General features: G+C 46.2%; 2 protein-coding genes across 7 annotated transcripts in view; both read right to left on the bottom strand.

The window, feature by feature from the left end:
* Positions 1-20,770: 20,770 nt before the first annotated feature.
* MSANTD1 (Myb/SANT DNA binding domain containing 1) lies at positions 20,771-88,430 on the bottom strand (the record flags this gene model as incomplete). The annotated part of the gene is made up of 4 exons (XM_074991709.1): positions 20,771-21,410; positions 39,953-40,237; positions 64,576-64,840; positions 88,328-88,430. Coding segments are annotated over 4 exons (894 nt in total), but the record flags the coding sequence as incomplete, so codon positions are not given.
* Positions 88,431-119,132: 30,702 nt separating this feature from the next.
* Positions 119,133-134,936, bottom strand: part of HTT (huntingtin) — a 168,339-nt gene continuing 152,535 nt past the window's right edge. For all 6 annotated transcript variants that reach the window (XM_074992401.1, XM_074992396.1, XM_074992397.1 and 3 more), the window contains 5 exons: positions 132,297-132,510; positions 132,012-132,117; positions 128,740-128,902; positions 126,655-126,815; positions 119,133-124,074 (listed from right to left, as the gene is read on the bottom strand). In XM_074992401.1, the coding sequence (XP_074848502.1) occupies positions 123,861-124,074; positions 126,655-126,815; positions 128,740-128,902; positions 132,012-132,117; positions 132,297-132,510 (858 nt within the window). In that variant the 3' untranslated portion in view covers positions 119,133-123,860. The remainder of the gene's footprint in view (positions 124,075-126,654; positions 126,816-128,739; positions 128,903-132,011; positions 132,118-132,296; positions 132,511-134,936) is intronic.

The following is a 134,936-nucleotide window of genomic DNA, read 5'->3' as shown; positions in this document are numbered from 1 at the left end:
AGTTTACAAAGTCAACTGTTGGCCAGGGTGAGATGGACAAATTGTCCATTTCAAGCTACTTTTATTTAAACCAGATACATGGCTTAAAAACCCTTGTCATATGAAACATTAAATGACAGCAACTCGCGTTCAGGGCTGCGCTTCCCATCATCCCTTACAGTAGTAGTAGGCATCCTTCAGTCTGCATAGACTATGGATCATGCTCTTTATAGTTTCAATTGAGGGCTTCATTTACAGCGTCTACTGTGACTAAGACGACCCACACGAGAGTGACAGCCCTTGCTGCATCTCTTGCAGATGTGGTGGGTGTCTGGCAAGTCCTTATTGTGCTTTCTGTGTGCTCGTTTCTCCTCTGCTAGCTGTCTGATCCTCATCTCGCCCTTCTGAAGGCCCTTGTGTAACCCCTGCCTCCATCTGCTGCGGTCATCTGCTAGTTCTTCCCCGTTGTCCAGCTCGATGTCTACCTCTCTGAGGCCTCTCTTGCAGACATCTTTGTAGCGCAACTGGGGACGTCCGGGAGGTCTTTTGCCAGAGGCTAGCTCACCATACAGGATGTCTTTTAGAATCCTTCCATCATTCATCCTGTGGACGTGGCCAAGCCAGCGGAGCCGACGCTGCCTGAGGAGGGTGTGCATGGTTGGGATTCCAGCTTGCTAGAGGACAGCGGTGTTGGTCACTCTGTCCTTCCATGATATTCCAAGGATGAGCCTGAGGCAGCACAAGTAGAAGACATTCAGCCTCTTTTCCTGGCGGGCATACAGGGTCCAAGTCTCGCTGCCATAGAGCAGGGTGCTGAGGATGCAGGCTCTGTAGACTTGCATTTTGGTGTGAGTGTACAGCTTGTTGTTGTTCCACACTCTCTTGCTGAGTCTGGACAGAGTTGTGGCCGCTTTTCCGATCCTCCTATTTAGCTCAGTGTCCAACGACAGGGTGTCAGTGATGGTGGACCCGAGGTAAATGAACTCGTGGACGACCTCTAACGTATAGTTGTCAATGCTGATTGATGGGGATTCAGCAACATCCTGACCGAGTACATTTGTCTTCTTTAGGATGATGGTAAGCCCAAAGTCCTTGCACGCTTTGGAGAACTGATCCAGCAGTTTTTGAAGCTGGTCTTCTGTGTGAGACACTACAGCAGCATCGTCTGCGAACAGCATGTCTCTGATGAGGACTTCCCGCACCTTAGACTTAGCTTTCAGCCTTGCAAGATTAAACAGTTTCCCATCAGATCTTGTGTGCAAAAAGATGCCCTCTGTTGAAGATCCAAAGGCATGCTTCAGGAGGAGTGCGAAGAAGATCCCGAACAATGTCGGAGCAAGCACGCATCCTTGTTTGACGCCGCTCCTGATTCTGAAAACATCCGATAAAGCGCCGTCATATTGGATGGTTCCTCTCATGTCTTTGTGGAACGACTGGATCATCTTGAGTAACCGTGGAGGACAGCCTATCTTGTGGAGCAGTTTGAACAGACCATCCCTGCTGACCAAGTCAAAGGCCTTGGTCAGGTCGATGAAGACTATGTAGAGTGGCTTTCTCTGCTCCCTGCACTTCTCCTGCAGCTGCCTTAGAGCGAAGACCATGTCAACGGTAGACCTCTCTGCATGGAATCCGCACTGCGATTCGGGATACACCCTCTCAGCAATCTTCTGGAGTCTGCCAAGGATGACGCAAGCGAACAGTTTACCAGTGACGCTTAGGAGGGAGATTCCATGGTAGTTGTTGCAGTCGCTTCTGTCTCCTTTGTTCTTATACAATGTTACAATGTTAGCGTCACACACATCCTGTGGAACCTCACCCTCTTTCCAGCACAGGCACAGTAGCTCATGTAGGGGTTCCAGATGTGTGTCTGCGGCACACTTGATTACCTCTGGTGGTATACCGTCCTGGCCAGGGGCCTTTCCTGCTGCAATGCTGTCGATGGCTCTCTTCAGTTCATCCAGTCGGTTCCTGATCCTGTTCATCCATTACTGGTAGGAGCTCGATGGCATCGAGGGCTGCGTCAACCACAACGTTCTCGCTTGAGTACAGCTCGGAGTAGTGCTCAACCCAGCACTCCATCTGTTTGGCTTTGTCAGCGATGACTTCACCAGATTTGGATTTCAGAGGTGCCATCTTGTTCTGGGTGGGTCCTAATGCCTTCTTCATACCCTCGTACATTCCTCTGAGATTACCACAGTCAGCACAGGTCTGGATGCTGCTGCATAGCTGGAGCCAGTGGTTGTTGGCACAGCGCCTGGCTGTCTGCTGTACTGTTCTTCTGGCCGCTCTAAGTGTTTGCTGGATACTCTGGCTCGGTGAGCGTTTGTACTCCAGGAGTGCAGCGCGCTTCTTTTCAATGACTGGAATCATCTCATCAGAGTTAGCTTCGAACCAGTCGTTCGTGTTTCTAGCTCTTCTTCCAAACACCGACAAGGCCGTGTTGTAAACTGTGTCCCTCAGATGTTCCCATTTGGATGTCGCATCGCCGCCCCCAGGGCCGCTGCGCAGATTTTCCTGGAGGGTCTCTCTGAACTTTTCAGCTTTCTCCGAGTTTGCCGTCTTTCTGGCGTCAATGCGGGGCCTTCCAGCAGGTTTAGAGCGGTACAGCTTCTTGGGTCTCAGCTTGAGCTTGGAGCAAACTAGTGAGTGATCTGTATCACAGTCAGCACTATGATAGCTGCGTGTCAGAAGGACGTTTTTGAGGTTATTACGCCTAGTGATGACCACGTCTAGTTGATGCCAGTGCTTCGAGCGTGGGTGTCTCCACAACACTGTGCTGTGGCTTCGTTTTGGAAGAATGTGTTTGTGATGCACAGATTGTGGTACATGCACAGTTCAAGGAGACGCTGTCCATTGTCATTCATTTTTCCCCACACCGAAGTGTCCTAAGCAGGAAGGCCATGAGGCCCAGTCAGCTCCAACTCTTGCATTGAAGTCACTCAAGATGTACAGTTGTTCACGAGCAGGTATTTGCCCTACAGCAGCACTAAGCACGTCATAGAACTTGTCTTTTACTTCTGGTGTGGTGTACAGGGTTGGAGCATAAGCGCTGATCAGGTGGACGGGACCGGCGCAAGTTTGAAGCGTGATCTGAAGAAGTCTTTCTGAATCACCCATGACTAATTCCACCATTTGTAGAAGGGTGTTTCTGACAGCAAAGCCAACACCATGATCTCTGGGTTCTTCTTGGGCTTTACCCTGCCAGAAAAAGGTGTAGTCCTTTTCCTTTAGAGATCCCGAATCTGCGAGTCGTGTCTCTTGCAGTGCAGCGATATTAACTCGGAGCCTCTTCAGTTCCTCGTTGATGACAGCGGTCTTTCGGGTGTCACGATGGCCTGAAGATCTTCAGTCAAGCCGGTCAGCATGGTCCGCACATTCCAGCAAGCAAGCTTAAATTGTTGATGTTTCGCATTTCTTGTTGATGTTTTTATTGGTTTGCCTGGTGCCCAAATTTCAGTCACTTGTCAGGTTCAGGAACCTTAAGCCTCACACACCCAGCGAGGCAGGTGAACTGTGGCAAGACAGTACCCTATTGGCTGGGGGCTACCCAGCTTGAGGCGGGCGGTGACTGTCCAGTGAGATGCGAGGATCTCTCCCACCGTCAAAGGCAACCCCTAGCGCTCGTTCTCTACGCCAGTTGAGCAAGAGCTTATAACCGATATCTGTAGCCTCCCATGTTGATGCAACGCTGTTCAGCGATGCCGGAGTACCTCTCCGGGCGCGAGCCTGGGCACTTATTATGGAGACTCTGGGCTGCCCAGACACCAGTGTCCCCCTCTCGGCTTTACTGATATAGTCCAAAGGAGAGGATAGCCTCCACGTCTGGTACCAGCTCAGCTGCAGGAGTTGCCGGGACAGTGCCAGAAGTTGGCACCGAACCGCCTTTGAACTCCACTCCAGATTTTCTGTCAGGGTTTACTCCCTTAGCCTTGCTCCTTCCCAGGATAACCCACAAGGCAGTGGGGTGCGGAGAATGTGGTTAAGGATCCCACTACTTCATACCTCCCTGTCACTACGAGTCACCATAGCTCCCTGTGGAGGACCCTCCTCCCCACCTTTCGCCCCCCTCAGCTACCATCACTATAGGACCCTCCCCAACCCACTACCCCCATCTGCTCCCATGTCCCCTCTACCCCCAGCTGCTCCCATGTCCCCTCTCCCCCCAGCTGCTCTCAGTGCCCCCAGGTCCACCTTCCCCCATCGCTCTTCAGGCTCTTCTCTTCAGAGATGGCTTTTCTTGATACTGCTGCCTTGCAGGGCACAGGTGCAACACCATATCTGAAAAGGACAAACACAGGGCTCCTCCCTCAGTGAGCTCCCAGAGGCAAACTCCCTTCCCTGTTAGCTCATTATCCCTTACATGCCTTAACATTAAGCCAGGCCGACCCAGCCCTGTTGAGAAGCCTGGGGCATGTCCAGCTTAGGAGGCCCCTCATCATCATTATCAACAACCACCATGGGCTCGGCCCCCATTGGTATCCGCTGCCTCCCTCACTGTTTCTTTCCATCCTTCCCTGTGCAGTATGGAGATGTTACAGATGCAGCAAAGACTGTCACTCTTGTGTGGGCCTTCACAGTCACAGTGCAAATGATGATTCCAAATGGAACTGCGAAGGGCACGATCCATAGTCAACGTAGACTGAAGGATGCTGCTGCTACTACTACTACTATGGAGTGGCTTAGTTTCTGCAGACTAGCTCTGCACCAATATCATCTACCCATTCTCCGTGTGGTTTGCCTCTGCTATTAGAACCGTCCATGATGCTGAATACCAGTGTCCTGATTTTTCATTCATTGTTCATTCTGCAGATATGCTCCAATAGCTGTAGCTTCCGTTGTATAACCTTCTGCAGTAGGTTCTCTTTCAGCTCTATTATCTTATATAATTCCCCGTTGGTGACCTTCTGCATCGCTCCTAGTCTCAGGATCTTTCTATAACAAAGAGGCCCCTCGCCATAATAAAAATAAAAATGATGACAGGTGAAAACAAAATTAGGCACCCACAAGCATGAGATAGCATTTGGAATTTCTTTTACTGAATTAAATGCTTTTCTAGCCTTTTTTCCATGCACATGCACTAATTCAGTGGTGCTCACCCTTTTTCAAACACGATTCCCATATTTTATTGCACTTGTGTCATGACCTTTGAGTTAAGCCCTATCAACCCCAACCCACCTCATTCCCAGGCTTAACCCCTATCATCCCCAAACCCACCCCCCAGCCCCGGATTTAGCCCTTATCAGCCCCAACCCCTCTGCCTCAGGTTTAACCTGCCTCAGCGCACAAAAGTAGCTCTCCATCATAGCCACTGTCACCTTCCCCACACTGCTTCCCCTGCCTCCTCATTCTCTGCGCAGCTCCAGCAGACTCAGCCACCCCTCCCCCCAGCTCTTCAGTAGGCTTCCACCACATGCAGGGTGGGTGGCTCCCTGCTCTGCTGGCTCTCTCTGGTGCCCCTTGTCCTGCTATCTGACTTATGCAGGGCTCCCTGCTCTGCCAACTTTCTTCAGGGGCCCCTGCCCTGCTGGCTGACTTCTGCAGGGCTCCCTGCTGCTGCTGACTGCTCACACAGGCTGCCACCGCTTGAACAAAAAAAAAAAAAAAAAAAAAAAAACACACAAATTCTGTTTAAATGGTACCAGCTTCCAGAGCCACAAGAGGAGTCAGAGGCGACAGCGCTCAGAGCTGCAAGTGGCTCTGGATCCACAACCCCCAGGAAGACATCTGCGACCCCCAAGGGGGTTGCAACCCATGGGTTGCATACCACTGCACTAATTACTGATGCATGTGAATAAAAACAAGTTGTGAAATTCATCAAATACCAAAAAATTAACAAGTGCCTATATCTGAGGCCTCCTTTGTACTTGAGGCCAAGGCCAAATAGCCCTCCCACCTCCCCCACGTTGGCCCTGAAAATACAAAAACTGTTAAGCCATTTGGAGCCAGGTTTTAAAGAAAGCCCGTGGTGAAGCACCTGAAGTCAATCTCCTGCAGTGCTCAGCTGGCTTTAAAAAAAAAAAAAAAAAAAAAAAAGGTCAAGAGACTTCCAGACCCAGAGGTGCTGTGAGAATATTTTCTTCTTTTTGTTTTTCTCAACTAGCTCGAATATCAGAGGGATGGCTGTGTTAGTCTGTATCTGCAAAAACAACTAGAAGTAGTCCTGTGTCACCTTATAGACTAACATATTTTGGAGCATAAGCTTTTGTGGGCAAAGACCCACTTCGTGTTTGCCCACAAAAGCTTATGCTCCCAAATATATTAGTCTTTAAGGTGCCACAGGACTTCTTGTTGTTTCTACTAGATCAGTTCTATGATTAGCTCACTGGAAGATAAGAAGCCAATTAAGAGTTGAAAAAAGCAAGAGAACTTTCCTCTTCCCCTTTATGAATAAAACCTAGGTGTGAGATTTATTATTATTAAAGCCAGTTCAATACACTAACAAGAGATAATACTTCCTTTGTTTAATACGTCCATTAATTATAAAGGCAAAATTTCTTTTGATAGGTCTTATGCATTCAGCAGGCTTTAATTCAGAATTGTTTTAAGTAATAAAAATTGTAAAATATATTTTTATAAATGTTAATTGAATTACTATTTCCATCCAAATGCAACTTTACACAAAATTAATCATTTCATACATTATAAAAGTTACAAAATATAAAAAATAATAAAAATAAATGTATGGCAAGAAATATAATTGTTTAAATAAATATGTATAAATGTATCCTTATAGCTGGTAAAATAAAACAAGTACAAAATTATAGCAATCAAGGGGCAAAGAAAATAAAGAGCAAAGGAGAGAATGTGAGGCCTCAGATTGCAGAAGATAGTTCAATGGAAGGAGAGATAAGAAGTGCCTGTTGTAGCAGAACCTATAGAACAGGTATTAAGATCTGAATATGACATGAATAAATCTTAACATCAGTATCTCAGGTTAAATATCCAACACGTATTGAAGGTAAACTAATACACAACAAAGCATAATGTTACACAATTTTAAGCAGCCCAAATTAAGTCTAGGATCATATGTATACTAGAAACTTTTGCTCACTTATTTAAGAGCATGATTTTTTTTATGACATACCTACAAAATCCCCAGTGTAGGGACAGTTATACCAGCAAAGAAAGCTGCCGTTCGCAGAGCTTATTCTCATCAGGGAAGAAATAACATTTATCAGCAAAAGCACGTTTGCTGGTGTATGTATAGGTATGTTGGAAAACATTTTCTGGTACAGACTAGGACGTTGTTGCCTATATCTTCCACCAACACTAGCCTAAATTCCCAACTGCAGAAAAACTACATTCTCTCTAATTTCAGGATCCGCATAACCCTATTACAGACTAAAATGGGTCAGCAACCAGCACGGGTGCCCAGAGTGGCATGCGAGCCAATTTTCGTTGGCATGTGAGGTAGGAGCTCACCTCTGCCCCCATGCAGTGGGGAGTTTGCTCAAAGCCATGCAGGCTGTGGATTAACAAAAGACCAGCTAATGCTGCCAACCACCACCTTAACGATAAAGTTCTGCATCCTAATTTATTTATTAATGAAGCTATTGTAAGTAGGACTATCAGTGACAATAAAAATTATTGCCAACTGTGAACGGTTCGCACCTGGGCCTGGGTGGCCTAGTGGCTAGGCCCCCTTGTCAGAGCCTGTTGGGTTGAGTTTGGGGCGTGGCCCCGAGAAGCTAGTTCCCCCTTTCAGCAAGAAAGGGGTTCCCTGGGGAGGGGCTCCCACTCCCCTCACTACCTGGGAGAGGGTCCTGGGCTGTGCCCTCCAGTGGCTAACTGTGTAGCAGCTCTGGCCTAGGGCCTCCTGCCTCACAGCCAGCTCCTGCCTCTTCACTGGTCAGCCTCAAACTGAGCTTCCCTCCTGGGAACTTCCCTCCCTTTATACCCCTCCAGGCCTGATACTGGCCGCAGGTGAACCAGAGTGGGGCTGATTGGGCTAACAGGCCTTGTTTAACCCCTGCCTTGCCTGGCCTCCCTCTCACCCTCCTACACATCCCACCCCCTCAAGACTCCCACAGGGGTCTACCCCTCTCTCAACTGTGATCCTTCTCCCCGGGGAAAAAAGTCCACATTCACATGATCCTTTTCTGCATGATGCTGGATCTGGAAGGAGAGGGGTTGGAGGAAGAGGTACTGCCTCATGATTCTGGGGTTTGTCTCTTTCATCGCCTGTAACCAGCGCAGGGGAGCGTGGTTGGTGACAAGGACAAAGTGTCTGCCCAGGAGGCAGTATCGGAGTGAGTCTATGGCCCATTGACTGCTAGGGCCTCTTTCTCTATTACTGAGTAGACCTTTTCCCTCGGAGAGGGCTTACAGCTGATATAAAGAATCGGGTGCTCCTCGCCTCCCACAATTTGGGAGAGCACTGCTCCCACCCCGACATCCGTTTGTAGCAGGAACTCCTTTGAGAAGTCAGGGCTGTACTGGACTGGTTCTCAGCAGAGCTGGGTCTTTAGGGCCTGGAAAGCTTCCTCACAAGCTTGGGTCCATGAGACACAGTTGGGAACCTCTTTCCTGAGGAGGTCAGTAAGAGGGGCCGCAATGGAGGAGAAGCCCGGGATGAAGCAGCGATAATAACCTGCTAACCCCAGGAACTGGGGCACCTTTACTGCTGGAGGACTTGGACTTTCCCCGCTAGGGGGCGTACCATGCCCTTCCCCAAAGTGTACCCTAAGTAGGTGGTCTCATCCCCTCCGAGGCAGCATTTTGCTGGATTTGCTGTCAGGCCAGCTTCCTGGAGGGACTGCAATATGGCAGACATGTTGGAGGTGGGTTTGTCAATCACGGCTTAGATCACTATATCGTCCAAATATGCCGCGGTGCACTGGCTATGGGGACGTAGAAGCCAGTCCCTTAGGCGCTGGAACACAGCTGGGGCACCGTGCAGCCTGAAGGGCATGGTTCGGAACTGTAGGAGTCCAAAGGGAGTGTAGAAAGCAGTCTTCTCCTTGGACTCAGGCGTGATGGGGATTTGCCAATAGCCCTTTATTAAGTTGAAGGTAGTGATGTATTTGGCTTCCCCAGGCTGATAGAGCAACTCATCTACCCGGGGCATTGGGTGGGCATCGAATTTGGATATGGCATTCAACTTCCGGAAGTCGATGCAAAACCACGTGCTCCCATCCGGTTTGGGGAATAGGACTATTGGGTTTTTCTATTCGCCGAATGATTCCTTGATTACCCCCATTGCTAGCATCGACTGCAGTTCTTGCTTGACCACCTCCCTCAACTTCTGGAGAAGAGGTTGAGACGTTTCTTGGATCTTCACCCCGGGTTCGGTATGGATATGGTGGACGGCCAGGTTAGTTCAACCAGGTTTTGTTGAAAAGACCAAGAAAAAGTCGGACACAAACTTCTGGGCCTGAAGTCTCTGCTCCGGGGTAAGGTTGGGCCCAATCTGTACCTCGCCAGGATTTGCCACCTCCACTGCCTGGGGCCCCAGTTCTGGGTCTGGTGGGTAGGGTGTGATTAGTAGCCCTTCCTGGGCCTTCCATGGCTTTAATTGATTTACATGGTAGATCTGCCGCCCCTTATGCTTATCCGGCTGGTCTACCTCATAGTTCACTGGGCCCACTCACAGGACAATCTTGAAAGAGCCCTGCCAGAGGGTGAGGAGCTTAAAGTCGGTACTTGCCAGTAGCAGCAGCACTCCATCCCCCGGCTGAAACTCCTGGAGTCTGGCCTGTTTGTTGTAAGCTGCCTCCTGGGCCTGCTGTGCTTGGACGAGGTTCTCTTGGGAAAATGTTCCTAGAGCTTCAAGACTCTTACAAAGGTTGAGCACATATTGCACCATGTTATTGCTTTGGGAGGGCTGTTCCTCCCACATCTCTCTTACTAGGTCCAGAATCCCCTGCAGCTGCCTCCCATACAGAGTTTAAAGCGTGAAAACCCTGTGGAGGACTGAGGCACCTCCTGAACTGCAAACATGAGGATGGGGAGGAGCTGGTCCTACTGACGTGCATCCGTCAGCACAAACTTGCGGAGCATGGCCTAAAAAGTCCAATTTAAGCATTCCACTAATCCATCGGTTTGTGGGTGGTAGACAGACATTCGGAGGGTCTTGATCTGTAGCAGCCGGCAAAGTTGTTGCACAGTTTGGGACATAAAGTTTGTCCCTTGATCTGTTAGGATCAGCCATGGGATCCCGACCTGGGCAAAGTTGTTCATGAGTTCAGTTATCACCCTCCTGGCACTCATGGAGGATAGCGGCACAGCTTCTGGGCACCGAGTTGCATAATCAATAACAATGACCATGAACCAGTATCCAGCGGCACTCTTCTCCAGGGGGCCAACTATATCGACACCCATCCACTCAAAGGGTGTACTCACAAGTGGGAGGGGAACTAATGGGGCCTTCTCCATGGACCAAGGGGCTGTGAGCTGGCAGTCTGGGCAAGAGGCACAGAAGAGAGAAGTTTGCACTCTCTCTGTGGATGCCAGGCCAAAAGAAGTGGGCCAGGATCTGAGCCAGGGTCTTGTCTCTCCCCAAGTGTCCCGACATGGGGATGGCGTGGGCAAGCTTCATGACCTCTCTACAATATGGCCAGGGGACCGGGAGCTGATGGTGCACCTCTCCAGTTTGTGGGTCCTTCTCCACATAGTAGAGATGGTCTCCCTGCATTTCAAAATGGGGGAAGTGTCCTGCTGGATGGGCTCCGGTGGTCTCCCCATTCACTACTGCCACCTGATCGTATGCGTGGCTCAGCGTCTCATCCACCTGCTACTCCCCTACAAAGTCCGAGGGCCGTGCAAGGACTGCAGATTCAGGCAGTGGGAGTGGCTCCCTCCCCAGTTGATGGGAGCTCTCATCCACCTGGGCTGGGGCTGGCCCCTGGGAAGTCCCTTCCCCTGGGTCCGCCACCTCCCCGACTCCAGCCAGATTTGCGGCCCCCTGCCTTTCCCTTGCTCAATGGCTGGGGTTGCCACTCCCTAGCTGAAGGCTTCCCAAGTCCTGCTAATAGTTCATGAAAATATCCCCAGTCTCTACCCAGTATTACCAAATAGGCAAGAGCTGAGGCCAGGCCAACCATTGCTGGTTCTTTGTGCCTTCCCACCCATAGGGTCACTCGGGTGCAGGGATAGGCCTTCCACATCCCCATGGACACACTGCAGCCTGATGGTGCCTTGGGGAGGCCCTACATCAGGCACGAGCACTTGCTGAACCAGGGTCTGGGCACACCCTGAGTCGATCAGCCCAATTGTCTCTGTCACTTTGACAAACACCAGGACAGTCAGTTTGGGAGGGCCTTGGGGGTGTGCCCGTGTTTGTGGGGTCCAGAGCTTCCCAAAGTTACACTCCATGGCTACATCTACACGAGCCCCAAACTTCGAAATGGCCACGCAAATGGCCATTTCAAAGTTTACTGATGAAGCGCTGAAATGCATATTCAGCACTTCATTAGCACGCGGGCGGCCGCGGCACTTTGAAATTGACGCGCCTCGCCGCCGCGCGTCTCGTCCCCACGGGGCTCCTTTTCAAAAGGACCCCGCCTACTTCGAAGTCCCCTTATTCCCATGAGCTCATGAGAATAAGGGGACTTCGAAGTAGGTGGGGTCCTTTCGAAAAGGAGCCCCGTCTGGATGCGCCGCGCGGCGGCGAGGCACATCAATTTCGAAGTGCCGCGGCCGCCCGCGTGCTAATGAAGCGCTGAATATGCATTTCAGTGCTTCATGAGTAAACTTTGAAATGGCCATTTGCATGGCCATTTCGAAGTTTGGGGCTCGTGTAGACATGGCCCATGTATGGGCAGTCTCGGGACCAGTGCCCACTGCCCCCACATGTGAAGCAGGAGTCCTGTTCCAGGGTGGCCTTCGACAGGTCTCTTCAAAGGGCCCGTGGTGGGGATGGGTGTGGAACCAGATCTCCCAGCTGGGGCATGAGTGGGATCGCTGTTACCTTTTCCAAGGGGCGGCTGGGTTCCCCATGGGGGAGCTGATGGGTTGGCTCAGGGCCCAGGGGTTGAAGACCAAGGTTAGCCCGGTATCTCCAAGTCTTTTGGAGCCCAGGAAGGAGCAGCAGATGCCGGGGCACCCCCCGCCCCGGCCTTGTGACTCATGGCTCCCCTCCATCCCTCATGCCAGGGTGCCTCCGACTGACCTGCGGGCTAGAAGAGGAGTTATCCCCAGGGACTTGGCTGCTAGATAATTCTCCATCAACTGGATGGCTGCTGTCATATCTTCCAGACAGTTCTTCATCATCCATTCCCTACCCCAGAGTGCAGAATCTGGGTGAACTGTTCCAGCAGGACCTGCTCGGCTACCTGTACCCCGGACTTTGTTTCAGGCTTCAACCACCTCCAGCAGGCATCCTGCAGCTTCTGGGTGATGAGGCGGGATCAGGCTCCCAGGGCCCATAATTCCCCATGGAAGTGCTGGCGGAAAGTTTTTTCTGAGATACCCAGAGCATCCTGGATTGCTGCCTTGACCTGGGCATAGTCCTGGGCAGCTAGCGCATCCAGTGCCTTATAGGCAGTCTGAGCAACCCCCGTCAAGTAAGGTGCCACGATGGCCACCCACTGCTCTCAGACCCACTGGGCTATGGTGGCCACCTGCTCAAAGGTCTTCAAGAATGCCTCTGGGTCATCTCCAAGACCCATCTTTGAGAGTTTGATTGGTGCCGGCGCTGGCAGCCCATCCGGGGTCCGGGGTTGTATCAGGGAAGTTACCTGCTGCATCAGCTGTTGCTGGTGGGTTGCTAATTCCCCAATTAGTTGCTGCTGCTGCTGAGCCATCTGTTGGAGCAGCTGCTGCTGTTGCTGCTGCTGGCCGGCCTGTTGCTCCACCATCCACTTCAGCAGGGGCTCCATTGCTTCAGTGGTTTGCACTTGCTGGGTCTATGGCTGGCACGGTAGGATGGCCCTTCTGCAGGGCCGGGACTATACCCACATTCTCCACCACGTGTGAACGGTTCACACCTAGTGGCTAGGCCCCCTGGCCAGGGCCTGTTGGGTTGAGTTTGGGGTGTGGCCCCAAGAATCTAGTTCCCCCTTTTGGCAGGAAAGGGGTTCCCACTCCCCTCAGTACCTGGGGGAGGGTCCTGGGCTGTGCCCTCTGGCAGCTAACCATGTGGCAGCTCTGGCCTGGGGCCTCCTGCCTCAGACCCAGCTCCTGCCTCTTCACTGGTCAGCCCCAAACTGAGCTGGTTTCCCTCCCTTTATATACCTCCAGGCCTGACACTGGCCGCAGGTGAACCAGAGTGGGGCTGATTGGGCTAACAGGCCTTGTTTAACCCCTGCCTTGCCTGGCCTCCCTCTCACCCTCCTACACCAACACTTGGACCGTACATAGAAGTCAAAAGGTCACATTTCGGCACACTGCCTGACAAAGGTTGCTGACCCCAGGATTAAAACGTGACTAAGGAGAAGATCTAATGTGCTGACTCAATGTATGTTCAGACCGGCTTCTATCAGCAGGACTTGTTTGGAGCTCCCAAGAGCAATCAAAGTTGTCCCTAGCCAGTGGAAAAGTTGAGAGAAGGCAGGTGCCTGTAACACTGCTTTGCCTTTCTCGGGAAGAGAGGATTTCAAGGAGTAGGGCTGAATGCTTTCTGGGACAAGGGAGGAGCAGTTAGTTTAAGTATAGTTTAAACCACCTTGTAGCGGTTGTGAAATTGGCCCTTATTTTGCTTAATTAAGCTAAATCAGTATAAACCAGTTGTAAACAGATGCAAAAGCTTTCATACACGAAGGTTTTGTATACACAGGAAAGTTGCACTGGTTCAACTGTTTTGCTTTATTTCCCCAAATATTGTAGTTAAAAAGGAGGAAAGTCCTTTCTAGATACTTATTTGGGGCTAAGAAGGCATATTTCAATTCAACAACTCAATAAAATATCAAGTTATGAGAAACTGAAACAAACCACCATTAAATTGAAGTAAGGATGTCTATCCACAGATTCGCACTGGGTTGAATAAATCAGTTTAAAAGCATACCTTTATTTAAATTGGTGCAAGTCGTGGAGACAAGGTCCTACTGTGTCCTCATAGGAGTTTGCCCTGGTTTAATAATATCAAATTAAAAAAAAATAATTCAGTTAAATCAGTTCAAGTTTTGTCTGTGACTCAGTGTAGCATGTATCTTTTTAAAGTAGGTGTAATTAATTTTCTAGATATATGTTTATGTTAATTGCATGGAAAGGTGAGACTCTTGTAGCCTTCATCAGTTAAACAAGCATACTTCAAACCATGATAAGTACTTCTTACCTGCTGAGTATGTAAGGAAGTTTATAACTTCAATAATATACACTGGTTAATCTCTTTTTAATGAAATGTGTACCCACTTTAAACACATCATTGAAATAAGAAGATGAAATCAGGTATTTATAGGTACTGAAATAATTGGAAAGCCAAAATTTGAACTTCTTGAAGAGTTAACATTTTCCGTACTTATAGAAAGTACAGTTTTTTTTCTGTTGGGCTCTCCTTCCTTTTAAGAGGGGTGTTATTGGGTTCTGGAAGTGATCACAGTAATTTGCTGGGTGGTGGGAGAGTACTGGTCTAGCCCTGGAATTTGATTTCACATGTGAACCCTGTAGTGTTTTGTCGGACTTCAGACAGCTGTAACATTGTGCTAAGATGAATAAGCTGTCACAGTGAAAATCTCCCAATAAATTGGGAAAGGAGTGTAGGAAAAGAAAGGTGATTTTCCAAGAAGATTCGAAAAGATTACAAACAATGATTTCAAGCCTTCTAATCAGTGAGGTCAATGGGAGTTTTAAAGTTGACTTACCTGGGAAGATTTGGCCATTTTCCATTGGCTCCAACAAACAAAAGTTACCCTATTGGGATCATATGTGCTCAATTTAGTCCAATATCCTGTCACCAAAAGCGGCCAGCACCAAATGTTGCAAAGAAAGGTATGAGAAACTGTGAAGCAGCCAACTAGGAGATTCTCTGCCTCATAGGCCCAAGGAGGGGAGATGGAATAAGGGACTTGGATGAGGATCCAAAGTGTGGTAATGAGGGAAACAGGGACTGGAATAAGGAGCTTTTGAGAACAGCAGAACCATCTAACCACTAAAATATACACCCCTCAGAAACATTGAAATAAGGCAAGGGGGTCTGTGGAATAAGCAGTATAGGTAGCACCTCTCTGGTCCTAGTCTCTCTGGTTCAGCAACATTCATGGCTGGGAATGGGGATGGTCAAGAATCAAGCAGCAAGCAGTGTGGCCAGCGACCAGAAGTGGAGCTGACGGATGGCAGGAGCCAAGAATGCAGTCAGAGCGGACAGCCAAGGCCAGGAGCATGACTTGGATTGGGAGTGTGGTGGGGCAGGAAGCATTGCCAGGCCTGGCAGTCAGGACCTGGGCCAGGGCCAGAGGCAGAACTAGGAGCATTGCCAGTGATGGCAGCCAGCAGGGAGCCTGGAGGCTGGGGCTGAGACCAGGAGTGTGGCTGGGGCCAGGGCTAGAGCACAGCAGGGAGGCGGACGGCCCCCCAAGAGGCCATTATAGGCCATGTAATTAAAGATTATGCAAATGTACGGGCAACCTTATTTCTGGTATTTCCTGATGTTAACATTTTTTCAATGTAGCTTTTGTATGTAATTCTCAGTACTCCTTTGAATCTTGCTCCATTATTGGCTTCAACAACATCCTGTTACGATGAGTTTCATAGATGAATTATGTGTCATGTAAAAAAAGCATTTTTTATCAGTTTAGAGTTCACCATCTTTCATTTTCATTGAATGTCCCCTTGTTCACAGATTGACACAGAGAGAACAGTAGTCTAATCTATCTTCATTATGTTTTATATTTTTACTACATCTTTTCTAAAGCAAGCCATTTCAATATTCACAGTCTCTCTTTATATAGATGTATTTTTTTAACATTTCTGTCGTTATTCTCAGAGCTCATCCCTGAACACTTTCTAATTTAATTTTTTTTTTGAGGGGGAGGTTGACCAGAACAGAATTCCATATTTATCTATGTAATGGCATAAGAGTTTCTGCATTATTCGTCATCCCATTGCTTAAGCATCTTAACATACTGGTTGGTTTTCTTTACTACAGCTAGATACTGAGCAAACAAATATTCATCAAGCTGTCATCAATGATGCCCACGTCATTTTCTCAAATTAATAGTTAATGTAGTACACAATAAATTGTCTGACTAGTAGAGCTGAGCAAATAACTGATTTATTTGGTTTCCTAGAAGTTTATAAAAAAAACAAAAAAACCTAAAACTGCTCTTGGTCAAATTGGATCACAAAATACTAAAAATGTCACTAAATCAGAAGTAAACATATTTTGACTTGAAGATGGATCTCTCACACTACAGAAGAGCTCCCTCACTGTTCAGCTGTGGGATAGTATGGAACGGATGTTTCTCAGTGTTGAAGATGTTTCACTTTGTGAAATACACTTGAACAGTCATTGGGCCAGAGCACAAAAGAGAGAATGCTTCTATAGCCTGGTGGTTAGGGCAGTCTGTGGAGAGGTGGGAGACACTCAAAGTGAGCGGCCTAATCACTGAATTAAGTTACAATATGGTCATCAGTCACCAGCTCTTGACACTTTGTGAATGGTATCCAAACGAAAAAAACCACCAAAACTCTTTGGCAAACTAGTATCAAGTTCACAAACTGCCTTCGCCATGAATAAATTAACTATCCAAACATTTTTGCCCAGCTCTAAGGAATTGTTCAGGCTTTTCCTTCCAATTGCATTCACTTTTAACTACCATTGCCCTTTACAACACCTGGCTACAAATAAAAAGCCTCTAGCACTTCAGTCATTCCCAAACACACTGTGGCTCTTACAAGCTATAAAAAATTAGCACAGAATGAACCCAACACACTTCTAGTCTTGCGTGCCAGAAATGTATGTCAATGGTCCAATTCACTCCTAGAGAGTATGACTGTATTAAGCCTATTATTCCTTTGAGAGAATACTATGCCCATGAACTTGTTACCCCAAGTGGAATTAGACAGATATTTCAGGTTTGAACATACTTGATTAGATAAAACAGTAAAAGAAGCTAAGTAATTATAAAATGTTAGCGTTTAAATGAGTATAGGTGTTGAGGCATAAAGCCAAATAATTACAAGAAAAATAAATAAATTCTTACCAATACCTACCATAACAAACTATATTAGATTCAAAGTTTAAAAAACCTCTCTTCATCCACCCCCAGAGTCCAACACCGACTTCCTTTGTCTTTTCAAGTGCAAGACATGCAACATGGGGGAGGGAGAGGTACCTTGCGGTATTTGCCCCTACTTTTCAGAGCATCAGACTCCCTCTTGAAAGATATTTTCAGCTGAGAACCAGAAGCCAAAGAATCTACATGGAAGGATATTTCCTGCTGATTTTTCACCTGTTTGAAATTTGTTTTCCCTTCCTGCTTGCTGACTCTGTTTACTGCTTACATGTACATTAAGTAGAATACACGTACCTTTGTTTAAGACTGTTTGCCAATTTCTGGTTGGCCATGGCTGTTTTGAACATATGTAAATAATACCATATAAGGAAATTTTATAACTGTTGGCATACATATTTTATTAGGATATTACTGACCAGAAATTTATGAGATTTCAAATGACAACTTATAAGGCATACCTGTGCCTTTATTACACAAGTGTTATAGTGTGTCACACAATGCCAATCATAACATGAAACACCTTGAAGCATGCAATTCTGGCGACTTTTTGCCATGATGAAAATTAATTATTTATTCACACACTTTGCTTAATCTCTCAGCACTTTTTGGACACATGAAACTACTTACCTCTCAGCCCACAGAATCACAGAATTGTAGGACTGGGAGAAACCATGAGAGGTCTTCTAGTCCAGTCTCTTTTACTACCCCCCTCCATCTGCCCCACATCCACAGTCTGCAGACTGTCTGGGCAGGGCCAGACTGCAAGGGGGGCTGTCCCGTCTCTAGCTGCCACCTCTCCAGTTGCCCCCTCACTCTGCCATGGTCTTCTAGCTTCTGCTGGCTGCTTTTGGGGGGCAGACTCTGCAGACTGTCCCCCTCTCCACAAGCCCCCCCTTGTCCTGCAGGCTGTCTGGGTGGGGCAAAGTTCTGGGAGCTGCCCCCTGGCCTCCAGCATCTCCTTTCTGGGGACTGTCCCCCACTCCAGCAGCCCCCTCTGTGGCCTGTAGGCTCTCCATGGGGAGGTGGACAGTGTCTGTGTTTGTGGCAGGAGAGCTGTATACTTGGTTTTTGTGGCAGGCAAGATGGCAGAGTCCCAGCCCTGCTGGCCTCTCTCTTGGTGCCGCAGCTGTCCCCAGTGGCCACTCTCAGTATCATGTCCCTTGGGTCTGTGCCCCACCCTTTTGCCTCCCTTCTCCTTTTGCCTCTCCCTTTTCATGTTCTGGGAAATCCTGGGATTTCAGGCATTTCCTGCTTTCCAGGCACAACCAAATCCTGACCTTGGTTCAGGTTAGGGTAAGAGGAAGCTGCATATGAAGTTTTGTGGTCATAGCGCTTACAGTTTAAGAGGACTTCTTGAACAAATGTAGCGCCAACAGACAGGCACTCTAAAAATATAGAGAGAGGTGAGTATATTATAATTGTATTACATATAAATTATAAATAAGCCTAGTAAATTTGTTAGCCTTTAACATGCCACGGGACAGGTTGTTGTATTTTCAAGTTACAAACTGACATGGCTACCTCTCTGAGACTAAAAATAAAGGGTCAAACCTAGATAACATAACTATTAGACAAAGGGGGCTTGGGTATTTTGTCCAATGCGCCCTCCCACTGCCAGTCTCCATCCATTATACTGTAGTTTAAATAAATTACCATAACAATGGACACTGACATGATTATATTGCATTATTTTGACAAATAAAATATATAGAATTTTGCAGAATTTAAAAATACGTGTGCACAGAAGTTAATTTTCTGAGCAGCATTACCCCAGGAGTATCTACAGCAGAGAAATCTCTAGCAGTGAGGAACTACCAGATCCTATCCTTGCTGTGAGAGTTTTCAAATGGCACAGAAAGGATTCATCAGCTGGAAGGTAGCAGGAACAACACACGTCTAAAAATAGTTATGTATACAGGGCAGCACAGCTTAGGCAAGTAAAGAGCTGTGTAGCGTATGTGCTTGAATACGTACCCACACTCTTCAGATATGTCTTTATTCAGCTAAGTTGTACCTCATTGTCTACACTAGTGGTAGGCAACCTGTGGCCCACAGACCGCATGTGGCCATCAGGGTTCTGTGTGTGACCCACGAAACATGTTATTTATTGTTGCCCACATGGAGGGTTTCCAGATTCCACTGTTTTTATGCACATAGTGGTTTTCCTGTAGGTATTACTAAAGTGACACAGACCCAAAGGAAGGACACATGAAGTAAGGTGTGTGCTGATCACATACAATGTTGATGGTGAACTGTGTGATTCCTCTGCATCCAGTCAAAGTGCTACTATGATTCAGTCAGCACACCCAGCAAATTCTAGATCTGCAAGTGCAGTTAACTACTCTAGCCTGGGAGACTGTCTTGGTTATGACAATCTTGTAGGTTCACTGGGATGAAGGAGGGCCACTCATATATCCCACTTATTAGCCTAGGCTGTCTACTGCTGGTCTACTCTTCTATTGTTTACATTGATGCTAAAGGAGGCTATCAAAGTATGCTGCCAAAAGAAACATGTATTATAGACATATCTTTAGTTTTTCTGGATTTAACATGGGTAAGGAACCAATAGTTATATTAAACCTGTGTACATGATCAATATTATCTACAGCACGGGGTATTCTGAGAGTTAAATTAAATGTCAAGTGCTTTGAAATTGCAAGCGCTGATACATAAATGCAAAGCACTATTTGAAAATTCAGGTCTGTAGCTACTAATCAGAATACGTTTTTTATGATTGAGACTAATCAACCCTTAAAGGGCAACTCTTGCTTCATGAATACAGCTGGAACAGTGTTAACTTAGCATTAGAAATATTTGTTTCTCAGAGAGACAGCACATCAGCAGTTCAGTTAATCTCGATGCAAGTTGTTTGCTCAAGGTGATTTTTAATGAAATACTCTATAAATAAAAGCAACAAAATGCTGTTAGCACTTAATTTTGATGAGTTCTGTACCATCCTTCAGAATTTTAGTGGCCTCGTGTATTATTGTAATGTTGACCACCCTCATTTCATTCAAATCACTCAGCATATCTGTTATTTCACCAACAAGAGAAATTGTTTTGGAAACATATTATCAAAATAAATGTTCTGCCACACTTCAAGATAGGCCTGTATTCAGGTCATTCAGAGTATAGAGCTCTGTGTGTTAGACTGAAAACTCCTTGGGGCAGTTGGAGTCTCTTCCACTGTTTTGCATTGTCCCAAGCACACTATCTGCCCAAAAAATAATAACAAGGTTATCTTTATATATATTTCACCTGTGGGTTATATATATCCCTATATATAGACATAGAAATATATAAAGTATATGCAAACTGTACGATAAGTTTCTTTTGTGACAGAGAATAAATGGAGTTCTCCAATTGTTTGTTGTTCATAAAGTCAACAGATTCCAGTTAAAAATGAAAAAAAAATTATACATTTAATATCAAAAGCAGCTTCAAGCACTTTCAATACAGTTTAGTATTCAGTATATAGTTTTTATTTTTTATCAAAAATGTATTTGGATAGATCAATATTTCATTTTTGAGTACTGTTCATCACAACATGGAGTTCAAAATGACACGTGTTTGGTGATCTCAGCTAGCTCGTCACAAGAATCGTAGTCCATGCCACACAACCACCGTATGTGTTTCAAAACAATGAGTCTGGCTTGGACAAAGACAGAAATGCAGTGAATATGTCTTGAAAATACACTATATTCTTTCACAGTAGATCAGGTTGCGGACCTTGATATGAAGATACAGCACTGCTACTTGTAAAAGAATTCCTGACCTCAGCATAAATAGTACAGTAAATATCATTTCACAGAGATCCTCATCCCTTAACCATTCAGTACAAAAATAGTTAAAATTAGATATATATTGCACCAATTTCCTCTCTGTTTTCACTGAACTCCATGAGATCTGGATAGCTCTTACCTTGCATTGACTGTCCTCTTTGTTTCACTAGTCTTACACTAAGATTTTAATTTAACAGAAAACCTGGGTAAAGGGCAACAGACACACATAAGGTGTGTGATAGTGGATTTCTACAACATTGTTAAATAACGTAGTTGAGTTGCATTTCACAAAGGGAGCTACACGTTAGACTTGGAGATCATTTTCTCCAGTAGGTTCATCATTCTCTCCTGTAGCTGTAGGCTTTGAACTTGAATGATGTTTTGCTGATCCAGAATCCTACGCACTTCCCTACAGGTTTCTTCCATAGCTCTGCTTAACTTCTTTTGTTCTTCCAACATGGCTTCCATTAGTTTTAGCTTCTTCTTTTGGAAACCACAACTTTGCAACTTTCTTTTCTTAACTGGTCTTTCTTCAGCTCTGAAATACAAATATTTTTTACCATTAAACCCACACATCGGTTAAACTATATCAGGGGCCTAAATTTTATAACTCTTTCTGGATCAAGTTATGCCTACCAGTGCTGATAACATCTTTATCCTACTATACCTTTAAAAAATGTATTTTTACAGTTTTACCATTTAGAAAAAATTGCTACTCGGCTTCTGGAAAAGATCCAAGAATTTCCTTGTTTTTAACAAGCATTTATTTTACATAATGCAAGGCAGAGTATTAGCATTTTAGCCAGATATTTCTTACTCGTTAAGCAACACAGTTTTATCGTAAGATGCTGCCTGACGAAGCAGGTCTTTGCCAACGAAAGCTTATGCTCCAAAAAATCTGTTAATCTATAAGGTGCCACAGGACTTCTTGTTTTTGTGGACATAGACTAACATGGCTACCCCTCTGATACCTGTTATTCTGAAGAACTCATTTTATTAAAAATATATGCATATTGGTCTTGGAATTCTAACTCCATCGATGCCATAGCCAATTGTTGCAGGTCCTGAAGAACTCTGTAGCAATGAGGCTTTTCTCCCCCCGTTTTAAATCAAATTTTAAATTGTGTCCTTGCAGTACTCTGTGTCTCTCTCAACTGGTCTTTAAATCATTGCCCAAGAGAAACCACCATATAGGGACATGATTGCTAAGCAAAATTAACTATTCAAAATTAAGTTAAAAGGTCAGAATTAGTTTATTTTACTTGCTGAAAAACTTTAAGGCTACCTAGGTATATAGGACTACATATCCAGTCATGATATAAAGGCTCTTCACTCAGTACATCACCTTCAGATGGACAATGCTAATTAGTCTTCTCCACTGGGACTTTATGGCAACAATGTAACAAAGAAGAAAGAGGGTTTCAGACAAACAGTAACTTTTGTTCCCCAAGACTATGTCAACACTAGAACAAACTGTCAACAGAACTTTCTGTCAGAAGATATCTTCCAACAAAACTGTTGACGGCTTGGAGTCAGACTGCCAAGCAGATCAAAAGAGTGATACGCTCTGTTGGCAGAAAGCAGCTGGACTGCCTGGCTACTCTCTCAACAGAACAGCCAACTGGAAGCACAGCAGACAGGGCTGCCCAATGTCCCAGAAGCCCTGTCTGTCGACAAAGGGTCCCCCCAGAACGCTCAACCAGCTTCTGTTGACAGAATCTGTTGACAGAGGTGTTCTGCCCCATGAGTGGAGACAAAACACTGTCGACAGAAGTGCCATATTCTGTTGATTTACTCTCGACAGAACATCTTGGGAATGTGGACGCTATGCAGGTTTTGTAAAACAAAACTTTCTAGTGTAGACATAGCCCAAATGTATTGTAGCCAAAGATCCACACGGACCTTCTCACTTGTTCATTCTACTTCAGAGCCTGCTTGTAAACAATGCTTCAAGAAGTGGGAGAAAATTGAGAGACTGCAAGAGAGGGAGTGGAAGGGATATTTATATCCTCAGTCTATGGAAGGTAGGACTTGGGAAAATTGCGTGTCCCTCTCTACTGCCAATCTCTGCTCAGATGGTTTCTGTGGCCAAGTACAAATCTTCTAGTACAGGGGTCTGCAACCTGCGGCTCAGAGGGCCATATGCAACTCTTTAGGGACTTCTTTGTGGCTCTTGACACTATAATTGCGAAGTAAAAACAAAACAAAAAAACAAAACAAAAACCCCCACCTGATTATTTTTGATATTTTGGTGAACAACTCATATCTAAATAGCAAATGATATGTGAACATAAGAACATAAGAACAGCTATACTGAGTCAGACCACAGGCCCATCAAGCCCAGTATTCTGTCTTTCGACCATGGCCAGGGCCAGGTGCCCCAGAAGGAATGAGCAAAACAGGTAATCATCAAGTGATCATCTCCCTATCACCAATTTCCAGCCTCTTGCAAACAGAGGCTAGGGATACCATCCATGCCTATCCTGGCTAATAGCCATTGATGCACCTATTCCCCCCCACCCCCATGAATTTATCTAGTTCTTTTTTAAGCTCCACTATAGTCTATGTCTTCACAACATTCTTCAGCAAGGAGTTCAATAGGTTAATTGTACATTGTGTGAAAAAATATTTCCTACTGGTTGTTTTAAACCTGCTGCCTCTTAATTTCATTTGGTGACCCCCTAAGTTCTTGTGTTGCGAGGAGTAAATAATAATTCCTTATTTATTTATTCCACCCCAGTCATGATTTTATATACCTCTATCATATCCCCTCTTAATCATCTTTTTTCCAAGCTAAAAAGTCCCAGTCTTATTAATTTCTCCTCATATGGCAGATGCTCCATACCCTTAATCATTTTTGTTGCCCTTTTCTGAACCTTTTCCAAATCCAATATATCTTTTTGAGATGGGGCGACCACATCTATACACAGTATTCCAGATGTGGACATACTGTGGATTTCTATAAAGATAATATGACATTTTCTGTCCTATTATCTATTCCTTTCTTAATGATTTCCAACATCTTGTTAGCTTTTTTGACTGCTGCTGATCTCGAAACATTGTGTGTGCTGGTCTTAAAATAGGGATTACAAAAAGTATGGTTTGACATTATTTACTAAGGATTGGCTTGTATTCACATGTATTCTGGCTCTTGAATTATTGAGATTTTTACCAAAGTCAAAAAAAAATGACTCTTCTTGCTCTTTTGGTTGCTGATGCCTGTTCTAGTGTATAGCTCGGTAGAGATAATGCAGTTGGACAACAAGCACAACTACTGTTCTGATGATGGGGAAGGAAACAGAAAATAATTGTTGACAAAATTTGCATTTGTTTGGCGGAATAGTATATAATGATCAAAGAAGGCAATCATTTACCATAATCTGGATTTGCCTAGTAATGTGGGCCCAATCAAAGAAATTGTGCTTCAATGCAGCCAAACATAAGGTCAGATACTGTGGCAAAAATGGTTACTAGATTTGTTGTATATACTAATAGGGGACTAGGAATAGGAAGGTGATTTTACATGTGTGTATGGCATTTGTGAGACCAATACTAGAATACCATGTCCATTTCTGGTGTGCACATTTTTTAAAGCAAAGGTGGCCAACACATGGCCCATGGGGCAGAATCCAAATCACAGAGCCTTTTCTCTGCCCACGAAGCTGGCAGTGGCACTATTTTGATAGCCAGCTGTGGGGTCAGCAACCTGCGGCTCTAGAGCTGCATGTGGCTTTTTAAGGAGCCATTTTTGGGCCCGGACACTGCTGCTGCTGAATCCTCCTCCAGCTCCCTGCCCTGCAGCACTGAAATAGTGGAACTCAGTTTAATTGATTTAATGGCCAGCAGGAGGGATCCAGCCATTAAGCCAATTAAATTGAGTTCCATTATTTCAGTGCGGCAAGGCAGGGAGCTGCCTGCACTGCAGGTGGGGGAAGAGAATAGGAGAGCTCAGGGGAGCTGCGCAGCCACACTGAAGAGGAGGCAGCAGCCATGGTGAAAGGGCACCAGCAAGAAGCACATGAGGAGCTCATTGCGAAGTAGGTTAATCCTAGGTTTTGGGCACAGAGGGGTTAAGCCTGGGGGGGCCAGTTTGCCACTGAGAGGGATGAAGCCTGGGAGTGGAGGAGCAGTTTGGGTTTGAGAGGGGTTAAGCCTGGGGGTTAAGCCTCCCTCCCTGAGGGAGGGTTTGGGGCTGTTTTGTGTTTGGCCACTGGATTATCTTACTCTTGGTGGCTTCCATTCAAGTCAAGTCATTGGTCAAGTGATAAACAAGTCATTCATCTGCATACTGGAATAACTGAGTGAAATTACATGGCCTGTGTTATAGTGTAGGTCAGACTAGATGATATAATGATATAATGATCCCTGGGTATTAAAATCTATTCATCTTTTAATTTTTTTTTGTCTATGCCCTCCCAATATGATAGAAATAGCAATATAGATGGCACGTCACGAGTCTATAAATTGTATTCTGTCACACTTTTAAAAATTAAAAGTCAGGCATATAAAGTATTCTTCAGAGACAAAAATTGTCTTGCAACAGATGAAATCTATTTATAGAGTAATTGGCAGTTTGATTTTTTGAGGTTCTGTGGAATACATTATTACATAAGACTGTCGGATGTTCTTATGTAATGAAAGTTTTGTTAGTTCCCAAGAACAAGACTGAAATAACAATAGGTGCCCCATTAAAAGAAAACTGGGATTCCACCTAATTTATTTCCTTTACAAACTACAAGAAAACTTACTTGTTCTCGTATTACTCATATCAAAACTCAGCAGCAAAATGTAAGATTTTATAGGAAGGTCACAGACTAAGGAATTCAAATAAAATGCACATATCTAGCTCACACTACTTTTTGCTTTAAACAAAGAGAATATGCATTTGTACTGATGCAAATGTAAGTCTTAGCATTGAGCATTAAATTGAGTATTTAGAAAAATTGTCATAAGATACTGCCTTCTCTTGCATTAAATGAGATTGGGAAACACAAACCTGCATACAAAAGCTATTTTGCAGAACTTAAACATTTTCAAGGGTTTAAAGTCAGCTTACAGAAATACCCTGTTCAAAATTTCTTACTCATTTAGGCTGTGGCCACACTAGCCCCTCCTTTCAGAGGGACTATGGTAATGTGGCACTTCAGGATATGCTAATGAGGTGCTGCCATGAATATGCAGCACCTCACTGGCATAACGGAAGCCGCACATGCTTTGAAACTGTCGGTTTCAAAACGCAGCCACCTGAGTAGCTGGGGGGCCTTTCAAAACAACCCCCTGATTCCCAAAACCAGATGGCAACAAGGGGGTTTTGAAATCAGGGGGTCATTTTGAAAGGCCCCCATGGCTACACTGGCGACTGTGTTTCAAAACTGGCAGTTTCAAAGCGTGTGAGGCTGCCGTTATGCTAATGAGGCACTGCATATTCATGGAAGTGCCTCATTAGCATATCCCAAAGTGCCATATTACCGTAAACCCTCCGAAAGAGGGGGCTAGTGTGGCCACAGCCTTACTATAGCAAGTATTACTTAAGATTATAATTTAAAAAAGAAAAAATATTGTTGGTTTACTCTGTGCATTTAATATCTCTGTGCATAGCTTATATCATTATAATTAGCTTCCCGTGTTTCAGTGTAGTTCAGAAAGCAACAGAAGAGAGATAAATATTGAAAAATAAAAACATGCATGGGTAAAAATACTGAAGTTGACAGGAAAGCTTATGGTCCCAAACTAGTTTTCACTCCAGGACCCAATACTGCTTTTAATTCATTTTCAAAAAACTGAACAGATTAAGATGACATTGTCCCTTTCGTGAACAAATTCTATAGTTAATTATGCTCTTCCTTGCTGCTCATTCCCAGCTGTTGCTGATATATCGGATGTTATGTTGATTCCTCAAGATGAAATCACTTGTCTTAGCTCAGTATTTTCCACACTAGTGCTAAAACAAATATCTTCACTCTCTTAACACGCTAACTGTCAATGACTTTAATTCAGCAGTTGTTGGCAGCATTTCATCACAGTCAAAATATAAGAATCTCCACCCTTTTCAATTTAAATTATTCTCAATAGAATTGACAGAAAGGTAAGATTCAGGGTTCTCAAAAGAGATCAAGCTATCCAGCTCTTTTAACACAATACCCTATGATAATTACAACTCTCTCTTTTTATCCCCTGCCAGATATAGGAAACATTTATACTGCATGTTTGTGCCATCTTCGGTTATGAAATACAACAACTGCACGTACTAGCATGTATTTTAACCAGGTCATATCACTCCTCTGATAGTTATCCAAAACAAGCAAGTTGTGTCTGCAGAGCAAGTTTTTCACAGCACAACTGTGCGTCCAATTTCTGCACATCCACACCTCCTACGTTTGTTTAAATGGGCCCTGCAATACTACACTATAGGAACATTTTTGTAAACCTCTTGTACTACTGTAGCAGGGGAGAGAGTGTCCCAGGGCGATGCACCTTTGTGCTATGGGAGAAATATATTTCTGAAGTACTACCACCCAAACTGGTGGGAGAAAGTAAGGCCAGCCAACCTAGTCAAATACCCACAATTACAAGAAGACCGTAAGCCTAGGCTGATGGCAAAAGCCAGCCATGACTACCTACCATGTGGACATATTTATAGCTATCTATTTGGTTACATATTCTTTGAAGTTAGAAAACTCTGGTCTACACAAAGTCCTCAGAGTTTAACTGGATAAACACAACTTAAATTGTTTTTGACTGAATTATAGTCAAACACAATTTGGCCAACTACTGAAAATGAAACCAAATCATTTAGAGGTGCGTTCAAAACATATTTTAACCGAGGTCTCTTAGCTAAAGAACAGCTTTTAACACCTCCACACTTGCTGGCCAAACTGTTTTAGTCCTGTTCAGCCACAGCAGAGTGTAAACCTGTTGTAAGGCCTGTATAGATCAGGAACAACATCCACCTCTGATAATCAAAACCTTTTCTTACCATTATTGACTTGACCACACTACAGTGAGACCTAGCTAGCACTTTCATGAAACCTGTCACATGGATCAGTTGGTATAAGAGCTTAAACCAACTATTACACCAGAAGGCACAGACCACATAGGACTACATCTACATTTAACATCTCTTAAAGCTGGAAGAGACCTTGGGAAGTTATCAAGTCCAGTCCCCTGCCCTCTTGATAGGACCAAGCACCATCCTGACAGATTTTTTTTAAATATATTTGCCCCAGATCCCTAATGGCCCCATCAAAGGCTGAGCTCGCAACTCTGGGTTTAGCAGGCCAATGCTCAAACCACTGAGCTACACCTCCCCACAAATGTTATGGTCAAAACTCATTACTGGTGTTGGAACTGTGCTAGTAGTAACAGTGGTAGAAACTGTGGTTATTAGTGTATCGTGAAATCTTGCTTTTAGTTGCCTTCCCTACACCAACCATTTTAGAGAAATCTTCCATTATTGCACTAGCACTTCTACAAATATAAAACATCAACTAGCATTCTTGCTGCAGGAGATGAATTCTTCAATTCCCCCAGGCTGTAGGAGACAGAGCAGATGTTTTGAGTGGCTAGGACAATATTCCAGATAATTCCTCCCACAAAGACTCCCCTTCAGAATTTCCTCTGCCTCTAAAGGCAAAGTAGCCTAGGAGTCAGGTCCTCTGTAGACTGTCCAGGACCTGATTAACCTTTCCTATTTTTCTTTTTTGTTCTATATCCTCTTGCTATCAGCTCTCCACTCTTTTAGTTTGTGGTTGCTAACTTTTTCAAGGTCCCTTACAGTACAGGGTTCTGGGCATTTGTGGGAACTTTTTACCGAGCTCTGCCTCACAAATCAGTTCCTGGCAATGGATGAAAAAGTAAAAAGGGAAAGGGCAGGGTCAGTAACCTCTGCGCAGTACCCTTGTCCAAGGGTATTAGAAAGGACAGTGTTCCTTCTGCACCCTCAGTGTTGATAATACCATGGTTAGAAAGCAAGCCACCCGCCCACCCCAACAGGATAGCATAATGGCAGCTGTGGACAAACAAGGGGTCCAGAAAGGCAAAGCCTTGACAAATGTGCCCTGGACACCCAGGGCACACTTCATAGCCACTGATACAGATCAGGCTCCATCAGCACATAGAAGTAGGGCATCAGCCTAATCTGACAGGACACAAAGTGGCAGCTACAGCTAAGCAAAGGTCTAGAAAAACAAGGCACTGGGAGGAAACCACCCTGGATGCCAGGGCCTCAATTCATGGCCTCTAACATAGACTGTCTCCTTGAACTGTGCACGTACCACAATCTCTGCATCACAAACACATTCTTCCAAACGAAGCCCCAGCACAGAGTGTCGTGGAGACACCCACGCTCGAAGCACTGGCATCAACTAGATGTGGTCATCATCACTAGGCGTAATAACCTTAAAAACATTCTTCTGACACGCAGCTATCATAGTGCTGACTGTGATACAGATCACTCGCTAGTTTGCTCCATGCTCAAGCTGAGACCCAAGAAGCTGTACCACTCTAAACCTGCTGGAAGGCCCCGCATTGACGCCAGAAAGACAGCAAACTCGGAGAAAGCTGAAAAGTTCAGAGAGACCCTCCAGGAAAATCTGCACAGCGGCCCTGGGGGCACCGATGCGACATCCAAATGGCAACATCTGAGGGATACAGTTTACAACATGGCCTTGTCGGTGTTTGGAAGAAGAGCTAAAAACACGAACGACTGGCTTGAGGCTAACTCCGATGAGATGATTCCAGTCATTGAAAAGAAGCGCGCTGCACTCCTGGAGTACAAACGCTCACCGAGCCAGAGTACCCAGCAAGCGCTTAGAGAGGCCAGAAGAACAGTACAGCAGACAGCCAGGCGCTGTGCCAACAACCACTGGCTCCAGCTATGCAGCAGCATCCAGACCTGTGCCAACTTTGGTAATCTCAGAGGAATGTATGAGGGTATGAGGAAGGCATTAGGACCCACCCAGAACAAGATGGCACCTCTGAAATCCAAATCTGGTGAAGTCATCGCTGACAAAGCCAAACAGATGGAGCGCTGGGTTGAGCACTACTCCGAGCTCTACTCATGCGAGAACGTTGTGGTTGACGCAGCCCTCGATGCCGTCGAGCTCCTACCAGTAATGGACGAACTGGATCAAGAATCGAATGTGGATGAACTGAAGAGAGCCATCGACAGCATTGCAGCAGGAAAGGCCCCTGGCCAGGACGGTATACCACCAGAGGTAATCAAGTATGCCACAGACACACATCTGGAACCCCTACATGAGCTACTGTGCCTGTGCTGGAAAGAGGGTGAGGTTCCACAGGATATGCACGACACTAACATTGTAATGTTGTATAAGAACAAAGGAGACAGAAGCAACTGGAACAACTACTGTGGAATCTCCCTCCTAAGCGTCACTGGTAAACTGTTCACTTGCGTCATCCTCGGCAGACTCCAGAAGATTGCTGAGAGGGTGTATCCCAAATCGCAGTGCGGATTTCATGCAGGGAGGTCTACCGTTGACATGGTCTTCGCTCTAAGGCAGCTGCAGGAGAAGTGCAGAGAGCAAAGAAAGCCACTCTACATAGTCTTCATCGACCTGACCAAGGCCTTTGACTTGGTCAGCAAGGATGGTCTGTTCAAACTGCTCCACAAGATAGGCTGTCCTCCACAGTTACTCAAGATGATCCAGTCGTTCCACGAAGACATGAGAGAAACCATCCAACACGATGGCGCATTATCGGATGCTTTCAGAATCAGGAGCGGCGTCAAACAAGGATGCGTGCTTGCTCCGACATTGTTCGGGATCTTCTTCGCACTCCTCCTGAAGCATGCCTTTGGATCTTCAACAGTGGGCATCTTGCTGCACACAAGATCTGATGGCAAACTGTTTAATCTTGCAAGGCTGAAAGCTAAGTCTAAGGTGTGGGAAGTCCTCATCAGAGACATGCTGTTCGCAGACGATGCTGCTGTAGTGTCTCACACAGAAGACCAGCTTCAAAAACTGCTGGATCAGTTCTCCAAAGCATGCAAGGACTTTGGGCTTACCATCAGCCTAAAGAAGACAAATGTACTCGGTCAGGATGTTGCTGAATCCCCATCAATCAGCAATGACAACTATATGCTAGAGGTCGTCCACGAGTTCGTTTACCTCGGGTCCACCATCACTGACACCCTGTCGTTGGACACTGAGCTAAATAGGAGGATCGGAAAAGAGGCCACAACTCTGTCCAGCAAGAGAGTTTGGAATAACAACAAGCTGTACACTCACACCAAAATGCAAGTGTACAGAGCCTGCATCCTCAGCACCCTCCTTTATGGCAGCTAGACTTGGACCCTGTATGCCCGCCAGGAAAAGAGGCTGAACGTCTTCCACTTGCGCTGCCTCAGGCGCATCCTTGGAATATCAAGGAAGGACAGAGTGACCAACACTGCCGTCCTCGAGCAAGCTGAAATCCCAACCATGCACACCCTCCTCAGGCAGCGTCGACTCCGCTGGCTTGGCCACATCCACAGGATGAATGATGGAAGGATTCCAAAAGACATCCTGTATGATGAGCTAGCCTCTGGCAAAAGACCTCCTGGACACCCCCAGTTGTGCTACAAAGATGTCTGCAAAAGAGACCTCAGACATCGAGCTGGACAACTGGGAAGAACTAGCAGATGACCGCAGCAGATGGAGACAGGGGTTACACAAGGGCCTTCAGAAGGGCGAGATGAAGATCAGACAGCTAGCAGAAGAGAAGCGAGCGCACAGAAAGCACAATAAGGACTTGCCAGACACCCACTACATCTGCAAGAGATGAAGCAAGAACTGTCACTCTCATGTGGGTCTTCATAGTCACAATAGACGCTGTAAATGAAGTCCTCTATTGAAATTTTAAAGGGCGCGATCCATAGTCTATGCAGACTGAAGGATGCCTACTACTACAACATAGACTGGCTCCATCACCAGATGTCCTATCACAGAAGAACAGTCAATGGAGGATCCGGGAGCCTCAGCCAACAGAACGGGTTCAAATAAATTCCTGGGGCTCCAGACACCACTCCACTAGCCAAAGAACCGTGACAAGGGGTAGCCCATATACCCAAGAACCTATCTCCTTCTGCCGGGGCCACACGGCCCCACTCTGTCCCTCAGGAGTCCCAAGAAACCAGTATCCCACCAATGCTGCTGCTTCCCTTTTCTGTGGGGTTGATGTGGCCATTTTGGAGCCAGACAGCCTTTTCAGATCAGGTTTTTGTCAGAGCCTCAGCAGGCATCTTAAGGCCCTCATCCCTTAGAAGAAAGGGGCAGAGAGAGATAAGCATGCCAGCCATTCTCCTTCCACTTCCCCATCCTTTTCCCTGGTGCCAAGGTGCTGGGAAAAAGGCAACAGAAAGCAGATAATAAAGAAAATATGAGGTGGAGGAAATCCAAGAGGATCACCAGCAACTCTTTTTTCCTTAAAAGTTTTGTAACTCTGTGCTGAGAAAAGCAATTGCCTTATTAGTTATCTTCCTTGATACTCAACCAAAAAGGATGAAGGAGGTGGTTCAGGATGAGGAGGATGTCAAAATTAAAACTACCCAGAAATATTGTCTAGTGAACTCCGCAACTGACACTTACTTTTTCACATTGACCTTCCACCTACAGGCTGTGTCTACTCTATGAGATAAAATCAAATTTAAAGGAGTTAGAGCGATATGAAAACATCACTGTCTTCACAGTTTTAGCTTGATTTATTGAGCCGTAATACTGGTAACAAAATGTCGATATTATGGGACGGGTATAGCATCAATTTCAAGCTTAAAATCTTGAATAAAGGCTAGTGTGGCAGCACCATGTCATTAATTCAAATTTATTAGCCTCCAGAAGTGTCCTGTATGTATCCCACAAAGTTACCCAGTGGCCCTCCAGGTATGGCTGCTTCCTTGTATGCTGCTCTCCATCCAAGTATACAGGAAGAAGGTCACAGGACACCTGCGAAACTTTGATCGAATTTGAATTTGAATTAGAATTTGAATTGGAATTCAGCAGCGCCAAGCCCTGCAAATATAAAGGGTGCCCATTATGAAAAAATTTCTTTGCCCATCGCATCGCACTGCATTGGTAGCCTGGCACTGCATTGGTAGCAATTGCATTGTTAACCATCTACTGCAATCATGAGTATTCAAGGTCGCAAGAGAGCCCCAGTGTGGACACACCAGGAGATTGTGTGCTAGTCTATACACTATCAAAACAAAAAGCAGTCAAGTAGCACTTTAAAGACTAGCAAAATAGTTCTGAAGAAGTGGGTCTGTCCCACAAAAGCTCACCTAATAAAGTATTTTGCTAGTCTTTAAAGTGCTACTTGACTGCTTTTTGTTTTGACAGGAGATTGTGGATCTTCTTGCGATTTGGGGAGACCAACTAGTAGCGAAGAGACTTTGGGTGGCCAAGAGAAACGCAGTAATCTATGATCAGATGTTGCGCGAGATGACTGACCGAGGTTACTCCTGGGACTCAATGCAACGCTGGGCAAAGGTGAAAGAACTCTGGCAGGTCTATCAAAAAAGGTCAGGAAGCCAACCAGTGGTCAGTGGCAGCCCCACAGACCTACAACAATTATGAACAGCTGCACATGCTTGTGGGGAGCAATCCCACCACAGAGCCCAGTCTTAATTACAACACTTCTGGAAGCCCTGGTATGGAGTTCAGGGTGGGCCGAGCGGAGCTGGGGCCCCAGAGCAAAAGGGCAATAGAGAGGAGGAAGAGGGTAACAAGCAGGGGACTGAGGAAGTTCTTACAGACAGCCCATAGCTCTTCATCAAAGACCTGGAACTGGTCCCCTCCATGCAGCACCCCTTCACAGCGGTCCCTGAGCCTTCTGCACCAAGCTGTTCAGGTGAGTATTTATTCTGCATGCTAGAAGCAAGTAGTGGGTGGGTACAGGTATAGGGTTGGGTATGGGTACAGATTTGCTATGGTTCTGCGCCCCTCAGAACAGCGTGTTAATGTTTCTTGGGACAGAGCGCTTCTCCCTTTTGGAGATCTCCTTGAAGGCCTCATCCAGGCACTCTTGTATTTTTTTCATGAAGTTCTTGGGCATTCCTGACTTGTTGCAGCTTCCATGGCAGCAAACTTTGCCACACCAGGCAACCAGATAGTGATTTGGTGTCATGGGGCCACATAGTATTTTAGCAAATTTTCCAGGTCTTTGGTCACACAGCACAAGCAGGTGTTCTTTCTCCATATCTGTTAGGTTTAAGAGGGTGATGTCTTCTTTGGCAATCTACAGAAGCAGGGGAATTTGGATTGGATTTTTTTTTACATGCTTCCTGCCCCTTTACATTTTCTTGCAGCAGCCACTGGGCACTCTGTTCCCCACCCCACCCCCAATGCAGTTTGCAGGTTCTCGTGGGTTTCTCCCCTCCCATGTCCCTTTCCACCCAGCATTTCTTTTCATTTTTTCAGGACTCCCCAGCACCACACATGCTCTGCTAGGTGTCTCCCCTTCCATGTCTCCTTCCATCCAGAAATTTTTTGGATTTTTTTTTACATTAGTTTTACTGTACATCAATCCCCCCACCCCACCCAGCCACCTGGAACCCGGGCAGATTGCAGGAGGGCTGAAGGCACAGATGCCCACTGTTATTCCCAGGTCTGCAGCAGACACACGGCTGAGAGAACTGGGCAGGCTGGGGGAGGATTGAAGGCACAGCTGCCTGCTGCTATTTCCAGGTCCGCAGCAGATGAGCAGCACAGGGAACCTGGGCAGGATGAGGGAGAGCTGAAGGCACAGCTTCCTGCCACATGCATTCTACATACTACATCTTAACCCCCTCCCACCAAGTAAAAACATTCATGCATTAAGACACGGTATGATTTAATTGCTTTACGACAGAGAAATACATCGCTAGCATGTGTGTTACAGATCATTCATGAACTTATTTTTTAAAGCATCCCTTATTGCTGCTGCCTCAGTGTGGTTACTGGGGGATGGTTGTGTAGGCAGCTGCAAGTAAGCCCTGCCTATGGCCTCAGCTTTGGAATTCCAGACTGATGGGAAAGTCTCCCGCCTGGATTCACATATGTTGTGCAAAACAGCGCACACTATAATAACGGTGGGGATGTTAATTTCAGAAGGGTCTAAATTGGTCAATAAGCATCTGAACCGCTCTTTTTAAATGGCCAAAGGTGCATTCAACCACCATTCAGCACCTGCTGAGTATGTGATTGAAGTTTTCCTTGCTGGAGTCCAGGGCTCCTGAGTAGGGCTTCATAAGGCAAGGGAACAGAGGGCAAGCAGGGTTGTCCAATATAACAATAGGCATCTCCACTTCGCCAATCCTGATTTTCTGATCTGGAAAAAAGTCCCATCCAGGAGCTTTCTGTACAGGCCAGAATTTCGGAAGATACGCTCGTCATGAACCTTCCCTGACCAGCCAATGTTGATGTTGGTGAAACGACCTTCATGAGCTATCAACTTCTGCAACACCATTGAGAAGTACCCCTTTTGGTTTATGTACTCAGAGGCTAGGTTGTCCAGGGCCATGATGGGGATGTGCATGCCATGTATTGCCCCACTGCAGCTAGGACACCTGCGGGCAGCAAAGTCATCCGCTACTGCCTGTACATCTCCCAGGGTCATGGTCTTCCAGAGAAGATACTGACAGATTGCGTAGGCCACCTGCATCACCATGGACCCCACTATAGATCTGCCCTCCCTAAATTGATTTGCCACTGACTGGTAACTGTCAGGCATTGCAAACTTCCACAGTGCGATTGCCACTCACTTTTCAGCTGTTAAAGCCAGCCTCATTCTTGTGTTGCTGCACTTCAAGGCAGAGGCCAGCACATCACAAAGTTCCATAAAAGTGGACTTGCACATGCGAAAGTTCTGCACCCACTGCTGGTCATCCCAGGAGTACTCTCAAGCAGCTGTATCTAGAGGTGATCAGGCTGTGGCAGTTCTGTATCAAGGAGAAAGTAGCTCCATAGCCATTCATTTGTCTGGAGTTCAGAATTATCTCGCAAACCATCTCAGCAAATATTTTTCCCTGAGCCATGAATAGTCCCTGAAGACAAATGGCATTTGGGTCATCTTCACAGCTTGGCGCATCCCAATGGTCAACCTGTTTGCTACAAGGGACAAAAGGAAATTACATCTGTTCTGCTCTCATGGGGATCTCAGTACAGGATCTCTGCCTGATGTTTTCCACCTCAGCTGGCAGTCCTGTGTGCCTTTTCCCTAATCCCAGTCATACCTCAGGTCATCCTTAAGCTCAAGACCCATCAGGCCATGCTCATTCCCATTGCCCTAGCATGGCCAAGACCGTGCTGGTTCTCTGAACTTTTTGCACATCTATTCAGCCTCCCGTATCACTTCCTCCCCATCCCAAGTTACTCACTGAGAACCAAGAGTGTACCTTACATCCTGTGCCCTGATTCCTGTGTGTCACAGCAGGGTTGCTGTACGGCTGAGTATGGAGGAAGAGCAGTGTTTGGCAGCTGTCCAACAAATCCCCCTTAACTATAGAAAATCATCCACGAGGATGGCCTATTCAGGAAAACCTAAATGATTTTCGGTGTAGCCATCCAATACTGATCCCTATCCAAGACATTTTAGAGTAACTGCTGCACCTTCAGACATTGTGACTTCTGTTTAACTCATTGAAAGTGCATCTGACAGCAATGTCAGTATTTCTTCCCCCATTCAGGGAAAATCAGTCTTCTCTTATGCCATGATTTCACATTTCTATACTGACCCCATCTGAGAGCCAGTTTCCCCTGTGGAAACCTTTACTCAACACGAGCATATTTAATGGAACCTCTGCTTGAGCTCCTGGAATCTCATCCCTCTCAGTTTAGTATCAGAAAACTCCATTCCTGGCAGTGATGACATCCACAAAGACAGTGTGAGAGGTGCAGGTGCTTAGCAGCAGAATCTCCTTATACACAATTCTTCAAAGATACAGTGACTCTGTGACAGTGTAACCCACACACCTCCGGGGTGTGGTTCACTATCATATGTAGTGGCACCTAGACCACTTACAAAGAATGAGTCTTTGCTACAGCCTTAAGTGAGAGCCAAGGGGCTTTTAGCTCAAGCTGTAGAAAGGCTCATGCACTACGCTCCAGAGGTCCCAGGTTTGAGTCTTCCTGTCACCAGTTACAACTGGATCTGAAAGTTTTGTCTAATGTGGTTCCTCAGTTTCATTTGAACCACAAAGTATATTTACTACATTCATCTCTAAATGGAGCAGCATCTCTATTCCTTGCACTTCCAGGTGTGGGCATCTTTCACCTATACAGGTCTAAACTGTTTCATGCTCTACTTTTTTTGAGGTTTTTTTGTCACATGCAGGTCTCATGAATGGTAATATGCAGCACTGCCTGCAAGCTGTGTGCTTATATGGGCCACTAAGGAGAGATTCAAATGCTGCCCAGCTGAACAGCAGGAGACCCACAGTTAGGTTCTGTTTCTACTGGTGGCGCATATTTGCAGATGCCTCGGTGTACAACGAAAATGGTATTCCACACACAGATGGAAAAGATTAGAGGGAACATTGGTCAGGTAAGCTCTTTGCAGATCTCCAAATGGATAACAGCCTGTATCAAATATGAACATGGAATGGCCTCGACTCTACTGTCTTAGCAGATGTGAGTTCATTCTATGAGGGTGCAAGCAACATCCATAGCGTTCCTCAGTGGCTTTTCCATATTGGACATTTGCAGGATTGCCATATGGTCATTGATACATGCTTTCACAAACCATTACACCACAACTGCATCTTCTAGGGTGGATGTAAGCTTTGGTACGGCAGTCCTGCAGTCTCTATTAAGGTAGACTACAAGTCCCATTTCCAAGTGAGACATACTGCTTGTGACTTGCCTAAGTGGACCTGCATCTATTCAAAGAAGAAGAAACTATTACTTCCTGCAATGGTGTTCTTTGAGTTATGACTCACTGGTGTATTCCACAACCTACCCTCTGTCTCTTCTGCATTGGAATCTTGTTTCCAGGTGTTTGGTGAGAAGGAATTGAGGAAAGGGCAGGATGGCACCCAAGGAGGAACTATAGTTATAAGGTGCGAGCACTGCCCCTCCATGGGTGTTGTTAGGTCAGTTTCTCCCGCTCCAGTGTGCTGGGCATGCCTCCACCTAAGTGTATATTACCTGTTGGCATCACATCTCAAAGAATCATAGTTTACAGTAACAAGTCAGTTTCTTTGCTGACTCCTTTCCTCTCACATAGCTGCAGTTTCTACATCAGTGGTCACCAACCAGTAGATTGGGATCTACTCGTAGATCCTGGAGCCTCTGACAGGTGATCCTGACTGGCTTGGCCAGAAGGCCATCAAGTGCAAGCACGTCTGCTGCCTCTTCCCCATTGCTATGCTGCTCCTGCCCTCTACCCTGGAGCTGCATTCCTTACCCACCCCAATCTTTGGGCCTTCTGCTTGCTGTGCAGATTGGGGGAGGCAGAGGAAGGAGAGAATGATGTCAAGGTGTCCCCTCACTCTATCTCTGTACCCCATCCCCACAGAAAGGGGTGCACAAAAGGACTCAGGATGGAGGGAGCTTGTGAGCATTTGCTCCTATGTCTGAATATGTTCAGCATACTTAAAGGAGCAATATGAATCTCTGTCTCTCACACATTACGTGTGTTTCTCTCACTACCACAAATACACTGTCTTCAGCACTCACCTCCTGTCCCAATACGTACTTGTGTGGTGGTGTTACTATTTCTTTTACTTCTTTCAAAGTGTGTTATTGTAGGTTTTTTACCTGTCTCTGCATTTCATTATTTTTATTTCTCTCTTATACTTAAATGCAGTGCCTTCTTTGTTAAAAAAAGAAAAAAAAAGAAAATAAAGGGAGGATGCCAGTACTCAGCCAACTCCCGTTCCCTTCCCCAGCCAATGCCATGACTGGAGCTGCCGAGGTTCCAGTATTCAGTACCTGCAACTACTGGCACAAAAAAGCACTGCTTTAATGTAACTCTTTGCACAGGCTTATATAAAGGATCTCCAAGATTAATGTAATACTTTCTTCTGATAGAAGATTGCAATCAGTTCTTACTTCTACCGTGGTTCTGGGATGAAAACTGAGAGCAGTGAAGTCTTGAATGTGTATTGTGTCTACAACACTCCTGTAACTCGAAATCATTCTGTCTAGGGAACTGAAATGTTATCAGCCAAGGAAAAGCATATTTGCATTTCTCATGTTAACTATTACCTGAAAGAACTGCCAATGTAAATTATATTTAATTTAATTCTATTTAAAAGCGGCTGAAATGCACTTTAAAAGATGCTTGTTGGAAAACTGAAGCATAACTGACAATTTCATCAAGTCTGCAGAAATATTTGATTTGCATTTTTGAAGTGTGCTCTCTCTCTCTCTCTTTCTCACACACACACACACACACACACACAGACACTTTATAATAATTAACTATTAAAATTTCATACTAATATTGAGGATAATAGCAATGGCTAGAACAAAGCAAAATGCAACTAAGAAATATGTTCTACTTCCCACATTGTTATACATATGCACTACAATATTAGCATGGGCAATTCTTACCTTGGTCAAAATGCTATCCCTCTCATAAGCAAAAGAACCCATGCTACATTTTGACAATATTGTGCCCTGGTTTGTTCTGCTGATTTCCCCCACCAACAAAAAACAAAACCAAAAACCTGAGGGTAGATCTACACTTACTGGAAGATCGATGCAGTGGCGGTCGATTTTCCAGGATTCAATTTAGCACTACTAGTGGGGCTGCGCTAAATGGAACAATCCATGCTCCACCATTGACCCTGGTACTCCTTGCAGTCAAGAGGAATAAGGAAATTGACGGAAGAGTTTCTCCTATCAATCTCTCACTGTGGGGATCCATAAACTCCAACTAAGAAATTCACATAGCTGGATTTGTGTATCTTAAATCGACTGCTCACCATAATGTAGACCAAGCTTTAGTCTAGCTGTTTAGGTGAGGACCGCCAAACTCGTATCACTTGTGATTTAAGACAAGCAATATTGAGAGTAATTGGTGTAAACATTCTTGGGTTTTCCAATTATCCAACAGAACAAGTCTAATACGTGAAATATGAGAAAGAAAAATAAAAAAGTCTACCTCAACTTATAAGAAAGTAAGCTTGATGAGCTCTCTGAATGTTCGTCTTCAAAACACTCTTCCCTTCCTTCATACGTAAACTGATTATATGGCAAGTACAGAGGTGTAGACTTAGCTGATGGAGACTGTGAGGCCTCAGTCTGTGATGTAGAAGGGCCTGGCTGCTGACCTTCATGCATTTTCACATCACTGTGGTCTGTTACTTTAGACAGGATCCTATCAATGGTTTTGTAATAAGGCCAGTCAGGTGCGACGGTTTCACTATCAGTCATGCATTTTAATTTCCTGTAAAGGCATACAACAGAAAGGTCTGACAACACAGAAACAAGCATTTTATACAGATCTTAAACCTCTATCTCAAAAATTTGTTTCAATCATACAAGATAATTCTGCTTATTTGATAGGTAAACTGAAAACTCTTCCTAAGAATAAAATTAGACAGCAGTTTTTGGTATTTGATCTCAAATGAGATAATTGGTTTATTGTCATGATTTTGTCTGGTGATGAAAAGGTACACATGGCCCCAAGCAGATTTCAATACCCGTATTGAAAAACAACAGCTTCTACTAATGAACAGAACCCATTTAAATAATTTAATGATGAATACATTTGTTAGAACAATGCTGGTTGCTCCCCTTACAAAATGGCAAATTGGATCAGAGTTTAAAACAGCATATTTTAACAGGGGTTAGAGAGAGAGTCCCAGCCCTCTGCAGATGGAATTAGAAGTAACCAATTTTGTCAAAGGCTTTTAGCTAGTAACAGCTAATGGAAATTCTCCCTTGGGTCAAGTGGACTCGAAGATACTGGAAAGTTCTGCATGGCTGAGATGATCATTTGTTGTTGGATAGCAGAGCAGGATGAAGTGACAACTACCGGCAGGAGAGAAGTTAGGAACCAAATTAGTTTTGGTTGGTAAATAGTGTTCTTCTCTGAACTTTCACAGCCTGATGATCTTTTCCTGCTCCCGCTGAGCTACCTATTATAGCAATGCATTGCCAAGCCTGCACACCACAGTCTGTGTTCTTATTCTTTTTATGCACTCAACATCTTAATTTCATACCTACTTTGCAAACTGCTGCTATGATTTTACAACCAGATCATATCGCTGACAGAGTGTTATAGAACGGCTTCTTTGTTACACAGTATCTACCTATAGGACTGATACTAAATTATCAACTTAATAGCAAATCCCTTTTTTGGTTGCCTGTTAAAAATCTGTTCAATAAAAGTATTTTCTTTCATTGCCATAACTTGATCGGTACATGCTGTGTACCTTCACACTTCACAAAGGTTTCCACATGACAATGACAGTGACAGCAGCCAAGTGCTATGTATTGGCAAGGGCTACTAATGTGCTCAGATTCCATTGTTTTAATGCAGAACATCTCAAATTGTGTTATCAATAAACTCTCAATCAGAACATTAAATAAAGACTGTCGTGATAATTAAAATTTGGGGGTTTGGCAGGAGCTGCTGTTTCTTCAACTGTGAAGTCTCATTTAGGAACTCAGGCTCTCTCACTCTGATCCTCTAAGGCATGGTTTCCCAAACTGGGGATGTGTGCCCCATTGGGGGGGGCATGAAGAAATTCCAGGGGGGGGGGGGACTGAGGCAACCCAGCCCCTGCCTCCTCAGTCATTCCCCACACCTGGAGAAAAAGCTGGCCCTTGCTTTCAGCTCTCAGCCGCTGCCATTTCACGTGGGTGACCCAGCACAGCCGCTATAAAAAGCAGGCAGCTGGCAAATGCCCACGTGGAGCTAGCTGCTTCCTGCAAAAGTGAGTGATTGTGGGGGAGGAGGAGGATGGGGTTAGATGAGAGGCTGGTGGTGCCTGGCTTTGGGGGAGGGGAGGCACTCAGGCAGGTAGCTGGGGTGACTGACCTACGGTAAAAAAGAGGTGGGGGGGCATGAGGGTTTCTCAAAAATCAAAAGCTGGGGGGAGTGATGCTGAAAAGTTTGGGAACCCCTGCTCTAAGGGTAGGACTATCCTGTTTTGAATCAGATTCAGTAGGATCTTTGCAACCGCCGCTCTGCTTTCAGGTCTCATCAGCCCCTTTTCTCTACAACAGCACACCAATTACTCCCCCAGCCATCCATTATGACGATTTTCAGTTAAATCCTCACACCCTTACTCCAGCACAATTAGCATCAAAGGGAGCAGGAACTTTGCTTGAGTAAACATGTCAGGATTTTATTCCTCATACTTAAACTCTGCTGTGGACACTGCCCTCACTTTAAAGTAGGATGCACATCTATCACGTTTTTGGAGAAATATCCACAAATTTGTCCACCTGCTGCTACAGGATGCTATTATTCCAAACTAGACAGGTGTCCGCACATTCCTCTAGCTCTAAGCGCAGCATTTGGATTTCTGATTTCCTCCCACTACTATTTATTACAGCAACAGACTGAGAATATTGATCCGCACTGAAAACTGTACAAGAGCACTCTGCTGACTTAGATGGGGCAACAGTGAACTGAAGGGCTAGGTCTACCCTAGAGCTTCTTGTCAACAGTAAATAGACAAGAATGTGCCACTTTTGTCAGCAGAGTTCTGCCTTTTTCCTGAGGCACAATGCCTTCCTTGACAGAATCTGTCAACAAAAAGGCAGTGTGGATGCGCCAGGAGGGCCTTTTGTTGACACAGAAATCCTCCATGGCACCAACCAGCCACCACTGGGAGATAGGGCAACCATAGCTCCCTGCCCCAAATACAGCCACAGGCGCTCCCAGGCCAGAGCCCTGGGGGAGCGGCGACCACGGAAGCTCCCGGCCCCACCTCTAGCCCTGCAGGGCCTAACTACGGGACAATTTGTGCCTTTTAAAATATAAGTCAGAATGCCTTTCTAGGGTCCCAAATACGGGACCGTCCTGCCCAGTATGGGATGGTTGGTCACCCTGATGGGAGGCATCCTGTCCACCACAATCAAAGCTCTATGCTCCCTACCTCCAGCCAGTCTTAAAGGTGCGGAGCCCTGGAACCCCATAGCAGGAAGCTAAGAGCATGGAAGCAGCCCAGCAGCATGCTGCTTGGCCCCATACTCCATGGCCACTCCTTTTGGCTTAGGTCTGCAATGTGGCATCAAGCCAGACACCCCGCAAACCCCTGACCCAGAGCCCTCCAGGGAGCCTCAGGAGCGGTCCTAGGAGCCGCCCCCCACCCCCCAGGGCACAAAAGGCCAGGCCCTCTCTTGAACTGAGCCAGAGGTCAGGGACCTCCTCAGTCTTTAGGCTGAGGAGGACATTCTGCTGGACCCTGCCATGAAGAGGCACAAGACTCCAGCGTATGCCCAGCTAGACACCAGGCTCAAGGACCATGGCCAACCTGCCCACGCCAACCTGCATGGGACAGTCGCTGGAAGTCAGAGACAGAACCTGCAACCTGTCCCTACTTCAAGGAGCTTCACCAGCACCTGAGAACATGCTTGGACATGGCAGAGGAGGCTCCCCACCACCACCAAAGGTAGAGGAGGAGCAGCAGCAGCCGGGAACCAGCCAGGCCAGCTCAGTCGGGACCTCATGCTGCAGTGCCTGCTGCCAGCCTCACAAGCCCCAAGCCAGGGGAAGCCCAATAACCTTTGCCATGGTTGGAAGTGGGCCATCCACACAGACAACAGCCCAACCCCAGCCACACCACCGAGGAGTGCGGCTCACAGCACACGGGCATGCTGCAGGTGGGAGGCAGCAACCACTACCACAGACAGCGCTGTGAGCTGCACGCATGTGCGGGGGGCCCCTGGGAGGGCCAGGCTGTGCCCAGCCACCTGCCCCCAGGCAGGGTCTCCTCCGTGGCTGGACATCTCTCTTGGCCACTAGCCCACCGACCTTGGCGTAGAAGGGGGAGTCCCACAACAGTCAGCCCAAAGGCCCCGTGCAGGCCCCGTGTGGCAGGGCAGGCTGTGCAGGGCACACACGCCTGTGCTCCTGGGACACGCCCGTCCCTTGGTCGCGGGGGAGGGAGGGGCAGGGGCTGCTGCTAATGGTGGGTGAGAGGCAGGGCCTTAGGGGCTGTGCTGAGGGACTGACTCATCATCCATCCTCCTCCTCTTCCAGCCCCACCTCCACACCAAAGCCAGCCAGCCCAATCCCAGAACCAGAGCAAGCCAGCCTGGAACCGGAACCAGCACCCCACCACTATGGAGGCGGGCCTGCAGATGGAGAGGCTGTCGCTGGCCCAGCGAGGACCCCCTCCATGCCCATACTGCCACCCTCTGGCGGCTCACTGGAGCAGCAGCTGCAAGCTAAGGAGGAGTGGCAGGTGTGGGAACAGGAGTGATGGATGTGGGGCTGGGACTAACTCATGGCCCAGTTTGATGCCACCACTGCCATCTGGCAGGCCCTGTTGGCTCAGGCACTCGCAGCTGCCATCCCCTCTCCCCCGGTGCTGCCCTGCCCCCACACCCCTGCTGCCCTGCCCCCAGGCATGCTGTAAATGATGTACTGGGTAATGGCCATGGCCACCACCCCTGCTCCCTAGGCACCCCCACCATGCCCCAATGGGGACTCCAGACCCGTGGCAGGAGGGGATCCCGCAGCCAATGCCACTTGGGGTCCCACTTCCCCATGGGGTCGTGGCCCCCATCCCCTGTCCCAAGCCCCCGCCAAACAAGTTCCAATGCCCATGCTGTATGTTGTTATATCCTTGTACATTGTAGTCAGGTTTTTTTGAACAACGTTTATTTTTAAACACATTTATCTTTTTAAAAGTAAACATTATTTCACCACCCCCATGTCTCTCTTTACTGGGGATGGGTGGGAGAAGGTGAAGGGAGGGGTCATGGTAGGGACGGGGTGGGGCTGCGGGCCCCAGGCCTCTGCTATGGGTGCCCTTGGGAGGGTCATTGAGGGCTGCAGTGTAACAGTATAACCAATATGGCTTTCCTATAGCCCTGTTGAAATGGCCTTCCTCTGCAGCCAGGAAGAGGAGCAGCAGCCATTAACTGTAGAGCTACACATCACATACTCACATTCCATCTAAACCTCATTACAGTAGTGTCACCAGGCTGTTAAGAGGGAGACCACATCCTAATGCCACCCACTGTCACCAGATAAATAAACAAGATCTCAAGATGGGCAAAGAAAAGTTAGTTAACAGATTTTTTGTCTTCAGAGAAACTACTTATCAGTAGCTGAGTTTGTGGAATCCCCATTCTATGATGATTGTCTTCACTTTTCCACTGTTTTCTGTGTGATCTCTGTCTGGTTTGTAAGGGTTCCCGTCTGCTGTCTAATTAATTTTTCAAGGTGTAAATCAATTAAGGTGGTAGGTTATGATTGGTTAGGTATAGAATCATACAATCATAGACTACTAGGACTGGAAGGGACCTCGAGAGGCCAACGAGTCCAGCCCCCTGCCCCAATGGCAGGACCAAGTACTGCCTAAACATTCCCTGATAGACAACTATCTAACCCATGGGTGTCCAACCTTTTGGCTTGCCTGGGCCGCACTGAGTGAAGAGGAATTGTCTTGGGCCGCATATAAAATATATAATATAGTTAATGTATATAAATCACATAATAATGTTAAAAGTTTACGATCTTGTGGGGCCGCATTACTACCTGTCCAGGGCCGCATGCGGCCCGCGGGCTGCGGGTTGGACATGCCTGATCTAACCTGTTCTTAAATATCTCCAGCAATGGAAATTCCACAACCTCCCTTGGCAATTTATTCCACTGTTTGACCATCCTGACAGTTAGGAACTTTCTTCTAATGTCCAACCAAAACCTCCCTTGGTAATTCTGGTAATTCTGTTACAGTAGGTTACCCGTGGTTAGTAAAATTATACTAAAATAATTGGTCAAGGTACAGTAGTCCCTTGAGTTAAGCAAGGGTTGCGTTCCCATGCAGCCTCGCCTAACTCAAATTTTACGTAAATTGGGGCAGTTTTCTTCCCAGTGGAACAGATATTCTGCAGCCAAGGAGCACCAGGAGCACCTGGAGCTCCTTTTGGAAGGTAAGTCCTGGGCTGGGGGGGGCAGTTGGGGAGGGTTAAGCCTGGCAGCAGGTTAGAGCCACGGGAGAGGGACAGCGGGGTTATGCCTGGTGGGGGGTTAGGACTGCAGAGGGGGGCAGAAGGGTGAGCCAGGCCCTTTAGGGGGGTTGAGCCGGAGACAGGGTCGGGGGGGGGGGGGTTGATGAGCCAGAGCTGGGGCTGTATGGGGGATGGTGAGCTGGAGTCAGGACTGTGCAGGGGTGGGTAGGTAAGCAGGAGCCATGCAGGGTGGAGGTGAACTGGGGTCACGGTGGTTTGAACCAGGGCACACAGGGAGAGGGGTGGGTGAGCCAGAGCCTCATGTGGGGGGTTGAGCCAGAGCCATGTGCAAGGGTCGTGAGCCAGAGCCAGGGGAGGGCGTGGGTATGGAGCCAGGGCCATGCAGCCCTTTGGGGGATTGAACTGGAGCCGGGGCTGTGCAGAGGGGTGAGCTGGAGTCAGGGCTGTGTGGGTGGGGGATGGAGTGAGCAGGAGCCCTGCAGGGGGGGGCGTGAATCAGGGTCAGGGTGGGGCAGCAGGGGGAGGGAGGCGAGCCAGAGCCACATGTGGGGGGTTTGAGCCAGGGTGGGGAACTTGAGCCAGAGTCATGCATGGGGGTGGTGAGCCAGAGATGAGGGGCATTGAGCCGGGGCCATGAGGAGCGATATTTTGAAATGTGTTTAACTCGCCTTAGTGCGAGTTAAGTACAATTTAAAATTGTTCATTTCAAGGGTTTACTGTAAAGCTAAGCAGAACTCAAGTTTCACAGCCTAAACTGGAGTCCAAGAAGGAAAACAGCAGGAAGAAGGAAAGATGGAAGAAGAAACACCTTAAGGCAAAAGCCTAGGAGGATTCACCCCCAAGACCAGAACTGACAGACCCTGAGGTGCAGGAACCAGCATCCAGAGAGACTGAGTTTGTCTGTCCCAACAAGAGAAGTCTGCCTGCCTTTATCAGGATTGGTGAGCATGATACTGCATGCTCAGCATGGATTCTACTTTCTTGGTAATTGCAAATAAATAGATAAAAAGAATATTCCTGTGTAAGGCTTTTTTAGTGGCACAGATCCTGCATACCCACATGGAATTATATCCTGAGCCCTCAGGATTGTGTAGAAGTGTGTGCATCCCTGAAGTGTGGGAAGGATAAAGAAATTTGTGCGGGTAACAGTGGGAGAAGCTTTCCTGTAGGGCCTCCCAGATCCGCAACCCATCCCTGTGGGCTTGGCAGATCAGAGCTGTGCCCAGTTCTTCATAGGCATGGTCAGCGTCCACCCTTTCCCTTCACAAGGTTGTGGAGGGTACAACAAGCCCTACAACTTGGGAGACATTGCACTTCCCCACATCCAGCCATATCAGGAGCACCTAAAACATGCCTTGAGGTGGATGAAGACACACACATCCTGGTTCCGTGCCAGGTTTAGGTGGGCATTAAACAGGTTCTGAGTTGGGTCCAGGTGGCCAGTATACAGCCTCATGAGCCAGGGCATGAGGGGATAGGCTGAGACCATGCACAATAGCACAATCACGTCCCCGACTGCCAGCTCACAGCAGGAGACATAGGTGTTTGCTTCCATCCCCCAGCACAGGCCGGAGTTGTGGAATATGTGGGCGCCATGTGCCCAGCCCACCACCCAACGTATACATCAAGGAACCATTCCTGGTGGTAGACCAGGGCCTGAAGCACAATGGATTGGTACCCCTAGCAGTTGATGAACCTGGCTGTTCTGCGGTCCTGGCCACGGATGGGGATGTGTGTCCCGTAAATTGCCCCAGAGCAGTTGGGGGACCCCAGGGTGGTGTTTTTGTAGGCATCCTTCAGTCTGCATAGACTATGGATCACGCCCTTTAAAGTTTCAATTGAGGACTTCATTTACAGCGACTATTGTGACTATGAAGACCCACACGAGAGTGACAGTCCTTGCTGCATCTCTTGCAGATGTAGTGGGTGTCTGGCAAGTCCTTATTGTGCTTTCCGTGTGCTCGTTTCTCCTCTGCTAGCTGTCTGATCTTCAACTTGCCCTTCTGAAGGCCCTTGTGTAACCCCTGCCTCCATCTGCTGTGGTCGTCTGCTAGTTCTTCCCAGTTGTCCAGCTCGACATCTACCTCTCTGAGATCTCTCTTGCAGACATCTTTGTAACGCAACTGGGGGCGTCCGGGAGGTCTTTTGCCAGAGGCTAGCTCACCATACAGGATGTCTTTTGGAATCCTTCCATCGTTCATCCTGTGGACGTGGCCAAGCCAGCGGAGTCGACGCTGCCTGAGGAGGGTGTGCATGGTTGGGATTCCAGCTTGCTCGAGGATGGCAGTGTTGGTAACTCTGTCCTTCCATGATATTCCAAGGATGCGCCTGAGGCAGCGCAAGTGGAAGACGTTTAGCCTCTTCTCCTGGCGGACATACAGGGTCCAAGTCTCGCTGCCATAAAAGAGGGTGCTGAGGATGCAGGCTCTGTACACTTACATTTTGGTGTGAGTGTACAGCTTGTTGTTATTCCACACTCTCTTGCTGAGTCTGGACAGAGTTGTGGCCGCTTTTCCAATCCTCCTATTTAGCTCAGTGTCCAACGACAGGGTGTCAGTGATGGTGGACCCAAGGTAAATGAACTCGTGGACGACCTCTAACGTATGCTGGACATAACTGTCCCAGTCGGTGAAGTGGATGACCCTCCAGAGAAGGATGATGTTGATGGCCCTAATGACCTGCAAGAGGAGGAGACCAAACATGCATGTGAGGGACTGCGGGAGGTAGGCCCTGGGCTCCCGTGGGCTCCCCATCCCCGTCCTGTCCCATCCCCCCAAGCTCTCTGGGTGCCCCTCCCCGGGAGGCCGTTCCCCTCCCAGCACCTGGACTATGTGAGGGTGTGATGGCATGGTCCCTCCCCACCCCACCCTACCCCTCACATGCCTGATCCCGCTCCCTGAGGGTCTCCCTTGGGCGGGACCACCCCCCTCCTCCCATGCAGGGCCTGTGCAGAACCTGTGGCCTGAGAGTGCCTTACCTGTATGAGGTCGGTCCCAAAAGTGGCCTTCCCCATGCCGAGCTGGTTGCCAACAGAGGTGTAACTGTCAGGAGTGGTGACTTTGCATAGGGCAATGGCAACGCGCTTCTCCAGGGAGATCACAGGCTGTATCCATGTGTCCAGTCTCCAGAGGATGGGGGCGAGCCAGGTTCAGAGCTCCAGGAAGGTGTCCTTTCTCATTCTGAAATTCTGGAGCCTCTGCTAGTCATCCCACTGGGCCACAATGAGGTGGCCCCAGCAGTCAGCCCTGGTGCTGTACCTCCAGACCTGATTACCTGGGGGCACGGATGCAGATGGGACCCTGGGGCACCGAGGGTGTGCTCCTCAATACTAGTGTTAGGCGCACCCCTCCGGGGGTGGGGGGGTTGAAGGACAGCGGTGATCAGAGTGAGCAGCAGCTCAGGAAGCTATGAGGAAGTCCAGTGCAAGCCCAGGGGCTGCTCTGGCACTCTGGCTCACTGGCAAGTGCTGGTGTCTCTCTCTGCAAGCATGTGACACCCATTGTAACAGTTACGCCGTCCCTCAAGGAGGCAGGCAAGCCTCAACATGGCCAGGGAACGTGGGTCAAGGTGAGGGTCTTTAAGAGTGCACCTGGGCAGGGCTCCCAGGAAGGCTTGATGTCCATGTGACCTGTCTGACAGGATTCCACGGCCTGTTCCACTGAGAAAGCAGCTGGGCAGTCTGGCCACTCTCTGTCAACAGAGCGATCCACTTTGCTGTGTGGACGTACTCTGTCAGCAGAAGTTTTGTCTGAAGAGATCATCTGATGATCACATCTGTTGACAGATTGCTCTAGTGTAGACATAGCCAAGGAGTCCAGACACTGAGGTGGAGAAAGACAAAGGGATAGGACAGAGGGGAGAGGGAAAGATGGGGCATTCAAAACCTTGGAAATGAAAACACAGCAGGTGGAGGCAAGTAAAGGCTGCATTGGGTGAAATGATAACATTTTATTGCAGCTCTGCCCCACAGAAGCCTTCTGCTAAAATGACCAACAGTAAAATAGCCAACAATGTTAGTATTAAATGGTCAACAGGTGTGTTCCAGCGCCACTGCAGGTTGTCCACTGGTCTCACCCCAAAGGAAGTAGAAGAGTGGTAGGACCAAAGGACGATGCTCAGATTTTTGTCATGGATATTTTTAGTAAAAGTCATAGACAGATCATGGGCAATACACAAAAATTCAAGGTAGCCCATGATCTAGCCTTGATTTTTACTAAAAAAAATCCCTGACAAGACGGTCAGGGAGAAAGGTCAAGCATCTGGAGGCTCTGGGGGCCCCTTGCCACACCCTCCCTGCACAGTGGCAGCAAACCCAAATCAGGAGCCCAAGTTTCCCATCCTCCATGTGAGCTGGCACTGCCTGGACCAGAGGAGGGCAGAATTAAGAGGACAACAGCAGCAGGCAGAACCAGGGAGGGCCAGATAAGCAGCTCAGAAGGCAGAGCTGAGCTGGAGCCCCAGCTGGGCTGGAGGCAGAGCTGCAGCCCTGAGCCCCAGCTGGGCTGGAGGCAGACCTGCACAGAGCTGGAGCTAGAGCAGTCCAAACCCAGAAGCAGTGCAGACCAGCCATGCTGACAGGGACCCAGGGCTCAACTACAGTGGGGAGCTGTGGGCTCAGACCTGGGACTTGAAAGCCCCCTGTGGCACAAGTAACACTGGAGCCAAGTGTGGTGAGCAGCTGTGAAGAGCGAGGGCCTAATGCAAGAAGTTGTGGGGAAGAGTTCCTGCCAGCTACAGACTGAGGCAACTGCGGCTACGTCTACACGTGCACCCTACATCGAAGTAGCTTATTTCGATGTTGCGACATCGAAATAGGCTATTTCGATGAATAACGTCTACACGTCCTCCAGGGCCGGCAACGTCGATGTTCAACTTCGACGTTGTGCAGCCCGACATCGAAATAGGCGCAGCGAGGGAACGTCTACACGTCAAAGTAGCACACATCGAAATAGGGATGCCAGGCACAGCTGCAGACAGGGTCAACGGGCGGACTAGCGCTTCCGGGGCAACAGCTAGCCGCTCCCTTAAAGGGCCCCTCCCACATACACTCAGCCTGCACAGCACGCGGTCTGACGAGCCATATAGGCACACAGACCCCGAGCGCCGCAGGCATGGACCCTCAGCAGCAGCAGCAGCAGCAGCAGCAGCAGCTAGATGTCCACCCAGCCCTCCCGGCAGAAGCAGGGCTTGCCCTGGCTCTTGTCATGTTGGGGGCAGCTGGGCACCTTCTTGCCCCAGGGGAGGACATGCCCCCAGGGCAGCAGGGCTCAGCCCCTACCCTTGCAGCACCCCGCTCCACCCCCCGCCTCACACGCCGGCAGCTGTGGAGCTACCCCACCAGCACCGACTGGTGGGAGTGGCTGGTGCTTGGGGAGTGGGACGACGAGCACTGGGTCCGCCACTTCAGGATGACCCGACAGACATTCCTGGAGCTGTGCCAGTGGCTCAGCCCCGCACTCAGGCACCGGGACACTGCCATGCGGCGTGCCCTCCCTGTGGAGAAACGGGTCGGCATCGCTGTCTGGAAGCTGGCCACTCCGGACAGCTACCGATCCGTGGGGCAGCAGTTTGGCGTCGGAAAGGCCACCGTCGGGGCTGTGTTCATGGAGGTAAGAGAACCCACAGGGGGAGGCCAGGGCAGGCCAGGGGGGCCAGGGCAGGGCAGGGTAGGGCAGGGCAGGGTAGGGGAGCCAGGGCAGGGCAGGGCAGGGCAGGGGAGCCAGGGCAGGGCAGGGCAGGGCAGGGGAGCCAGGGCAGGGCTGGGCAGGGCAGAGCAGGCCAGGGGGGCCAGGGCAGGGGAGCCAGGCCAGGGGGGCCAGGGCAGGGCAGAGCAGGGCAGGGGGGCCAGGGCAGGGCAGGGCAGGGCAGGGGAGCCAGGGCAGAGCAGGCCAGGGGGGCCAGGGCAGGGCAGAGCAGGGCAGGGGGGCCAGGGCAGGGCAGGGCAGGGGGGCCAGGGCAGAGCAGGGCAGGGCAGGGGAGCCAGGGCAGGGCAGGGCAGGGCAGGGCAGGGGGGCCAGGGCAGAGCAGGGCAGGGCAGGGGAGCCAGGGCAGGGCAGAGCAGGGCAGGGGGGCCAGGGCAGGGGAGCCAGGCCAGGGGGGCCAGGGCAGGGCAGAGCAGGGCAGGGCAGGGCAGGGCCATGCACACCCTGCTCACCCCTCATTGGGGCTGTCCCATGTGCTTTCTCTGCAGGTCGTGCGTGCCATCAACTCCATGCTCCTGCACAGGCTCGTGAGGCTGGGGGACCCACGTGCCACTGTCGCCGCCTTTGCCACCCTGGGCTTCCCCAACTGCTTCGGGGCTCTGGATGGGACTCACATCCCCATCCGCGCCCCGGACCACAGTGGAGGCCGATATGTCAATCGGAAGGGCTACCATTCAGTCGTCCTGCAGGCCTTGGTGGACAGCCGGGGACGGTTCCAGGACATTTACGTGGGCTGGCCTGGCAGCACCCACGACGCCCGGGTTTTCCGCAACTCGGGCCTGTGCCACCGGCTGGAGGCGGGGACCTACATCCCCCAGCAGGAGATCCCTCTGGGGGACACCACCATGCCCTTCTGCATCATCGCGGATGCGGCCTACCCCCTCCGGCCGTGGCTCATGCGCCCCTACACGGGCCACCTCTCCGCCAGCCAGGAGCGCTTCAACGGGCGCCTGAACCGTGCGTGCCAGGTGGTGGAGCGCTCATTTGGCCGCCTCAAGGGACGATGGCGATGTCTCCTCACCCGCCTGGATGCCAGCCCCAACAACATCCCCCAGATTGTGGGTGCCTGCTGCGCCCTGCACAACCTCGTGGAGAGCAAGGGGGAGAGCTTTCTTCAGGGCTGGGCCGCCGAGGCCGGCAGGGCACACCTCCAGCCACCTGCTGCCCCCAGTCGGCAGGTGGACCCAGAGGGGACCCGGGTCCGGGAGGCCCTGCGGGCCCACTTCGACGACCAGGCCGCGGGGTGAACTGTGCCCAGGCCCCCTACTGCCCGCCCCTTCCTCCCCCACACTCCTGCCCCAACGCCCACACCACCATGGAGCACCCCACCGCCCCCCCGCCACTTGTCCAGGAGAAATGACAGCACGAACTTGTAGGTGAACGTAAATGTTTTTTTTGTCCTCACGATTTTTTTTTTTTTTAAATAAAAAAATATATATATGTGAGACAGAAACCAAAAAGGAGGGACAAACGTTCAACAAAACCAAGATGGGCACAAATAAAACTATGTACAACAATAAAAATGAAAGCACTGTGCGCCATCAAAAGAAAAACAAAAGGCAGGGAGGAGAACGGGGAGAACTATGTACAGGGGGGGACGGGGCAAACAGGGGAAACACCCACACCACCCACCCAGTCCCCAAAGTCTGTCCAACAAGGGGGGGGGCCACGTCCTGGGCCCCTCGCCCCTACAGCCCAGCAGTGGGCGTGCCCGGCCGGGAGCTCCGCCGGGCCTGCAGTCTGGTGCGCGGCTGGGTGGGAGCGGGCTCCACCAGAAGGTATAGGCGCCGGCAAGTCGCGGGTGGCTCCAGGGGTCCCTCGGCGCGGTGGCCCTCGCGGGGAGGTGGTGGGGCGACGGCGGACGGCCCGGTGACAGCTCGAGCAGCCGGTGGTGGGGCTGCAGGAGCGGGCATGGCAGGCGGTGGCGCGGCCGGCGCGGCATGGGGGGCCAGGGAATCAATCAGCCGATTTATGGTATCCAGAAAGGCCCCCCATGCCTCTCTGCGCCAGGCCAGCGCCTGCTCCTGCAGCCGGAGGTGCTGCTCCGACACCTCCAGCTGCCGGCGGTGGATGGCCAGCAGCTGGGGGTCTGTGGCCGCCGCCGGTAGCAGGCGCGGGGTCCGCCGTCTGGCCCTCCGCGGGGCCGGTCGTTCCTCGGCCGAGGGGCTGCCCTGGAGCGAGGATCCCGGAGGGGTCTCTGGGACGACCGATGCCTCGCCGGCGCTCTCTTCTGGTCCTTCGGATGGTGCAGGTGCAGGTGCAGGACACAGGAGAGGAGGGGGCAAAGAAGAATGGAGACAGGCGTTAGTGTGGGCCCCGAGCCGTGGCCTTTGTCCCCCCCGCCCTGTGCTGCAGGTTCCCCATCCCCGTCCCCGGGAGATGCTGCTGTGATGGATGGGGTTCAGGGGTCCCCCTGCCCTGCAGCCCGTCCCCTGGTGGGAGCGACTCTCACTTCACCCCGCAGGGTCTGAGAGCAGGAGAGGTTTCTTAGGCCACAGATGGCCAGTTTCTGGCAGGAGTGACAGCACCAGCTGTCGGAAGAGACAGTCCTTCCAACCTGTCGTGGGGAGAAGACCCCAAGGGGGGCCCCTCTGGGATGCAGCTTTCCCCCTCCTCTGGCTGGCTGCCTACCAGCTCTCCCTTCCCCTAGCCTCTACCTGTGGCCCCCGCCCTCGCCCCCCAATTCCAAGCCAGCTCGGCTCCTCCCTCCTGTTTGTTCAGGGCAGAGGTGTCACCTGCCAGCTGTAGCACCAGGATCCTCCTTTGGCCCTGGGAGCTCCTCGGCTCGGGTGGCTCATATGTAGCCTGAGTCTCCCTTTGGCACTCCCCCCACTCCATCACATGCTGCTGCTGCGGGGTGTCCGACCCCCTCCGCCCGGGGGCCTCTCGAGGTTCCGCTCCCCCCTGGCCCGGGGATGGGGCATGGCACTGTCATGCAGGGTGGCGGGGGTCAGGGGCTGATGGCTGCAGTGCTGTGAGGGCCATGGCCCTGGTGTCCTTGGGGCCATGGCCATGTGAGCGTGTGGGGAGCCCTGGACACATCTCTGTTCCCCCCGCCCCTCAAGCCCCGGGGTGTCCACCAGAGAGGGGTACCTACCTGTGGGTCCGCTCCCACGGTCCGGAGATCCCCGGGGGTCGGAGGCCCTGCTGCTGCTCCAGGATGGCAGGAGGAGGATCTGCAGGCTGGAATCGGTGGAGGAGGAGCCCCCCTCCTCCTCCTCCTCCTCCTCCTGCCACGATGTCCTGGGGATGGCCTCCGGGGGGGACCCCCGGGGTGCGGGGCTTACCTCCGGGGCGGAGCCCGGCTGCAGGGCCTGCTGGGGCTCCTCAGCCGAGGTGTCAAGGGTGGCCGGAGGGGAGGAGGTGTGCCGGGAGCCCAGGATGTCCCTGAGCTCCCTGTAAAAGGGGCAAGTGACGGGGGCGGCCCCAGATCGGCTGGCCGCATCCCGGGCCCGGGCATAACCCTGCCGCAGCTCCTTGACCTTACTCCGGACATGGTCCGGAGTGCGGGCAGGGTGACCCCGGGCAGCCAGGCCCTCGGCCAGCCGAGCGAACGCATCCGCGTTCCGCCTCTTGCTCCCCATTACCTGGAGCACCTCCTCCTCACTCCAGAGCCCCAGCAGGTCCCGCATCTCGGCCTCCATCCAAGAGGGGCCCCGCTGCCGCTTCCCAGACTGCGTGGTCCTCTGGCTGCCCTGGCTGCTCTGGCTGCTCTGGCTCCTCTTGGGGGCGGTCCCCTGGGGGCGCTGGGGGGGCTGCTGGGCAGCCATGGCTGCTGTCAGGGGCTGAGGGCTGTGCAGGCTCGCCGCCGCGTGTACAGGCAGGAGCCTGCACGTTGCCTCAGCCTCCTGCAGTCAGGGCGGGGGAGGGGCCCTTTAAGGGGCCGCTCCACGCGGCCACCAGTGAGCTGCGGGGCTGGAGAGAGCGTCTCTCAACCCCCCAGCTGATGGCCGCCATGGAGGACCCGTCAATTTCGACGTTGCGGGACGCGGATCGTCTACACTGTCCCTACTTCGACGTTGAACGTCGAAGTAGGGCGCTATTCCTATCTCCTCATGAGGTTAGCGACTTCGACGTCTCGCCGCCTAACGTCGAAGTTAACTTCGAAATAGCGCCCGACGCGTGTAGACGTGACGGGCGCTATTTCGAAGTTGGTGCCGCTACTTCGAAGTAGCGTGCACGTGTAGACGCAGCTTGCCAGAATAGGAGTCTGACCCACAGTGTCACTGCAGCACAGCCACAGCCTGGGAAGCAGGCCTGGGACATGGGAGGAAAAGACTGTGAGGTTTCCGTATGTCCCAGAAGAAACTGCTGTCTGTGGCTCCCCCATGTCTGGAGGGCAGAATTACTTGTTTCTTTTAACCTGTCTCATTTTCTTCTTTATTTTTCGTGTTATCTGTCTTGCTGTTTAATAAATTGCATTTGGTTTGAACTTAATGTAATGCTAAGAGGGAAGGGATAGCGGCTGTTGTGCAGAGTCCCTGTCCTCAGGGATCATGATGAGGTTGAGGATTAAGCCTGCCCAGAATCTTGGGCCCAACCTTATTGGGGTTATGAGCCCTCTGCCACATAGGAGAGTGAAAGAGAAACCCTCAAGGTAAGGCAGGCATCTGGATAGAGGAAGCTGGAATTAGGACTCAGATCCTTTCACAGGAGTGGGACCATTGCCCATTTTATATAAACTAAGTAGACTCAGGAACTGTTGGAAAAAATCTGTATTTCATTAATCTCTCAAACACTAGTTTACATCCAGCCCAGATGAGAAGTCACTGAAATTATTGCCAGTGAGTTAGTGTCCAGTTCTCAGGGAACAGATATACAAAGGTACAAAAAACATTACCACCACAATTAGCAATCTTACTGGCCATGTTATTACAGGAGAATCAACAATGCAGTGAGCACTGAGGGCTAATGAACCACTTTCCAGGAGCTTCTGTCATGGGGGTTGAGGCACATTGATGGAGGATATTATGCTTTTGTTGCCTGTTGTGTGGATAACTGGGATTTTATTATTTATACCTGTTACTGGAGTAACTTCAAGATCATTAAAATATTTTAAAATAAAATTATGAAAACATTACATTTTACAGAGTGTTTAAAAGACTGACTGCTTAGTTAGTAGAAATACATATAACTTGATTTTTTTTTACTCTGTGCTCAACACACTAATTGTTGGGTTGTGGGGAGAGCAGATATTATATTATTATTATTATTATTATTATTATTGCATTTGTTTGATATTATTACTAGTCTGGAGGAATGGAAACAAGATTCATCTCCTGGGGTTTCTGAAAAAGCTTTCAAAATAAATAATAAATTACATAGTTCATGCACCAATCAATGACAAGGGAGTGAAAAATAAAGGAAAGCACTGTACTTAAGTTGTGGGTGTGCTATGAATTATTGAAACTGGAGAAAAAGCTGGTAAAATATTAAAATTTAACTTTTTGCAATAGTTTGGTTGCAATTATTTTTGGTCATTTGCTGCAGTGAAGGTCAAAGATTGCAGGCGTTTAGTATCATGGCATAGGTGAAGAATTATACAAGGCACTATGTTTAATTGCCATCATGTACACAAGAAAGTAAAAAACAAAACAAAAAAAAGATTATTCAGATCATGAGACTGATTCAAAATTTATCAATGATTACCATTAATTGACTGCAAATAAAATTAAAATGCAACACCTGGATATAGTTTCCACAAACTTTTGGGGGGAGAAGATAGGAGCTGATTTAAAAAAACAAAATTGCATTCATGCAGCCTTTATTTTTAAAGCATCAGAAGGAATTAGTCAAAACTATCATATTGTTTAGTGTGCACGTACTATAAAACTTCTATTAGGTTTCACAAGCCATGACGTATTAGATCCGTAGTAAAATAATAGCATAGCAGCTCAAAAGCTTGTCTCTTTCACTGATGTAAGTTGGTCCAATAAAAGATACTCCCTTACCTTACTTATCTGAGATAGTGCATTGTCACAAGTTAAGATCAATATATTAGTGATGATAGGAATGTATTTTCTTTTAGAAGGATTTTAGAAGGATTAATTGTAGGTGTGTGGGGGCTAAATGTCCAAATAGTCAACACAACAGAAAGCATTCAGGACAGTCCCAGTATTTCTTAAATATTTTGGGACCAAGGAACACCTAACAATATTTTTTATGTGGCACACCTATGAAAATGTTCTTCAAAAAAAATTGTTTGTCAGACCCAAAAAAAAAAAAACCCTCCCAAACAGCAACATATACAGCAAAAAACAAATGAAGTAATTTACCAGATATTATAGAAGTCAAGAAGTAACATTGTATCTGGTTTTAATAACAGAAAATATATATCCTCAGTGTATTTTTTCCAAATGCTGGCAGCACACCTGTGAGTTGTTCATAGAACATCAATGCTCCACAGTACAAAGTTTAAGAAACACTGTTCCACGAGATTCTATGCAGGGGATGAGTTAGTAATGTAAACAGCACTTTTTATACTCACTCTACCAGAAATTTTAACTTACAAGCCCAGCATGCTTGACTCATCCCTTCACCTTCCAAGGAAGATGAATGGGAATACATGTAGTTTATTAGAACAGATGCCTTTTACACAGAACATTACAAACCAGTGTCCTACCTGTCCTGAATAGATAGTTAAGTTTCTATTCTACTTTTTGTTGTCTAGTTGTATCTACACTAAATTTTTCACGTAGGTGAGGCTCTTAACTGCTGTGATGAATGAAATGATTCCTTTATGTATTGCTGACATGCAAACATTTATTAAGATGCTTATTATCATGAAGTCACTGGGATTATTCACAGTAGTACAGAAACTTTACCAGATCAAGCCACCTATTCCCAATCTCCCATCTCTGACAGTGGCCAATACCAAATGCTTTGCAGGAAGATTCAAGGAACCTGTTTTGGGGACAACTGTGGAATAGCCTACTCATAGGAAGATTTCTTACTAACCATAACAGATTAATGATGCATGAGTCATGAGCATTTATAAACTTTACATGTTTTAAAAATTATATTTAATTAAAACTGCCAATGTTCTCATTATCTTAGCAAAATGCCTAACTTTTTAAAATACTGCTTAGATTTTTGCTTCAATGACATCTAGATAGCTTTCTTTGATAGGATAACAAGCCCTGTGGATAGGGGACAAGCAGTAGATGTAGTATATCTAGACTTTAGTAAAGCATTTGATATAGTCTCCCATGATATTCTTATAAAAAAAACTAGGCAAATACAACTTAGATGAGGCTACTATAAGGTGGGTGCATAACTGGCTGGATAACCATACTCAGAGAGTAGTTCTTAATGGTTCTCAATCCTGCTGGAAAAGTCTAACAAGTGGGGTTTCGCAGGGGTCTGTTTTAGGACAGGTTCTGTTCAATATCTTCATCAACAATTTAGATATTGGCATAGAAAGTACGCTTATTATGTTTGCAGATGATACCAAGCTGGGAGAGGTTGCAGCTGCTTTGGAGGATAGGGTCAAAATTCAAAATGATCTGAATAAATTGGAGAAATGGTCTGAGGTAAACATGATGAAGTTTAATAAGAACAAATGCAAAGTGCTCCACTTGGGAAGGAACAATCAGTTTCACACATACAGAATGGGAAGAGACTGTCTAGGAATGACTACAGCAGAAAGGGATCTAGGGGTTATGGTGGACCACAAGCTAAATATGAGTCAACAGTGTGATACTGTTGCAAAAATAGCAAACATAATTCTGGGATGCATTAACAGATGTGTTGTGAACAAGACACGAGAAGTCACTCTTCCGCTCTACTCTGCGCTGGTTAGGACTCAGCTGGAGTATTGTGTCCAGTTCTGGGCACCACAGTTCAAGACAGATGTGGAGAAATTAGAGATGGTACAGAAAAGAGCGACAAGAACGATTAAAGGGCTAGAGAATGTGATGTATGAAGAAAGGCTGAAAGAATTGGGCTTGTTTAGTTTGGGAAAGAGAAGGTTGAGGGGGGACATGATAGCGGTTTTCAGTATCTAAAAAGGTGTCATAAGGAGGAGGGAGAAAACTTGTTCTTTCTGGCCTCTGAGGATAGAACAAGAGGCAATGGACTTAAACTGCTGCAAGGGAGGTTTAGGTTGGACATTAGGAAAAAGTTCCTAACTGTCAGGGTGGTCAAACAGTGGAATAAATTGCCAAGAGAGGTTGTGGAATCTCCATCGCTGGAGATATTTAAGAACAGGTTAGACAGATGTCTATCAGGGATGGTTTAAACAGTATTTGGTCCTGCCATCAGGGCAGGGGGCTGGAAACGATGGCCTCTCGAGGTCCCTTCCAGTCCTAGTACTCTATGATTCTATGATTCTAGTTACAATGAGGTCCACCTGGTAATTACGTGTTTTGTAAAAAATAATTTCCCTGTTTCTTAGTCCAGATATACACTAGACCTTAAAGTCAACTGTAGATATGCAATTCCAACTATGGCAATTGATTGCATAACTGGAATCGACTTATCTACAATCGACTTACCTAGCCATCCTCACTGAGGGAGGTTGACGGGAAAAACTCCCCCCGTTGACCCCCCCTTTCTCCTCGCAAGATTGAGAAGTACATGGGTTGACTGTCGACTCCGATAGTTTGATTATGCATGTCTCCTGCTAGGTGTGCAACATCAGACCCCAGAAGGTCAACCCTGACTGGGTCTATCTTCCAGGTAATGAAGACATACCCTTAGTTATCGATGTAGGGAAAGGGGAAGGAGCACCTGGAATACATTTTCTGTACCATTTGTTACTTTGTATGCCTATGTTGCCTTTCATTGATTTGTGTCCTCTTAAACCAAGAAGTCCCAAACTTCTCTATATTTCCCCATGAGGAATTTTTCAGTCATTTCTATCAGCAGTCTCGGACTTCCCATATGCCCTTTTCTACTACATCCTTTTAAAGATTGGGATGAGTTCTGATAACCCTATGCAAGGGCAGGGCTTACCACTGATATATCACAGTATTATAATATTGTAGTCTTATTTTTAAAACCCATATGTTATGCAATCTAGCATTTTGTCTGCTTTCTGAACCGCTGCTGCACAGTGAACAAAGGCTTCCATTGAGAACCATAAGTGCTACATTCAGTAGTAATGTTTACACAGTCAGGCCATATAGTGCTATGGGATCCTTCAGGCTGAAAGACATTATGATAAATTTACGAGAGGATTATTAATTACAATTTATCTATTTTCTATTTTAGATCTCTGATGCTGCAAATCACCACGACCCGCTCCAAGAGATGTCCCAGCAGTGCACCAGCGATACCACCTTCACTATTAAATACGCCAGGTGTTTGTTTTACATTATAGGGTTGTTTTAGTTTCGGTTTTTTTGGTAGGAGGGGAGTAATATTTTTCTTTCTGAACCCATAACATTGTGGATAAACATCAGTATTTTCAGCACCATGCTATACCTGATTCCTTTTGATGGTGACATTACTTGCAAACTATTATTATGGTAAAACAATGAGGAGTTCTGTAGCACCTTAAAGACTAAAACGTTTATTCTGGCACTTGAAAGACTAACACATTTATCAGCTGCGTCTGATAAAATAGGTTTTAGCCCACCAAAGTTTATGCCCAAATAAATGTACTAGTCTTTAAAGTACACCAGGACTTCCTGTTGTTCTTGCTGAAGCTGATCAACACAGCTACTCTTCTGAATATTATTATAGTGGTAAATAGGGCCATACCAAATTCATGGTCCATTTTGGTCAATTACATGGCCGTGGGATTTTTGAAGTGATAAACTGTATTATTTCCTATATTTAAATCTGAAATTTCACAGTGTTGTAATTTTAGGGGTCCTGACCCAAAAAGGGAGTTGTGTAAAGGGTCACAAGTTTATTGTATGGGATTGCAGTATGACTGCCCTTACTGCTGCACAGAAGCTGTCAGCAGCATTGTCTTCAGAGCTAGGCAGCTGAAGAGCAGTGGCGGTTGGCCATAAGCCCAACTCTGAAGGCAGAACTACCACTAGCAGCTGTGCAGAAGGAAGGATGTCCTGGTATATTATTACCACCCTTGCTTCTGTGCTGCTTAGTCAGCAGCTGCCATTCTCTGGACACCCAGCTCTGAAAGCAACAGTACAGAAGTAAGGAGGACATAGGTATGGTATCACCATTCTTACTTCTGCACTGTTCTTGGCAGGGTGCTGCCTTCAGAGCTGAGCACGTGGCCAGTGTTACAAAGCTAGGGCAGAAGTAAGGACAGCAATTCTGTGACCCTCCTAAAACAACCTTGCAATCACTCTGCAACTCCCTTTTGGATCATCCTCAGTTTGGAAGATGTTGGTCTCCCCTGGGAAATTTATACAGTATAGGGTAAAAGCACGCAAAATAGACCAGATTGTATGGGAGAACACCAGATTTCATGGTCCATGATGTGTTTTGCATGGCTGTGAATTTGGTGGGGCCCTAGTAATAAGCACCCTAGAAATACCACAGACAGATAGATGTTAGATATCTATCCAGGCATGAGTACAGAGGACTGGACTTGATGCCTCTTGAGTTTCCTTCCAATCCTATTATTCTATGATCTCATGAAATAAAAGTCTAAAATTCCTGACTGGGAATAGAGTGAAATAATAATAATTTGGATGCTAAATAACCTGCTTACGCCACTACTTCTGTTAAATACTTGTAGATCAATGTTAACAACGCCATATAGTTGTTACAAAACACTGTCTGACTACAGTCTCAAAGAGGAAGCCGTGTTAGTCTGCATTGTCACAAAACAAAAAAGCAGTCCTGTAGCACCTTAAAGACTAACAATATTATTTATTAGGTGATGAGCTTTCGTGGGACAGATCCACTTCTTCAGCTCTGAAAAAGAGGGTCTGTCCCATACAAGCTCATCACCTAATAAAAAATATTGTTAGTCTTTAAGGTGCGACAGCACGGCTTTTTTGTTGTTCAATACAGAGCATTTTTCACACTTCCAAGCCCTCCATTTCAGTTCACACCACAGTGCATTGAAATGTGACATGATCTCCCAGAGTCCTCTGAACACAAAACGAAACTCAGGTGTCCAAAAGCAAAGCAAACAGCAGAGTAGTAACCAGTACGCCTACTGTATCATTTTCCATCACCACATATTAATGAGAAATAATTAAAAAACACAGCAAATTGGGTATATTACATTGTCTTAAAATAATATTAATAAACTTAAATCTCCATTATACAACAGCAAAATTGCCTGACATTTATAAGTATTTCTGACTCCAGAATGCACCGAAACAGAAATGTGCCAATGCAAAGAAATCTTCAAACTCTCCCAAAAGTTGGAATCCTAATGAGCACAGCAGTTCAGTACATTTTGACGCACTTCATAACATGGCAGCATGCCTTGAAAGTGCTTCTGGAAGTTAATGAAAACATACAGGAATGAAAAAGTAAAATTTCCTGCATGATTTGTATGGTTTACTCCCTTCCCTCTCAATGGTGCTTAACAGAAACATTAATCAGGGGGAAAAAATCAAGATTGCGTGGTTGATAATGAGAGAAAGAAAATTCAAAACAAAGCCTTACAGAAACAACCCACGGCACGTAGCCATTACAGAGCTTGAAATATCACAGTATTTCTGGGGACCTGTGAAACCTACGTACAATGGGATGTATTTGTGAGCAGAGAAGCTTCATGATTTAGTGAACTAAGTAGAGGCCTGGGTAGTCCAGAACTCCTGAGTTCTACATCTGGGTAAAACTTGCTTTGTAACCTTGGTGAAATAAGGACTTCTGTTCCAGTTTCCCTATCTGTAAAATGGGGGTGGATAACACTTTCTTACCTCCCTCAGAGGTGTGTTGTGAGGATTAAGTAGGTGTTTCTAAAGCACTTTGAAGATGGTAACTGCTGAGTATAAAATACCAGCCTTTACGTTACAGAAAAGAAACTGAGAAAAGGGAAATTCAAAGTTAAAGGGGTTTACAGCATTCATCCTACTTTTCTGTTTGATGACTGATGTCTGCATGAAATAGAGCAAGCGTGCCCCAAAGAAAAGCAAGCAATTTTAACATGATCTGCTGCTGTAATAACCTTCTTATGATTAATACTAGCATTGAGTACAAATGAAATGAAAGAAACATATTTGATACTTTTGAATCCCAAACAGATGCCTAATCAACCACTCAGGTTTTCCAGTGTGTGGTAATTTGTGTCTCAGAGATTTCTTTTAAAAAAACAAATATATGCAAATATTTGTGCTAAGTTTTAATTTTTTTTCCAAACAACAAATGTGTGACTGTCTCAATCTTTCAAGACAACTTTCCCTCATGACTGAGACTGCCCGTCTTTATCATGTTCTTAATACCTCTGCCCCCTCCCCCACTCTCTTAGATGAGTATTTACAGAGCACATTGATTCTCCCTCTGCAGATATAGTAGCTGTTTTGCTAGAGCTGCTTATAATTTATAGCAATGTGTGTCAGTCAGTAATAAGACATCCAATTATTTCTAGCCCCATGAAGCATTACATTTCAATGTGTAATAACAAAAATTGGGAACTTCATTCCTAAATACATTATTTTGTATTTGAACTTTTACTTGTACCACGGATTCTAACTGGCCACTTCAAACTGCCCTAGTTTAACTGCCAGGAACTGCTGACAAGCTAACATTTTCAGTCCTCTAAACAAGAAAATCTATTTTAACCCCAAATACATTTTCATTCCAATATTTCATAGCATCATTAGTTAACTATAAAGAAGCAAAGTTGTGCCTGAGTTTGAAAATGAATGGGAGGGAAAATAAGAAAGATGTAATAGAATTGACAGGAGAGATTTTTTGAAAGCGATATGAACAATCTTTAATCTTTTATCTATAGATTTGCTGTATGAGACTTTTTCTGAAAGGCAAATAGCTCTGCCTTGTTCCTGCTAAAAATCTCTCAAAATAAAAAGAATTAACTGAAGCTTACCTGTACTGGAATGTCATATTTGTAATTTTTATCTTTATTTCCTCTCCGTGGCGAATTTCTCCAGTCATTTCAAAGAGTTTGTTAGCCATTTTCTCATAAACTTTGGCATTCCTTTTAGTTTGTTTCAGTTCATCAAAAAATTCTTCCCAAACCAGCATTAAACCTCTCATTTCTGCATCAGTCCAGTTTCTGGCCCTTCTGTGTTTCTCAGTCTGAGAAGAAACAATGTAACTGGGAATTTCTGCTGCAGCCATTGCTGATTGACCTAAAAGGGTTTTAAAAGAGGACACTTAATATAGATTGAGTTTTTAGTTTAGGTTTTTGTAGTGCAAGACATGCATATGTGGATAAAGAATTTGAATGACAACAGAACATATGAAACCTTTTTGCAACAGCTTGAAGCTTGAGTGCACAAAATGGGGCCTACATCTGACAGGCAGGAATTTAGTTAAAAGCTTTTAAACAGAGAAACGTCATTTTGATGTCACGTTTCCATAGCAACAGAGCAACTGCATAAGCTACAACAACAAAAACCTTTTAACTGAAAGCCAAAGAATAAGGACAAAGTTGACAGGCCATCAATATTAAAGCTTTTAAACACTTTAGGTTTAACAAAAAAAGATCTATGCAGCCTTTGAGAAGCTACTTTTAAGTTTCTACTTCTTTTTAGCTTTCTCTTACCTTTCAGACAGACAGTCTGCTGGCAGGGGGTCATGGTTGCCTGAATGAGCTTTTAAGTTGTGCCTTGACAGACTCTCTAGGAGGTTGCAAGGACTGAGGCCATGTACACACACACCCACACAAAGCTTTTCACAAATATTTTTTGTGAAAAGCTTCACATACCTTTCTGAAAATGTATTTGCAAATCTGTATAATACATGTTTAAGCAGCCAGTCTCCTTTAAAAAGTGCCTACATCATTTTTTAGGAATACACATAAAAACAGCTTTTCAGTATTTATTACTTACACATACACACAAAATATAAAGCCACTATTTTTCCTGAGATGCTTTGCTGCTGCTAAGCACATTATTGTAGTCCTGTCAATATGAATTTGCCTTTTGTGAGTGTCTATAACGGCATGTGCATTTTGTATTCCAAGTCATTTTGATACTATTTATGCTATTTTACGCAGCCTGTTTGCTGCCTCAGGACTGCAGCAGAGACATTTCACCCGCTTTATGGAGAACCTAAAAGGATTATTCGTTGAGTTTTTTTAAAAAAGGCTGAAAGATGCTTAGAACTGTAAATAAATTGCTTTGTTGTGAAGTAAGCATTTGATGGTATTATGCTATGCATAGAGCTAAATTCTGTTCAAATTTACACAAATGAAACAGCACTGATTATACTGATTCCTTACATTAAATGTATCACAAACTAAGGGTCAAATTCTGCCCTTTCTTACACCCATGCAGCCCTATAATGTCTATCATAAAACAGTAAGATGCATGGAATTGATCAGCTCTAGCAATATGACTAGCTAATACACAAGGCATTAATTCTCTACATTCCAAATTAAACTGCATCATGTATTAAAAACACACGCTGTTGTTTGTTTTCAGTTTCAGCATATAACAGCAGTAACGACCTCACTGCAGGGTATTTCCTGGAGATTAATGACAGGCAGGGGTTAATGGCCTGAGGCTCACCCAGCCAGTCCTTAATCCCCAGGAAATGTTCTGTGCTTCAATCCTTAATGCTTAAGTATCCTATAAATTGTAAGTCTTTTCATAACCACATCCTTGATCTTAACAGTAGTTTAAAAACTACACAGATTGGTTTGCATCCTGGAAAGGGTGAGGGGAACACATAATGCCCCTAAAGGCACATGAAATAAAAGCTTTAACACCTCACTGCTTGGTCTCCATTTTATGTATTGTATTGTTCATTCCAAATAGTACCAAAAAAGAAGCTGTAGAATGCATGAAAAAAACCACAGAATTTCCCTATTTAGTAACTTTTATTCCAGAGCCTCTGAAAAATCTCCATGTGAGAAATATACCTACTGAGTGAAAGACTTTCTTAGCAAAACATAGCCTCCAAACAACATTACTTTTTAACTGCTAATGTGACAGTCTAACCACTATTACCCTTTTAAAAATTGTAAATAGCACCATACGCCGTCTCAGTGATCTCGAATGGTTTGTCTCTTGGGTGCCCAGCTGGGAGACATCACATGATTGGGAGACAGATGGTGGTCAGAAAAGGATCAACTGGCGACAGGTTCATTATATTAATTAATTTTTATATGCAGCAGGTTGCACACACATCATAATAAAAGCAATAGACTAGTTTTTAAGCCAATGACAGAGGCACAGCAGTACAAACTTAAGGAAGTAAGATGGTGGCTCAGAAAAAAAGGGTTCTTAAGTTATTGCTAGCATATTGAGTGTCTGATCTCGGACCAAATAACCATCTTGCACTTGTACAGAAACCTCTATCCAAATGGACCCTGAATAGCTTTTCAGATGTTATTGAGCAATTCTAGGAACTATTTTTCCCTGACATTCATCCACTAGGGCTCAGGAAATGTTCTGTATTGTTCTTATTGCAATCAATCATGTATTAGACACATTACAAAGGGAAAGATATGGTCCCTACTTTGGAGAGTTTACAGCAGGGGTGGGGAACCCCAACCCACAGTATGGATCTGGACCTGCGGCTTGCCTGGATCCAGGCCCTGAGGTTCAAGGCTGCCCTCCCCAGCACCCAGCCCATGGCATGTGAGGGGTGTGGAGCCCTGAGCCTTGTGGGCTGGAGCCAGGTAAGCTATGGCTGGATCCAGCCCATGGACTCCGCCTGGTATGAAGCAGCTCTGTTGCAGCTCCTCTTCTCCATCCCCCAGCTGGTGAAATGGCAGCACCATACTACCTGCAGAGTCCTCTCCGGCCACTCTGATTGGCTAGAATTCTGGGGGCTGGGGAGCAGGCATGCCTGGGAGTGATGGGAGAAAAGCCTCTCCAGAGAGTTTTCATAGCACTGCTGTTGTTACAGCTGGGGAAGGGGCGGCAGAGGCATCACACAGAGGTAAGCACCCCCACCCCTCATCCAGACGCCCACCCCCACCCTTCTCCTGCACCGCTTCATGCCCAGACCCCTCACTTCCAGCCTGCTCCTGAACCCTCACATTGCTGCCCCCACCCCACTCCTGCAGCCCCTCCCACCCAGATCACCCACCCTTAGCCTGTTCCTGCACTCTCCCTCCCACACAGAGCCCACACCTGCTCCCTGGTAGCCCTCTCCTGTAGACTGCATCCGAAATCCCCCATTTTTGGTCTCACCCCAGTCTCTCAGAAGAGTTAATCTGGTCTGAGAAAAGTCCTGAATTTCAGTGCCCCCTTCTTCAGGTTATGTTTTTCTGATTAATTAATAATATAGTTGTTCAACTAATATATTTTACTATAGTTGTTAGCTGTGTGAAGTTTAACATGTATTTTAAAAAGAGAGACTTTTAAAAACGTGAAGGATTTTATCCCGGTGCCAGAGCTTTGCTGCTGAGGTGGAATCCAAGTCCCCAGGATTCAGGTCTTCTCCTTTTGTCAGGAAGCCTTTCCTATTAATTATGGACATGTTAAGTGCCTCTTCTGCTTGTGAAGCACACATTCCAGATAAGTGCCTGATATTTTTCTCTCTTCTTTGCACAAAAAGCCAGGGAACCCCACCTCAGACTTTTCCTTCTGGATCACTCCATTTGAGCCTGAGTGGAAAATACTAGACCATCTATCCTAATAGTCTAGTAAGCTGCAGATCTGCTCCCAGCGCCAAGATTCATTCTTCCTCACAAGTGCTACCCTCTCCAGCTACTGAGTCATGAAGAGCAACTAAGACTTCATCTGCCCAACCCTTGGAGGAAAGTGGTATATTTCTCTGGGACCCAGAAAATCAAAACAGAAATCACATCATGTATCTGTTTCACTCATATTTCTCATTCAAGAGACATTTCACAGGTCCTTCCAATACTTTGGCACCAGCTGGTCGCCAAATTATCATGCTTGTTCTGAAGAACCTCTGTATGCATCTACCAGTTCCAAGTCCTCAGCACCAATATATTCTGTGCTGACATCCACAGTACCCACTACATGGATGCCTGTCACTGGGGGACAGATTTTTCTGGAGCCAACAGTCTTGCTACAAAAGACTGTTATGGTAATGAGCAACTTAACAGTAACCTAATAACTGGCGTCAATCATGGCTTTCCTCATAGAGAATGCTCCTTGCCTTGAGACCATCCGCAGTCTACATGGAAGACATTCCTCAGCTGCCTAGAACACGCCTTCTATTGAAGAAATATGCTCTATTACTGAACAGAGGAAGGAAATATCACCCTTCTACTCACCACATTCCTCTCCCTACGAGCCAGCGTGATCTGACAAGGAATTCACAAGAGATTGCAATAAACACAGACATCAAAAGTTTGAAATTTAATAGTCTGCATGTTTTCTCCCTCCAGGGCATGCCACTCTATATCCCTATAGTATACAGCCATTCTGGACTCCTTGGGGCATGCAGTCACATAGGAAGACATACCATTTGCCCCACCTCTAGAGTCAGATATGTCTCACCTCAGATCTACTCAAGGTCAACTAGTGTAATACACTTTACATCAGCAGGAGCAAGACACTGAGCAGAATTATCTACAACAAACTATCAGCCAATGCCAATAGCGATATTCTCTTCTAATGAAACTGTCACCCCTACTGCTTCAATTCAACCACTTGACTACTATAACTTCCAGGAAATCTTATAGTGAATGCAAATGCCCTGGAAATACCAGTGGAGATCGTGCAAGAAAAGTTACATGAACTTTTCAACATCTTGCATTCCTCCATGTCTAGGAGATTGGCAATGCCAATAAATGAGTCTTTGTTAGAGCTACCTAGACAGAAAAGTTACTAGTAAAGTTACTTTGGGATCAATCTTCAGACTAATCTTATTTAATATTTTCATTAATTATGGAAATCTACCAACACCACAACGTTGGAAGGCATTTTCAATACAGGGAAGGGTGTAATATTATACAGGGAGAACGGGATAACTTTGAGGACAGGAGTAACAGAAGTAGAAATGGGTGAAATGTAATAGTCCCCAAAGTGCAAGGTCATGGTAATTAGGATTAGTATCAAGAATTTCTGCTGTAAGATGGGGGCTCATCAGCTGAAGGGACAGTGGAAACATAGGTGCTTTGGTTGATTGCAAGATAACCATGAGCCACAATGTAATGTGGTTGTAAAAAAAGACAAATGCAATCCTAGGATGTATCAGTCAAGGTATTTCCAGTAGAAAGAGAGAAGTATTGGTGTCCTTGTACAAGGCACTGGTAAGACAGCTTTTGGAATACTGGATACATCCACATTCAGGAAAGAGGAATTCAGAAAAGAACAGGTTAGAGAAGAGCTACTAGGATGATCAGTGGAATATACGAGTATTTTACAAAAGGATGTTTTTTAAAAGTTGTCTTGTTTAGCAAAACAAAATCAGAGAGAGGCTGTAATTGCTCTCTACAAATAAAACTGGGAAATAAAAACAAGGGGTGAAGAGCTGTTAATGTTTAAATACAGTGTTGGCACTTGGCACAAAACCAAATGGATATAAACTGGCCATCAATAAATTTAGCATAGAAATAAAAAGGTTTGTAACCATCAGAGGATTGAGGTTCTCAAAGAGCCTCCCAGTAGGTCCTGTGGGGGTAAACAAGATAATTCATGTTAAGATAAGTCCTAATATATTTTTGAATGAGACTGTATGATGGGGCAGCCTGCAGCAGTGAAAGTCTGGGTTCATCTAATGCTTCAGAGCTCAAGATATGGGGTTTTTTTCCTCTTTTTGTTTGCTTCATCATCAGATATGGCCATAACTGGAGATGAAACACTGGATGGGTTAGGCTGGTGCTCTGAGGTGGCACTGAGAATTTTCATTCAGCTACTTGGCTGGGGAATCTTACTCATGTCCTCAGGATCTTACAGATCATCATATTTGGTGTCTGTCAGATCAGACTGACAGACTAGAGGGGATATTTTACTTATATTAAAATTAAAATGCTAGTTTTTGTGTATTCTACTTGAATTTTAATGCAAATAGATGGGACTCTTCCAAATTCACAATCTATTTTTGACAATTTCATGATCATAGAATTTTTAAATGGTAAATTTCATGATTTCAGATATTTAAATATGAACTTTCACAGTGTTGTAATTGTAGGGATTCTGTCCCAAAAAGGAGCTGGTGGGTGTGACATTATTATATTGGGGTTGTGGTACTGCTTCTCTTCTGATCATCTGCTGTCACAGCCACAACAGCATTGCCTTCAGAGCTGGGCAGCTGGAGAGTGGTGGCTGCTGGCCAGGAACTGAGCTCTGAAGTCTGTGCTCTTGCTAGCAGCTGCACAGAAGTAAACATGGCTGGTATGGCATTGCCATCCTTACTTCAGTACTGCTGCCTGCAGAGCTGAAGTCTTTTTTCATGAGCTGCCACTCTCCAGCCACCCAGCACTGAAAACAGCAATACGGAGGTAAGGGTGACATGGGTATGGAATTGCCACCCTTATATCTGCATTGCTGCTGGCAGGGTGCCGCCTTCAGAGCTGGGCACATGGAGAACATTACAACCACGCTTTCTAGTTGCCCAGCTCTGAAGGCAGTACAGCAGTAAGCACGGCACTTCCATGACCCTCCTAAAATAACCTTGTGATTCTTCTGCAGCTCCCTTTTGGGTCATGACCTCCAATTTGAGAAACATATGTTTCCCCCATTAAATTTGTATAATATAGAGTAAAAGCACACAAATGGACATATTCCATGGGGGGCACCAGATTTCATGGTCCGTGATGCATTTTGCATAGCTGTGAATTTGGTAGTGCCCTACAAATAAAGTTTGACACACATCACAAGTGAACAATTAATCGTCAACGAGTAAATAAGAAATCTATCATTCACCGTTCATACATAGTAACATTAAGAAGCTGATTAAATGTAAATGGAACTATATAACTGCTTAAATAAATGTTTGTAGCTATGCCATAGTCCTCTTAATAACGAGGCAAACATTTTAATTTTTTCCAAGTAGTGAGAATGAATGAATCTTTTCTTTGAAAATAATTTTAAAAGAGCAAAAGCAAAACACAGTTCAAATAGATTATTTCAAATCAAGGTTTCCTGTTTGCTGATTTAAATCACAATTAAAATAAGTTATTTAAATCTCTTTGATGTTAAAAAATTCCCCCTACAGGCAAGGAACCGCAAGCCTTTGAGTGTGGGAGCTAGGGTCCTAAAGTTTTCAGGGTCCGGGCTCCCCACCAGTCTGCTAAATGAGCTTCTAAGCTGGCTGGAAAGCAGGCAGGTTGGGGATGGAAGGCAGAGTTTCCTTGGAACTCTGTTGAAATCAAACTGTCCTTGTGAAACATTTCAATTTTGCCCAATTGCCAAATTCCAAAAAGGAAAAAAAAAAAGTGTCATAACTTTTCCAACCAACTGTAATTTTGCAGCTCAACACAGACATTCCATTTGAGAGAGGAAAATGGAAAAAGATGTGGAGATGGATGTCAGAGAAGTGAACAAATGAGGCATTAGGCTATCACCGTTGTCTGAACAGACAGAACAATGGAATGAAAGACTAGATCAAAATGTGTAAGAAGGGCCAAAATTATACATGTCCTTGAAGCTAGTTTATGCAACTCATTGACATAAGATATTATTGAGGAACACTAGTAATAACTGAATTCAGAATTACATTAGCAAAGATTTTTAAAAGTTTAGAAGGAATATAATCCCTATACTTCCAGGCATAACAGATAAGGTTAGGAAGAAATGTCCCTATGTGCGGGTTATATTCTGTGACTGACTGTTTCAGATGCATCTAGTGTCAGCCATTGTCACAGAGAGGATATTGGACTAGATGGATGACTAGTCTCAGGTGCTCTTAGGATAATTAAACATGCCCCTCTGCAGGCAAGGAGCTAGAATTCATATCATGAGCAATGTGGTTTGATTAATGGGATGAGAACATGATTTAGCAATTGTGTTTATCTGTATTGGAATACTGGGGCTTTGTGTTCACAAATGTATAAGATACAAAGAAAAAACTTGTGGTGGAATTGACCTGAGTATTTGGGATTTATGAGCACTTGAAGGTGGCAGCAAAGCTCAACTGAAGAGATACAAATCCAGAATGTCAACGCCTTTTGGAAACGCAGCATAAATCTTCCTATTTGATAACAGCAACGAAGGGTCCTGTGACACCTTATAGACTAACAGAAAAGTTTTGAGCATGAGCTTTCATGAGCACAGACTCACTTCATCAGATGCTGGTCTTGGAAATCTGCCGGGCCAGGTATAAATAAGCCAGAGCAAGGATGGGGATAACAAGGTTAGCTCAGTCAGCAAGGGTGAGGCTTACTACCAGCAGTTGATCTGGAGGTGTGAACACCAAGGGAGGGGAAGCTGCTTTTGTATTTAGCCAGCCATTCACAGTCTTTGTTTAAGCCTGAGCTGAGGGTGTCGAATTTGCAGATGAATTGTAGCTCAGAAGTTTCTCTTTGGAGTCTGGTACTGAAATTTCTTTGCTGTAGGATAGCTACTTTTAAGTCTGCTACTGTGTGGCCTGGGAGATTGAAGTGCTCTCCTACGGGTTTTTGTATATTGCCATTTCTGATATCTGATTTGTGTGTTTATTCTTTTACGTAGAGACTGTCCAATTTGTCCGATGTATATAGCAGAGGGGCATTGCTGGCACATGATGGCATAAATTATATTGGTAGATGTGCAGCTGAATGAACCCACGATGGTGTGGCTGATCTGGTTAGGTCCTGTAATGGTGTTGCTGGTGTAGATATGTGGGCAGAGCTGGCAATGAGGTTTGTTGCATGGATGGGTCCCTGAGTTAGAGTGACTGTGGTGCGGTGTACAGTTGCTGGTTAGGATTTGCTTCAGGTTGGCAGGATGTCTGTGGGCAAGGACTGGTCTGCCTCCCAAGGCCTGTGAAAGTGGGGGATCATTGTCCAGGATGGGTTGTAAATCCATGATGATGCGCTGTAGAGGTTTTAGCTGAGGACTGTAGGTGATGGCTAGTGGTGTTCTGGTGGTTTCTCTCTTGGTCTTGTCCTGTAGTAAGAGGCTTCGTGGCACATGTGTGGCTCTGTTGATCTGTTTTTTCACTTCCTCAGGTGGGTATTGCAGTTTCAAGAATGCTTGGTAGAGATCCTGTAGGTGTTTGTCTCTGTCGGAGGGGTTGGAGCAAATGCGGTTATATCTTAGTGCTTGGCTGTAGACAATGGATCGTGTGGTGTGTCTGGGATGGAAGCTGGAGGCATGAAGGTAGGCGTAGTGGTACCAATGCCTGAGATGATGGGGCATCCAGGATTTCCAGGTTGTGGATCTTGGGTAGTAGGTAGAATAGCCCGGGACAGGGCTCTAGATGTGTGTTGGTATAGATCTGTTCTTGTGCTGGTGTAGGGAGTGTCCTGAGCAGATGGTGTAGTTTCTTAGTGTATTCCTCGGTGGGATCTAAGGAAAGTAGCCTGTAAAATTTGGTATTGGACAGTTGTCTGGAAGCCTCCTTCTGGTAGTCAGACCTGTTCATGATGACAGTAGCTCCTCCTTTATCTGCCTCTTTGATTATTATGTCAGGGCTGTTTCTGAGGCTGTGGATAGCATTGCGTTCTGCACGACTGAGGTTGTGAGGCAAACGATACTGTCTCTCCACAATTTCTGCCTGTGCGCATTCTATATATAGGTCCAGACTGTTATTTCTACCCTCAGGAGGAGTCCATGTGGAGTTATTCTTCTTGCGTTCTGGGATGTAGTGTGGTGCATCAGGGGGTGGAATGTAGCCAGACAAAGTCTCCCCCTTACAAGCCAGCTTGCTCATTGCCCCCCCCCCCCCACTGAGGAGCACACAGGGCACGGAAACGGCTGCTGACAGCACAGTCTTTGATGCCCTCATTGAGGCCCAGATATGCTAGCTTATCGTGACCCTGAGAAGCACAAAGTACAGCTAGAAGGCTAACAGGCCAGACTGTCAACATGAGGGGGGGGGGACCCTCAGAAATCACCCCAGCTGGCATTGATCAATATGATGCACACACACAATCACCCAGAAGGGGACGTGCCCCGCCCACACAAAAGAATGTCCTGTACTCCTAAATTGCTTATCTCTTGTCTTACAAGTGCAAACTAAGTAAGAAATGCCCTTGTAACAAACTGGAGTCACAAAGGCAGACCAGTATGATCTGGCACCATAGATAAGAAAGAGAATACATAACCCAAAAGGGGGTATAAAAGATGGGTCCAGCAGAACTCTAACTTTGAGTGCATTTCCACCAACTACCTGCTGGTCGGGTCAGGTGATTGCCTCCCGAGGTCCACAACTGGGGACGCCCAACCTCGTATTCTTCTTTCCGCGGAACTGAGTGACCGATCCGGCTTGGCTACGCTGGTATCGAGAGACGCAGAGAGGGTAAGATACACCCATGCTAGGTCTCTGACTTTTTTGTGCACAGCTAAAGAATTAGAGCTCTGTAACTAGATGTCATTGTGCCAAGATATCATTGTGTTAGATGGTAACAGATATCTTTGTATTGGATTGTAACGTAACTTGTTAACACCTGTATTTTGCTAGCATATAAGAAGTAAACAATAGCCTTTTGTAACCGCACGCTTATAACTGTAGCTTAAATAAACTTGTAACTAGTTAAGCTCTGAGCCTAACCATTTTGTTAACCCTTTTGTCACTGCAACACAGCCGGCACAACAAAAAGAACTTTAACCGTTTGGTTACTACAGCCTGGCCGTGGGTGAGTGTGCTAGGAGCTGCCTGCTCTAACAGTAAAAAACTGGGTTGTTTAGGACCCAGGGGAGTCCTCACCGCACATTACCTGGCCACCGGCTAACACACATACAGAATGGGAAGTGACTGTCTAGGAAAGAGAATGGCAGAAAGGGATCTAAGGGTTATAGACCACAAGGTACATATGAGTCAACAGTGTGATGCTGTTGCAAAAAAAAAAAAAGCAAACATGATTCTGGGATGCATTAACAGATGTGTTGCGAATAAGACTCGAGAAGTCATTCTTCCGTTCTACTCTGTTCTGGTTAGGCCTCAATTGGAGTATTGTATCCAGTTCTGGACATGGCATTTCAAGAAAGATGTAGAGAAATTGGAAAGGGTCCAGAAAAGAGCAACAAGAATGATCAAAGATCTAGGGAACATGACCTATGAAGAAAGGCTGAAAGAACTGAGCTTGTTTTGTTTGGAAAAAAGAAGATTGAAGGGGAACACGATAGCAGTTTTCTGGTATCTAAAAGGGTGCCGTAAGGAGGAGGGAGAAAACTTTTCTTCTTGGCCTCTGAGGATAGAACAAGAAGCAATAGGCTTAAACTGCAGCAAGGGAGGTTTAGGCTGGACATTAGGAAAAAGTTCCTAACTGTCAGGGTGGTCAAACACTGGAATAAATTGCCTAGGGAAGTTGTGGAATCTCCATCTCTGGAGATATTTAAGAATAGGTTATATGAATGTCTATCAGGGATGGTCTAGACAGTACTGGGTCCTGCCATGAGGGCAGGGGGCTGGACTCGATGATCCACATCCAGGATCCACATGTAGATGTGTGCCCTAGACCACAGCACGGTGCAGTACATCAATCGCAAGGGGTACCACCCTGTCGTCCTGCAGGCCCTGGTGGACCACTCAGTTGGTTCACTGATGTCTACGTCGGGCGGTCAGGCTGTGCACATAACACTACGGTCTTCCTGAACTCTGGCCTGTCCCAGACGACGGAGGCAGGCATGTATGCCCCCTGGCATGACATAGCTGTTGGGAACATGCACATGCCCTTGTGCATGGTGGAGGATGCAGCATACCCCCAATGCCAGGGCTAATGTGTCCATACACGGGCCACCTGGACCACAGCAAGGAGCTCTCCAATGCCCATCTCAAGTGCACACATTATCAGGTCATGTGCACCTTGCAAGGTGAGGTTTTGCTGCCTCTTCACCCACCTGGACATGGGGGAGACCTTCGTTCCTGAAGTGGTGGCTGCGTGTTGCGCCTTCCGCAATATTGTGGAGTGAAAAGGGGGAGGTCTTTCTCCCAGGGTGTGGGGGTGGATGTCAACCATAGCTTCAAGGTGGACATGGATGGGGTCCACATCAGGGAGGGCTTACCAGCAAGCTTCAGCCACAGCCCCAAGTTACCCTCCCCAGGGCGCACCCAGTGTGGTCATTGGGTCCCCAGTCCCACCCTGCCCCCACCACAGCCCCTCACTTCACTTACTCACCCTTCCACAACCACTCCCCAAGAATGAATGATACAAGAGTGGGAAAAGAATAAAACCATTCCAGCAGCTGCTTCTGTGGCTGGTTCTGTCTCATCAGGGCGACCACATACAGGTGGAGTAACTCGTTCTCCGTGGAGTGACACACCTGTTGCATATGGGCCCAGACCCGTGATAGTGGGGTGCCAGCTCCAGCCCGTGCAGGTCTGGGGCTGGCTGGCGCTGAGTGGCAGACAGGAGTGTCTGTTCCTGGCAAGGTGGTGGCACTGCCCAGCCCTGTGATGGTGCAGCTGTATGGACAAGGAGAAAGAGAGATGGTGTGTAACTTCCCCACACAGCCTCTAGGGCTCTGTCCCCCACCCAACGTAAGCAGTGGCCCCTGCCCCTGCCCCATGGGACGTGGCTGTGCCATGGCCACAGCCATTTGCGCCCTGCATGTTGGGCCCTGTCTCATGGCAACCCCATGGGGCCTCAGGGACCAGGCTGACCACTGCACCTCTCAGCCCCCATGCCCAATGGGCTAGTGGCCCGGGGGGCATCTGACCACAGAGGGGACTCCACCTGGCTGGCAGGCAAGCTGGGCACATCTTGGCCTTTCCTGGGACCCCCCCCGCAGCATGCATGCAGCCCACGGCACTGTCCACGTGCTGGGGGCACACTCCTCAGTGGCATCTGTGGGGTCAGGCCATAGCCCATGTGGCTGACCTGCTCTCCCAGCCGTGGCAGGGTCAGGTGGGCCACCCCCCTGCCGTGGCCACATAGCCACTGCAGCCTCCCATGGGGCTGGCAGTGGGCTGGTGCCTGTGCTGAGGACTGACTGCTGGATCTTGATGGGACATGCTGCCAGGCACATGTTTGCACATGCTGTGCCCGCAGCTTGAGGTGCTGCCCAGGGCAGCCTAATGAGTCACGCAGCATGCCCCATGCGTGCTCTCCCCTATGACTCAGGGGGTGTGACCCATGGGATACTCACCAGACAGTCCTCCAAAGAGATCCAGAGACATCCAGGGTGTCACCTTGCTGGAGGGGCCCGAGTCCAGGGCAATGGTCAGGATCCCCAGGCTGGACTCAAGGCCTGTGTTTGGCTCAGGACATGCCCTCGGCAGTGTCCCCAGCTGCTCCAGCACTGGTGGCAGTGCGACAGCCTCCTCTGTTGTGTCAATGGCCATTGACCACTTGGCACCATCGTTGCCTCCCAGGAGGTGATGGAGCTGTGTGTAGTAGGGGCAGGTGGCCGTGCCTGTCCTCTATCTGTGGTGTGCATCCCAGGCCCACATGTGCCCCTGCCACAGCCCTTGACCTTAGCTCGCATCTGCTCCAGGGTGTGGGCAGGGTGTCTTCTGTCAGCCAGTGCTGTGGTGAGGTGCGTATACCCTGGGGCGTTGCACCTCTTGGCTAAGGGGTCTAAGAGCATGTCCTCCTCAGCCCATAGGCTGAGCAGGTCCCCCAGCTCCAGCCTGGTCCAGGAGGGGGCCAGGCCTTTGCTGCCCCAGGGTGGGTCCATGGATGCCTCTGACGACTCCCCATGGGCCCTTGTACCTGGCTGTGAGGAATGCTGGGCAGACAGGGAGCACACCGCTGCTCGCACACTCTCAGCTTCCTGCCATGGGGTTTCTGGGGCTCCCTGCAGCTTTAAGAGTAGCTGGGGCAGAGAGCATCGAGATGTGCTTGCTGTGGCAGGGCATCCCCACTACCCAGCTGACAGGCACCATGGAGGATCGTTCTGTTGACAAAAGTCCCCTAAAGCCCCCCCACCCCATGTCTCCTCACAGCTTTTTTGTCACCAGAATCAGTGGACAGAAGTGTTATGCCTCTTCGGGGAGAGGCAGAACACCGTCGGCGCTGTCAGAACCAAGGCTTTGTAGGTGTTATTTTAAAAAAAAAAAAAAAAGAGTTTGATGAAAGCAGCGTACTGAGCGCTTGAAGAGAAATAGTTAAGGAAGCTAGTCTTACATTCTTCGCTTTTGAAGTAAATACATTGGCTAGGGCTGCACTAGCGAGTTTTGTCGACAAAACTCAGGGAGTGTCCACACACTATATGCGTTTTGTCAACACACTGGACAAAATGCATATTGTGTGTGGACACTCCCCGAGTTTTGTCGACAAAACTCTAGTGCAGCCCTAGCCAATGTGTTCACTTCAAAAGCAAAGCTAGTCTTACATTCTTCCTTAACTATTTCTTCTCAAGCGCTCAGTACACTGCTTTCATAAAACTCTTTTTTTTTTAAAGTAGCACCTACAAAGCCTTGGTGTAATTTATTCAGATCTCTGTGCACCCTAGATGTTATAAATGTTAACTACGTCCATCAGCAAAGCTGGAATGCATCAAACACAAGAACTCCATTTTCCCTAGCGTACTCTTGCATATTCAATCCTCGACTCAACAAAACACTGAAGCACACGTTCAGCTTCAAGTACACCATTCAGTCCAGCGTAATGCCTTGTCTATCTTACATTTTGACACTTTTGACTATAGTTAAATTGGCAAAGTCCTAGCTACACTAGAGAGTGTTTATTGCGGTATGACATATTCTGGTTCAATGAAGTGAAGTAAACTTACGTGGGTACGAAGCAGTTCATCTACCAGTATAACTGTGTCCACTCTAGAGCTTTTTTCAGCATAAATGTCAGTAAAAAAAAAAAAAGTCACACCTCTTAATGAGATAGGTTATGCCAATAACACTTTTTTAAGTCTGGAGCAGACCTAAATCAATGAAACTTAAGTAAGGGCTTAAATTTAAGCATTTACGTGAGTGCTGAGCTGCATAGAGATTGACAAAGGACTCTTTTTGTGGCAGTACACGCCGGTACTGCATACTGGAACCTCCTTGCCAGGGTTCCCAGGGCTGGAGCTGCCGGCGGGGCTCAGCACCCCAGCCAGCTCCCAGCCGCGGGGCTGCCAGAGCCTGCACCAGTCCCACAGCAGTGGGAAACTGGCACCTGGAGCTCCTACCAGCCCTGCAACAGGGGGAAACAGGAGGTGGGAGCCAGGAGCCAGAGTCCCCGCTGCCACACAGCAACCAGGAGCTGGAACCCCTACTGGCCCCACAGCAGGGCAGGGACCTGGGAGGCTTCCATGGGGCTGGCAGCCAAAGCCCTGGCACCCCACAGCAGAGTGGGGCTGGGAGGTGGAGCCCCCACTTGCCCAGCAGCAGCAGGGGCTGGGACCTGGAGCCACCACTACCCCCTGGCAGCCCAAGCCATGGGAACCTGGTGGGGGAGGGGAAGCAAAGAGCCATACCGGCACCTCGCTTTTATAAAAAAAGCATTGGAATGACCCATGTATAACCGTAAAGCATGTTGCTGCATCGAGGCAGGTACCTCCACCCATATACTTTCGTTATAAAATGAGTTATTTTCGATTAAAGAAAAACAACAAGAAAACATAAGTAAAGTGTCCACAAGTGTCTGCAGACCCCAGCCAACAAGCACACAAGGACAGGGCACACATCCGGGAGGCCCTGTGGGAGAGTTTCGCCCGTGGCCCCCAATGACCCTCCCCAGGGCACCACCAAGGGGGCACCTTGGGCTCGCTCTCCTACCCCCTCACTACCACCACCCCTTCCTTCAGCCACCCACATCCCCAACCCCCACCCAACAAGGACAGATGTGGAGGGTGGTGCTCAATAAAAGCCTCTTACTTAGAGGATAGCTCAGTGGTTTGAGCACTGGCCTGATAAACCCAGGGTTGTGAGCTCAGCCCTTGAGGGGGCCATTTAGGGATCTGGGGCAAATAGATTTAAAAAAAACCAAGGGATGGTGCTTGGTCCTGCCAAGAGGGTAGGGGACTAAACTCAATGTCCTCCCAAGGTCCCTTCCAGCTCTATGAGATGCGTACCAAAACAGAACTGTGTAAAAAACATACATTCATGAAAAAAGTATTTACCACATGCAATATGCATGACTATATACAATGGGGGGCTTGGGAAAAGGGGAGGGCATCTCAGCAGGGTTGGGGTCATCACTCCAAGGAGAGCATAGAGGGCCATGAGCCACCTTGGCTGTGGGATCCCCTCCAGTCTCAAGTTTGGGGTCTTTGCTAGGCTGGGATCACTGGGAGTTACGGCAGTGGGAGGGGTTCAGCGGGGGGGTGGGCTCAGTGAGGGGTGCAGGTTGGTCTCTGGGTTAGGGGCACCAGCCCTGTCCGTTGCCCACCGCAGGGCCTGCAGCAACACTTGGGACGTGGGGTCAGAGGGAGCAGAGGTGGGAGCCAATGTCTAAGACCCGGTCCACCTAGGCCAGCCATTGGTCTGAGGCCCATGCCCACTCCTACTGCCCGTCCTCTTCCCACTGTACCTGCTACTCCACTATGTCATTTTGCCGCCAGAGGGCAGCAGTGTAGGCCTGAAGGATGTTATTGTCCAGGCAGTGGTCCCTCCGGCTGTGGGCACACCCTGGGGTGGAGGGTTACCATCTCTTGGCTCTGGCTCCTCCCTGAGGCTGCCCGCCTGGGTGAGGTGGCTGAGCCGGCCCTCAGACAGTGTAGCTGCAAGGAGGGAGGAGGAGATGGTGAGGGACTTGGGCAAAGGGGGAGCATCTCAACAGGGGAGGCATTACTTTGAGGAGAGCCATAAGCCACCTTGGCTGTGGCTGTGTAAGGAGGGTGAATGGAGATGGCATTCCCACAGCATAGCCCCGAGGCCTGCCCCTCACCCCCTGTGAGCAACAGCTTCCATCCCCAAGATGGAGCTGTCCCCAGTGCGTGTGCTTATGCCCCCTGTATGGTGGACCCTGCAACACACAGACCCTGCGGCATCATGGGGACCAGCCTGACTGCAGCCCCCGCCCCGGCCCAAAAGGCTAGCAGCCCGGGGTGGGGGTCTGGCTACAGAGGGGTCCCCACATGGATGGCGGGCAAATCAAGTGCAGCCTGGCCCTCCCTGGGGTTCCCCAACATGCATGTCGCTCACAGCACTGTCCACAGGGCAGGTGCCGCCTGTTGCCTGTGAGCCTGCCCGCAAGTGGAGGGCCACATGCCTCTGTGGTATGTGTGGGGTCGGCCTGTTGCCTATGTGGCTGGCCCGCTCCCAGCCGTGGCAGAGACAGGTGGGCCCCTGGGGCACGTGTGGCCCCTCCCCGTGGGGCTGACAGTGAGCCAGTAGCCATGTGTGGTGGCTGCCTGCTGGCTCCAGATGGGATGCCCTGCTACTTTCATTGGTGCACTTGCTGGGCCCATGGCTTGGGTTCCTGCCCAAAACATCCTGGTCAGGCCCATGGCATGCCCCACCTGCCCTCCCCAGCCCAGTGGTGTGTGACCCATGGGGTACTCACCAGATGGTCCTGCAAACAGGTCCCAAGACACCCATGCCAATGTTGGGGCACTGGAAGGGGCCGAGTCCAGAGCAATGATGAATGTCCCCTGGATGGACTTGGGGTCTGAGGGTGGGTCCTGGTGCACCATCTGCATCAGGGGGGCCTCCTTCTCGGTGTCCACCATCTCCTGGCTGGGTGCACCATTGTCACCCCCAAGGAGGTGGTCCATAATAGGGGCAGGTAGCTGTCCCTGCCCCCCGACCTCCACCGTACAGCTGGGCATGCATGTAGCCCTGGTAAAGCTCCATCACCTTGGCCCGCACCTGCACCAGATGTGGGTGGGGTGGCCATGGTCAGCCAGGGCTCCGACGAGGCAAGCATACCCCGGGGCATTGCCATGTTTTGCAGTGGGGTCCAGCAGCACCAGCTCATTGCCCCAGAGGGACAGCAGGTCCCGGAACTCAGAACTGGACCATGAGGGGGCCTGCATCCTGGCACGCCTCTCTGGCACCCTGGGAGGGGCCAGCAGGGTCTTGAGCAGCCTGGGACATGTTTGTGGTTGTTGGGAGTGGCTGCCAAGGTGTGGTGCCATCCACATGCTGCTAGCCTGCAGACACGCCTCCAGCTTCCTGCATGGGGTTTCTGGGGCTCCCTGTGTTTTTAAAAGCAGCCAGAGGCACAGACCATACAGCCATGATTGCAGTGAGGAGGGGGCCTCCCAGCTCCAGCTGGCCGGCGCCATGGAGGACCCCTCTGTCAACAAAAGGGCCCTGGAGCATCACACAGCTGTTTTCTCAACAGAAGACTGTCAAGAGAGATGTTATACCTGAGCAGAGAGAGGTCTAATGCTGCCAGCAGATGGGCCAGGTTTTGTCAGAAAGTTCCTTGACAAAGCACATTTTGTGTGTAGCTGCTCCGCGTTTTTTTTTTTTTTTCAACAAAAGCCCAGTTTTGTCAGAAAAAGCCTCTCGTGTAGACACAGCCTTTGTGTTGGTATCTTTGCTACATTTTACGACACTAAATATTAATAGATATGTAGTGCATTTAAAACTGTCAGTGCAATGCTAACTCAAATAATTCTTTGGAGATAAGTTTCATTAGGAAACTTGTGCGTGAACCTGAGAAATTTGAAAAGAAGAATCACTGTCACTCAGTGATTTGTATTTAAGAGTTTATGCTGTTTGTGCTCTGCACTGTTTCTTTACATTAGAGTGTATAAGAAAAACACCTTTGCTAGATAGGAAACAAAAAAAGAGAGAGAGATTTTGCTCTGCTTTAACAAAACTCTTTTGTTCAGTGTTATGTAGCAAAAGCAATGGTGCTATTGTGGTCCTTTGAGGATTGCTGCCAGTAATTTAACAATAGTTGGAAAAATACAGTAAGGAAGCTTTTAGTCCCCATCAAAAAATATAACTCGTCTTACCCTGGGTCTGTCCCACAAAAGCTCATCACTGAATAAATTGTTCTGTTAAAATGCTACATGACTGCTGTTTTGTTTCGTTTTACCCTGATTCAGACAGCACTAGTCCACAAAAAGGGTTTGATGTGTCATGATTCCAGCTAAACCAGTTTTTAACACAGTTTGGGTGGCAAGCATTAGAGCCAGGCTGAATAAATGGGTTCTAGCTTGTTTTTGTTCCCGGGGAGAGTGCTTTTGGCCCAATACCAGAAACCACTGGTTTTAGAGAAGCTGCTATGAGAGTTGCTGGCAGTTCTCTGCCAAAACACCAACCTTACTGTTCAAAGTGTGCTACTAACTTGGCAGCCTGTTAAATCCACCTAGCAGCTGTTTGTATTCACACACTGCGTTCCTGACTCCTTGCCAAAACCACTATGGAAGTACAACATAGGAACTACAGTGCCTCTTCAGCTGACAGACATATTCCAGATGAAGCCAGTAATCATGGAACCATAGGGACAGAAAGGACTGCAAGGGTTATCTAGTCCAACCCCCTGCCAAGACACAGGATTTGTTGCATCTAACCCATCCAAGACAGTTGGCTACCCTGTCTCCTTTTGCAGCCCTCCAGTGAAGGAGCTTCTGCAGCCTCCAGAGGCAGTCTGTTCCATTGTTCTGCTGTTCTTCTAGTTCAGAGGTTTTAGTCTATAGTTTAGAGATTTAGTCTAAATCTGTTGTGCTGTAATTTGAATACATTGCCTCTTGTGCCGCTCTCTGTGGAAAGAGCATGATTTTTCTCCTTTTTTATGGCAGCCTTTGAAGTATCTGAAGATCGTTATCCCAGCCCCTTTAATCTCCTTTCTTCCAAAATAAACATACCCAATTCCTTCAGCATTGCCTACATGGCATGCATTTCATCCCTTTGATCATCTTTGTCACATTCCTCAGGATTCTTTCCAGCTTCTCTACATCCTTTCTATACACTGGTACCAAAACAGGACACAGGCCTAACCAGTGCTATTTAGAGACTTACAATCACCTCCTGTAACTTGCATGCTTTGCTTCTCTTATGGCAACCTACAGTTGCATTTGCCTTTTTCCCCAAGAGCATCACATTGCTGACTAATCTTGAGGTGGGGATTCACCACAACTCCCAGACCCTTTTCAGCACTACTGCTGCCAGCTCAGTCTTCTCCCATTCCATATTTGGGATTTCTTCCCAAAGTGCAGCACCTTACACTGTGACAAGTATCTGTAAGATCTCCCCATTAGACTCTGACAATGGCTCATATCCCCCTGTCTGACCTGACTTGTTTTTCCCTCTTTTGATACCTACTATTGATAATGGGCCATTTCCATCTTGCTGAATAGACTTTGTCAGCTGTGGCCCTCCCTTTTTCTGGGACTCCATTCTTTAAATACCCCTCTGAAACCAGCCCCCACTCATGCATCTGATGAAGTGGATCTTTGCCCACAAAAGCTTATGCTCCAAAATATCTGTTAGTCTATAAGGTGCCACAAGACTTCTTGTTGTTCTCACACCTTACGTTGCCTTTGCTGAATCTACCTAATTCTTGGCAATGAAAAATGTATCATGGACCATGAAATCTGGTTCCCTTCCCCACAATGAAATCTTGCCTTTTGTGTGATTTTTATCATGTTATACCACTGCCACAGGGGAAACTAGCGATTCTCCAATTGCAGGTCCTCAGACAAAAGGCAGTTGCAGGGGGGAGGGGAGGGCTGCTGTCTTGCCACCCTTACTTCTACACTGCCTTCAAAGCAGCATGGTTGGAGAGTGGTGGCTGTTGGCTGGGTGCCCACCTCTGAAAGCACCTTCCTGCCAGCAGCAGTACAGAAGTAAGGGTGGCAATACCTAATGACAGTTCGCTGGTCTGCACAGAGGCTCCCAGGCATCCGGCCTTTAACTCTTGCACAATTCTCTTCAGCTGTCCAGCTCTGAAACAGGAATTTATAAGGATGAAAGCATTTCATAAAGGACATTTAAGGCACAGGATACTTCCATTTTAGTTAGTTTTGGAGCCAAATACTTACATGTAAAGAACATCCAGCTATCACTGACTGCTCCTGGAGACATATTTGTATCAGGAATCTTTTCAAGAATTTGGATTTCTAACCCATAAAATTAAGAAAATAATTACTATTACTTACTGAAGTCTGCCTGACCCTAAGACTGTCCAAAAATTCAAAGAGCCACATTCACCTGAGTCATTCAGATTCCAAATGACTTACACCAGCTGTACGGTTGGCTGATATGGCTCCATCTGAATGTGTGCTTATGACAGCTGTCACCCACGGGGTTTGAGGGGAGACAGATAGAATTTCTGGGCCCTTGGACAGTGCAGGACTTTAGATGGAAGGGGTGGGGCTGGGCCAGTAAGCCTTCAGGACCACCTGGAGCACACCATGCTGACCCCACTTGTTGGAACAAATTCTGAACACTGTATGAAGGAAGCAGGAGGGTTTATTACACACAGCTCTGGTGGAGTGGCACTTTGCCCATCAGGACTCAGTGAAGCACTGACAGGCAATAGATTACAAATGATTACGTACATTATTCATGGGCAGGGGAGGAACTATGACATGGGTGTCACCCATGCCTGGATAGGTTCGAGCAGCAAGAAGAAATGAGCACAGTAAGCAATCAGGACGGTGGGGGGGCAGTACCTGGCTGGGGAGGCAGCACCTGGCTTGTGGCATGGGAGAGGGGGGCGGCACCTGGTTTGGGAGAGATGGGGTTGTGTTGAGCATTTAATTCCTTTTGGACACCACCGCTCTAGCAGCATTACCAACACTTCCACGGCTTAGTGAGTTCTTAGACGACATTTGGGGTAAATTAGAGTTAAATAACAGCACAGAACACTGAGAGCCAGGACTAGTGGCCATAAACAAGCTTTATGGGATCATGGAAAACTTGGCCACCCCCATATTGAGTGGATATCCGGCGAACTAAAATCATGCTGGATCACAGATATTGACAGATGAGTGTATGCCAGATTAGAGAGGTTCAACCTATATTACCAGAGATAATCGGCATTAATAATTTTTTGACTTGCTGTCATTTTTAAAATAATTCGAGCCAACTATTTTACAACTGTTGGTGCCTCTGACAATATTTAATACGGCAACATAAAGAAAAATACAAGATCAGCCTCACTTTTAAAGATTATGACTGTTATTATTATTTAATAATTATATGGCCATACCACCCGGACACCTTAGTCAGGATCAAGTTTGATTTGATATTCGATGCTGTGAAAACACATATTAAGATTGGCAAAAATTTTCAAAAGTGCCTGCCCACATTAATTCAAAGCTGAAGTCCCCTATCCACAAGTCTCAGTCTCATTGGCTGTGTCTATACTACAAAAATAACTTCAAAGTTGCTTACTTCAAAGTACAACTTTGAAGTATGCAACTCTGAAGATGAGTGTCTACACAGACCCTACTTCGAAGCTGAACTTTGAAGTAGGGCACTACTCCATTCCTGGGAATGGGGTAAGGACTTCAAAGTTGGGCTCCCTACTTAGAAGTTAACTTCAAAGTAAGGGAAAATGTACATAGACTCTCTGCTGGCTACTTCGATGTAGTGCCTAACTTCAAAGTTAGTTCCTAGTGTAGACGCACCCATTGAAAGTCAGAGAGACTCAGCTCTGGAAGCCTATGTCACTTTTGAAAATGGGACTCATAGAAATCGAGCACCACTAAAAATTCTGCCCACTGTCCATGCCTTGGAGCCTACAGTCTAAAGACACAACAAAGAAAGGATGGGAAAGTAGAAGGATGGGACACAGTCAAGTTTTACATACCTTTAAATGTCGCATTAATAATTAATCAGCTGTTTCAATCTATCTATCTATAATTACATAGCTGACTTCTAATAGCAGGGTGGCCATATGTCCCCTTTGAGCAAGGACATTCCCCTTTTTTAAGACCAGTCCCAGAATATCAACTTCTTTTCCACACAAAAATATGCATTTTCCCAGTTTACCAGCAGTCAGGTGTGCCACCCTAGGAGGGTGCAAAGTAATGCTGAAGGGGAGCAGCAATGCAAGGTGCCAAGCAGCAGTGCTTGGGGGTGGGGCGGCGGACAGCCCTAGCTATAGTCAGCATGGGGCTCGGGCCCTCAGTCACAGCTGTGGTTGGCATGCAGCTTCAGGGGTGCTCAGCCCCAGCTGCAGCAGTGGGTTTGCAGCTCTGGCAAGGCCTTTGCATAGGGAAGGGTGATGTGTGACTTGAGCGAGCCGCAGTTGTCCCACTTTTACCGTAGGAAATATGGTCACCCTGTCTACTAGGCATCAGGGCAGCGAGAGTAGAAGTAGGAGAAGGCAACTGGAGGAATAATGGATTGTAGCCTTTCCCAGCTGGGAAGAAATATCGTGCCACCTGCTCACCCCAAAAATCTCCAGGGTGCATGGTTTCTCCACAGAGACAGGGCAAAAGGGACCCAGCGACTCAAAATGTCCTGGGGCTCTCAGCCACAGCTGTTACCACAGAAGCAGTGGCGGCCGGAGGCCTGGTTCTTTTAATCAGCACCCGAGCACTGTGCAGTCTGTTCTGGAAAGCTCTGAGGGCTCAGGGGTCTGCAGCATGTTCCAGGCAGCACCAAGGGCTGTCTGACCCCAGCCACAGCCCTTCTGCCTGAAGCCCTGGCCCTTTCAGAAGCACAGAGCCAGTCCCCTCACACACACATTGTCCAGGGGCCCAACCACTCTGCACAGATTTCAAACATTCCATCAGAACAATTCTGGCACAAATCATTTAAGAGACCGCTGAAATCAAAACGTCTTTGTTTGCCAAATGGGCATTTTGTACCTGGTGTCCTAGAAGCAGAGGATTCCCCTCTGGCCAGGAAATTAATGCAGGAATCTTCACAACAGACCACACAGTTGGAGCGGAATTTAGCGTCTGGCAAGAACAACAGAATTTGACAGGACAAATCAATAGTTGAGGACACAATTCAAAACAACAGGGGTGGGGAAAGGGAAGAGAGGCTTAATTGAAGCTACCTAGTAAAGGTTTGCCTCAGGTGGGCCTAATTATCATTAGTGTTCAGATGAGTCAGACTTTAGAATAATGTGGACAAATACACTCCTCATGATGTCATAAGGTTGCTCTGTAAATACCAAGCTCAGCTGCCTAAACTTCCTGCACTCCTCCTCTCTTCACACCAACACAAGTGACAAATGCCCTGATTCAACAGCCATGCCACATCCAACTAGAGTACCTCCTTTAAAAATACACCATCTCATACAGCTCCCCTAACTACTGGATTCTCCCCGCTAACAAGCCTCATTCTGACTTCCCTCTGAACTCCCAGGCTCTCTCATTAATAAATAAAACAAAAAAAGCAGTTCTGTAGCACTCTAAAGATGAACAGTATAATTTATGAGGCGATGAGTTTTTGTGGGACAGACCCATTTCTTCAGACCTGGAAAATTCTGACAAATGATAACTAAGACGAAGAGAACGTAACAGAAAGATAGAAAAAATAAATAAAAACTGATGAATCAGCTAGATAGGACAGAAGGAGCGGGGAAAGGAGAAGAAAAAGAGTTTCTGCAAGTGTCTGTTAAGTAAAGTGGGCTGCCTGGGATCACTATGAATATCAAAAGTGGGGAAACTGTCCCCATAATGCATGAGGTAATTGATATCTTTGTTTAGTCTGAGGTGAAAAGTATCAAGCTTGAGAATGAACTCCAATTCAGATGTCTCCTTTTGTAATCTGTTGTTAAAGGCACTTCGTTTTAGAATGCAGAATTTTAAGTTTTGGATGCTATTACCTGCTAGATTAAAATGCTCACTGACACATTTGTGTGTATTCAGAATTCCTAATATCTGATTTGTGTCCCTTCATTCTTTGGCAAAGTGATTGTCCAGTTTATCCAAAATACATAGCAAAGCGGCATTGCTGGCACATGATGGCAAACATCGTATTGGTGGAAGTGCAGGAATATGGAAACCCTGGATGCCCTATCATTTCAGGTATTGGCACCGTTACTAAGGACTATCCAGCTACATAGATTCCCTCTTGAAACCCTATGCTACCAGTACCCCTAGCTATCTCCAAGATACCACTGACTTCCTGAGGAATTTACAGATCAGAAATCTTCCTGAAAATACCATCCTCACCACCATGGATGTAGTTCTTTACATCAATATTCCACATAAAGATGGACTACAAACGATTAGGAATTCTATCCAAGATGTCACTATGGGAAATATAGTGGCTGAGTTACGTAACTTTGTCCTCACTCATGACTATTTCTGATTTGGTGGCAATTTATACCTCAAAATTAGCAGCACTGCGACCTCTGGGCACCTTCATGGCCCCACAGTACACTAACATTTTTATGGCTGACTTGGAAGAACGTGTCCTCAGCTCCCACTCCCTATTAGCTCTCTTTTACTTATGCTACATTGATTATATCTTTATAAATTGGACCCATGGTAAGAAGACTCCTGAAGAATTCCAAAGGGATTTCAACAACCTGCACCCCAACATCAATCTCAACTGTGACTATTCCACATGATAGATTCATTTCCTGGACACCACAGTACATGTCACTGATGGTCAAATCAATACCACTCTCTACCGGAGACCCACTGAGCGCTATTCTTACCTACATGCCTCCAGCTTCCATCCAGGACATATTACACAATCTATCATTTATAGTCAGGCCCTTACATACAACTGCAACTGCTCCAATCCTATGGATAGAGACCAAAAACGTCAAGATCTCTACCAGACATTTGTAAAACTTAATTACCCACCATGAGAAGTTTAAAAAAAAAAAAAAACGGATTGACAAAGCCAGACGAATACCCAGAAACCAGATACTTCTGAAGCGGCCCAAGAAGGTTAATAGCAGAGCACCACTTATCATTACTATAGCCCCCAACTCAAATTCCTCCAGTGCATTATCAACAACCTATATTAGAACATATGCTGCACTCTCACAGGGCCTGGGTGTGAGGCCTGTTCTTTCCTACAGGCAACTGACCAACCTCATGAAAATTCTTACTAGCAACCACAGGCCACACCACAGAAATACCAATCCTGGAACTTTTCTTTGCAACAAACCCCATTGCCAACTCTGTCCACATATTTACACTGGAGACACCGTGACTGAACCTAACCACATCAGTTATACAATCAGGGGCTCTGTAACAAGTCCAGTGACGCCCAGCCCCTTGGCCTAGGGCAGGCGGCAGCAAAAAGGGGGTTAGAGCACCAGCCCGTACTCAGTTCGGGCGGTCAGCGGCTCACCGCTACAACACCATACAGGCCCCAGCCCTCAATCTAGGGTGGGGCAGCAGTTCACAAGAGTTGTATAGTTCTGGGACCAGCCCTCAGTCCAGGGCAGGGCAGCAGTTCACAGGTGATAGTACAATTCTGGGCCCAGCCCTCAGTCCAGGGCAGGGCAGCAGTCCCAAGTAATAATGCAGTTCTGGGCCCGGCCCTCAGTCCAGGGCAGGGCAGCAGTCCCCAGGTAATAGCACAGTTGTGGGCCCAGCCCTCAGTCCAGGGCAGGGCAGCAACACAAGGGTTAAGCACCGGCCCAGCCCTCAGTTTGGGGTGGGGCAGCAACACAAGGGTTTACAGACAGGGTCAGCGCAGGCTGGCCCTGTCAAGGAGGGGGTAGGGGGTCGCAGGCCCTCCCACTCCACTGCGACCCAGCCCAGGGCCCTGGGGGTCGCTCACATGCGACCACAGCAGTGGGGATCCAGGCCGCAACACATTGCCATGAGTTCATGAGCGTCGTTCCCTGGGTCACTTCCTACCTCTGCCTCCACTGGCAGAAGGTCCCAGTCCATCTGGTCAGGGGTTCCCTCTAGGTCGGTCTCCTCCAGGTCTTCCGCCTTCGGGGGCTCCAGCCAGTCGCTCATATCCATGTCATTGGGATAGTCGGGCAGCGGTTGCACGAGGGACCTGAGGTGATCCGGAGCCTGAGGGCTGTAGGGATTCGCCGGGGTTCTGGGGTGAACCGCTTCGGGGGCTCCTCCCAAGGCAGGGGGTCTCCGCCGGTGTGAAGGTCCGGACAGGTCTGGGAAGTCTGGGTAGTCCCCCTGGGGCATCTGGATCCGGGGCCGTTCGGAGCCGCTGGGGGCTTGCTCCTCCGGCCTAACCCGGCAGCGGCAGGCCCTCTGCCCTTGGCGCCGGGGAGCTTGTGCAGGCACGTCCTCCCTGCCCAGAGGCCCAGGCTCGAATGGGTCCTGAGCCCCGCCTTTGGCTCTTCTAGCCCTTGGCCCCGCCCTCTGAGGAGTGGGCCTCTGGTCTCCTGGCTCCGGCCCCGCCCACCAGGGCCTCTGCATAGCCTCCTCTGCCTCCGGGTCTGCAGGAGGCCATACTGACTCACTACAGGCTCATATTCCTGCACTTCCACCAATGTGATATATACCATCACGTGCCACAAATTCCCTCTGCATATATATCAGAGAAACTGGACAATTAGTTTGCCAAAGAATGAAGGGACACAAATCAGAAATTAGGAATTTGAATACACATACAACTGTCGATGAGCATTTTAATCTAGCAGGTCATAGCATCCAAAATTTAAAAGTCTGCATTCTAAAACAAAGAATCTTTAACATCAGATTGCCAAAGGAAACATCTGAATTCATTCTCAACCTTAATACTTTTCATCTTGGACTCAACAAAGATGTCAATTACCTTATACATTACAAGGATAGTTCCCCCACCTTTGCTATTCATAGTGGTCCCAGACAGCACATTTAACTTGATAGACACTTGCAGAAACTCTTTTTCTTCCCCCTTCCCTAATATATTATATTTCAGTCTTTAAAGTGCTACAGGACTGCTTTTTTGTTGTGCAATGACAGACTAGCACAGCTACCTCTCTGTGACTATTCTCTGTGACTATTCATTAACGAATAAAGTAGTAATACTTAACACTGTATTTGATTCTTTTCAGAGAACCACAAATGGTTGTACAATGCTGAATTCTGTAAGTATTGTTCCTCTTATATAGATGGACGAACTTAGGTTAAGACATTAAGTGTAAAATTTTCAAAGAGCCTTAAGCCGCGTCTACACTAGCCGGCTATTTCGAAGTAGCTGTGCCAACTTTGAAATAGCGCCCGCCACGTCTACACACGCCGAGCGCTATTTCGAAGTTGAAATCGACGTAAGGTGGTGAGATGTCGAAGTTGCTATCCTCATGAGGTGATGGGAATAGCGCCCTACTTCGACGTTGAACGGCGAAGTAGGGCACATGTAGACGATCCGTGTCCCGCAACATCGAAATAGCGGGGTCCTCCATGGTGGCCATCAGCTGAGGGGTTGAGAGATGCTCTCTCCAGCCCCTGAGCTCTATGGTCACCGCGTGCAGCAGCCCCTTAAAGCTCCCCGCCCCCTTATTTCCTGTGCAGGAAGCTGAGAGCTCGTGCAGGCAGCAGCACTGCCACGTGCCCAGCCTGCAAGTCCCTTGGCAGCCCCAAGCCAGCACCCTGCAACCCATGGTATCCAGCCACCCCCACAAGCGCCCACAGGGCACCCCCCCGCAAGGGGACCCAGGGCTTCCAGCCTGCCAGCCAGCGGGGGAAGAGGCAGTGGGGCCCCTCCTGGATGGAGGCCGAGATCCAGGACCTGCTGGGGCTCTGGGGTGAGGAGGAGGTGCTCCAGGTAATGGGGAGCAAAAGGCGGAACGCGGATGTGTTCGCTCGGCTGGCCAAGGGCCTGGCTGCCCAGGGTCACCCTGCCCACACTCCTGACCATGTCAGGAGTAAGGTAAAGGAGCTGCAGCAGGGTTACGCCCGGGCCCGGGACACGGCCAGCCGATCTGGGGCCGCCCCCGCTGCTTGCCCCTTTTACAGGAAGCTCAGGGCCATCCTGGGCCCCCAGTACACCTCCTCCCCCCCCGGCCACCCTTGACACCTCAGCCAACGAGCCCCAGCAAACCCCAGATATGGAGTCCGCCCCAGAGGCCAGCCCTGCACCCCAGGGGCCCCCCCAGGAGTCCACCCCTGGGACACCAGAGGAGGAGGAGGGGGCCTCCAGCGATTGGGGGGGAGGGCTCCAGATCGCCCTCCCCTCCCTTAGCTCCAGCAGGGTGTCCACCTGATGGGTGTCCCCCGACCATGGGAGTGGAGCGTCAGGTATGTACGCCCCCCCCGGTGCAAACCCCCCAGGGTTAAGGGGCGGGGACAAGAGACATGACGAGGGCCCTCCACACGCCCAGATGACCATGGCCCTGAGGACAGCAGTGGCATGTCCCTCAGAAGAGTCCATCAGCCCCTGCCCCCCAGCAGGACAGCGCCATGGCCCATCCCTGGGGATGGAGGGGGAGCAGAATCTAGGGTCCTCCGGGGGGGTGGGGGGGGTTGGACACCCATCAGCAGCAGCAGCAGCAGCATCATCTCCGGGGGATGGGGATGGGGAACCACCAGCAGAGGGGTGGGGGCACAAGGGCCACGGGTCAGGGCCCACACTAATGGCTGTCGCCACTCTTCTTCCCCCCCCGTTCCGCAGCTGCACCATCGGAGGGCCCAGAGAGCACTGGCGCACTGTCTGTGGTCCCAGAGAGCCCACCAGGGCCATCCCACCAGGCCAGCCCCTTGGCGGAGCATGGTCCAGCCCCAGGGCAAGCCCGACAGTGGTGGAGCCATCTGCAGGTGTCCGCGGACCCCCAGCTGCTCACCACCCTCTGGCGTCAGCTGGAGGTGTCCGAGCAGCAACTGCAGGTGGAGGAGCAGCGGCTCCATCTCCAGGAGCAAGCACTGGGCTGGCACCAGGAGGTTTGGGGGGGCCTTCATGCGCATGTTCGATGCCATCACGCGGCACTTGGCCCCCCCCGCCGCTCCGCCTGCCGTCCCTCCACCATTGGCTGTCCTGGGGCCTGCCACCGAGGGGGACCATGGGCCTCCGGACTCCGCCCAGCCCTATCTGCCGGTTCTCCCAGCCCCCACGCAGCCTCGACTGGGCATCCGGCCGAGACATGGGTCGTGCCGCCCCAACACCAGGCGCAGGACAATAGGGGTGTGTGGCCGAGGACGTTGGCCCCCAAGGCCCCCTCCTTTGGACTTATTCCCCCCATGTTGGTGTAAATAGTTTTTGTTCCACCCGTTTTGTACCTGCCCCCCCATGTACATAGTTCCCCCCTTCTTCTTCTGTTTTAATATTAATAATACAAGGTTGCAGGGTTTTGTTTAAAAAAAATTCGATTTTATTGCACAGAAGTGGGGGGGTGTGCTCTCGGGTTCTCTGTGGTGTGGGCGTGGGGGCAGGGAGTGTTGTGGAGGATGGGGGGGTGCAGTGGGTGGCTCACCCGCAGCTGGCCCTGCCAGCGTTCACCCCACAGCCTGGTCAAAATGAGCCCGCAGGGCCTCCTGGACCTGGATCCCCTCAGGGTCGACCTGGCGACTGGGAGCAGCGGGTGGCTGGACGTCAGCCCTGCCAGCCTCCACAGCCCAGCCCTGGAAGAACGCCTCTCCCTTGCTTTCCACCAGGTTGTGGAGCACGCTGCACGCGCCCACAACCTGGGGGATGTTGGTGAGGCCTGCATCCAGGCAGGTGAGAAGACACCTCCAGCACCCTTTGAGGCGGCCAAATGTGCGCTCAACCACCTGGCACGCATGGTTCAAGCGCCTGTTGAACTGCTCCTGGCTGGCTGTGACATGGCCTGTGTAAGGGTGCATGAGCCAGGGCTGGAGGGGGTACGCCGTGTCTGCGACGACGAAGAGGGGCATGGTTGTGTCCCCCACAGGGATCTCCCGCTGGGGGATGTAGGTCCCTGCCTCCAGCCGGCGGCATAGGCCCGAATTTCTGAAGACCCGGGCGTCGTGGGTGCTGCCAGGCCAGACAACATAAATGTCAAAGAGGCGGCCCCAGCTGTCCACCAAGGCCTGGAGGACCACGGAATGGTATCCCTTCCTATTCAGGAAGCGTCCTCCACTGTGCTCTGGGGCACGGATGGGGATATGGGTCCCATCCAGAGCCCCAAAGCAATTTGGGAAGCCCAGGCTGGCAAACCCCACGATGGCAGCATCCGGGTCCCCAAGCTGCACGAGCCTGTGGAGGAGCAGGGCATTGATTGCGCGGACGACCTGCAGGGGAAGGACATGAGAGAGCACCAGTGAGGGGTGTGCAGGGTGTGTCTGGTCCTCCCCCTGGGCTACCCCCATCCCCCGGGCCCCCCCCCAGCAGGGCTCCCCCCCGTGCCCTCTTACCTCCATGAGGACAGCCCCGACGGTGGCCTTGCCCATGCCGAACTGCTGTCCTACGGATCGGTAGCTGTCTGGAGTGGCCAGCTTCCAGACAGCGATGCCGACCCGTTTCTCTACGGTGAGGGCACGTCACATGGGGGTGTGCTGGTGCCGTAAGGCAGGGGTGAGCCACTGGCAGAGCTCCAGGAATGTCTGCCGGCTCATTCGGAAGTTCTGGAGCCAGCGGTCATTGTCCCACTTGCCGAGCACCAGCCGCTCCCACCAGTCCATGCTCGTGGGGTATCTCCACAGCAGACAGTGTGTGCGGTGGGGGGGGGGCTGGGAGGGCAGCAAGGTCTGGGGCTGCTTCCTTATCCCCCGAGGACAGCTCATCTTCCTCAAATAAAAGATGGTCAGCTGTCTCCTGCATGGCGCTAAGCAGGGCAAGCACTGCTCCTCCAGGGGCGGGTGTGTGGGCCTCTGGCTGCTGCTGCTGCTGCTGCTGCTGGGGGTCCATGCTGCTTCCACGGGGTGTGTGTTCTTGTGGCTCTGCAGACCGCGTGCTGTGCAGGCTGAGTCTGTCTGGGAGGGGCCCTTTAAGGGAGCGGCTTGCTGTTGCCCTGGAAGTGCTAGTCCACCCTGTGACCCTGTCTGCAGCTGTTCCTGGCACCCTTATTTCAATTTGGGCCACTCTGGTGTGTAGATGCTCCCCTGCAGCGCCTACTTCGATGTAGTGCTGTCCAATGTCGATGTTGAACGTCGACAGCAGCAGCCCTGGAGGATGTGTAGGCGCTATTCGTCGAAATAGCTTATTTCGACGTAGCATCCCAGTGTAGACGTAGCTTTAGGCGTATAAGGTTCATTGAAAGTAAATGGAATTAGTTCCATAGTGATGTAGTGGCTTTTGAAAATGTTGTCCTAAATGCCTGCTCGAAGTCATAGCAAGTTAGTGGAGAGGACAAAAATGGAATTAAAATTCTCCCATGACCCTATCCACTGCCTAAATCATGAGTTATCGGAGTTCCCAAACCCCAAGCAACCAACCTCCTTCCATGCAGCTCTGTAGCCTCCAGCAAGAAATTGTCATATTTTAAAGAAACAAAAATTCTGGAAAGCTTATGTAAAGATTGCAGGCCAGATTCTCAGCTGATGTAGCTTAATATAACCCTATTGAAGACAATGGAGCAACATCAGCATATATTAGCCCACATTCTGGCTTATTATTTAAAGTTAAAATGTCAAAATAATAAATCCATTCTAAAGCTACTGAAGTGTTTCTCAGATACAAAGATCTTAGCTTAAAGTTTTAAGTGTTTGAGCCAAGGTTAAAATTGTTGACAAACCACACTAGCAAAAACTAAATTAAAGAAGTTACTCATAAAAATATTTCGAAGTAGCTATTTGCCTATTGTTATTACATACCTGTGCAGTAAGTCTCTAATTAAAGAGCAAGTGTGTGTTCTTTAAAATAATGCGAGTGATTCTTCAGTTTTGTTCTTCCTAATAATTCTCTAAATCTGTATTTAAAAGGCCAATTAGTGGAAATACAACTGCCAACAGTAGGAAGTTATAAATAAGAGGACTTGGGGAGAGAAACAGGGGACTTGTTGTAATGTCACTGGAAATAGGAGATATTTTTGTAGAGAAGAAGTGGGAAAATACAACAGCTTCCACAAAAAAAAAATTATGCATACATTCTGTGCAACTTTTTATTGGGCAGGACTCCCCACTGACCTCAATAAGGAGTTTGCTTAAAAATTAATGGCCAGGTAAATGAGCCTACCTGTGTGCTCTCAAAACTCTGAAGACCCCTGCTGGGCAAATATGGCATTTCTGCACAGGTTAAGAAAATGGGATTGGTTGGTTGTTTTTTGCAGGACTCTGTACTTGTGCATATTGGGAAGTTAAGACAGACTGAGATAAGGTGTAAACTTAAGTACAACAGCTATTACTATATAATTCCTCATAAAGCTATTGTTGAATAACTCCATATATGGACAAGTCCCAAGGAGAAAGTGGAAGTTTAATTTAGGGATTGGTTTGTTTCTTTAAAAAAGGTTCAGCTATTCATATTTTAATAAAATGTCTTGCTAGGGTCAGATACTCTGCTCATGACCATGGTATCTGAGTTACCATTAAAGAATGTGTTTATATGGCTTTATCTGCGCTAGCCTTTTCTGTCAAAAGTTTTCTGATACTATCAGTAGCGGGAGAACTATTGTAGTCAGGGTTAACATTTTAAGAATTGTGTTGGTAAAACCTGCTTGGGGCAGTCCCATAATTTAATTGGTTACAAATCACATTTTTAAAATGAATTTTCTGCTTCACAATACATAATCAGATGAGCACATTTTTATATTTAAAAGCAGAATACAGAATCAAAACTAGGGCTTATAACTATGGCAGTCAAGCACTTAGAAGTGTTAATTGTGGTTTAAAAATTAATCCTGATTAATCATGCTGTTATAATAGAAAAGCATTTATTTAAATATTTTTGGCTGTGTCGCCACCTTTAAGGCCTTTTCTACATTTAAAACATTTGCTTGTGTAGCTCTCCTGGCAAATTCTCCTATATTAGACATAGTTTAGCTAAGCAAAAAAGTCTTTTTGCTGGCATAGCTTATACCAGTTCCATAAGCAAAATAAACTTCACTGTCAAAAGCTGGTTTTGCCCATATAATATACCTACAGTGAAGTTGACAAATCTTTTAGGTATAGACCAAGCTTAAGGATTTGTACATACCAAGATGGTTTGGGGGACATAAGAGAAGTTATTTTAACATATGTACACACTTCACATCCTCATCTTTCTCCACACATCCAACCGGTTTCTGGTCCTTGCTCATGAGCTTTCTTCTCATGCCTTCTGCATTCTCCTTATCTTCGTGACACCTCCTTAACCTTAACCTCTGCCATTGCCATTGGTCCCTTCAATTCTCACTCTTTTCCCATTATCACCTGCTCCCCCACTGGCTTTTCTTCAGTTCCTAGGGGCAAAACACTCACTCTCAGTTAAACCACATCCTCACTGTATTTCCCGCATTAGGAGCTAGCAGGAGAAACATGGGTGGAGACAGAGGATTCTGGGATCAAGGAAGACTCCTGGGCCTGTTCCAGGCATGAGTCCCATCCTTCCCCAATGGTAGTAGAAATGTTCCACTTCTCAGTCGTTTTATTAGAACTCTTCATAAAGCCCTTGAAGACAACCAGTTTCCAGACAAAATGGACGGTTACCTAAGAGTTAATGTATTTAGAAAATACTGCATTGTGAAATAGTCACTTTTGACAAGGTTGATTACAGGTTAATTAGGTTGCAGTTATGTGAAAACAACTGAATTAAATTCTCACAAAGACACAACTGTTTTTGCAGTTAAAAATAAATAAATAAATATGGCTAAAAGACTAGATCTTAAATGAACAAAATGCACAGCATTAGCCTGGCACACAAAAGTTTGTCATTATATAAACATATCTCTTTTAAACAAGCTCAGTTAATTTGGTTCTATCCAACTTCTTCAGCTTTCACTGTTGTAATCACATTTAAGAGACCTAGAGAGTTGCATATAAACTTTAGATAGCTAATAGTAGAAACAGTTCATATTTTAGTGCCATTTTAAGAGTTAGTTGTTAAACAAAATACTGCGTAACGGGATTCTCCCACTTATTTAAAGCCATAATCCTATGCAATTGCATCTGCCTGGGGAGGTGCTTGCAGCCACACAGAGCTCTATTGTTTTGAGCAGAACTTGCAAGTACAAGACGACTCCTGGACGCATCCAACTGCAGAATCAGAGCCTGAGATTTTAACTTAAAACTGCATGTCTGTGTAAGCCATGATAAGAAATAACGAAAGTTACAAAAGATAAAACTTCAAAAAAATCTGAGACCACTTCATTTGCACCAGTATTTTACAATTTGAACTTCGTCTTAGGTTTTAGCTTTTTTTTTAAAAAAAAAAAGTTTAAAATAATTTATAAAGCACAACCTCAAGATGCAGGCACCTGGGCATAACAGGTTTACAGTGATGAAGTATGTACAATAACCCACATACGTTTCGAGAACAACAAGAAGGCTTGTGGCACCTTATAGACTAACAGATATTTTGGAGCATAAGCGTTCATGGGCAAAGACCCGCTTCATCAGATGCATGGGTGGGGGAGGTGGTTTCAGAGGGGTATTTAAAGAGTGGGGGTTCCAGTTGATGATGTGCCGACCTACTCCGGGTCCCGTGGGGGCGCGTGGGGTGTAATACAGCGGGGGGGGGAGTCGGGTGGCCCGGGACCGACCACCCCACCTTTATAGCAGCCTTCTATAGTGTAGCAGCAATATGTGATTCAGTGTATCTACTTAAAACCTAGGTTTCCACAGTATTATGAGTACCAGGAACAACAACACTCCAATTGTGAACACCACAATGCCCTGTGGCTGTTCTAAGTCCCAATAATTCTCTATACAGCCCCAGCTAGACCAGCTAGTGGTATTTACCAATAGCAATTGATTCATTTATTTGTAACTACAATTACTTAACACTTGTTTTATATATATATTTATATATGTATTTATTTATTTGGCATAGGCTAAACACTAGGTTACATATAGCTGTATATGATTACATGTGACTTACCAATAACATCCAATGCTCCCACATCTCACCAACAACTACATTACAGCAGCCCTTCAAGTCAGAGATACGGCTTGGTTGGGACCTTTCGTGGTGGTGACGTCCAGGTGATCAGGCCGGGGTCTGCTGTCTGGACTGGAAGTTGCTAGCCTCCGCCTTGTGTCCAGGAGCCCACACCCTTATTCCTGCTAAATCACCTTTTATACTGTTTCTTACCTGGGGGTTCGATACCTGGCCAATTAAAGCGTTTGTTACCTAATTTGGGCTTTCTATCCTCCCGGCCTGTCAGAACATGTTACAAGGTTTCCTCTGTCCTTGGTCTTTTTCTGAACCTCCCCGGGACCCTCTGATGTTGTACAACCAAGATGTTCTCTTTGGGGGGCTTCCAGCTACTTGCCCCAGCTGTTCTCTTTGGGGGCTTGCTATCTGCTTGTCAGGATGTTCTCTTTGGGGACTCTCCAACTACTTGTCAACTTTCTGATTTCCTTCTCCTGGCCTGACTTCAGACCTTCCCGCCGTTGTATGATAGCTTTCCAAGATGGAGTGTATGGTCACTCTGCCTTGCGAGTGAGGCCCGGCCATCAGGTGCTCGTGCTCCCACACCAGTAAGAGGGAGGGCCAGGTCTATTCAGCAAGGTGGAAATGGCCCATTATTTAGAGTAGGTATCAAAAGAGGAAAAAACAAGTCGGATCAGACAGGGGGATATGAGCCATTGTCAGAGTCTAATGGGGAGATCTTGACACCCAGGGCAGAGAAGCTGCCTTTGTAAGCTGCGAGCCACTCCCAGTCTCTGTTTAATCCTTGGTTAATGGAGTCAAATTTGCAAATAAATTGCAGCTCAGATTTCTCTCTCCATTTGATTTTTGAAATTTCTTTGTTTCAGGACTGCCACCCTTCAATCTGCTACTGAGTGATACTGGGCCATTTCCACCTGGCTGAATAGACCTTGTCAGCTCTGGCCCTCCCTTTTTCTGTGGCCCCATTCTTTAAATACCCCTCTGAAACCACCCCCCACTCATGCATCTGATGAAGCGGGTCTTTGCCCACGAAAGCTTATGCTCCAAAATATCTGTTAGACTTCTTGTTGTTCTCGAAGCTACAGACTAACACGGCTACCTCTCTGATACTTGTCCACATACGTTTGGCTATCTTCCACTACCTCACACAGAAAAGGAGAATAGATGAAGTTGGGGGACATTAATTGACTATGGCCAACCTAACTAAGAAGGAAAGGGCTCATTTCAGGAAACAATCACCAGTTGACTCAGGACACCTTTACAGAGGCAGGTCCATGAACAAGGCACAACCTAAGGCTGCGTCTATACTACGAGCTAAAATCGAATTGTGTTTTATCCACTTGATTTTGAGCATCCTCACCATCCCACATGCTCCCCACAAAATCGATTTATTGTTGCCACACAAAAGTAGCTTAAATCAAGTGCTGCCACAGTGTATTGTGGGAATCTATCCCACAGTTCCCCAAGTCCCGTAGTATTCTGGCTATTTTCACTGATGCAGCATGGGAAAAACCACCACCCCCCTTCATGGGGCCCTCCCTTACCCACTGTGCTCACGCCAACATTAAATCATGCTAAGAGCATTCCACAGGAATACCATTCTGAAGCCAGGAGTGTAGAATGAATAGCAAACCTTCTGTATGTTCTATCTAGGCACCAGAAGAAATACATTCACTTTTTAAACTCGATTTCAATGGATCACATTGCAGGACACAATCATGACCAGCTAGAAACCAGGATAAATAAAGTAAACACTTCTGAAGAGAGCTGTAAAAAAGAAAGATGGGGAGGGGGCGTGAGCGATGCTGTGTGAGCGATGGGGGATGTACTTTGCATTAGGCAGAGACTCTTCATCCTCTCACCATCTGTTGAAAAGCAAAACAATTCATGATTTATTTTAAGAACTGAATCTCTTTGCCCCTCACACATATCATACCTGCACACAGATACAGTAGGGTGAAACATAAAGAACCTCTTGTCATATTAGCCTACAGCAAACTGTTAACAACAGAAGTACTAGTGGTGTTTAAGGAGTTTACTGTAAAAGCAATTAGAACTACAGTTAGCAAGAGCACAGCTCAGGAAAGGAGGGAGTTCTCACTAGAAGCTAATTAGGAGGGCAAACACTGAAGCTCGTTTTCTGAGATGGTAATGAGACTTATCTTTGAGTAGCGGCAGACTAGCCAGTCAGAGTTAATTAGAAACCTCAGCTGATGGTATATTATTCTTAAGCATTTTTGGAGAAAAAAACAACTAGAATAACTGTCCTGCTAGCTCAGGATCCAGTATATGATGTTGGGTAACTCACAGTCACAAGCAGCAGCAAAAAAATTATGCTAAGAAATCATGGTAATTTTGCAGCATGTGAAAAAGGAAAAGAACAGAAATAGGGTAAGGTACGTGCTCCCCCATATTTTCTGGGGTAATTTTGTCCATGTGTGAAGAATTCATAGGCTGGAAGCATCTGCAGTTTAAGATAAATACAATAAATTGTGTGTTTAAAAGAGTGCTGCACATCCCAAATACCAACATGACTGTGGTGTGAAAGGTGACAAGGACTTGGAGCCACTGAACAGCCTTTAATTAACTTTCTGGCCCACCCACAAGCCTCTCATTTTCCAAATCTCAGCAAGGGGAAGATTGCTGTTGTCAGCTGGAACATGGTAACAACAGCTGTGTGCAAGTTGTTTCCACCAGGCTTCCTGCTGTCTCTGTTCACTGGATTGTATTATTCTGTCTCTCTCTCTCTCTCTCCCCCTGCCCCAGTTAAGGAGTTTAAATTAAAAAAAAAAAAAAAAAAAAAGAAAATCTTCCATGGAAAATATGTAAAATGTAGTTCCAGCAACATGAATTGTGGCCTTACCTGAGCTGCGTTGCACGGCTAATTCCTGCTATAAACAGAACACTGGGAGGAAGGCAGAGGAGTGTGTTTAAATATTTCCTCTGTGTCTGATTGGAAGAGCAAGAGCTAGTCACAGGGCGGGGTGAGGCCGGGCCAAACTCTAAAGCTGGCTGATTGTTTCAAGGTCACAAATTGGATACTGGTGAACCTGCACAATGGCTTGTCAAGAACTTAAGTACAGGACAGTATTCAAGTCCTGTTGGGGAGAATGAACAGGTTAAGCTAGTTACGAGAATTTCGGGAGGCACTGCAGCCCAGTTTATACCACATTAAACCTTGACCCATTTTAACCAAAATCTATTTTTAAATCTATTTGCAGAACCCAATGCGTACCCGTATGGAGATGCTGAAATTGGTTTTGCATAATTGAGCGGTAACCCAACTTACATGTAAAATAAACGTAAATCAAATTTAAGTCAAAGAGTGTCTCCAACCATCCATATACGCTTTTGCATCAGTATAATTAAACTGAGTTAAAAACATACCAAGTTAACCCAGTAACAGAGAGAAAGCTGTGCTAGTCTATATACTACCAAAACAAAAAAGCAGTTCAGTAGCACTTTAAAGACTAACAACATAATTTATTAGGTGATGAGCTTCGTGGAACAGACCCACTTCTTCAGACCATAGCCAGACCAGAACAGACTCAATATTTAAGGCACAGAGAACCAAAAATGGTAATCGAGGTTGAAAAATCAAAAAAATATTATCAAGGTGAGCAAATCAGAGAGTAGAGGGGCAGAAGCAGGGGGAGTCAAGAATTAGATTAAGCCACGTATGCAAAAGAGCCCCTATAATGACCTAGAAAATTCACACCCTGGTTCAGACCACATGTTAATGTGTCGAATTTGAATATAAAAGAGTTCAGCAGCCTCTCTTTCCAATCTGTTGTGAAAATTCCTCGTCAGTAAGACGCAAACCTTCAGGTCATTAACAGAATGGCCCACTCCATTAAAGTGCTGACTGACCGGTTTGTGAATCAGGAGTGTTTTTATGTCTGTTTTGTGCCCATTAATTCTTTGTCTAAGAGCGTTTGAAGTCTGTCCAATATACAAAGCATGTGGGCATTGTTGGCCCATGATGGCGTATATGATGTTAGTTAAGGAACATGAGAATGTGCCTGTGGTTCTGTGAATAACCTAGTTACGTCCAGTGATGGTATCTCCAGAATAGATATGTGGACAAAGCTGGCAGCGGGCTTTGTTGCAAGGAAAAGTTCCAGGACTGGTGTTCCTGTGGTATAGAATGTGATTGTTGGTGAGAATCCTCATAAGGTTGGGAGGTTGTCTTTAGGAGAGAACAAGTTAACCAAGTGTGGCTTGTTACTTATTTGAGGCCCAGTAGTCGCTGAGGGACATGATCATAATGGGAAGTTTCTGATATTGAAATCTGAATGAGCAAGGCGTGTGTGTATAAAATATGTACTTTCTTGGCTAGATCCACAGATCCTAAGGGCAAACCTATACTTACCAGAAGATTGATGTGCTGCCAGTCAATTTTTCAGGGTCCAATTTAACACACCTAGCGGGGCCATGCTTGAACAATCAGGGAGCTGCCATTGAACCCAGTACTCCTCACATTTGCAAGAAACAAGGGAAGTCAATGGGAGAGTTTCTCCCATCAACCTCCCACCATGGGGACAGCAACAAAAGTCAATTTAAGATATGTCGATTCAAGCTGTACAATCCTTGTTCAAGCTGAGTATCTTCAATTGATTTTCTTCCCCTGATGTGGACCTGTGCTCAGTGTGGATGTGCCAGGCTGTAGCTGTACGGGCCAGAATCAAAGCTGATGGGATGGCTGACAAGGGTCAAGGACTCATCTTCTGGAGTAGTTTTGTTTTGTCTCCTGTAGCTACTGACAGAGCAGCTGAATCCAGCAACAGCGGTGTGTAAGAGACATTTAAAACTTAACAGCCACTTGCAGTAACTTTCTTCCCCCTCCTCCTTACCCTTCGCCCCCTCAGCTGATTTGTCAGTTTTCATTTCTTTTTCTGTTTGTTTTTATCTCTGTTACATATTTATCATGCCAGTCCACTTTCAGCACTATTTGCAGATCTGAAGAAGTGGGTCTGCCCCACAAAAGGTCATCACCTAATAAATTATTTAGTTAGTATTTAAAGTGCTACATGACTGCTTTTTTGCACTGTGAAGGTACAGACTAACACGGTTACCTCTCTCATTAAAAAAGTTTGCCCCTTGCTTGGAATTACTAGCCCCCCCATCCTCCCTTCTTCCTACCAAGTCTCCACCACACACGACTCAGATAACTGTCTAGGAGGGGACAGCTGAGAAAGGTGCAAAGAGTAATGAAGAGGTAGCCCTAATTAGTCTGTGCTCCAACAAAACAAAACATCAGAAATGTAGCACTTTGAAAAACTAACAAAATGATCTATTCAGTGTTGATATTTCGTCCTCTGGACTTATAAATATCAGTCTGTATTGGAAATGAGATTGATCTGAAGAAGTGGGTCTGTCCCACGAAAGCTCATCACCGAATAAATCATTTTGTTAGTCTTTAAAGTGCTACATTTCTCCTGCTTTGTTGCAGGTTTTTTTTTTGGTTGGTTGGTTGGTTTTTTTAAAGGTTGAAAGATGAAACCAAAGCTGTGTTCCCTGTTTTGTATCCTGGTCTAGTGGTGCAGTAGGAAACTCTTGTGACTTCTGCACACTGGTTGCTTCATGCACCACAGCAGGTCAGTAAGGTTTTGCTTCAGCTTCCTTTCCGGGCCCCGGAACCAGTTCCCCAACAGGGAGGCTGACAGCAAGGCGGTGGATGATTTGAAGGACAAGGTAAAAATTGAGACCATTCAGCCACTATTGACTGTTACATCAAAGGATACATAAATACAAGCATGACTGGTCCAATCTGCCTCACATGGAACAAAAGACAGCTGGTAATAGTAAATAGTCTCAGAGGAGTAGCTGTGCCAGTCTGTAGCTTCCCAAAAATAAAACCAGGCGGTCCTGTGGCACCTTAAGGACTAACAATTTTATTTATTAGGTAATGAGCTTTCATGGGGAAGACCAACTTCTTCAGATTTTGAGCAAAAACAAGAAGCCAGAGTTTATATAGGAAGAGGCAGGGGACTGGGGAGGAAGAAGAAGAAGAAGTAGGGGCAAGAAAAAGGGGAGCTGGTAATAGTATTTAGGTAGCACACCTGTCACAGCAGAGGTTTCACAACCCTTGCTTTGGCAATTCAGCCTCCAGCAGATACGGGGATGCCCCTGCTGTGCCCCGTCCCAGGCCCCTCCTCCTCCCACCCCTGCTCCTCCTCCAAAGGAAGAAGTTTCCTCTTGGGCTAGTCGGGGACCACTTTTTCTCAGGGCCCATAATCATGTGAGCCCCAGACCTACCTGCAGTGTATTCTATCCACTTTGACAAGGGCAAAGCGACTTCTTCGCTGACTCAGGTTCCTAGTCCCCATCTTTCTGACAAGTAAATCAAGAAAATGAGGAAAAGTGCTCAAAAAGTTGTCCAAGAAAGTTTTGGGGATAGCAGTTACTTTGATTAATCGCCAGAGGGCACCAAAGCTACAGACATTGCTCAGACGGTTTTCAGCTATAGGAAAAGCCTAACAAAAGGAAAATAACTGTTTGTTTCTTCTTCATCTTTGTTTATATCACCACCTTCTTGGGCATCACCAAAGAACAAGAAGATTGAAAATATTTCCTAGCTTAAGTGTAGAAGTAAAAAATAACGTTGGGATCTTCTTCACAAGAGGAAGGTGAACTGTCAAACTCAGTCAAGAGATAAGGATGAAATGAAGCAGGAGGAAGCTTTTCCAGCTGAATCATTTGAGGAGACATGACAAAAAGTGGTAATGTACTTGAGCAGTCTAGCTTTAAAAAAAATTCTATGGAAGCAGGAGAGAGGATTGGCACAGAAATTACAAAAAAGTATTTTCCAACCTACCCAAAAATCTGAACCACACATTCCTCTTTATAGTGTGTTTTTTGGGAAAAGAATTAGAGCTGAGTGGGAGACAATGACAAAGTTTAAGAGACTGCCTGTGTGCTCCAAAACAACAAAAAACCCCTACCGTGTGCACTATATCAAAGCAAATTTCACCTCTCTCCCAAAGAAGATGGAACAGTTTTCACACTAGTCAAAGACACTGCTATCCCAACAGAAAGGAACCTTTTCCACAGGTAGAAGCACCAAAACCAATCACCATTGAATAGACTAAGACTTTGCAATAGGCTTAAGGCTGCATCTTCTTCTCCGAGGGCTTTGCTAGCGCAACATGTTTTTCCAAAAGGAGTTCAGTAACTCCTCACTTAACCTTGTAATGTTGCTTATCTGTTGGAACACATAGGCTGCGTCTACACTACAAATTACTTCAAAGATAACTTTGAAGTAAGCTGCTATCTCAGAGTAGCCTGCAGAGTGTCTACACAGACTTTCCCTTACCTTGAAGTCAACTTCAAAGTAAGGGAGGCTAACTTGGAGATTGCTACTCCATTCCCTGGTACTGGGGGCAGTGGACAGGCTGTGCCCCCACCCAGCTGGCAGTATCACAGGCCTTGATGTAGGTCTGCCTCAGTTCTTTGACTTTTATCCGCATGTTGCTTCCATTGTGACTGGGGGCGGCCTGAGGCAGCGAGGCCACTGGCCAGCTGGTAAAAGGCCTCTGTGTTCCTCTGCCAGGCGCTGGTTTGCTGAAGGACCTCCTCCTCCCTCCACAGAGCGAGGAGGTCCTTCATTTCATCCTCAGTCCACGAAGGTCGTCTCTTGGCACAGCCCTTGCACAGGCACTTTGAGCTCTTGGACTCCTCATCAGGCTCCTGGGAGGACAGCTGGGTCCTGGTGTGTTGCCATGGTGGCCAGGAATGGAGTAGCAGCTTACTTCGAAGTTTAACTTCCAAGTTAAGTGTGTGTAGACGCTCTGCACTCCAGAGGACGGAGACACAGGCAGGGCTATATGGTCCCTGCTGGCCACCTTAAAGGAAACAGTTCCCCAGCAACCCCAGGCAGGAAGCTGACACTGTGCCACAAGCAGGGGCAGGATGAGCTCTCACTTGGACTGCCCCTACTCGAAGCACAAGCCTGCCTCCACACCCCTGCCCACAATGGCAGCACACCAGGGCCCCCCTGTTCCCCAAAGAGCCCCAGACAAAGAGTCCAAGGGCTCACAGTGCCCAGGCAAGGGCCATGCCAGGAGGAATCCTTGCGGACCAAGGACAAGCTGAAGGACCTCTCGCTCTGGGGCGGGGAGGAGGAGCCGGTCCTTTGGCAAACTGATGCCTGCCACAGAAACACTGAGGCCTTTGACCAGCTGGCCAGCAGCCTTGTTGCCTGAGGCCACCCCGAGCACGCTGGCAGCAGCGTGCAGATAAAAGTCAAAGAACTGAGGCAGACCTACATCAAGGCCGGCAATGCCACCAGCCAGCCAGGGGCACAGCCTGTCCACTTCCCCCCACTACCAGAAGCTGCACAGACTGCTGGAGCCAAGGGAGGCAGCCACCACAGAGCATGTGGTAGACACTGCCAGTTCCTGCCCCCATAGACAGCAAGGATGAGGTGAGCCCCTCCGGTGCCACCAGCCCCCCACCCAGGGAGTGGCTGACCAAGACCGAGGGCGATGACAAGGTCTTCAGCAACGAGACCCTCATCATCACCCTCCCCTCCAGCATGCCCAGCAGAGCCTCCTCCAGCCAAGCCTTTCCCAAACCCCGGGAGGTAACAGCTGGTACATATGGGATGAGTGGGATGTTGCCAGGGATGGGGATGTGGCCCCCCTAGAACAGCCCTGCAGCACACATGCCTGAGAATGGGGGAGGGGGAGGGAACATGGCCTGACCATCGCCAGGCAGGAACCTCTGGTCACCCAGGATCTCAGGGGGCTCACAGGCTATCAGGCAGCAGGAGAGCAGGGTAGGGTCCAGCAGAACAGGGGCACCAGCCCCCCCGCCCAGGTTGGGACTCAGCACTAACGGGCCATCCCTCTGTCCTCTGTCTCAACAGGTCCATTGTCAGGAAGGCGCTGCAGCCCACCAGAGTGGGCTGCAGCCGCAGGGGAACAGAAGACCACCCCCATTGCCCCAGCCGACAGCAGGGCCTCATGCAGATGGTGCTGGAGGAATGAAGCAGCAGCCGCCAACTAGGTGGTCGTGTGCGAGATGACCAGCGTATTCGTGACTGGCAGGCGATGGAGCGCGACACGTGGGGGCAGATGGCCAGGAGCCTGGACACCATGGCCCAGGCCCTGACCACCTGCCCCTTTGCCCCTCTGGCCCGCAGCTGCCCACCTTGCCCAACTGCCTGTCCCCTCACCAGCCTGGCCTGCAGCCACTCCCCTCCCAGTTGACCTGTCACCGCCCACCCGTCTAGAGCTGACTCAGTGGCTGCACCTGGCCCAGCCCCTGTGGCCCCAGCCCCTGCACACCCTGAGCCCATGGCAATCCCACCCTGGCCCTACCTCCTCTGGTCCCGGTCCCCTCACAGCCCCAAAGGGGTCCCTGGACTCAGGCCAATAGGGGCCCCAGACCCCCCACGCCCTGGGCAACTGAGCCTTCCCCCACCTAGCCCCCTGCCTCCCTCCTGTGGACCATTCCCCCATGCACTGTAAATAATTTAAAACACTGTTCTGTTTTGTTTTGCAAAAAGGTTTATTACCCCAATACTACTGCAGTTCAATACTCCACCCTAACTCCATGGCTCTGGTGCTTCGTGGGAGTGGTGAGGGATGGGGGAGTTGCGAGGGGCCTGTGGTGCAGAGTGGGGCTGGGAGGGTCAGGGCAGGCCCTGGGTGAAAGGCTGGCACAAGGCCTCCTGGACCCTGACCCCATCCCTCTGTGCCTTGTGGCATGGGGCAGTGGGGGGCTGTTCATATCTGGTCCCTGAGTCTGCAGCCCAGCCCTGGATAAAGAGCTCCTGCCAACCAGCACAGCAGGCAGTGGTGACCGAGGGGACATTTGGGAAGCTGACATCCAGTTTGGTGAGGAGGCTGTGAAACCTCCCCTTCAGCCTCCCAAACATCCACTCAACTGTGCCCCTGGCATGGTTGAGGCAACCGTTAAAGGTGTGCTGGGCTGGCATGGTGCGTCTGGTATAGAGCCACATGAGCTACAGGTGCAGTGGATACATAGTGTCGGCTACAATACAGGGGCATTGTGACATCAATGAGCGGGAGTTCCTGCGGGGAGGACATGCGTACCCTCCTGCATCCCAGCACATGCTCTGTTGCTCTCTGCAGCCTGACAGCCTTGAGCCCGTGCAGTCTGGGGGTGTTGGGAGGGGCCCTTTAAGGGGTCAGCTGGCTGCAAGCCCAGGAGGGCTTGTGGGGCATGCGACCCCATGCCTGTATCATTTCCTAGCCCCTTACTTTGAAGTAGAGGCTAATTGGGTGTAGACACTTAACTTCAAAGTAAGGGGGAGCCTACTTCAAAGTAAGGGAGGGAGTATTAAGTTGCTTATTTTAAAGTATAACTTCACAGTAAGCAACTTTGGAGTGTATTTTGTAGCACAGATGCAGCCATACTGATTTAAAGTTGTGAAATAGTCCCTAGTAATGTCGCCTGGCCTCTTCCCTTGGCCTCTGTTTGTGGGATATTCTGGAAAAGTACCCCATTTCCACAGAAGCTCCTTGTAAAGAAGGGATGAGCAACCTTTTTACATCAGGCCCCACTTTTCATCCCTGTAATTAGCAGCCAACACTCCACCAGCACCACCTGTATGGTGTCACCCAAACGGACAGAAATTTTGGTGATGTTTATATGGGAAAAAAGAAAACCTTTCAGCAGGTGTAAGAAAATACATGTGCAAAACTGTACAAACTTCATTAATCAGCATATAAATGTGAATACACGTACATGAAAAGTTACATATTTCAACATTCTTAGTGAGATGGATGAGCCTGAGACCCAGCAGCCGATTGTGCTGCTCCTGCCCTCTGCCTTGGAGCTGCTTGGAGGAGCCCCTTGCTTGCTGTGCATGAAGTGGGAGATGTTGCTGATGTCAGGCTGTCGCCCACCCCCAGTTCAAGCCCCCCTGACTCTGACTCCCATCTCCCCAGAGCAGGTTCCAGCTACAGATTCCAGAGCCTGAACTTCCCAACCTATGGTACTTAAAAGGGCATTGTTTTTGAAGTGAGGTCAATGTACTTAAAGAGGCAATCTCTGCTTCTCTCCAATGGCGTTAGGATTCAACTGCCTTTTATATATACCTGAGGCTATGCTGTGCGCTGAGCAGGTTGTCTCCAATGCTGGGAGTGTGATACAGCAATTTTACATTGCTCCAAATAAAGCTGAAGCAATGTACAAAACTTTTAAATCCTTTGGAAAAGCTGATTTTTTTAAGAGATTAAAGAGAACAAACTTGCACCCTTTTCTTTCTTCAGCATATGTAGTACTATGAGACATCACGTGCCAGAGTAACTGCACATCAAGGTTAGGCAAGGTTTCTGTGAAGGGGACAATTATTTTACTGTGACACATAAGGACAAGAAAGTCAAACTACACACCAAGACAGCTGATCAAAGCTAAGTGAAAACTGTACAAAAGCCTTTACTTTGGGCAGGATCACTTCAGAAGCTGGCTGTGAATTCTAGTTTTCACCCGCTAGGAATAGTTCCCTCAAAGCTTTGCCCCTACTCACATCAGAAAAGCCAGCATGCAGCTTGAGCTCAAATGGGAACAAGTGCAGAAAAGACTTGTCTGTGAATGAGTCCACTCCCACTAGCAAGCAGGGTGCTCTGTACAACACTGCAGGATATAAGATTGATCTAACCTTTGGGGCTAAGTTTAGGCTGTGCAGAGTCACTTGGGGTGTCGCTTTAAATTATGTTTTAAAAAAATAAAAAAACTTTATTCTTCTGGACCTTCCCAGGCTGATAGAAACACAATATACCTGTGCACCTATTTTACAAATGGGCTTGAACCAAAATTCAAAGTCCAAACAGCCCCAAACTTTGGAGCGGGAAGGATTCAGAGCCAAGTTTTACAACCAGCCTCATCCAAGAAGTTGCACAGAATTCACACCAGAGCAAGCACAAGGCTCCTGGTCCGGCCCCCCCGCCCCACTTCAATGTTCTCATTTTTTTTTTTAAATGTTTGCTCTCTGGGTTTTCTGATTCAATAATACAAAGTACCCTTATCCCAGCTTAAGATCCTCCTTGTCCTAGTTCTGCTTTATTCCTAGTTTTCTTTTTCTCTTTTCCCTCACTAGGTCATGTCTGTCCCACCTTCACACTACTCAGCCCTTTGTAAGGAACCATTACTTACCTGCGCAGTAACAGTGTTTCATCAAGCTATGTGGTGCACACATATATTCTGCTTTGGGTGTGTGCACACCCAGTGCCCCTGTATCAGAGACCTAATAGCAGTACAGGCATCCTGAGCATTTTCGTGCAGCCGCTGAAAGCATGAAGGACAGGGACATTCTGAACTCCATTCTGTCCCTTTGCTTGGTGTGATATTCCAAAAGAGCAGAGGTGGCGGGGGGGTGCTGTGCAATGTGTGTGCACACAACACATTTAACAGAACCACTTAGCGTACTCATACATATCCATTTCTCCTTCAAGTGCTTGCACATGTATGTATTCTACTTTAAAGGATTCAAAGTAGTAGTCTGTTAGGCGACGGGAATTCAGAGTCTGCTTGAAGAATGACTGAAGAACAGATTTCCCAAAGTCTGCATCAGGTTCAGAAGCCATTAATGGCACAAATATCTAGTGAAAGTAAGAATACATTACCATGTTACTGCTTTACTAATGTTTATAACTGGGATGTTTCTCAGAAGAGATACCTTGAGAACAAACACTTGTTTTCATAAGGGTTAAGACTTATGAATTGCCAAGTGTAAAGACAAGAGACTGGGTTGAAAGCCTCTATGCAGAATTTACTTGTCTGTGCAAACTTTTGATGATCTATAATCTCTGAAGAGCCTTGGAGAAGATTGAAATTGCTTAATTGAAGCAATATGGAAGGAAAGGGTCCCATCGGGGCAGGACCAGTGGGTGCAGTGTCTTTTCATTGTTGTATGTGTAAGGAATTTGCCAGCAGGAACTCAATGCTGCTGAAGGCTGGGAGCAACGTCTCCCCCAGAGATCATTTGCATGAGAATGCAAAGGTGTGCATGTGATACCTTGCAAACACAGCCTGATGGGTAGCAAAGAAGCAATGAGATTTTGTCTATTGTAAAAGCATTATTGTAAAATTGACACTTATGCTAACCCTCAGTATAAGAATTGTGAAATCTTGCCAATGCTCCAAGTTGCTGTGGGGGCCAAGGCAGTCGTCATAACAGTATAAGACACAGGGCTCCCCTGGTTTAAAGCATTGTAAAGCAAAAGCGGAGGGATATGGGTTGAACCACCTAGCTGAGTGCCTTGGCCCTACCTTAGCTGTGGCTATTTAGCTATAAGCATGGTTTGACTAGTTTTCCCCACCTGTTAAGAGCTCGACACTAGTTTTTGTATCTTGTATGAGACTCTACTTTAGTAGATACTGAGAGCTGAAATCACAGCGTTTTGCCTCAGGCCAAACCCACAGCAGACAGTGCAGTGGCAGACAGACAGCGTGACCAGCAGGAGCAGTGGACAGACGGACGGTATGACCAGCGGATGGCTGGTAGGAGCAATGGATGGATGGACGGTGCGACCAGTGAGCGGCTGGTAGGAGGAGCAGTGAGTGGACAGTGCGACCAGCCCGTGTGGCAGCTGGCAAGGAGCAAGCAGAATGCCGGACCAGCACAAAGGTGGTATTGTCTCAGGTTCCATGAGGGAATACATCAGCATGAGATGTCAGTACCCACATGGACTGGACTGAGTTGTAAGTGGGGCATTTGAATTGGGGGTGTGGAAAAAGTTGGGTGTATGGATTGGCTGTTTACAGTATTGGCCTGGTAAGCCTGAGAAGCAAAGAACATTGCTCAATGCATTTGAGCTGGGACAGTTACTTGACGATTGGTTATGAACTCTGGGTGTGGTATTTTCCCAAGCTTATGCTAATTGACCTTTCTGCCTCTTTTATTAGAAGTTCTTTTCTACACTCAGACTGTGTGCTTGCGAGTGGGGAAGCATTGCCTCTCCAAGATGCCCAGGGGTGTGTGAATTTCCCAGGCTACTGGGCGGGGACTTGAGCCAGTTCTACATGAGATGGATGAAAAGGAACCCCTATATGTTGAACCCAGCCCTGGTTGCTGCCAACGCCTTCCGGCAGAAGTGTTACATAGGGATTTGGGTAGAAGATTAAAAGATTAATTATATGACTCAGATGGATTCAATATGAATTTCAGATGTGGTCTTAAAATCTATGTGCAAAAAACTTCACATGGAACCCAGATGTAGCCCCAAAGCTCTTTCAAGGCTTTTCTTAGAGCCATGCTACAGGGGCTTTTCCAGATACGTCCTTAGCTTTCTGCTCCCTTCTCATGTGCACAAACACATTTCTCCAATCTAACCCACCTTCTATGCCTGAGTTTATCAGAGTTCAGTGGAACTCACTTTGAATGGCATGACGAACTAACTCTTGAGCTGCATGTGGCTTTTGGGTTGAGGCCCCAAATGTTTCAGTTTCCTGAAAGGAACTTAATAGCTTCCAACAATTATGTTTGATAAAGACGGCAGATGATGGTGGCACAGAGTTTATTAACCAGAGAAAAGTTATAAAGTACGTACAATTTTTCTGTTTCCAAAAGCAGACTCCTTTTGAAGTTTGGGAAATGCTGAGGTAAAGTGACATGCTTATACTGCATGTACCTCATCATTGCAAAGAACACATACAGGTTGAAAAAAGTAGTAATAATGTAATATTTCTTATTTTGTTACAAAGTTGCAGCCCTGGTGCAATGATGGTGCAGTCACACCAAAACCACAACTCTTTCCCCTATCCAGCCAGGCTCCCCGAGTCGTCTCCATGTCCCCAGGAAGTAAATGCCAGGGCAGTCTGAATCCAGGAGGACCATGCAGATTTGGCATTCCTTCCCCTATGGAAGTGGCTTCATCCTTCACAGGCCAAATATCCCCAGGTGGGGGCGGAAGATGGGGCGAGAACCTGCAAAAATCTCTAGCCTGCTGCATGCGCACAGCTGGGTGCTAACAGGGCCACAGGTTGAGAAATGGAGTTTGAAAGAGATCCATGCTCTTCCAAATTATCATTTTTAATTTTAATTTTCTACAGCTTTACAAGATCTGAAGAGCAAATGAATCATAGAACACTAGAAGTGGAAATGACCTTGAGAAGTCATCCCACTGAGCCCGCTGCACTCCTGCAGAACCAAGTGCCAACTAGATAATCTCTGACAGATGTTTCCCTAACCTGCTTTTAAAAACCTCCAGTAATTACACCTATAGGCAACCTGCCTAGGCAATTTATTTCAACACAATCACCTGACAGGAAGCTTTTTCGTAATGTCCAACTTAAACTTCACATGCTGAAATTTAAGTCCATTTATTCTCGTTCTATCAGAGGTTAAGGAGAATCATTTTTTTCCATCTTCCTTGTAACACCTTTTAGATACTTGAAAGCTGTTACATCCCCTCACCATCTTCTCTTTTCCATACTATGCAAACCAAGTTCTTTTAATCTTCCCTCACGGCTCATGTTTTCTAGACCTTTAGTCATCTTGCCATTCTGCTGAGGCCCTGCTCCAATTTGTCCACATCTTTCCTGAAATGTGGTGACCAAACCTGGATACTATATTCCAGTTGAGACCTAATCAGCACAAAGTAGAAGGATTGCTTCTGGTATCTTGCTTACACACACTCCCGTTAATACATCCCAGAATATTTGCTCCCCCCCCCCCCGCACTCCACTCAACAGTATCACACTAGACTCAATATTCAGTTTGTGGTCCATTCTAACCCCTTTCTGCTGTACTCCTTCCTCGACAGTCACTTCCAGTTTTGTATGTGGGACTGATTGCTTCTTCCCACGTGTAGTGCCTTGCATTCGTCCTTATTGAACTTTACCCTATTTACCTCAGACCATTTCTCAATTTTGTCCTGAACACTTTGAATTCTATCCTCCAAAGTACTTGCAAGCCCTCCCAACTTGGTAACATCTGCAAACTTTATAGGTGTACTCTCTATGCCATTATTTAAGTTGAAGAAAATATTGAACAGAACTGGTTTCAGAACTTGCCCTGCAGAGTGCCCCTTGCTATCCATAACTTTGAACCATTAATAATTGCTCTTTAAGACCAGTTATCCAAACAGTTATGCACCTGCCTTGTACTAGTGATGTCTGTGGGAGCACGAGCACCTGGTGGCCGGGCCTCACTCGCAAGGCAGAATGACCATACACTCCATCTTGGAATGCTATCATACAACGGCGGAAAGGTCTGAAGTCAGGCCAGGAGAAAGAAATCAGAAAGTTGACAAGTAGTTGGAGAGTCCCCAAAGAGAACATCCTGACAAGCAGATAGTAAGCCCCCAAAGAGAACAGCTGGGGCTAGTAGCTGGAAGCCCCCCAAAGAGAACATCTTGGTTGTACAACATCAGAGGGTCCCAGGGGAGGTTCAGAAAAAGACCAAGGACAGAGGAAATCTTGTAACATGTTCTGACAGGCCGGGAGGATAGAAAGCCCAAATTAGGTAACAAATGCTTTAATTGGCCAGGTATCGAACCCCCAAGTAAGAAACAGTATAAAAGGTGATTTAGCAGGAATAAGGGTGTGGGCTCCTGGACACAAGGCGGAGGCTAGCAACTTCCAGTCCAGACAGCAGACCCCGGCCTGATCACCCGGACGTCACCACCACGAAAGGTCCCAACCAAGCCGTATCTCTGACTTGAAGGGCCGCTGTAACGTAGTTATTGGTGAGATGTGGGAGCATTGGATGTTATTGGTAAGTCACATGTAATTATATATAGTTATATGTAACCTAGTATTTAGCTTATGCCAAATAAATAACTAATATATATATATATATATATATATATATATATATATATATATATATATATATATATATATATATATATATATATATAAAACAAGTGTTAAGTAATTGTAGTTACGAATAAATCACTATTGGTAAATACCACTAGCTGGTCTAGCTGGGTCTGTATAGAGAATTACTGGGACTTAGAACAGCCACAGGGCATTGTGGTGTTCACAATTGGAGTGTTGTTGTTCCTGGTATTCATAATACTGTGGAAACCTAGGTTTTAAAGTGAATACACTGAATCACATATTGCTGCTACACTATATCAGGCTGCTATAAAGGTGGGGTGGTTGGTCCTGGGCCACCCGACTCCCCCCGCTGTATCACACCCCACGTGCACCCACGGGAGCCGGAGTAGGTCGGCACATCGTCAATGTCTAGGTTATATTTTCCTTGTTTATAACAGTCTTACAAGACTTTAGTAGTAGTAGGCATCCTTCAGTCTGCATAGACTATGGATTGCGCCCTTTATAGTTTCAATTGAGGACTTCATTTACAGCGTCTACTGTGACTATGAAGACCCACACGAGAGTGACAGTCCTTGCTGCATCTCTTACAGATGTGGTGGGTGTCTGGCAAGTCCTTAGTGTGCTTTCTGTGCGCTCGCTTCTCCTCTGCTAGCTGTCTGATCCTCATCTCGCCCTTCTGAAGGCCCTTGTGTAACCCCTGCCTCCATCTGCTGCGGTAGTCTGCTAGCTCCTCCCAGTTGTCCAGCTCGATGTCTACCTCTCTGAGGTCTCTCTTGCAGACATCTTTGTAGTGCAACTGGGGGCGTCCGGGAGGTCTTTTGCCAGAGGCTAGCTCACCATACAGGATGTCTTTTGGAATCCTTCCATCATTCATCCTGTGGACGTGGCCAAGCCAGCGGAGCTAACGCTGCCTGAGGAGGGTGTGTATGGTTGGGATTCCAGCTTGCTTGAGGACAGCGGTGTTGGTCACTCTGTCCTTCCATGATATTCCATGTATTCCATGATACAAGACTTTATCAAATGCTTTACTAAAGTCTGGATATACCCCATCTACTTGTTATCCTATCAAAGAAAGCTATCAGGTTGGTTTAACATGCTTTGTTCTCGACAATTCCAGTTGCTACTTATCTTCCAGATGTTTACAAATGGATTTCATTTGCTCCATTATCTTTCCTTGCACAGAAGTTAAGCTGACTGGTCTGTAGTTTCCTGAGTTGTCCTTATTTCTCTTTTATTATAGACAGTCACTATATTTGCTCTACTCCAGTCTTCTGGAACCTCTCATCTTCCATGACTTTTCACAGATAACAACTAATGACTCAGACATCTCCTCTATCAGCTTCTTGGGTATTCTAGGCTGTATTTCATCATTAATTCATCTGGAAACTCTTACTCAAAATCAGAGTGGCCTTAATTTGGAAGTGAATTTAGATAAATCCAATTAAGTCCACTTTAATGTGGAAAAAGAATACTAATTCAAATTAACTGAAGTGTGATTTTAATTTCTGAGGGCAGGTCTACAATACACTTACTTTGGTATAACTACATCACTCAGCGGTGTGAAAAATCCACATCCCTGAGCAACATAGTGATATCAACCTCAATTCTTGTAGACAGTACTATGGCAGGAGAGCTTCTCCTGAAGATGTAGCTACTGCCTCTCAGAGGCTGAATTGTTAACATGGGAGAACTCCCTCTTGTCGGCTAGTGTGTCTTCACTACAAGTACTACAGCAGCTGTGTTGATGCAGGTTTGTAGCATAGACCTGCCCTGAGAGCCTCTGTGTAGACAAGTCCTTATCTCCTGAATTCTGGAAAGCAAGTCTATCAGGAACAGTAAAAAAAAAAAAAAAAAAAAAAAAAAAAAAATTCACTGTGTCCCTCTAACATGTAAACAGTACTAGAGTTTACATGCACCTGTATACAGTCCAAATGTTTTCACCTGTTTTCTCAACAGGCCTTGCATTTGGATCAGCGTAAAGAACAAACACGTTTTTATTGTAACCTTTTAAAGTGTATTCAGAACTTACTTTTTAAATAAACAGAAAATAGCATACATCAATTTATAGTTTATTTTCTCTAATTTTAATGTGCAATATTGTCAGCAAATGCCTTTAAATTTAAACATACATCTAAAATTATATTCTTTCCTTTTACTTTGAATACAGCTACTGTTGATGTTGGGCTCCAAGCACTGATGCCCATCATAGCCCTGAAACCATAAGACAACATCATAGGACTTGTGTGGTATGCCCATTACCTTTATCCTTCCTTTGTCAGGCTGGCCTAATCTGAAATTATATGGAGACAGACTGATGTGAATGACAAGCCTGCATACAACATGCATGTGACAAAGCAGTACAGATACCCTTAAATCATTTCCACAGCATTCATGTCCCCCTAACTTTGATATCTGACATACCGTAGAAGCTCTTCAGGGTAGGAACACTAGTCATGCTTTTGAATTAATGGATACTTTAAGGTAACAGGCACAAAATTTCTACCTGAATTCTCAAAATTACGTAAATTAGCACATTGGATTTCCACACCTTTTCCAGATTCTTTGGTGCAGTGTTTGTCCTAACAGCAGGTAGGTACTCCTGATTCTCCAGTTCCACCAGGGAGTTACCTAAATAGAGAATTACCTGAATACTTTTCTGCTTTGTATCCTTTAAAAATACCTCCTTGTTATAACACACTGATGTCAGTTTAAAACTACAGAGCAAAGAGTAAAACATCTGCCCCTTGCTATCCTCAGCTGGTTCCTGGTTTTAGTGCACAGTGGTCTCTATACTTTTAAATAAGGTTTAGTTTTCTTAAAACAGTAACTCAGCTGCCCCCAACAAAGAACCAATGGGCAAAATCCTAACAATCTCTTTAGACTGCTTATTGCTATATTTATTGGTCATGATACCTGAATGTTTCTTGCACTCAGGAAGCATGATGCATGTATACAGTTTCATCATGAGAGCTCTGCAATACCTTAAGACTTCAGTTTGCTGCTCTTGGAGGATTGCCTTTACAGTGTTAGTGGCATAACCACCTTACGTGGTGCACAAAGCTAACTGTAATAGTCTAAAAATGACAGGATGAAATGCCCCTGAAGTAGAATTTACACAGACTAGATTGGGGTGAACTTTCATCCTGAAGGTTGACTTTTTTTTTTTTTTTTTTTTAATTTAACTGAGAGATGTGCATTCAGTAGTAAAAGCATTCATGGCAATTAGTGAATCTCAGCTGATATCCTTTCCTGCTAAAATGGATTTTCCGCAATGGGAAGGAATATTCATAAGTAAGAATTCATGAGTGCCAGGTGCACGAGTGCTTTTTTTGAGGGGGACATCCTGAAGTGGGCAGAAAGGACTGAAAAGAGAGATCTTTGATGCAACCTCAGCTGACAGCGTGTTGAACTGCAAATAGAAACTAATTTGCATTAATGCAACTTGTTTTAGTATCAAGTAAAGGGTATTTTCAAACTTCTCTATTTCAATCAGGGCAAGGGGAGAAAAAAATGTTACTTGAGAGAAAGAACTTTACTGATCAAGTGATGTCTGCCCGATACATTTTAAAAATTCAGACAAATACAAGCGTCTCAAAAGAGGCAGCACTTTATGAAAAGAGCAGGCCTGTAAGGTCAAACCTCAGTTTTCAATAACTTATCAATCTGCTTTTCACAAATGCTACAAACTATTTCAAGACACTCTAAATGAAAACATTTATCAATTTCCATTGGGTTTTAGAACATATTAAATATGGCTTGTTTTAGTTATCTGCAACACCAGATTTACATCTAGCAATATATTTATACAATATTTTATACCTCAGGTGTCAGTGAAAACCTTGAGTTTAATTTCCAAAGCAATCTGATTTCACATATTAAAAAGGGATATGGTCAATCTTGGCCAAACATATAAAAAAATCAAACTGGATGACGGCAATTTCTTAAAGACACCTGACCATAACTTTTTGAATGGGCACTGGAAACATGACCATCTAATAGTCTGTTTTGCTGTCAGGAGGTAGAAATTAAGCCATAAAGAACAATGTCAGCTTTGAAGGATGTTACCAGAATTGTGTAGATATATATAAATATCAAATACAAAAATCAATTTTCATTCCAAAAGAAGAACAGGACAAAAATGTACACCAAATGAAATGTCAAATTTTAGCTTTACAATTTATCTGAAGAAAGAATTGGCTGCATCCCTTTTGGCAGGAATAAGAAGTAGGATGCCTGAACATCCCATAAAATGCCAACAATAGTACTGATGAGAGGGAATTTATCACGTTGGATTCATCCATTTGTCACATGTTGACTCCTTAGCTTAATACGCTCCTTTTGTTGGTTGGAAGGTTTCTATGGCCAAGTCCCAGTTGATTCGTTTAGAAAACATCAGAAACTGAAATGGCCAGCCTCCATCATGTGGAGGCATACTGGCCAATCATGCAATGGTTATTTATGAGATTAAAAATATGCAAGATGTATACATTTGAGATACAGAAAGTATATTCATCTATGGTGAAGACATAACTACCAGATGCTTCAAAAATATATTAAAATCTATTTTAAATTTTGGAAAATAGCTTAGAAAAATATCTTCACTTACAGTCGCATATAAAAACTGGCTAGCATGTGGGTTTATAGTATAAAACTATCACTGGGGGGGGCTACAAAAGGGACTAGTGAATTATACTTAATTGCAACCTGAGGGCATTAGAGTTCCCAGCCCTAGCAAGTAGTCTCTCTCCAGAAATGTCAGATCGCCAGTATAAGTCAAACCTTAAACAATATCTTTGTTAATAAACCCTTTCTGAACTTCAGTTTGTTTTTAAGAAGTCAGAGAGCTGTGGCCCAAAAAAGACAAATATGCCAAAAATCAAAGGGCAGACGTAACTCTAGGTAGTAAACTCTGTCAAAAAGTTAGAAACAGGAAAGTCTATGATTTTTTTGAAGCCCTTACTGTCCATTTCCTACCTGTCAGAAAAGGAAATGACATCACTGGGCAATTCCTATGTAATCAAATTATGGGCAAAAGCAACCATTTTTGGTCTAAGAATTGGAATTTGTTTAAATCCATGGGTTTAATAAATACAAATATACACATTTGTATACATTAAATGTAGTCAAGAGTATAATTACATATACATTATATACACAAATACATCCAGTATATGCTTCTCTTGATAACACTATCCAGATATTGAGTGTTACCAACAGGTGTTAATGAGAAAATGTAATGAAGTTAAATATAGCAATGCAGCTCAGAACCAAGGCACTGCTTTTCTATACTAAAGAGCTTCAGCAGCTACAGTTAAGGAAAAACACTGCCCTAGATTTCCCCATGTGCAACCAACTAAAATGGATGGCTTGCCTGAAGTATAAGGTCAAAGCAGAAACTGGCCCTGTATAGAATTGGAGAATTCTTGAATTTGTGGATGTTTATGCTGTGTTTGGGTGTAAACAATGTTGTAGGCAACTAATAAAAGTGGTTGTATAATCTAACACCTTTATCAACCCCAAAGTAGACCAGATTAGATTTCTGATTCTTAACTGTCAACATAAATTTGTTACTGGAAGAGAGAGAGAGAGAGAGAGTGGTTTATATCAAATGACTCCATGATTTCTGTTAGTAAAAATGAAAAAAAACTAGATAAATATTGGCTTCTAGGAATTTGAATCGTTTTTCTCTCTTAAAACATACCCATGCAGCAGGTAAGATCAGCACTGCATAAGGGCTAATTCAAGATATCTATTCCCCTCTCCTCTCCATATCAAAATAAAGAAACTGAAAACAAGCTATAGTCAAATGGATCACAAAAATGTCTTAACACAGTATCAACACAAACTAGCCAATATATTCCAGTTTTTAAAGCGTTAATGTACAAAAACGTGAAATGTAGAACATGAATGTAAACTGTACATTAAGATGGATTTCAAAAATGAACATGAATTTGAGCACACAAGGAGGAAATGAAGACAAGACAGATGTCAAAACATTCATTAGTGGCTTTTTGTTCATTTCAAATTACAGCACAACTCATGCACCACACATTTTACAATTTTACATACTTTACATGATATAGAAATATTTAAGTTAAAATTTCTTTTACCGATATATTGTTCTCAATTTTTAAATCCTGAGAAGAAAAAAAGAGAAGTGTAGTTATGTATGTGCACTACATATCCCATGCCACCAACACATACCACAGTATATCAGAAAGTCCAGAGAGAAGAATTACATGCTGGGAGTGCTAGTCCTGAAAACAGGTTTCTCTTTTCCTTGTTCGGGAGAGACATTAGGAAACACTTTCTGATCTATACTAACCCTGACAGTGTGTGTGTATATATACAGGTATATATATACAAACACATGAAATATAAAGATTTGTAATGACTGCAGATTTGCACTGAGAGAGTATTTCTGTCAGTTTCAATACCAGATGCAACACGGTGACTTAAGTTGAACAGCAGGAAGAAGAGTAATACCTGGTTATCCTACATATAGTACTTGCCCACCTATTTTACAGTTAGTAGTTTAGCCTCAAGTTAGTCCCAAACATTATTTAAAATGTGTGCATATTTCCATGTAGTACAGCTACCCACTGCTAACAAGAATGTTCCTATTACACCATTCATGTGTTTCTCTGTGATGCAGAGTACTTCTCCATGCAAACAAGTGTGAGGAATGAAACATGCACTTTTATTGCAGAAGCAAATGCCAGCTGCTTTCTGCACCTTTATATTTCTCTAGATGTTCATACCAGATTCCAACCAACACCACAACATTTAGCATGATGTGAGCTTGTGAACATTTTTTAAGCAAGTTAGCAGGCGGTGATATGGGCTTCCTGGTGATGCTACCATCTCAAACACAGACTGAAAGGCCCGTCGATCTAATTCCTCATCTATCTGGTGTCTGTAAAAGTCTATGGCCACCAAACAGAAGAGGTTAACGTCCACTTGCTCCGATTTTCCCATTCTGCTGATAATATGTGGAAGACTGAGATAGCAGTTAAGGGCATAGTAATGAGGTAAGAGACAAATTTTAAAAAGTTTGACACAAAATAACACTGTCTTCAAAAGCCATTTCCAGATAAATTGCATGTTTTTGCTTTCCCAATATGTAATTCTAAGTTCAAGTCATCTGCAAGTAGCTATTAAGCTGCCACTGAAGCCTTGTATTTTAGTTGTATTTCTCAGAATGCTTTCATGCAACTTCCCCATTATTGTCAAGTATCAGAGGGGTAGCCGTGTTAGTCTGGATCTGTAGAGCAACGAAGGGTCCTGTGGCACCTTATAGACTAACAGAAAAGTTTAGAGCATGAGCTTTCGTGAGTTAACTCACGAAAGCTCATGCTCTAAACTTTTCTGTTAGTCTATAAGGTGCCACAGGACCCTTCGTTGTTCCCCATTATTGTGAGCTTAAAATGAGTTTGTAGGAATACTTTCCACTTGCTAAATTATATATTAGTAGAAACAAACTTTCACTGTAAATGCAGTTCTGCACTACTTAAAGATAAACAGAACTGCCAGTGCACAGAGCCACAAAAATAATTACAGAAAGCACTTGCATATCTGGCAGCCCTAAGAGGTTGCTGGATATTCAAATATAGGGATATACCTAGCAATGCATACCAACACTAAAGAAAAACAAGAATAAATATTAAAAAACAAACAAAAATGTATGCAGAGTATTTTACTTACTAACAGTAGTTATAAAACATACTTTGTTGCTGTATTTATTTGTATTTACTTTCACTACATACTGTACTTATGGAAAACAAGTAAAACTTACTTATGGCTAAAATGCTGGTTACTCAAGAGTACCAGATAGAATGTTGGATATGAAGGAGTTTACTGTATCAGGGAAATGTAAAACACAATGGAGAAATTTAAACCACAATTGAGAAATTTTCATTTTAAGACTGCTTAAGAAATCTTATCTTCAGGGCTGACTTTCTTGAGGAGTAACACTTTTTAAGGAGAGAAGATTTTTCTATTAAATTACATGTGCCACTCCATCCTTGAACTACTTGTTCCAACTACTTAGGAGAATATTAGCCTATTGCCATTTTAAGATTATTGTGATTTGCTGCCTTGCAGAGGAATGTTTGCTAGGGACTTTTTTGTGGGAGAGATGAGGGGAAGACAGTGCTGCAAGGAGGGGAAGCACACAGATGAGGATGTTCTTTTAGAGTATTTTACCAACAGCATGGCATAATGCTTATGACTTTTTCTTAATAAAAACCACTTTGAAAATATCTGGTAAAAAGTTCTAAATATTATATCATTGATAATTTGTTCCCTGCAATAAACTGCTTCTTGGTGTCACAAATCTGCTTCTCAATCTTTATATAAAGTTTACACCCCTAAAAGAAAGATTTTTAACTCCCCTTAGAATATATGTAAGCCATAGGACTGAACCTGACATACTGCTAAAAAACAAAAAAAAAAAAATCAACTTTATGTGACATTTAAATAATTTATGCTTTACATTACAGAATAAAGACATAAATCATACTGCTACTAACAGTTTGTGCCAACTGGCATCCACTCTTGGCAAGTCAAACAACTGAAGCGTCAGTCAAGGCCAGAAGGGACCACCATGACCAGGCAGTCTGATCTCCTGCATAATACCAGTTAGACCTTTTAGCCCAATAGTTGTACATTAACTACTGAACAGGCATGAAGAATGAACTATGCCACTGTTTCTGGACATGGCTCCACTTGGTAAAATCTGATACTCCAGCAAGGCATTGTGGACAAGGACTATTTAGTGCTCCACAGGTGGTCAATGAAGGCCCACAGGTCAGGGAACTGTGGCACAAGAGAGAGGACTGCCCTGCCTCCAGCTCCCCCTCCAGCTGGCTGTGGCTGCTGGGCTCCAACCAAGACCCTACCACAAGCAGTCTAGTCCTGACCAGACTCCTGCCATGAGACAGCTGGCCCCCACCCCATCCTGCCTTGCCCCTGTGGCCTGCCACACATCAGGCCGTATCCCTATCCCCCACCCTCAACCTGGGCCTGCCACATTCCTCATCCAGCCTTGTCAGCCTGACCCTGGCTCCAGTGTTTCCCCACACCCAGGCAAGAAGAGCGAGCAAGGAGTCTTCTCTACTCATTGTCGTCCCAGAACACCCTCCTCCAGCTCAAACCTTTCCTGACCCCAGCCCCGGCCTACAGCCTGTATCCTCAGCTGGACCTCACATCCCTTTGCACCCAAACCTTCTGCTCTAGCCCCGAGTCCCTTATCCCTGGGCCCACTCCAGAGTCCACACCTCCAAGCCAGAGCCCTCACAACCTCACATGCCAACCCTCTACCCAAGCATGAACCTCCTCTGAGGCTATGAACCTCTTGGGCCTACCCTGACACATGAATTTTGTCATGTGAACCAATAAGAAGGTGCTGTGTCACACATCATCCCTGCATTGGGGCACATAAAATTCATTTTGTTCGGAGTGAGAAAAATGAGAAGGAACACTGTTGCTGACCAAGGTGTACTTGTTAGCGAGATGAAGGGAGGATTTATCAATCCCCTGTAGAGAAGTGCTAAACCCACATACAAACTGTTTAGGATACATCGCTGAAACCCACTGAGTGGTGGAAGCGCTGACAAAAAAGCAGGAGAGACTCCACATTGCCATTGCAACAGGTGTTCTTTGTGTGAAGTTGGACAGAGATAGCATCACCCAATCACGGACCATTGATGACTGTCCAGTGGTATGTAGCGTCTGAAAAACCTGCAAAAATTACAATATTTAATGTTCTAATGTCTTATCCCACATTAATGACCATACATAAAACATACTGCAAACATGTAAGCCTAGAAGAGGATCCTACAACTCCAAACCTTTGAAGCATTTTACCCACTAACATGGGCAATTTAAGTAAGTGTAAGAATATTTAAATCTTTAAGATTAGATTTGGCGGTCAGAATTGAGTAGTTGGATATGCCTACAAAACTCCATTTGCGTACATTGTGGTAGATAACTATCTAAATATAATTTAAGTAAGACATTAAACAGCGGAGCCTTCAAATAATTGTGTGATTAATTTGTACTTCAGATGTTGGGGAAACAGTTACCAAGTGATTACATCCAGACTAGCATTACAGTTGAGGGGACTATGCTTCCCAATCTGTTTCAAATGTGTTACTGAAGAACCATTAAGATGTGGTTATGCATACAGGATAAAAAGTGGGAGGGGAATCTCAGAGTACTGCTTACCATAGATCGTGTATTAGGGACTGGGACAAAGCACAAGACAATCCCAAAAATGACTTCTGAAGATGGGCTCCTTGGGTAGAAAAGTGGGGATGGAGTGGGCTGCTCAAATAAATCTGCTTCTCCGTGCCCCCCCAGGTCCGCCCCCCCGCCCCACCAAAAAAAAACAAAAACAACCAACCAACCAACCACAAAAACACTAGCAAGAAGTAGTGGTGGGCTTGGAGACCCAAAGTCTTCTAACCATATGGCAGTAGGAAACAAAAAATTCTGAAGAGTGAACGGTTTTATTCTCGGATAATTGATATCTTAGTACCAAGCTTGTAGCCTAGTGGTTATACTTCTAAGGACCTTCTAGATAGGGTCTGTATATACCATGCCAAATGAACTTTAAGAAAGACACTGAGTTAGAGGAAAGTCAGGATGTTCCTGCTGTGGAGTGCCTCAGAAAAAATAATGCCTATGGAGAGATGAAGGCCAGAGGATTCAGCACCAGGACACTAGTGCCAGGTTGTCTCCTTAAGAAATATTCAAAGAAAGCTGGTTAAGGCTAGCTTGATAATGAGGAGATCTGGGACACACTCACATATTCATAACAGTCTGCTTCCAATTTACTTAGGAACTAGGACGACCACGGATTTTACCCTCTTTGGAATATCATGGACACTTAAATCTTTAAATGGGATCTAGAGAGAGACTTGCAAACCTAAATGAAGATCTTTCCCTTCATTTATGGCTGGCATACAAACTAATTTTCTAGCCTAAACTGACAAATTAGAGATAAAGCTGATTCTCTATCATGAACAGGCTTCTTTTCTTTCCTCAACCAGAGGCCATAATGTGAATAAGAGTGTATAAATAGTTTCGTTGCATTTCCTGACTCTTAAAATAAAATCTTCCTGACTTTCTGTTATGCATTTAGTATTGTAGGAATGTAGACTCTTCTCTGAATTTTACTATTTCCTAACGGTAAGTTTGGTTTATTTCAACTTGCATAAGTACTTGAGAAAAGACGTTCAGGTCTCTTTGAATCAATTAAAATGGAATTTCTAATTTCACTCTCAGTGTAACAGTATGAGCATGTAGTCTGTTTACTAAAACAATTAGCTCAAAATAGACACACTGCTGGTTTATTTGGCTAGTCATTTTTATGAAGTTCTGCACCAGAATTATATGTACTATGACATGACATTTACTATGAACTACATTAAAAAAAAATCAGAACGTTGCCATTTTCACATTCAGCTCAATGTCACAAGTGGAATTTTCTAATGTCAGGAATAGAAAACTTCAGAAGAGATTTAAAATCATTCTTGCCAGATATGATTGACAAGACACCAGCAATCGTATGTATGCCCAGAGTCCTAATTACCTATGTTAAAAAAGTGAACAGATTTGCACCAAAAGTATATTTATAAAAATCAATTTAAAATTACTTTACCTTGTAAACTACCGTGGCCATGAATTGTGGGTATGGCTGCTGGTTGGATAAAAATTCTCCAATAACTTTGTTCATTACATCCTGTGGAGGGAAAAAGTCATCTAGGAACTGAGGGAGAATCCGTGCCACTACTCTAGCTTCAAAAGGAAATCCTTTCCGGATCCTAAAACAAAAAATAGAATTCATATATTTAACCATTTTAATTCAACAGAACATTCATGTTTAGAACCTATGATTTTTTTCCTGTTTATCCTGGAGGCAAGAAGGATATAAAAGAAAACATTTATTTCCAACGTACAAAGATCTGTGGGTTCTTCTTTAGGACTGAGATTTAACCCTGAGCCAACTGACAATCCAGTTCTTCCACAGATGCATAATATTTAACTTTTGACTGTTGATTTTTTAAATGATAATCATGGAGTAAGCAAAGCTGTAGAAAAAAATAACTCACTCCACACTTCAGTGCCACACTAAGTCTGATGTGCATTTCAAAACAAATTCTGAAAAGTTCATGCAGCAGAAATACTAAGAAGATGCTAAGTATCAGAGAGGTAGCCGTGTTGGTCTGTATCTTCAAAAACAACAAAGTCCTGTGGCATCTATAGACTAATAGATATTTTGGAGCATAAACTTTTGTAGGCAAAGACCCACTTCATCAGAACAAAGAAGATGATGCTGCTGTCTGTATGTAGGGGAATGCGTTAATATTGTTGACAATCTGAGAAACGAAATTTGTAAGTAAAAGTTTTTCATTTTCATTCATAGCATCTCCGCTTGCTGACAAAAAGAGAAAGAACAAAAAATGTTACGTTGGGGTTGAAGAAAAAGCAAGGAAATGAAGGTTATTTTCTTCAAAGGTTATTTTTAATGAAGAATCACTGACTGGAGAACTTTCCTGACAAAGGTTGCATCTATTGAGTCTTCCAGATGAAGCTCATGATGTCCTGGTAAAAGCAGATATGTACCACCATACCACTGATTTCCTCCAATAAGATATGCCCTGTCTATTTAAAGAGGGTTTATCTTATGGAGGTGTTCACTGCCATTCAGGACTCACTTATGAAGTCTTAAAAGGCAGTATTATTTAGAGCGCTGTTTCTTAAACTATGTTCCGTGGAACTCACAGGTGTACTGCAAGCATTTGAGAAAAATACATTGATAGTATATATTTTCTGTTATTAAAACCAGATATGTTACTTCTTCATTGTTACAATACCTGATTAAATTACTTTATTTTGTTTTTGCTGTATACTTTGCCTCCCACCCACCCTCCCTTTTGGTCTGATGCCTATTTTTTTTTGGAAGAATAATTTTCTTTGGTATTCTGAGGTCTCAAAATGTTTAGGAAACACTGATCTAGAGCATTTAGTGTTGGCATAGCTGTTCCCACTAAAGTACAACGCCCCCTGAACTTAATGGGAACAGTTAAATGCTTGCTAAATGTTTGACTAATTTGATCCTTTATGCTACAGCACTTAATACATCTGGAGATCATCAGTTTAGAGCAGGAGTTCTTATATTTTCCATTGTGTGGGAATTGTTTTGTGACTCTCCCAGTTGTGAATGTTCACATAAAAAATTAGTTTATTTTAAGTTGTCTTTTAAACATACCAGTTTTAAAAGAAATGGGTCCTTTCTCGGTCTGTTTGTTATGTTACGAGAACTTGGAAAGAGGTTTTACTTTTTTTTTTTTTTTAATTTGAGAAATACTGCGATACTTCAGATGTATTGACCAAAATTGACTTTCAAGGGGACTTAGGAGCCCTAAGTCATTTCTGAGACTAGGACTCAAGGACTATCCTGTGGGAACTGATCAATATTTGGAATTCCAGAGTTCCATAGGGGAAGACTCATTTGTTCTTGTACCAATAAACCAATTGTTTCCATACCTGGAGTAGACTCATAGCTGATAGAGTAGGGAAGAATGATATAGGGAGGGACAATCTGGATCATATTTTTATATACCTTCTATTTTTATAAGCCTTCTCGACCCAAGATCATCCTTTTAAAATCTAGGCAGTCAATTTTAGAGATGTCTGAATAGGACGTAGAATGGGGGTACTAGACAAAAGGCTGGCTTTGGGAAAGATGACGGTAAACTGCAGATATTTCCATTAAATACCAATACCATAGTCATCTTGACCTATTTGAGGGAGGCTGGGTTTTCTTGACTATTTTGTGAATTCTCCTGATCATCTGTAGGGAGGCACGTGGCAGATAGGGTTTTTTCCCCTTGAGAAAAAGTCGGGAAATTTTGAGATTGTTTCATTGGTGAACTGTTCTGTTTTCAGAGCACTGAAAGATTAAGTGAGATTAGAACTGGAAACTTCAGGGAACCACTTCAACTGAATAAACTTCCTGCATGTTTAACAAGTCTTCTTTGGGGGTGGTTGTGACTTAAAAAATGGGCTGCAAGGCACTACAGATAGTGTCAGTTTCTGGATGCTGCTCAGACCATCCCATTCCTTATAACGACCAATGTAAGCTACTGAGAAGTTGCATGTCATTCATCTGCTGTAGGAGTACCTTGTGTCCCAACCTCTGATCAAGGCCCTGTTGTGTTAGACACTATAATAACTTAAAACAAAAATACAGTTCCTAATCTCAAGGAATTTGCAACTTAAATAGCTGATATAGTCCCATAAGGGGAACATGTAGATGCTGAACAGGTTTCTGAATCTCAGAAAGCTTGCACTCAGAAGTGAATTTTATAAAAGTATACTTTTTAATAGTTCTCCATATATTCATAACCTCAAGTGGCATTCCAGTCCTTTGTAATGGCATACAGTACGATGACTTTATGCCACCAGTGTCAAAAGTACAATTTTCATCCAGCCGTCCAAGTGAACTTGAAATGACTGTGAAAAATATAACATTTCTTTCTAATTTCATTATCAATAAATAGGATAACAGTACAGTTAATTTTTACTTAGAGATGATCATTCAAATATTTTACACAAGTATCACCAAATGTGGTAATGCATGTATTGTAGGTAATCAGAAGCATTTATTTTGCATAAAATTACTATAGATAAGTTCAGAGGAATAGCAGTGTTAGTCTGTAGCTTCCTATTTACATTCTTGTAGGCCTGTGTTGGACCCAATAGCTCTAAGGACATTGTGTACATTATTGGTACTGCACTTTTAACAAACAGCACAGTAATTATGAGCAATACCATTTTAAAACTCACAGAATAGTAACCAACAAACTGAGTCAATGCCAAAACGTGAGGCTTTTAATGCAGTCTATGCTACAGGTCTTGTTTTCTTACCTATCAAAAAGAACAGACACCCGTTCCATAGCCACAATAACAGACTCACTGTCAGGAGCTGTGGGATTGCTATCTGTTGCTCGACTTGGGCTGATTTTCTCTTTTCCTAAGCAGAAACAAGAAATTTTATAGTAAGTTCACTACAGAAATACAGGAATAATTTAAAAAGTTAGTCAATAATCTGTAAACATTTGTTTACTTTTCTGAAGAGAACTCTAGAAGAGCTAGCCATCACTAAAAACAGGTATTTAAAACAGAGCACAAATAATTGAATAAAATCCACACCTGTATACATGCAGGTGAGCATCAACCCCAAGGCTGCCATAGCTCTATGGGGACTGTGCGTGTTCACTCTGTCTACGCTTAGTTTAACTAAAGATTCACTGTCTGGCCTAGAGAGTTGTTCTGAAAGGAGGAGTCGTTCTAATCCTCTCAGGACGCAATGATAAATAATAGATGGAGTTGATTCATCACTTCCAGACACCATTACTCCACACATCTGAAATAAGCAAGAAAGAAGTCTAAGAAACAAGTGACTGCATTCAACTAAACTCTGACACCAACATATCAATGCAGATACAAGAAAACAATTAATGTACAATTGTAACAAGAAGTGATTTAATCTCCTCAACCAACCTTTTGGGGGAAGGGAAAAAAGGATATTTTAATTTGTGTTCTTTGAGATGTTTTCTCCCGCTGTGTGCTTCATTATATGATGTGTGGGGACCATTGACAGGAGAATGGAAAACAGTCTGCGAGGGATCCACTACTGCACAGAGCAGCAACTTGTGCCTCCAAATGAGGGCTCATAAGATGGCCTGGCCCTGCCAACACTCAGTTCTTTTTTGACTATGAAGCAGAACCTCCACAAACAAGAGGAAGGAGGATGGAGATAAAGGATCCATAGGGACAAAACAACTTGAAAGATTCAAGTTACTGTAAGTTAAATAACCTCTCCACCTTCAAGTATATGTCCTTATGTGTGCTCTGCTGTAGAAGACTCTCAAGTAGTAACTCCACAAAGGGGTGGGAGCTGAGGAGGCAAGCCCAAGACAGTCCACAAAACTATCACCAAAGGTAGTATTTGGAGGTAGAACATCCCTGGAATGTACATAGGCAGATCTCTTGGCAGCATGAGGCTTTGCATAAAACAACAATAGACAGATCTTCTCATTAACATTATGCCAAAGAGACCTTAGAGAAGACATGAGGACAGATACAGAGTAACCTAATCTCTACGAATGGCAAAAAGTGACAGAGCTGCCATAAGAGCACTGAGTGAAACAATGGCTATAAGGAACAAAGCCTGGAGGAGGAGGCAGAGGAAAAAACAGGTATGTTGGTTCAAAGGAGCGTTTCCTCGGGACACTCAGGATGGAATTAGGTTACCACCAAGGAGCTGGGGACTTAGAAGAATCTGACCATATAACACTGGTAAAACTTGAGAAGCTCTTGATGTGTGGAAGGCTGGTCAAGTTTATTCTGACAGAGCTCACTGATTGACCTAATATCTTCAAGTCCAACAAGTATTGAAACTTTTGAAGAGCAGAACCTCTGATGCTGGCAAAGGCTGAATAGAAGTGTTTCCACTTCTGAAGATAAGGTTTGCAAATTCTGGATTTCCTGTTAAATAGGGGAATTGACTGCACATCTTCCGAACACATGAGCTCTAATAAAAGGTGGAAGAGCTCAGATTGATAATGAGGGTTCCAGATTTCTGTGATAGCATAGCCAAAATATGTTTGTCTGATTTCATGCACTATTACATATGTAATGTATAAGTAGAACGGTTTACAATAACAGAGCTCAGTTTTACATGTACCCTACCAGCCACTCTGATTAGCAAGGAGGACTAGTCTGATAGCATTAGTAGATATTCATCAGGTAAGCTGCCAGTATGTATACCAAGGTGAGGCAGGAAGGGACCAGAAAAGTCTTACTATGGTCTCTTATTCTAAGTTAATATCATTATTTACACTTTGGAATAACTGCTTAATCCTTACAAAAATAGTTTTTAGTAGTAGTACAAGGTAACTGTCAGTAAAATTTGTTTAGATTCTGTTTAAGTTCTACTTGATCTATAAAAAAATCTTTGCTTTGCAAGAAGTTTCACTCTTCAATCATTTACTGTTCTGTATGTGAATGAGGAATGCATAATCTGTTAACTAACAGAAGACGCCAGTACCAAATGGGGCAGAAGGTTTAGGATGAGGAAGACCAAAAGATGCCTGTCAGAATATCAGCACATGATGACAATGGCTGGAGAAGGGCAGATTGCTGACCCTAAAGCAGTCTGGCAAGGCAAAAATGTTAACAGGTAAGGGTGAAACCAGATGTGCCAATACTCCCTATGACAACCACTGAAATGCTGATGAAGGATAATGATAGGAAACCCCCAGTGATGATGATAGTCTAAAACTCCACTTAAGAAATAACAATCATACCAGCACATTGCAAAATCCAAAGACTCAAATGGGAACGTACAACTGTAAAACTAGAGAACATTGCCATGGTTCTATGCCTGCAGTCCTGCAAAACCTCAGTGCATATGCTTGCAACCAACAGAGCCCAGTTCCTCACTCGTGTTCAATCTGACTGGCCAGTAAAGTGACTCAAGCCACAACAGACCGGTAACAATAAGACCATCTGCAGTGTGCATGAGTGTGAGACTGAATGCCTGTCAACTACAAGACTGACCTCTGGCAGGATTTCATTCCTAATCTTTGATGTAAACTGGAGTAGTGGTGGACCAAACGAAAAAGGTCAGAAGAGAACAAGCTCTTTTAGACCCATCGGTGTTAAAACTAAGAAGAGAAATAAAATAAACAAAAGAAACTTGGAATAAATCACGATGTTAAGTAAGTGGGGACAGATAGCTCAGCGGTTTGAACATTGGCTTGCTAAACCCAGGGTTGCAAGTTCTAT

The sequence above is a fragment of the Carettochelys insculpta genome, chromosome 4 (assembly GCF_033958435.1).
Source record: "Carettochelys insculpta isolate YL-2023 chromosome 4, ASM3395843v1, whole genome shotgun sequence".
NCBI lineage: Eukaryota > Metazoa > Chordata > Testudines > Carettochelyidae > Carettochelys > Carettochelys insculpta.
This window is presented reverse-complemented; position numbering and strand designations above follow the sequence as displayed.